This window comes from Leucoraja erinacea, chromosome 26 (assembly GCF_028641065.1).
Source record: "Leucoraja erinacea ecotype New England chromosome 26, Leri_hhj_1, whole genome shotgun sequence".
In the NCBI taxonomy this organism is placed as follows: Eukaryota; Metazoa; Chordata; class Chondrichthyes; order Rajiformes; family Rajidae; genus Leucoraja; species Leucoraja erinaceus.
The window spans coordinates 25,280,290-25,424,468 of NC_073402.1; the positions used below are offsets into that span (position 1 = coordinate 25,280,290).

General features: G+C 45.7%; 3 protein-coding genes across 9 annotated transcripts in view; 2 read left to right on the forward strand and 1 right to left on the reverse strand.

The window, feature by feature from the left end:
• The first annotated feature begins 1,406 nt into the window (after nt 1-1,406).
• LOC129709853 (arf-GAP with SH3 domain, ANK repeat and PH domain-containing protein 2-like) lies at nt 1,407-85,057 on the forward strand. The gene is made up of 29 exons (XM_055656470.1): nt 1,407-1,849; nt 24,789-24,861; nt 31,995-32,101; nt 32,173-32,229; nt 36,182-36,256; nt 41,254-41,303; nt 45,717-45,846; nt 47,489-47,574; nt 53,242-53,317; nt 54,078-54,164; nt 55,058-55,161; nt 57,240-57,309; nt 58,782-58,869; nt 61,201-61,249; nt 62,550-62,716; nt 63,415-63,548; nt 64,834-64,928; nt 67,754-67,934; nt 69,392-69,477; nt 70,377-70,492; nt 72,632-72,699; nt 72,793-72,900; nt 75,495-75,753; nt 77,223-77,327; nt 77,991-78,225; nt 79,008-79,069; nt 80,592-80,680; nt 81,565-81,687; nt 83,657-85,057. The coding sequence occupies exons 1-29, from the start codon at nt 1,724-1,726 to the stop codon at nt 83,729-83,731; spliced, it is 3,081 nt and encodes a 1,026-aa protein (XP_055512445.1). The 5' UTR covers nt 1,407-1,723; the 3' UTR covers nt 83,732-85,057.
• A 13,384-nt stretch (nt 85,058-98,441) lies between these two features.
• LOC129709854 (transcription elongation factor A protein 3-like) lies at nt 98,442-132,430 on the forward strand. Of its 7 annotated transcripts, XR_008725585.1 has the most exons (13): nt 98,442-98,885; nt 102,765-102,827; nt 109,217-109,322; nt 110,996-111,116; nt 115,225-115,302; nt 117,609-117,680; nt 120,587-120,729; nt 123,772-123,828; nt 124,690-124,844; nt 127,091-127,237; nt 129,294-129,365; nt 130,010-131,310; nt 131,435-132,430. XR_008725585.1 is itself a non-coding variant. In XM_055656471.1 (12 exons), exons 1-12 carry the CDS (start codon nt 98,802-98,804, stop codon nt 130,016-130,018), a joined length of 1,107 nt encoding a protein of 368 aa, XP_055512446.1. In that variant the 5' UTR covers nt 98,442-98,801; the 3' UTR covers nt 130,019-132,430. The 7 variants fall into 7 exon arrangements, 6 of the variants coding, with proteins under 6 accessions (XP_055512446.1, XP_055512450.1, XP_055512447.1 ...); XM_055656471.1 differs by having other exon boundaries at nt 130,010-132,430; XM_055656472.1 differs by having other exon boundaries at nt 98,448-98,870; nt 130,010-132,430.
• Nucleotides 132,431-140,358: 7,928 nt separating this feature from the next.
• Nucleotides 140,359-144,179, reverse strand: part of LOC129709856 (regulator of G-protein signaling 17-like) — a 17,287-nt gene continuing 13,466 nt past the window's right edge. The window contains exon 4 of the mRNA XM_055656477.1: nt 140,359-142,706. Within this exon, the coding sequence (XP_055512452.1) occupies nt 142,506-142,706 (201 nt within the window). The 3' untranslated portion in view covers nt 140,359-142,505. The remainder of the gene's footprint in view (nt 142,707-144,179) is intronic.

Here is a 144,179-nt window from a genome sequence, read left to right on the forward strand (position 1 = left end):
GCACCTCCTCCAACCTCATCAACTGTATCCGCTGTTCCAGGTGTCAACTTCTCCACATCGGAGAGACCAAGCGCAGGCTCGGCGATCATTTTACTGAACACCTCCATTCAGTCTGTCTTAACCAACCTGATCTCCCGGTTGCTCTGCACTTTAACTCCCCCTCCCATTCCCAATCTGACCTTTCTGTCCTCGGCCTCCTCCACTGTCTGAGTGAGGCCCAGTCCAAATTGGAGGAACAACATCTCATATTTCACTTGGGTGGTTTACACCCCAGCAGTATGAACATTGACTTCTCTAACATCAGATAGCCTTTGCTTTCTCTCTCCATCCCCTCCCCCTTCCCAGTTCACCCACTAGTCTTACTGTCTCCGACAACATTCTTTGTACCCCCGTTCCTGCCTTTTCCCCATATCCCTTGACTTCGCTATCTTTAAGAGCTCTGTCTAACTTTCTCTTGACACACAACTCTCTCTTGGGATATGGGCCAAACGCAGGCAGGTGGGACTATAGTAGCTGGGATATGTTGGTCGGGTGGGCAAGTTGGGCCTGTTTCCCTGCTGTATGACTATGAGATGCTGCCTGACCTGCAGCACTTTGTGTTTTGACCAAAATGCATCTCTTCGGGACATGAAGACAGAGAAAGCAACATACAGTATGTAAATACTATTTAAAAAAAAAATGAAGACAAACTGCAGGTGTTTGAAAAAGTGAAATGAAAAAAAATTAAAAATTGATTCCCTGAGATGAGGATTTGGGGCTTGAAATGTTAAATGTGTTTCTCTTTCCACAGAATGACAGATGTCTGACCTGCTGTGCGGTTTATTTAGGCGGGCCTGACAAAGGATCTCGACCTGAAACACCACCCATTCCTTCTCTCCAGAAATGCTGCCTGTCCCGCTGAGTTACTCCAGCATTTTGTGTCTATCTTTGGTGTGGTTTGTTTTGTAGTTATAACATGTTCTGTAGTTATAAATATGGACAGCGGTTGTTAATATGTTAAAGCTGATGATGTATTAAAATGCAAAACACGTACGTATCTATCTATGATTGAGGGGCACACACACATACATATTCACATACATACACATATATGTATACACACATACATATACACACACGTACATATATGTATACACACATACATATACACACATACATTTATATATATACACACATACATATATACATACATACACACAAATATATATATACACACACACAAACACATACACATACATACATATATGTATACACACACACATTCATACACGCACTTACATACACACTCACATACATATACATATACGTGATATCTGAAGGGTCTCGACCCTAAATGTCTACACATACATACTATACATAGTATGTACACATATACATACATGTACACACACTCATACCCACATACATAGAAACATATACATACATATGTACACACAGTTAAACAGAAGGGTGAGGCCATGTGTTGCACAGAGAGGGTGTGATTTCGGCTCCCTCCCCTTCCTGCGCTGCCCAATGTTGCTTTAAATTGTATCCGACTCTAATCCACGTGACTCTGGCGAGGGTTTTGATACGGAGTAACCCTGGCGCTTGGCTCGTTCAGAGTCTTGTATCAGAGTCCGGTGGAGACAGCAGGACCATTATACATTGGTTTCATTTATTTTCTTTAAATATATATATATATATAACTCAAAAATTAAAAAAAAAAACCCCAACAGGAGCGAGGATGCCGGAACAAATCAGCGTCTCCGAGTTTGTCAGCGAGACTTTGGAAGACATCAACTCGCCGATTACCTCCAACTTTACATCGAAAATGACGAACTGCAGGAACACGGTGACTGCTCTGGAAGAGGTGCGCAACGCTAAAGTGCCCGGGGGGGGGGTTGTTAGAGGCAGCAACGCGGGTCTTTTGTACAACAGGATATTATTCATGTAGCAATTATTCAACATAGTCCCAGTTCTGCTCGCATTGGCGGCTTCTTGCCGTGGCTGGGATTTGTTTTTTTGAGATTAGTCCTGAAACACTTTAGTTTATCTGGACATTCCCACTCGTCTACCCTGTGTTTACGGGCCAAGGCAACGGGGAACAAAGTCGCGTTTTATGCACTGACTGCTGTTTTTTTCTCAAAAAGAAAGTGGAAGGGTTTTCTCGAGCAGGTGCCCCCCGTCTCGGGGAACTTTGTGCAGCTGCGGGTCGGGAATAATAGCAGTCACCAGCCAGAGTGGAGTGCCTTCAGTTCTCAATTCCCCCTTTCTGCCCCCAGACGCTAATGCCTCCCTGACCTTGCCTCGCTGATAAACAAGAGGGTGGGCTCAGCAGGGCAAGGACTCGAGTGGATCTGAGTGAGCTACAGGGAGAGGTTGAACAGGAGATCTATTCCTTGGAGCGCAGGAGGACGAGGGGGGTTGGTGATCTTATTGAGGTGTATAAGATCATGAGAGGAATAGATCGGGTAGACACAGAGTCTCTTCCTCATAGCAGGGGGAATCGAGAACCGGAGAACATAGGTTTAAGGTGGTGGTGGTGGGGGAGGGGGGGGGGGGTTGTTGGGACGATTGATAGGAATCTGTTGGGAACACTTATGTGCACAAAGTATGGAACGAGTTGCTGGAGGAGATAGTTGAGGCAGAGAATATCGCAACGTTTAAGAGACATTAAACAGGTACATGGATAGAACAGGATTGGATGTGTACGGGCCAAACGTAGGTAGGCGGGACTAGATTAGATACTTGTACTTTCTCCTGTGACAAGTCACAGTGTGATGCTTTGTTTAGCAAACCTAGGCATACAAAGAGTCGTCATGTAAAGGGCTGACAATTTTACACAGTACCCTTGGGCATCCCGATCTCGGGATTCGGACCTCCGGCATCGGCTCTCCGACGAGCGTAGATGGGGCATGTTGGTCGGTGTTGGGCCGAAGGGCCTGTTTCCATACTGTGACTCCATGATATAATTAGCATTTTCCTTCCTACTTTTAGCTTGTGTGTGTGTCTGTACCTATTGATCATGAACTGGTCTACTGATACCACAATCAATGGCGATTCCAGTTTCAGTTTTGGAATCAAACCCAGGCAGGTCACCAGTTGAGCCAAAACACATGATTGCCCTATGGTTGTGGTTATGAGTCAACAATCTAGAGATCATGAGTTCGAGTCCCAACATTTGCGAGCAGTGGAACCTAATGCCCCACATTTGATAACCAACTGACTATCAGGAGATCAGATCATAAGGGAGAGGAGCAGAATTAGGCCATTCAGCCCATCAAGTCTGCTCCGCCATTCAATCATGGCTGATCTATCTCACCCTCCTAACCCCTTTCTCCTGCCTTATCCCCATTAACAACTGACACCCACACTAATCAAGAATCTATCTATCTCTGCCTTAAAAAATATCCATTGAGTTGGCCTCCATAGCCTTCTGTGGCAATGAAAACTCAAATCTTCTACTAAAATGATAAAGCAAAGTTAAAAAAAAATTAATCAAATGTTAACAGACTAAGCTATGAAGATGGGTGGGCAAAGGTTTGATCCAAGAGGTACATTTTGGGTGGAATCTTGGTATTTTGGTTGTGGTGGTGTGTGGAGATTTATGTTCAAGGTGCCAAGTTAAAATGAATCGAATAAACCGAGGATCTGTCCCAGCTAGTTGAGCTGCTATTTCACAAATCTGATCACCCAGCCTCAATACTGAACTACAGTTCAGGTTAGTTTATTGTCACGTGTACCAAGGTACAGTGAAAAGCCTTTGTTGCGTGCTAACCAGTCAGTGGAAAGGCAATACACAATTACAATCATGACGTTCACAATGTGCGTGATAAAGGGAAAAGTCCGATCAAAGATAGTCCGACGGTCTCCAATGAGGTGGATAGTAGCTCAGGACTGCTCTGCGGTTGTTGGTAGGATGGTTCAGTTGCCTGATAACAGCTGGGTAGAAACTGTCCCGGAATCTGGAGGTGTGCGTTCTTGCACTTCTATACCTTTTGCCCGATGGGAGTGGGGAGAAGAGGGAGTGGCCACGGTGCGACTCGTCCCTTGATTATGCTGCTGGCCTTGTCGAGGCAGCGTGAGGCATGAATGGAGTCGATGGAAGGGAGGCTGGTTTGTCTGATGGTCTGGGCTGCGTCCACAATTCGCTGCGATTCCTTCCGGTCTTGATTGGAGCTGTTCCCAAAACCAAGCTGTGATGGCTCCCGATAAAATGCTTCCTGTGGCGTATCCATGCAGTGCTGACTGTGTGAAGTCTGCATGTCATCGATGTAAATGCATGGGCTGCTTCCAGGTGCTGCAGTTCCTTCCCACTTCATAAAGATGTGCAGGTTGGAGGATAATTGATGGCAGTAAATTGCCTCAACTGTGCAGGGAAATTGTAGAATCACGGGAGAGATGATGACAAGTGTGGGGAGAATAAAAGCAGGATTTGTATAAATGTACTTGGTGGCTGAATGACCCGTTTCCATGACGTATGACGTGTCTCCTTAAGCAGAACAAGGCCAGTATTGATTGCCCATTGAAACTCACGGTAGGAAATAGTGAATGGTTGCAGTACTTGTGAGTTTACTCACCAGTGGTTTGGGCAGGTTGCTCCAGATTTTTGCCCAAGTGAAAGGAAGCAAGTTCCTAGTCGGGATGATTTAGTTTAGTTTATTGTCACGTGTACCAAAGTACCAAAAGCTTTTGTTGCGTGCTAACCAGTCAGTGGAAAGGCAATAGATCACAATCGAGCCATCCACAATGTACGGATACATGATAATAACATATAGTGCAATATGTGAAGTCTGATTAAAGTTAGTGGAAGTTTCTAATGAGGAATATAATAGCCCAGGACAGCTCTCCAGTTGTTGGTTGGATGGTTCAGTTGCCTGATGAGAGCTGGCGAGAAACCCTCCCCGAATCTAGAGGCGTGTGTTTTCTCGAACTCTTGCCACAGGGGAGAGGAGGGAGTGGCTGGGATGAGACTCATCCTTGATTATACTGGTGGCCTTGCCCAGGCAGTGTGAGGTGTAAATGGAGTCAATGGAAGGGAGGTTGGTTTGTGTGGTGTGGTGGTCTGGGCTGCGTCCACAATTCTCTGCGAATTTCTGTGGTCTTGGATGGCGCTGTTCCCAAACAATGCTGTGATGCATCCTGATAAAATGCTTTCTACGGCGCATCTGTAGAAGTTGGTGAGAGTTGTTGGGGACATGCCGAACCTCCTAAGCCTTCTAAGGAAGTAGAGGCGTTGGTGTAATGATATGTGAATTCGAGAAGAACCGACGGGTGGAGATGTCTCATTCAGTGGATCTGCCGTGCACCCTCTCACCATTGTGCACAGTTGATGCAAGGAATGGTTTTTCTTTTGGAAAAAATAGATGAGTCAATCGTCAAACTTCAAGTGTTAATGAAGTTACAATCAGGGATGAAATATTTTGGGCAGTCAGAGAATGAGACACAATATACCTAAACTTTGACTTGCGTTTATAGCTTTATTATTTGGAATGTTGATAAGGAGAAGGTTTAGGGTGAAGAAACTCCTTGGATTGTTGGTGATTAGTAGTTTGGCGATGATGTGTTAAAACTCAAGGGCACGTGACTGGGCAATTGTGTTGGCCATAATTATTGCCAGTGACTTGTTTGTTGGGAGCTAGTTACTTGTTGGGAGCTAGTTACTTGTTGGGAGCTAGTTACTTGTTGGGAGCTAGTTACTTGTTGGGAGCTAGTTACTTGCCTGAATCCAGATGGTTTTTCTTGTGTCTGAGGTTGTGAACTATCTCATTATCTGTAGAATTGCTAGTAGACCCTAATGTACAATAATCTGTGAACATTTCCCCCCCCCCTCCCCTTTAGGGGTGGCACGGTGGCACAATGGTAGAACTACTGTCTCAGTACTGCCAGAGACCCGAGTTCGACCCTGACCACTGTCTGTACAGAGTTTATACATTCTCCCCGTGCCCACGTGGGTCTTCTCCAGATGCTCCGGTTTCCTCCCACACTCCAAAGACGCCCAGGTTTATAGGTTTATTGGCTTTGGTTCAAAATTGTAAATTGTCCCTCGTGTGTAGGATAGTGGTATTTTTTGGGGATCACTGGTCGGTGTGTGGTCTAGGTGGGCCGAATCCCGGTTTCTGTGTTGTATCTCGAAGCTAAACTTCTGATGTTGCTGAGTCTCGGGAAGATCATGGTGAAGGAGCTGATGTTATTTGGCGTAGAATTTTGACCTTCAGTGACATTGAGATAAGTTGATTGGCTTCCCAAAACCAACTCCAATGTTAGTTTGTGCCCTATATTGCTACAGTTGGTAGGGTATTTATCCCTTTGCATTAATTTTATTAAGTCTCCTTAATCCTAGGCACTATAAAATATTGTCTCGATGTCGAGAGCAGTGGTTGTTCTCCAGCACTCCCACAGCCTACTGTCTCCATTTCTTCCTTTTTTCCCCCTCCCGACATCAGTCTGAAGAAGGGTCTCGACCCGAAATGCCGCATATTCCTTCACTCCATAGATGCTGCCTCACCCGCTGAGTTTCTCCAGCTTTTTTTGTCTACCTGCGATTTTTCCAGCATCTACAGTTCTTTCTTAAACGCTGAGTTAGATTCAGATTCAGATTCAACTTTAATTGTCATTGTCAGTGTACAGTACAGAGACAACAAAATGCATTTAGCATCACCCTGGAAGAGCGACATAACATATGATTTGAATAAATATTTACATTAGCATATATACAGACATAGTGTTTTTCCTGTGGGAGGAGTGTCAGTGGGGGGGGGGGGGTGATTGGCAGTCACCGAGGTACGTTGTTGAGTAGAGTGACAGCCGCAGGGAAGAAGCTGTTCCTGGACCTATTGGTCCGGCAACGGAGAGACCTGTAGCGCCTCCCGGACGGTAGGAGGGTAAACAGTCCATGGTTGGGGTGAGAGCAGTCCTTGGTGATGCTGAGCGCCCTCCGCAGACAACGTTTGCTTTGGACAGACTCAATGGAGGGGAGCGAGGAACCAGTGATGCGTTGGGCAATTTTCACCACCCTCTGCAATGCTTTCCGGTCGGAGACAGAGCAGTTGCCATACCATACTGTGATACAGTTGGTAAGGATGCTCTCGATGGTTCAGCAGTAGAAGTTCACCAGGATCTGAGGAGACAGATGGACCTTCTTCAGTCTCCTCAGGAAGAAGAGACGCTGGTGAGCCTTCTTGATCAGAGTTGAGGTATTGTGGGTCCAAGTTACTCCAGTACTTTGTGTCTATCTTGAGTATAAACCAGCATCTGCAGTTCCTTATTTTATAAAAAAACAACTCCATAACCATAACACATACTGGTTTGTAGGTTAATTGGCTTGGTATAATTGTACATTGTCACTAGTATGTGTAGGATAGTGTTAGTGTGCGTGGATCGCTGGTTGGTGTGGACTACGGAAGGGCCTACTTCCGTGCTGTATCTCTAAACTAAACTATAACTAAGGTAAACTATTAATTAGTTAGCAATGCTGTCACATTCAATGTCAAAAAATGACAGGCATTTAAAGCAGCTTAAAGGAAATGATTTAAATGATATTTAACATTGGATATGGTACACCTGCTGATTTGGGTCTGCCAAGTCTGCATGTGGTAACTTTCCCCAATATTATGTGAGCAATCTGGTGCCAGTGTGTGTTAGTTCCGGATTTGTATCCGTATCTTGCATGCCCTGAAGCTGTTTGTAATAACTAGACTTCAAGGAAGCACTTTGTTGTTTAGTTGAGAGATTCACCATGGAAACGGGGCCCTTCGACCCACTCAGCCCGTGCCGACCAGCAATCTCCCAGACACTAGTTCCATCCAACACACCTGGGGACAATTTTCCAGACACCAATTAACCTGCACGTCTGTGGAATGTGGGAGGAAACTGGAGCTCCTGGAGAAATCCCATGTGGTCACAAGGAGAACCTCCAAACTCTGTTTAAAAAAAAAACAAAAAAAAAACAGCACCTGTAGTTGGGATCGAACCCGGGTCTCAGTTGCTGTAATGCCCCTGTCCCACTTAGGAAACCTGAACGGAAACCTCTGGAGACTTTGTGCCCCACCCAAGGTTTCCGTGCGGTTCCTGGAGGTTTTTGTCAGTCTCCCTTCCTGCTTCTACTACCTGCAACCTCCGGGAACCGCATGGGACAGGGGCATTAGGCAGCAACTCAACAGCTGCGGCACTGTGCTGCCTCAATTTGGCTCCTGATTTTTAGCTACACTTGACATTCCCTTCTATAATCACGAAAGTTATTTTTAATAACTATTTCAAGGAAGTACTTAATTGGATGCAGTGTTTCCGTATCACCTGAGGTCTTAAGCCCCCTGTCCCACTTAGGAAACCCGACTTTGCGCCCTACCCAAGGTTTCCGTGCGCTTCCCGGAGGTTGCAGGTGGTTGCTTGTGTGTGCTTTCATGTGGTAAGTTTTGGGGAATTTCTGTGGCTAGAGAACTCTTTCTGAATTTCCCAGCTTGTTCTCTGGATATCAATCACCACCTCTCGTATTAGTTACTTGGCATAGAAATGTACAAGATCCTTACGTTCCTTCCCTGTAGGTCTGTGCTGATATTTGCCCGAATGGTAATTGAAATGTCCAGGCGTCCAACTGACTAGTAGTGAAACTGCTCCATGGAATTTATCCTTATTTCACAAATAATTTCTTCAAGACTAGCACAAATGTTGGAAACTACCCTTAACTGGATTGCCAGCAGATATTCACTGGAGTGGAAATGTTAAGGATGTGTTAGAGTGTTAGAACATTGTCCTTGCCTGAATATTTCCGCCTGTGAATCACAAGATCTTTAAGAGAAACAGAAATGTTAAAAGTTCCCTGAAACTGAGGGAAGCACAGTGGTGCAGCGGTAGAGTTGCTGCCTTCCAGCGTCGGAGACCCAGGTTCAGTCCTGACTACGGGTGCTGGCTGTACGGAATTTGTACGTTCTCCCCGTGACCTGTTTGGGTTTTCTTCAAGATCTTTGGTTTCCTCCCACAGTCCAAAGAAGTACATGTTTGTAGGTTAATTGGCTTGGTGTTACATGTAAATTGTCCCTAGTGTGTGTGTGTGTGTGTGTAGGGTAGTGTTGGTGTGCGTGGATCGCAGGTCAGAGCAGACTCTGTGGACCAAAGGGCCTGTTTCCACGCTGTATCTCTAAACTAAACTTAAAAATTATGTTTTAAAAAGGAGACTTGGGCACCTCTACACATTTGTGCCTCCCATGTACACAGTTATACCATGTCTTGCCCTCGCAAGCTTATCAGGATTTAATTGCATCTCATATCTCGCATATGTGTTGCAGTGCTCCTCTTCTTGGGAGTACGTGATTGCTGTGTCGGCATTTAGAGCAGGAGCATTAAAAATAGGGCTCAATGAATGTCGCTTGAATTTTTGAAAGTTGATCAAATTACCCTTGTTTACCGGCTCTTGGTCCACGTGGCCGATGTCTCCAGCGGCTCCAACTTCACGTTAAAAGCTCTCAAGTTACAGGAGTAGAATCAGGCCATTCGGCCCATCAAGTCTACTCTGCCATTCAATCATGGCTGATCTCTGCCTCCTAATCCCATTTTCCTGCCTTATCCCCATAACCCTTCACACCCGTTCTAATCAAGAATTTGGCTTTCTCTGCCTTAAACATATCCACTGACTTGGCCTCCACAGCCCTTTGTGGCAATGAGTTCCACAGATTACCTACCCTTTGACTAAGGAAGTTCCTCCTCACCTTTCTAAAAGATCGCCCTTTAATTCTGAGGCTCTTTCACCAGTGGAAACATCCTTTCCACATCCAGTCTATCTACGCCTTTCATTATTCTGTAAGTTTCAATGAGGTCCACCCTCAGCCTTCTAAACTCCAGCAAGTAGACGCTCAGTGCTGTCAAACGTTCATCCAATCCCAACCCACTCATTCCTGGAATCATTCGTGAAAATCTCCTCTGGCTCCTCCAGGTTCTGTGGTCCGCCGAGCCTTCGTGTCCTGGATCAGCGGCCATGGTATCTCGGGAAGGCCTCTGCCGCTGCGCAACACCTCGGGAAGGTCCAGCACCAGTTGTGCTACTGGTAGAGCCACTGCCTCACAGCGCCAGAGACCTGGGTTCAATCCCGACCTCTGCTGCCTGTGTGGAGTTTGCATGTTCTTCCTGCCACTGTCTGAGTTTCCTCCCACATCCCAAAGACATGTAAGTTGATTGGCCATTGTCAATTGTTCCTAGTGTGTAGGTGAGTGGTAGAATCAGGGAGAATTGATAAGAATGTGAATGTGGAATAAAATGCATCTCCCTTCCTGTAAAGAGGTGGTTGATGATCGGTGTGGACTAGGTGGGCCAAAAGTCTTTCCATGCAGTATCTCTCTCTGATTCCTGATCACTCAAGCGACAAACCTCCCAGGTCTCTACTGAAGTCTTTGGAGACGAGCAGAACCTGTATTAGTATTTGGACCCTTGGGAGGGGGAGGGTGTGTTTCCATTGGATAGGTTGGGTCCCAAACAATGCATCTCCCTCCTTGGAAGTGACATGTTGGTTCGGGACCAAGAGTCGGTTCAGACTTGAGCAAAGCACTAAGTACTGGAGGAGAGTCCCGACCCGTAAAGTTGCCTGTCCATTCCCTCCACAGATGGTGTCCAACACACTGGGCGTGCCGCAACGGTAGAGTTGTTGCCTTGCGGCACCAGAGACACGGGTTTCCATCTTGACCACGGGTGCTGTCTGACCGGAGTTTGTATGTTCTCCCCGTGACCTGCGTGGGTTTTACTCGCGGTTTACTCGCACACTCCAAAGACGTGCAGGTTTATAGGTTAATTGGGCTTGGTGTCATTGCAAATTGTTCCTAATGTGTGTAGGAAAGTCCTAGGGTGCGGGGATCGCTGGTCGGCGGTGACTCGGTGGGCCGAAGGGCCTGTTTCCTCGCTGTATCTCCAAACTAAACTAAACACTGAGCTGCTCCAGCACTTTAGGTTTTGCACAAGATTCCAGCATCTGCAGATCCTTGTATCTCCACCTCCTTTGATGCTTCTGTATCTTCCTGTTTAAGACTCTGCTTTGTAATATATTTTTCTTCACCGAAACATTTGTTCTCTTGTTGCATATCCTCTCCTCGCTCAGATTCAAGCCAATTCTTTCCCATTGTTTGATCACATGAAAACATTTGGGATGTTTTAACGGTGTATGAAACGGGACTGAATAAATGCGTTTGGTTGTTGATTTTCATCAGATCTACTGGTGGGTCAGTGGAAATTGGCTTGGATGTAGATTTAAAAAAAATCAAAAAAATCCTTTCCTGCTAAGCCAGTCAGGCAATGATCTCAGTTGTGCCTGTTGATGAAGGATGGTTTGGACAAGGGAGATGTGAGTCATATTCGGAAAGTCTGAAAGAAGTCCCTTATGTAATACACACTTAAACATTACGTTCAATCCTATAGCTCTCCTTCATTTTGCACTCGATTTATTTTCCAGATAAACAGTGGAATAAACCTCAGACACACCTGTCTGGTGCATGTGAACAGAGCAGAGCTGTTTAATTTCCAAATATTTAATTCCTTGGTCCAGTTTCTTACTGAATGGCCCTAAGTGACAGGGGGAGGATATTTAAAAGCAGACTCTACCAATATACACAATATTCACAGTGGAGTATGAGTTCGAGTTGATACAGAGATGCTAAACTCAACCTCGAGTGGCACAGCACATAACCAAGCCATTCGGCCCAACTCATCCATGCTGACCCAGATGCCCCATCACCGCTTGTCCCATTTGTTCACGCGTGGCCCATGTCCTGGATAGAGTGACTGTGGTGAGGATGTTTCCACTAGTGGGAGAGTCTGGGACCGGAGACCATAGCCTTTAGAAAGGAGACGAGAAGGAATTTCTTTAGTCAGAGGGTAGTGAATCTGTGGAATTCATTGCCACAGATGGCTGCGGAAGCCAAGTTAAGGTGGGAGATCTTTAAGGCGGAGATTGACAAATTCTTGATTAGTACGGGTGTCGGGGGTTATGGAGAAAAGGCAGGAGAGTGGAGTTGAGAGGGAAAGATAGATCAGCCATGATTAAATGGTGGCGTCGACTTGATAGGCCGATTGGCTTAATTCTACTCCTATAACTTATGTCCCCCTAAAGTTCCCTTTTGTATCTATTGCACACTTGGAGAAATTTACACAGTTGTATTTTTTAGATGTGAGGTTTTTCCGAGATCTTCCGTTTCGTTCCACACTCCAAAGACGTACAGGCTTGGTATAAATGTAAATTGGCCCTTGTGTGCGTATGGATCACTGGACGGCACAGACTCGGTAGGCCGAAGGCCTGTTTCCGTGCTGTATCTCTAAACTAAGCAATAGTGGGGGAAGCTTGCATAGCGAGATCCCAAAAAGACCAAAAGCGTTTTGAAAATTAATTTGACTTGCATCGGTGGAGTGTCATTTTGAGACTGTTCCGTAAAACTGTTTGACTAATTAAATTAGCAAAGTAATACTGCAGGACATTACTGAATAATCTGCTTTTGTTCGTTGGCGATTGACTATTAGTTGGGGTAGTTTTCGTTTCCTTTGAAATACGCTTGATAGCTGATTATAAAAACTGGCACGTTTGAGGAAGGAGCAAGTTTACCATCAAGCTAGATCAGTATTAGTTCACTCCACCTTCTGCCTTGCTGTTGAGAATGTTGTCAACTAATCCATGGTTGACGTAATTTAGTTGGTGTAATTCTAACCTGCTTCATATAAAATCAAATAATACCCATCAGGAAAAACTTGGGTGAGAAAATACCACAATGTAATTAGTGTTCTATTGTTAATTCTTCAAAGTTGGTAGGTTTGCACTGAGTTTTGTAGTTAACCGTGACCTTATGTCCAGCCTCTCCAAGTTACTTAAATGGAACAGTAAATCCCATTGAAGGATTCTGGCTCCATTTCAGTTATAAACAGAAAAACTAATCAACATTTGATTAAAAAAAAAAAAAAAAAAAAGATTATTTGCGATCTGTGTATTGAATTACTACTTAATACTTCCCACTAAAGTTGATTTTGATTTTGTGTCTCCATGTTTACCACAGACTAAGTCTGATTCAACTCGTACACTAATGCTTTAACAGGCCTAACCACAAACTGAATAACATTTGAAGGCATGCAGTTTTCCCAGCTTGGCTCCCTGTGTACACAGTCATGAGAGGAATAGATTGGGTAGATGCACAGAGTCTTTTACCTAGAGTAGGGGAATCGAGGACCCGAGGACATGGGTTCAAGGTGAAGGGGAAAAGATTTAATAGGAATCCGAGGGATAACTTTTTCACACAGAGAGAGGGTGGTGGGTGTACGGAACAAGCTGCCAGAGGAGGTAGTAGAGGCTGGGACTATCCCATCGTTTAAGGAACAGTTGGACAGGTACATGTATAGGACCGGTTTCATGGCCGTCTGAAGAGGGGGGTGCGTTGGGTGCGACCGCACCCCCCTTTTTTCCCCTTAAGAAATAAGTCACCCCCAAAAAAAAAAAATATATATATATATATCGAAAAAAAAAAATCGAGAAAAAAAAAAAAATCAACGTTTCCACTTTGGAAACGGCCAGTTCTCTGTTCTCTCGTCCCCGGGCGGGAGTGGCTGAATCTGAACCCAACGGCTGTAACCCCAACACCAGTCGCCGCTGTGGTGGAGCCCGCTCGCCTCGCCTCCCCCTGCCACCGGGGCCCAAGCCTTCTTCCCCCTCCACACCTCCCCCCACTGGGACCGCGCCACCCCCGCTGAGTCCACGTCACCCCCGCTGAGTCCACGCCACCCCCGCTTGGTCCAAGCCACCCCAGCTGACCCCCGCTGGGTCTACGCCATCCACGCTGGGCTCGCGCCACCCCTGCTGGGCTCATGCCACCCTCGCTGACACCCGCTGGCCACACACCACCCCCGCTGGGCCCGCACCACCTTCATCTTCGCACCCCCCCCCTGCAAGAAAGAGGGGGGATGTGAGAGGGGGGAGGGAGAGAGAGAGGGGAAGGGAGAGGAGTAAGAGATGGGGAGGGGAGAGGGAAAGGGGAATTATCTTGAGTGAGATTGCAAAATTAAGGTAGGTTTTAAAGCGATTATATTTTCTCCATATGAATAATATTAAGCAATATCAAATAATATCAAACAATTGGAACTGCTTTCTTTTCCTTGATAACAATACTGAAAAATATGAATTCCATAATTTGTGACATAAACACACATTTTAATGGTATCATTATATACAGATGTAACATTTCCATTTTGAGATCGGGGAGTGCTGGGGGCAAATATGCGTCGAGCCGATAGCCTAATCGATAAAGCGCTGAGAAGAGGAATCAGAGCTGCCAAGGAAAGATACTCTGAGAAGTTGAGGAGCAAGTTCTCAGCTAGTGATTCTTCTTCAGTTTGGAAGGGCATGCAAGAAATCACCAGCTATAAGAGGAAAGCCCCCCGCTCTTTGGACAATCATCAGCTGACGAACGACCTGAATGAGTTTTACTGCAGGCTTGAAAATCAGAAACGTAACCCTGAAACCCTCTCCCCAACAAACACAGTCTGCAAAGAATGGACCCGGCACCCTCTCCTTCCCATTCACCACTTCACACCTACTTAAGGCAAGACTCCAGTATGAAAAGAGTGGAACCTTTCCCACCCCAACCAACACTTCACACCCACTCACAGCCTGACCTCAGTCTGCAAAGACTGGGCCCTTCTACACCCACCCCACTCCAATCACCACTCCACTCCAATCACCACTTCACACCCAATGACTGCACCTCCACAGACACCTCTGTCAAGCTTCTCAAGTTTGTGGATGACAAAACCCTGATTGGACTGATCCAGGATGGGGATCTCTGTACTCTTTTCAGTTTGACATCTTTCCTATAACATGGTGCCCAGAACTGAACACAATATTCTAAATGCGGTCTCACCAACGTCTTATACAACTGCAACATGACCTCCCAACTTCTATACTCACCCGACCCGCTGAGTTACTCCAGCACTCTGAAACATCACAGAACAGGGCAAGATTAGCAAGTTTGCTGATGATACAGAAGTGAGTGGTTTTGCAGATAGTGAAGATGGTTGTGAAAGATTGCAGGTGGGCAGGTGGGACTAGTGCAGATGGGACGTGCTTGGCCGAAGGGCCTGTTTCCACACTGTATCATCCTATGACTCTATCTTTCCCTCTCAAACCCATTCTCCTGCCTTCTCCCCATTACCCCTGACACCCCTATCAATCAAGAATCTATCAATCTCCTCCTGAAAAATGTCCATTGACTTGACCTCCACAGCTGTCTGTGGCAATGAATTCCACATTTCACCAGCCTCTGACTTAAGAAATTCCTGCTCATCTCCTTCCTAAAGGAATGTCTTTTAATTCTGAGACTGTGGCCACTGGTCCTAGACTCTCCCACTAGTGGAACCATCCTCTCCAAATCCACTCCATCCAGGTTTTTACCAGGCTGGGACAAACAGCAACAGCTTCACACCATGTCCCAAAGCTTGTGTCCTGTCCTGCATCACCCAAGGCAGCAGAGACGTTATAGGAGAGGGCAAGCACTGTAACAAAGTAGCTCACGATGGTTTGGGTAACATTCAGGAATGTCTATGCATGGCACATCATGAATATTACTGACGAACGGTCTTGACCCGAACTATAACCTATACCTTTTCTCCAGAGATGCTGCCTGACCCACTGAGTTGCTCCAGTACTCTGATATGTCACCTATCCATGTTCTCCACAGATGCTGCCTGACTCGCTGAGTTACTCCAGCATTCTGTGAAACGTCGCTTATTCATATTCTCCGCAGATGCTGCCTGACCCGCTGAGTTACTCCAGCACTTTGTGACTATTTTCCCTTCACCCATCTGCCCAAGACCACTCTCCCCCCTCCTTTCCCATGTTCCTTTCCACCCATAAACCTCTCTCTGCCTTTACATTTCACTCCTCTTTCAAATCTGCTCTACTTATCTACATGCATTTTTCTTCTTCACTTTTTAGTCATAGAATGATGCAGTGTGGAAACAGGCGCTTCAGCCCAACTTGCCCACACCGACCGACATGTCCCATCTAAACTAGTCCCACTCACACGCGTTTGGCCCATATCCATCTAAATCTGTCCTATCCATGTACGTGTCCAAATGTCTCTTAAACATTAGGATAGTCCCAGTCTTAACTACCTCCTCTGGCAGCTTGTTCCATACACCCAGCACCCTTTGTGTGAAAAAGCTAATTTTTCCTGTTAATTTCTGAAATATTGGTCATAAATTTGGTGCAAAAATGCTCCAAAACAAGGCTCAGAACGCATCAGAGAGGATCTAAAACCCCTTAAGCGGGCCCTGGACCCCGGCATCGAGGGACTTCACGCTTCGCGCTCGTGGTGTGTGCAGCGCACACATTATTTCACATTGAGGCTTTTGTAATCCTGTCATGCCACCCCCCTTTTTGAAAAGCTTCGTACGGGCCTGGGTTTGAAGGGTTATGGGCCAAGCGCAGGCAGGTGGGACAAGGGTAGCTGGGATATTGTTGGCTGGTTTGGGCGAGTTGGGTTGAAGGGCCTGTTTCCACAATGTATTAATCTATGACTCTATGACTAACTCCAAATCTCACTGATTTATTTCCTCTTTTAAAGGAATAGTGGGGAGGGAAAAATAAAATCAAAATAAATCACACTCTACATTTATGAAATGTGTGCAACTCATTGTGAAAAGTCGATTGCAGTACTGGCCCGAAAGGTTTTCATACAACTGTACCATGTAGTACAGGAGATTATTTGCTGGTCTCTTGACAGATCAGCCATGCTGCATTGCCAAGACTTTTCTTTTACTCATAATTCATTCTGTTATTTTTTTTTTTTGTTGCTCAAATTCCATTCGAAAAGTTTGTGTTTACAAATAGTGTTCCAGTTTCCCCGTGAACATTAATGACAAGGGGACATTGATCTTGAGGTAAAAAAATAAAGTCGTCGTGCAGCAGGTCAGGCAGCATCTCTGGAGAACGTGGATAGGTGACGTTTCCGGGTCGGGATCTTTCTTCAGAATGAAAAAGGGTCCCGACCTGAACTGTCAGTCTGAAGAGGAGCCCTAATGCAAAATGTCATCTATCCGTATTCTCCAGATATACGGCCTGACCCACTGAGCTACTGCAGCAGGGTCAGCACAGTGGGGCAGCGTTAGAGTTGCTGCCATACACAGCCAGCAACCCCGGTTCAATTCTTACTACGGGCACTGCCTGTATGAAGTTTATACATTCTCCCTGTAATCGCGTGGGTTTTCTCCGGGTGCTCCGGTTTTCATCGGGAGCTCCGGTTTTCTCCGGTTTTCTCCCACACTCCAAAGACGTACAGGTTTGTAGGTTAATTGGCTTTGGTAAAAACTGTAAAGTGTTGCAGTGTGGAGTGGTGAGCTGAAGGGCCTGTTTCCACGCTGTATCTCTAAAGTACTAAAGTACAGCAGTATGTGTCATTTTTTTATAAACTAGTATCTGTAGTTCTATGTGTCTTGGTCTTAAGGTAAACGGTTTTCATTAGGATTCTCTGCTAGCTGGGCAAACTGATGAATGTTGCTTTGTCTTTGCTGGTTTGGTGTTGATGTCTTGCAAGATAGAAGAGATCGTGCTTGCATTTCTAAAAAGTACCACACCATTCAGATTTGGGAAATCTATCGTGAGTCCTCCATGATCATGATCAGCCTGAAGAAGGGTCTCGACCCGAAACGTCACCCATTCCTTCTCTCCAGAGATGCTGCCTGTCCCACTGAGTTACTCTGGCATTTTGTGTCTAGCTTCGATTTAAACCAGCATCTGTAGTTCTTTCTTACACACGAGTCCTTCGTTGTCACTTTTTCTTAGTCCTGAGGCTTCGGAGCCAAACCTGGCCGGATTTGGATGAGGAGCTGTTCCACTTGTTGGGCCCCCTCTGCGTTGGTTTTCAGCGGTTGTGGCGAAGCATCGACCGGACAGCCATGGCGGCCAAATCTCCCACAATTCAATGTGAGGGAGAAAGTGCCCAGCGCCGACCAGTTGCCGTTGCAGTGTGCATGCGCAGGGCGGCCAATGATGTGCTGGCCGTGCGTGTGCGCATGTGCAGGGGGGAGGACGTACAGGCCGCAGCAATGTTGGCTTTAAAATTGATCAAATAAATGAATGAATTAATTAAAATCACACCATCAGTTACCAGACAGTTTCACCGTTTTGAATAGTTGGCCAATAAATATGTCTGTCTCTGTGGGGAAACCGGAGCACCTGGAGAAAACCCACGTGGTCACATCACCTCCAGTTAGAATCGAGCCTGGGTCTTTGGCACTGTCAGGCAACAACTCCACCGTGCAGCCATGTGTAATTTAAATTGGCATCGTGGTCAGCACAGAAATTGTTGAAGGCTGAAGGGTTGTTTCCGTGGTGTACTATTCCATGTTCCGTCCAACATCCATCTGCACTAGGAGTGATTTGGATTTTTAACTTTATCTTGTGAAGGGGGGGAATAAATATTTTCCGATTTCCTCTTTAAATAATCTAACGCATTTTTAAAGATGTATCCCCCCTTTTTTATTTTCTCCGCCAGAAAGGCTTGTGCTAGCGTAGCCATGGCCCATTCGAAGGGTCGTGACCCGAAACGTCACCCATTCATTCTGTCTGTACATGCTCTCTGACCCGCTGAGTTACTCCAGCACTTTAACCATATATAACAATTACAGCACGGAAACAGGCCATCTCGACCCTTCTAGTCCGTGCCGAACACTTATTCTCCCCTAGTCCCATCTACCTGCGCTCAGACCATAACCCTCCATTCCTTTCCCGTCCATATAACTATCCAATTTATTTTTAAATGATAAAAACGAACCTGCCTTCACCGCCTTCACTGGAAACTCATTCCACACAGCCACCACTCTCTGAGTAAAGAAGTTCCCCCTCATGTTACCCCTAAACTTCAGTCTCTTAATTTTCAAGTCATGTCCCCTTGTTTGAATCTTGTGTCTATCTTTGTGTCTATCTTTGCTCAAAGGTTCGTGGGTTAGAGTCCCTGCCCCAATTTCTGTGCTGGTTCTCTTCTACTTTTCATCCTTTAGAGAACAAGAGACGGACAGCTCAGAAACGTGTCCTTCAGCCCATCACGTCTGTGGCGACCAAGATGCCCCAAATATTGTGTGCCTGAATGCTAACCTCCTGAAGTATTGTATGCTGCTTAAAAATATGTAATTGTCCATTTTAATGAGTAAGTTTCTGCCTAATGGAGAGGGAGCAGAGGAATGCAGAAAAAAACATTTGCCAGTTGAAGCTTCTCTGGTGCATAAAATAGCTGCCAGATGTGGCAGTCCTGACCTGGATTAACAGCCCAACCCACACACAAGTTTTACCGTCGGAGGCTTGCAATCACAGCCGAGGTGCTGGTCATAGTCTTATCTGTCCCAAACTGCAGGAGGGATATGGTTTCTGTTCTGGCATCACTACCTGGTAACCATGGTGATGTATTTTGTTTGGTTGCTGTGGGGGGAAACCCAGTATTGTGTTCAGCTGTGAAATCTTAGCTGAACTATTGCAGAGTGTTTAGTTTACTACGGGGTTGGAAACAGGCTCTTCGGCCCATCGAGTCCACACCGACCATTCCAGAATGGTACTATGCAGAAGGAGGCCATTTGGTCCATTCATGCCAGCTCTGAGGGAATTTGGTCCCATGCTCTCCATACCAATGCTCGAGCAAATCTTTAAACGACTGACCAATTCTCTTTGGAAATTCATTACATATGTTACTACGTAATGTTTTCTTTGTAGATGTAAAGGTGCTGGTACGCTTATAGTTTCTTACTGTTGGTGTCTGAGGGATCGTTGTCCTATAAGTAGAGCATATGGAGTAACTTGGCTGATTATGGTGGTTGGGAGATGGAGGGTGGGGGGGTTGTGGGAGAGAAAGCTGGGAAAGAGATGGGGGGTGGCGGGGGGGGAAGAATTAGCCTGGTAAGTACTTGGTGGATAAAGGTAAGGGGCTTTCGACTGGCAGATGAGTGAAAAAAGACTAAGATGAAAGGGAAACAAATGGGTGACAAAAGGAGAATCTTCTCGCCTATCCCCATCCAAAATCCGTCTGAAGAAACATAGACAATAGGTGCAGGAGTAGGCCATTCGGCCCTTTGAACCAGCTCCGCCATTCAATACGATCATGGCTGATCATCCAAAATCAGTACCCCGTTCCTGCTTTGCCCCCATATCTGAAATGTTGCCGACCCTACTCCACCAGAGATGCCGTCTGACCCAATGAGGCAACTCCAGCACTTTGTACCTTTTTTTGTAAACCAGTATCTGCAGTTCCTTGTATCATACCTCGTTCTGCTGATTTTTTTTTTCTCTACCAGTGGCTGTGTGTGTGTGTGTGTGTGTGTGTGTCTCTTTTGGTTATTGACCATCAGCTACATGCTACCCACCTCTTTTGGTGGAGATCGAGTAAAGGGCCTGTCCCACTTGGCCGTCATTTGCACGTCACGCTGATGGCGTGCGAAGATTTTGTACACCCCAAAATCCTGGGGCGCCGTGCGCAACCGAGCGTCACTGCCTATGTCACCATGCACCATGTGCACATCACGTGCGTGTCACCACGCGCACGTCGTGCATCGTGACGCGTAAATGATGTCGCGTAAATTACGCACAAATGACGGCCACGTGGGACAGGCCCTTTAGTTGGGTGTAACCACCAAGACTCTTCAGTGCTTCAATCGAACGATTTTATGCAAAACTAGTTGGGGCAGGAGCAAGGCTTTGGGGTCTGGTGGAAACTGCTGTGTCATGAGGTAGGGGGAGGGGAGGGGGTGTGGAGATTAAAATGGCTGCAGCTTATGTTTAAGAACAAGTGCCTTTTTAAACGCAAAGTGACTGCATGACAAAGCAAGCTCTGTATTGTTTCTGTAAAAGCCTGGATGGAGTCCAAGTTGATGCAATAAGCTGCTGCCAGTAATTCTTTATCTACATGCTGGCAACAATAGTTTGCCTATTTATTATTTTGCTCCTCTTCCCCTTTTACTCCAGCATGCCTTGACTGACTCATTACTTTCCATAGATTTTTGTTTAGTTTAGAGATACAGTTCTCGGCCCACCTAGTCCCCGCCGACCACTGATCCTCATACACAGGCAGTATCCTACACACAAGGGACAATTTACAATCTTTACCAAAGCCAAATTAGCCTACAAACCTGTCCGTCTTTGGAGTGTGGGAGGACACCGGAGCACCAGGGGAAGTTCCACGTGGTCAGGGTGGGAGAATGTACAAATTTTGTACGGACAGCGCCCGTAGTCAGGATCGGATCCGGGTGTCGGGCTGCAAGGCGGCAAATCCGCCACTGTGCCGCACTCGGGCACCTACTCAAAATGGCTCTGCTCAAACAATAAATAGCGGCTATTTATCCTATCCGTCTCACCCCTGAGGGACGGGGATTGGCAACGGTTGCTGGATTTTAATTGGGAGAATAAACCATGGATGCCATTTTCTTCTCCAATTGTCGGGGCATCGAGACCTCCCTATGCGCTTGTTACGCCTGGTTTCTGCTGTAGGCTGGGATTTTTAATTATGCCGTGTTGGAACGTTGGAGATCAGGGAGTCTGTGTGGCCCAAGGATGCTCTTTGGTATTCATTTGTAAAATGTAGGTATCATTGGCAAGACCAGGGTTGATATCTCTCAAGGACGGCAGAAGGCCAACGTGTTGAACCGGCAGGAGAATGGGGTCAGGAGGGAAAGATTGATTGAACGGTGACGTAGACTTGATGTGCCTAATTCTGCTCCTATCACTTACGAACTTACGAACAAATTTGAATCTTGAGGAAGATGATAACGCATGTGTGGCAGAAGGTGACGATACCTAACTTCTGCAGTCACGGTATTTGTGATTTGGTCCCTTAAATCCCCAATCATTCCCTCTCTCACAAGCTTTGTAGGATTGGTGATGGCAATGCCAATTGGAAGCCTACCAGTAGATGGAAAATGATCATCATGTCCTCCGAAGCTTCATCAGTGAAATGTATTGTGTCTAATTGTGACCCCGATCAGCTTTTATGTAAAGATAGGAGTCTCAAATGGTTTAAAACAGTGTACAAATATCTGCATTTGTCCATTTTCACGATCATTGTGTGGACAAAGGTTTGGTAGGTGTAGGGTGAGAGGGGCACATGGGTTAGTGTGTGAAGGGATGTGTGTGAAGGGTGTGTGTGTTACGTCCACCTTGTGAGATGTTTTCTCTTGAGCTGAGTTGTATTCTATTTGAAGCTTTTAGTTTCTGGTTTTGCTTTCATTTTTCTTTCTGTCGTTTCATTAAAACAGTCCACAGGCAATAAGAAGCAGTAAATATAGGAACTTTAAACACCGACGTTAGTGTCTGGTAATAAGCACGGTGAACTCGCCTAATGTTCAGAAAATTTTACAAAAATACTTTTGTTCTGCAATGATCCACTTGGGAAGAAATCTGTGTGACATGCATGGTGATAGTTCAGACATGGTGCACAGCGGTAGAGTTGCTGCCTTACAGCGTCAGAGACCCGGGTTCGATCCTGACTATGGTACTAGTCATGTCTCTACTATTTATTTAATTCCCCTTGCATGTTTTTCCTCTACCTGCTAAATTTTTGTAAGGTGTCCTTGAGACTCTTGAAAGGAGCCCATAAAATTTATTATTATTATTATTATTACGGGCGCTGTCTATACGCGGTTTGGAAGTTCCCCTCGTAACCTGCCTGGGTTCTCTCGGGGATCTTCATTTTCTGCAAGGCACCAACTCTACCGCTGTACCATTGTGCTACCCTAAGTTAATTGGCTTCTGTAAATCGTCCCTAGTGTGTAGGATAGAATTAGTGTAACCTAATCTAATCAGGCAGCACCCTCTGGTGGAAATTTTCTCCGGAGATGCTGCCTGACCCGCTGAGTTAGACACTATCCTGATTCTGAAAAAAAGATCTGTTCTTTCATTACACCTGTTGTGTGGTTTCAAAGCCGGAAAACCCTACCTGGGTGTATGTATGGTCAGTGACCCTCACCCCAACGATGGCAGTCTCAAGAAAGGTTGCTGACCATGGGTTCATAAATTCTAGGAGCGGAATTTGGCCATTGGGCCCAACAGCCCATGGACGGAGAGATAGATCAGCCACGATTGAATGGAGTGGCAGACTTGGTGCGTCGAATGGCCTAATTTTGCTCCTATCACTTATGGGCTTATCTATCTTTCCCGCTCAACTCCGTTCTCCTATCTTCTCCCCATAACTCCTGACACCCTTATGAGTCTGTCCCACTTAGGTGACTCTTTAGGCGACCGTCAGGGACTCATTTTTAATGGAATTCACCTACAACACCTAGCGACAACCCACGACAACAAAAATTGTCGCCACTGTGCTTCTGCAGTTCTTTGTTTCAAGTCTTTGTGCACAATCTCTTCGAGCCATATTGGAGATTATATGATGAACTTTTAGTGGTCTGATAAACGACTCCTGGAGTTTTCAACAAAACTTTATTCGAAAGTTCAAGTTGCAGCATACAGACACGTCTGGCCACATCGGTGGTCAGCATTGAATTAACGTGCGCAGGGGAAAAAAAAAAAAACGCACGAAAACCACAGCCCCTCCCTAGTCACGTGACCGCGGCTTCCGAACGCCGGGTTCGATATCTGCGTGCGCTAGCAGGCGCCGCTACAAACTACTCTGGCACCGAATTGTTGAAGTTGCTGTCGATTTAACAGGGAAATTATAGCAAATACTGACACTGGCCATCATTACTAACTGCAGAGGCAGCTATTCTAATTCTTAAATAGAAGAGTAGTAACTAATTGGCACTGTGGACTTGAGTTTCAATGTGAAGCTAAAGAAAATAATTTTGGATAACACTGATAAGTGATGGAGAAAAGTTGTGTGAAATATTCAAGTTGAAATATCTAACTTCTGGAGGAAATTTAATCCCAGTGAGAGTGAATTTTAGATAGACACAAAATGCTGGATTCAGACAGAAGAAGGATCTCGACCTGAAACATCACCTATTCCTTTTCTTCAGAGATGCTGCCTGACCCGCTGAGTTACTCTAGTATTTTGTGTCTATCTTTGGTGTAGACCAGCATCTGCAGTTCCTTCCTACACGCAGAGTGAAATTAAAAATGGTCACAGCAGAAGTAGCTAAAAGTAGATGTGGAATCTTGTAGATTAGCCTCTGTGCCAAGCAGCAAATGGACACAGTCATTAAAGCGCAGACAATTAAGATATGAGATACAACCATTTCTGATCAGATTGTGCAGAGTTTGTTTAGTCTCTGTTGAATTCTTGTCGCTGAACCACTTGTAGGACATTCTGACCCTTCTGCAGAACAGATAAAGTTAGAAACCCTTTTGTTTGAGGAGCTGTTGATGAAATTTTCCACTCTTTTTTTGTGATGGTGCATAAAAATGGATGTGGAGAGGATGTTTCCACTAGTGGGTGTCTAGCACGAGGTCATAGCCGCAGAATAAAGGGACATGCCTTTAGAAAGGAGGTGAGGAGCAATTTCTTTAGCCGGAGGGTGGTGAATCTGTGGAATTCATTGCCACATATGGTTGTGGAGGCTATCTCCCATGAAGGAGATTGACAGATTCTTGGTTAGTATGGGTGTCGGGGGTTATGGGGAGAAGGCAGGGGAATGGGATTGAGAGGGAAAGATAGATCAGCCGCGATTGAATGGTGGAGTAGACTCGATGGGTCGAATGGCCCAATTCTGCTCCTATAACTTGTGAATCTATGAAAATTCACTCTTTTTCACTTGTGGCTGTTTTTGAAGGCTTCTGTCTGTGTATAGTTTTAAAGCACATTTTACTGCCTTCCTTGATATAATTTTGTTGAACATGTTTATGACTATTTATGCTCTTTTTTTTGTAGTCGCTGGAAGCAGATCAGACCATCTTACTAAAGATGAAGAAGTTGGTTAAGGCCATTCACTCCTCCGGACTTGGTAAGTCCCATATTGATTGTGTGATTACAATCCAAACACAGTCATTGAGACAATGATCGGAAAAAGCTATGTTACAAAATTAAATAATTTCCCCTGGGGAAGGAGGCAAAGACTCTGAAAGTGTTAACTTTGTGTTTCTTTTATAAAAGAGAGTTAGATAGAGCTCTAGGGGCTAGTGGAATCTAGGGATATGGGGAGAAGGCAGGCACGGGTTATTGATTGGGGACGATCAGCCATGATCACAGTGAATGGTGGTGCTGGCTCGAAGAGCCGAATGGCCTCCTCCTGCACCTGTTTTCTATGTTTCTAAAAAAGATCTCAAAGGAAGGAGGCAGGGTAAATTATTAGCGTTCCTCATAAGAGAGTCTGAGGAAGGGTTCCTACCCAAGGCATCACCTATTCTTTTTCTCTTGAGATGCTGCCTGACCCGCTCAGTTACACCAGCATTCTGTGTGTATCTTCGTCTTAAGCGTTCCTCCTTCCTTGTTCATTTTGGGGGTGGGGGTGTTTGAAGTGTGAATGTATTTGACAATGAGCTCCCCTAACTAGTCTGAAGAAGGGTCTCGACCCAAATCGTCACCCATTCCTTCTCACCAGAGATGCTGCCTGTCCCGCTGAGTTACTCCAGAATTTTGTGTCTACCGTCCATATCCTTTACCTTCTCCACCACCCTAGCCAACCACTGCCGCCTACACCTCCTGATTATCTTTTTAGATCCGAACAAAACAATGGTTGCTGATCCCAAGATAGACTCAAAAAAGCCGGAGTACCTCGGCGGGACAGGCAGCATCTCTGGAGTGGAATGGGTGACATTTTGGTTCGAGATCCTTTTTAGTTAGGGGAAAACGGGAAACGAGAGATATAGTTGACGATGATGTAGAGAGATAAAGAACAATGAATGAAAGATATGCAAAAAAAGTAACTCCAATAAAGCAAAGGGGCCATTGTTAGCTGTTTGTTGGGTGAAAACGAGAAGCTGGTGCAACTTGGGTGGGGGAGGGATGGAGAGAGAGGGAATGCTGGGGCTACTTGAAGTTAGATAATTCATACCTATAGCTACCCAAGCGAAATGTGAGATGTTGTTCCTAGATCTTTATCTATAAGCCCACTCCTAACTGGGTATTGCTCAGAGCCATGGTTCATTGCTAATGGGCCTGTCCCACTTAGGCAACTCTTTAGGGGACTGCCAGGGACTAGTTTTAATGGAATTTACCTACTGCACCTGGCGACAACCTACAACAGCAAAAATTGTCGCCATTGTAGCCGTAAATTTTTCAACATGCTGAAAATTTTGCAGCAGCCGCCTGTAGTCACCCAAAGAATCGCCTAAGTGGGACTGGCCCATAACCCCTTTGCTTGACATGTAGCTCCAGGTCACATTCTGGGCTTAAAATGCAGGCTGTCCGCTGAGCATTGCTGAGAGAGCTGGATTGTTGAACGAGACCTCTCCTGGATGGGTTTGAACCTGACTATTCTTTCTGTTGAACATAAAAGATTTTAGTGATGCTACTTGAAGCATGGGGGACTTATCACTGACTGTGATCAACTAAGAAAGCAAGTTAACGGGTCATTATCATATTACTGTGTGTGTGTGGGGAATGCTGGTGATTCATAGAGTCTTGCAACTTGTGCCTGAAACCGCTCTTCCTTAGTTTAGTTTTATTTGTTTAGAGATACAGCGTGAACGTGGGTGGGCCCTTTGGCCCATCGAGTCCATGGCGACCAGCTATCACCCGTACGCCAGTTATATCCTACAGGCGAGGGACAATTTACAGAGGAAAGTTAACCTCTAAACCCCCATGCCTTTGCAATGTGGAAGGAATCTGGAGTACACGGATCCGGGACACCAATGCTGTCATTGGGAGGACATATAGACAGCACCCATAGTCGGGATCAAACTCTGTTCTCTGGCATTGTAAGGCAGCAACTCTACCGCTGCACCAATGTGCTGCCTACAAGCGTACATTTTTTTTTTTTTTACAGTTTCGGTTATTGCCATCAAGGTAAAGTCCAGATCGGGGCTGGTATCCAAACTCGGCACTGACTGTGCCTGAGAGGAATACTTGCCTCCAGCCTTTAGCTGTTGTCTCCACAGCACTGTTCCAGATCACTAGGATATAATGGCTCATTGTCAATCTCCCAAGCAGTCCTTGACTTTTCCAGTCTTCTCCTCATCTATAAGCAAAAAAAAGAAAAATGATTTATCCTCGAAAAATAATTGACACTGTGGCACAGCGCCAAAGACCCCGGTTCGATCCTGACTGCGGGTGTGTATGTATGGAGTTTGTATGTACTCCCCGTGACCGCGTTGGTTTTCTCTGGGTGCCCCGGTTTTCTCCCTCACTCCAAAGACGGACAGGTTTATAGATTAATTGGCTTTGGTAAAGATTGTAAATTGTCCCTAGTTTTTAGGATAGTTAAAGTGTATGGGATTATTGCCGGCCGGTGCAGACTCGGTGGGCCGAAGGGCCTGTTTCCGTGCTGTATCTCTAATCGGAACTAAACTAACAATGTGTAGGAAGGAACTGCAGATGCTGGTTTAAATGTGTAGGAAGGAACTGCAGATGCTGGTTTAAACCAAAGTTAAACACAAAAAGCTGGAGTAACCCTGCGGGTCACAACATCTCTGGAGAGAAGGGTCTCTACCCAAAACATCGCCCATTCCTTCTCTCCAGAGATGCTGCCTGTCCCACTGAGTTACTCCAGATCTTTGTGTCTGAACTAACGATGTGACCAATGTAACAACCAAGGTCCTCTTTCCAAATCAATTCCTGGCCACTCAGAGGTTTAGGGGAAAGATCCAAGGAAAATCTCCGGAGTGAAAATTCTGGGCAGTGAGCCAGGATTTGACCACTGCCATCCCCCTCCCCTTCGCTGGAAAAGAGCAACAATTAGATTAAGGGAAAAAAAAAATCATACATTGGGAAACCTGTGAAAATATAACCCTTGCCAAAGAATCGGTGATTAAATCTCACTTCGTTCAGTTTCAGTTTCTGGGGAAGATTAGAGACATTTCGTACTGGTGGCTGACCTTAGTGTAGAGTCTGAAGTGAAGGGAACGTAACTCATTTTTACTTGCGCCCCAAGTTTCACCTTCCCCTTAACGTTACACGTTCAGTCCCTTGCCCAGCGATCGCTAAAGATGCCAAGCACTATAAATCCTCATTTTCATCAGACGGTGGTGATGTTACTGAGAGGAGATACCATCGGCTCCATTTGGGTGTTCAACGGCAATTCCTGTCATTAGCAGCACAGCAAGTAGGAAGGAAGGAAGTTCCTTTATGCTGTGAATGCCGCTGCAATCTTTGACAAGGATCACTGGCAACCAAATGGGACGTGAATGTAACTGCGGAGATTAGTCTGGCATGCTTTTGTTGTAAGGAGTAAAGTGAAAATGACTGTTAAATCTGACTGACACCCAGTAGAGAGCATGCTGACTGGTTGCATCGTGGCTTGGTTCGGCAATTTGAGCGCCCTGGAGAGGAAAAGACTACAAAAAGTAGTTAACACTGCCCAGTCCATCATTGGCTCTGACCTTCATTCCATCGAGGGGATTTATCGCAGTCGCTGCCTCAAAAAGGCTGGCAGTATCATCAAAGACCCACACCATCCTGGCCACACACTCATCTCCCTGCTACCTTCAGGTAGAAGGTACAGGAGCCTGAAGACTGCAACAACAAGGTTCAGGAATAGCTACTTCCCCACAGCCATCAGGCTATTAAACCTGGCTCGGACAAAACTCTGATTATTAATAACCCATTTTCTGTTATTTGCACTTCATCAGTTTATTTATTCATGTGTGTATATATTTATATTATGGTATATGGACACACTGATCTGTTTTGTAGTCAATGCCTACTATGTTCTGTGTGCTGAAGCAAAGCAAGAATTTCATTGTCCTATACAGGGACACATGACAATAAACTCACTTGAACTTGAGCTTGAGTAACGGGTAGGGTGAAGGTCCTAGGAGAAGTTAATAGCACATAGATCAAACAGTACAGCATGGGGAATGGGGCCCTTCGGCCCACAATGTCTGTGCCGAACATGATGTCAATTTAAACTGATCTTGAATTATCCACACTCTGCACTTCCACGTGCCAGTCTGAAAGCCTCTTCTGCTTCAAAGGAGATTTGCCAGAATTGTACCAATATTCTCATCTTTTTTTCGTGTGGTATAAACCTAGGCCATTCAACCCATTTAGTCTATGCCAGTTTAGTTTAAGTTTTCATTTAGAGATACAGCGCGGAAACAGGGCATTCGGCCCACCGAGTCCGCACCGACCAGCAATCCCCACACACTCACACTATCCCACACACACACACACACACGCATGGGACAATTTACATTTATTTCAAGCCAATTAACCTGCAAACATGTACGTGTGGGAGGAAACCAAAGATCTTGGAGAAAACCCACGCGGTCACGAGGAGAATGTGCAAGCTCCGTACAGACAGCACCCGTAGTTGGGATCGAACCCCGGGTCTCTGGCGCAGCTAGCGCTGTAAGGCAGCGACTCTACCGCTGCGCCACCGTTCTCGGAGTATTCTGATCAGTCCTATTACCCTGTGGCGGCACCTAGTGACAACCCAAGGTCACAACGGGCCATTGGCTCTAGAGGGCGGCGTCTTGGTGGAGGAGGTGCATGTCACGGGATCGGTACGTGAGTGGGTATTTAAGGCCTGGCAATGCCCGTGTCGGTTGAGGAGTAGGGAGCTGTATTGGTGAAGAATAAACATGTCTAGTGCACGCAACTCCTGTCCGACTCATTTTTGGCTGGACTCCTGCGAGCCTCCACCTCAACCCCAACTATTTCCTAGTGATGTATTATCTTTCACATAGGGCGGCACAGTGGTGCAGCAGTAGAGTTGCTGCCTTAAGCCCCTGTCCCACTTAGGAAACCTCTGGAGACTTTGAACCCCACCCAAGGTTTCCGTGTGGTTCCCGGAGGTTTTTGTCAGTCTCCCTATCTGCTTCCACTACCTGCAACCACCTGCAACCTCCGGGAAACACACGGAAACCTTGGTTGGGGCGCAAAGTCTCCAGAGGTTTCCGTTCAGGTTTCCTAAGTGCGACGGGCATTACAGCGCCGGAGACCCGGGTTTGATCCCGACTACGGGTGCTGTCTGTACGGAGTTTGTACATTCTCTCTGTGACCGCGCGGGTTTTCTCTGGGTGTTCCAGTTTCCTCCCAACATTCCAAAGACTTGCAGGTTTGTAGGTTAATTGGCTTCTATAAATTATCCCTAGTGTGCAGGATAGTGCTAGTGCATGGGTGATCGACGGTCGGCAGGGTCTTGGTGGGCCGAAGGGCCTGTTTCCACGCTGTATCTCAAAAACTAAAACTTAATGTCCATCTGTTCATTCCTGATTCTGCTACTAATACTTACACCAGGGTTCATTTCCAGTAACTCATCAACGCATCTTTGGGAAGTGGGAGTAAAGCTGGAGCGTGTTGGGGAATCCTGTGCCATCACAGTGAGAGCGTGCAACTTACGCACACACACACACACACACACACACACACACACACACACACACACACACACACACACACACACACACACACACACACACACACACACACACACACACACACACACACACACACACACACACACACACACCCAAACCCCCCCCCCCCCCCCCCCCCAACACCCCTGCTGCACTGGTCAAGCATTGACAAGTTTAACCTCAAAACGGGACACATGATTCTGGAGCAACTCAGCAGGTCAGACAACATCTCTGGAGAACATGGATGGGTGACGTTTTGGGTCGGGGACCCCTCTTCAGACCCTTTGTGTACTTTTATTTGTGAAGCAGCATCTGCAGTTCCTTGTTTCCAGCTGTAATTCAGTCATAACCCAATCACAAGGGCATGCGTCTATGGACATTATTGTGAATTAATTTCTTGAAGGATTTATCCCTTAAATATTGCAATGTATTTAGATGAATGAAGAAGGGTTCCGAGCTGTAACATCACCCATCCTTTTCCTCCACAGATGGTGCCTGACCCGTTGAGTTACTCCAGCACTTGGTGTCTGCACCTGTTGGATCGATTTGATTAATATACCGTGTTACTTGCCTTGCCTGCACCCTTTTGCCAGCTAACCTGAGTGTTTATCCTTGGTCAGGAAAGACACCAAATGCCGGAGTAACTCAGCGGGCCAGGCTGCATCCTTGGAGAACACGGCAGGTGACATTTCGGGTTGGGGGCCCTTCTTCAGACTGGTTTACAAGTTCACAAGTTATCGGAGTAGAATTAGGCCATTCGGCCCATCGAGTCTACTCCACCATTCAATCATGGCTGATCTCTGCCTCCTAATCCCATTTTCCTGCCTTCTCCCGCAAACCTCTGACACCCGTTCTAATCCAGAATTTGTCTATTTCTGCCTTAAAAAATATCCGCTGACTTGGCCTCCAGCCCTCTATGGCAATAAGTTCCACAGATTAACTACCCTCTGACTAAATAAGATCCTCCTCACCTCCTTTCTAATAGAGCACCCTTTAATTCTGAGGCTCTGACCTCTGGTCCTGGGCTCTCCCACCAGTGGAAACATACTTTCCACGCTATCTATGCCTTTCATTATTCTGTAAGTTTCAATGAGGACGCCTCTTAACCTTCTAAATTCTGGCGAGTACAGGCCCAGTGTCGTCAAATGCTCATCATATGCTAACCCACCGATTCCTGGGATCATTCTTGTAAACCTCCTCTGGACCCTCTCCAGAACCAGCACATCCTTCCTCAGATATGGGACCCAAATGCGGCCTGACCAGCACCTTATAGACCCTCAGCATTGCATCTCTACCGGGTTTTCCAGAGGGTGGAGCATTTTGTGTCGTTCCTTGGCAAACCAGCATCTGCAGTCGCTTGGTTCCACTGTATGATCTCCGCACTGTGTTGAATTAGCGCATTCCAGCTGAGTTAGATGCTGCAATGCCAAATTGGACCTTGTAGATCTGGACCATGGAGTTAAGAGGTAACCTGATTCCTCGCTCCACTGTAAATGGAGAAGAGGGCCAATTTAAAGTCGTGACACTGATTGTTGAGCTATTTGACTGTGTGGAATAGCACATCAGACCCATGAATCAACGTCTAATGAGATCCTTTGTATCCCCGTCTGTTTTCCAGCACATGTGGAAAATAAAGAGCAGTACATTGAAGTTCTGGAAAGCTTTGGAAATCACCATCTATCTCAGAATAAGAATGAGTTGTCCACAGGCTTCCTCAACCTGGGTGTGGGCAGAACTTTGGAAGTGATTGCCCATCAATCTAAAAAGCCGCTGTGTCTCCTGTCCTGGGATAGCAGGGGCGATCAAACAGCACAATTTTCACACGTGAAGTGACTGCACTCTTCAAGAATCTGGTAAGCTTGTTCAGGCCTCCACCGTCTCCGATTTGTTTGTTGGGTTTTTTTCCAGTAGATAGTGATACGATTTGTATAGGGCAGCACGGTGGCGCAGCGGTAGAGTTGCTGCGTTATAGCGCCAGAGACCCGGGTTCGATCCTGACCATCGGGCAGTGTTGTCTGTACGGAGTTCCGGCCACCCCCCTCTGGAGCTGAGACTGGGAACTGCGCCCTGCCCCCTCCCTCTGCAAGGCAAACAGACACGATACAAAAGCAGGTGGCCGTAGGACCAACAGGAACCCGCTCGCCGAACGACTGCCCCGAGCTCCCCGTCATCGCAACCCAGGTTCTCTGTACCTTCCTTCCATCGAGGGGATTTATCGCAGTTGCTGCCTCAAAAAGGCTGGCAGCATCATCAAAGACCCACACCATCCTGGCCACACACTCATCTCCCTGCTACCTTCAGGTATTTAAGGTACAGGAGCCGCTAAAGACTGGTGAACAATAGTAGGGGGCCAAACGGTTCTGGAATAGCCGCTACTTCCCCACAGCCCGATCAGACCCAAGAACTATTAAACCTGGCTCGGGGTTGGGCTGGAGTTGCTGATCTGGGATCTCCGTGCTTGCAGTGGGCCTGGGGGGTCGGTGTTCCGTGGTCCTGACGTCTCCGGTGACTGGTACTGTGCTGCTCTGATTTAGCGAAAAAGTTTACCCCGCACCGTGCCCCCTTTCGTTCGGGAACTTGACAGTTAGGTTACGCCCTGTAACCCATTATCTGTTATTTGCACTTTATCAGTTTATTTGATTTCATGTGTGTGTGTATATATTTATATTATGGTATATGGACATACTGATCTGTTTTGTAGTAAATGCCTACTAAGTTCTGTGTGCTGAAGCAAAGCAAGAATTTCATTGCCCTATCAGGGGCACATGACAATAAACTCACTTGAACTTGAACTATTCTCCCTGTGACTGCGTGGGTTTTCTCTGGGTGCTCTGGTTTCTTTCCACACCCCAAAGATGTGCAGGTTAGTAGGTTAATTGGCATTGGTAAAAATCGTAAATTGCCCCTAGTGTGTAGGATAGTGCTAGTTGCCGGGATGACCACTGGTCGGTGGGCCAAAGGGCCTGTTTCTATGCTGTAAGTCTAAAGTCCCAAAGTCTAAGTGTCCCAATTATGTAATGGGAGAAGAGGGTGGAGTACTATGTGGGGATAATGGTGAAATTATGCAAGATCTGAAAGTTAGACACTTGTAAATGGGGGCCCTACTGCTTGAAGAATGAATCGTTAACCTGCTCACGTGGAAAGCAACTGGCGAGGTAAATGGCGTACGTTGTCCCCTTGTTAGACAATAAGAGTGAGGACTTATTGCAAACATATAAAGTTTTGGTGACAACTTTTTGAAAGTTATGCACAGTTTAGGCTTCAAAGATATTCCTGTTTTGGAAAAGTCAGAAATATTTTTTTTACTTTTATTTCTGGGGTCGAGAGTTATTTTGAGAGTAAATGGGTCGGATAGTCTGGTGTTCTAAGGAGTTCAAAAAAAAAATGAGAGAGATTGCATCTGTAATGAGAGCTTACCTGATAAATGGTGAGTTGTTTTCTCTCCGCCTGCGATGATGAATCATGTAGTCGGGATCAGGTAGCTCCTGACAAAAGACGGGATGATTTTTCACTCCCAAATGTTTAAATCTTTACTGGGGAGTGGCTGGTGTGGATACTGTCACTGAAAGATCATTTGTGAAACTGAGAAGTAGCGCAGAAAGAACTGGATTTGCAAAGAGAGATCGGAGACCAAGCGAGGCTTGGCGATCGTTTTGCTGAACACCTACGCTCAGTCCGCATAAACCTACCCGACCGCCCGCTTGCTCAGCACTTTAACTCCCCCTCCCATTCCCACACTGTCCTTTCTGTCCTCGAACTCCTCCATTGTCAGAGTGAGGCCCAACGTAAATTGGAGGAACAGCATCTTATATTTTACTTGGGCAGCTTACACCCCAGTGGTATGAACATTGACTTCTCTAACTTCAAGGAAACATAGAAACATAGAAATCAGGTGCAGAAGTAGGCCATGCCGCCCTTCGAGCCTGCACCGCCATTCAATATGATCATGGCTGATCATCCAACTCAGTATCCCGTACCTGCCTTCTCTCCATACCCTCTGATCCCCTTAGCCACAAGGACCACATCTAACTCCTTCTTAAATATAGCCAATGAACTGGCCTCAACTACCCTCTGTGGCAGAGAGTTCCAAAGATTCACCACTCTCTGTGTGAAAAATGTTTTTCTCATCTCGGTTTTAAAGGATTTCCCCCTTATCCTTAAGCTGTGACCCCTTGTCCTGGACTTCCCCAACATCGGGAACAATCTTCCTGCATCTAGCCTGTCCAGCCCCTTAAGAATTTTGTAAGTTTCTATAAGTGTAAGTAACCCTTGCTTTTCCTCTTTCAATCCTCTGCCCTTCCCAATTCTCTGACCAGTCTTACTGCCTCTGACTACATTCTATCTCTGTTTGCCGTGTTGTTACCTTCTCCCACCTAACAATGATCGATTCTACATTATCCTTGATCTCCATACCCTTTGTCTGGTTTTCACACCTTATACTTCCTTTTCTATAGACTTCTTTATCTATGTACCTCCCACTCCCCTGACATCAGTCTGAATAATAATAATAATAAGAAGAATATCTTTTATTGTCATTGCACGTCAGTGCAACGAGATTTAGATTTAGCAGAAAAAGGGTCTCGTCCCGAAACATCACCCATTCCTTCTCTCCAGAGATGCTGCCTGTTCCGCTGAGTTACTCCAGCATTTTGTGTCTACTTTCGATTTAAACCAGCATCTGCCATTCCTCCCTACTCATCAGTTATAATATATCCGAATAATGAATGTGATTGAAGGGCTAGATTAGCTTTCCCCAATCTTTTTGTTAGTATTCTTCTAAACTCTAAAACTTTTATTTTTAGAGACCCTTATGAAATAGTAAAATATCCTCAACTGCTACTTTTCAGTTGTGGTTCTCCTTCCTTCCAAGTCTCTAATTCCCTTTAATTTGATGTAGTAGCTCAGTATTCGGCCGAACGCACTATGGGAACTTCACTCACCCCCCTGCAGGAACTATACAACAGAAGGTGCAACTCCAGAGCAAACAAAATCATGGGAGACCCTTTCCACCCCTGCAACGGACTGTTCCAGCTGCTACGGTCAGGCAAACGCCTCCGTTGCCATGCGGTGAGAACGGAGAGGTTGAGAAGGAGTTTCTTCCCAGAGGCAATTCGGACTGTAAACGCCTATCTCACCAGGGACTAACTCTACAGAACGTTTTTCCTTCCATTATTTTTCCTTCCATTATTTATTATGTAAAAGAATATGTGTGTTATGATTGTGTTTATAATTTGTTTGGTTGTTTTGTTGTTTGTCTTTTGCACAAAAGTCCTCGAGCATTGCCACTTTCATTTCACTGCACATCTCATATGTGACAAATAAACTTGACTTGACTTGACTTGTATATTAAGTAACAGGACATCCTGTGGCCACATCACATCACTGCAATAACCAGTTAAGCAATCACTTGAACACGAGATTAGTTTAATTTAGTTAAGAGACACAGCAAGTCCGTGGTGACCAATGATCGCTCCATACACGAGTTCTATCCCACACACTAGGGGGCAATTTACAGAAGCCAATTAACCTACAAACCGGTACTCTTTGGACTGGGAGGAAGTTGCAGCACCCGGGGAAAACCCACGCAGTCACGGGGAGAACGTGCAAACTCCGTGCAGACAGCACCTGTAGTCAGGATCGAACCCGAGTCTCTAGTGCTGTATGGCAGCAAGGGCCCTTTTCTGCACTGTATCTCTAAACTAAACTAAACCAAAATGCATTCTATTTGTCTTTCATTGTTTTAAAGTGATTATTATTTTCCTTGCAAAATATATATATTTTTTAATCCTGAATATCTGCTTACAGACTCAAAACATGAACAACATCCTCTCCTTCCCATTGGACAGCCTGCTGAAAGGAGATTTGAAGGAAGGAAAAGGGGTGAAGTTGCTTCTCTTTTTATATCTTTGAAGAATTCTAACGTTATTCTGTGCAGTCCAGGTGTGTAACTGCATGTTGCTCTGGTGCAGGGCAACATGATTGCATGTTTGGTTGAGTTTCCATGGATTGTCTCCTTGTCGTGGTGGAGAGGCTTGTGTGGTCCTGAGATCCTGAGGTTTGTGTGGTCTTGAGATCCTGAGAGCGATGCCGTCTGGAGCTACGCTCCTGGTAGGGTCACCCATGGTCTACATGTTCCTTTGATCTCCATCCCTCTTCCATACCCCGCAACACTGCTCTCTCTCCCCATCCCCGCACTCGCAACAAGGGCCGAGTCCCCCTAGTCCTCACCTTTCACCCCACCAGCCGTCACATACAAAAAGTAATCCTCCGTCAGTTTCGCCACCTCCAACGTGACCCCACTACTCGCCACATCTTCCCATCTCCCCCCATATCTGGGGAGGACCCAAGAGATGACCTCCCCCCGCGACTCCGGAAGGACCAATCCAACGACAGAGACCTCATCTCTTCCAACCTGGTCTTCTCCCACCTAACAGCATGTCTATATCGGTGAGACCAAGCGGAGGTTGGGCGATCGTACATGTTCCTGACCTCCCGATCTCAGCACTTCAACTCCCCCTCCCACTCCCTTTGTCCTGGGTTCTGGCCACACACCGGAAATTGGAGGAACAGCACCTATATTCCTTCCTTCGATTCTATAGTCACCCCTTCCTTAACCCCCTCTATCTCCTCCCATCCCCCAGCCTTCGGGCTCCTCCTCCTTTTCCCTTTCTTATCCCCGCCCACCCCCGCCCCGATCAGTCTGAAGAAGGGTCTCGGCCCGAAAAACATCTCCTTTGAGTCTTCTCCAGCTTTTTTGTGTAACTCCATTCCTTTGTCTGTTCTCACACCTGACTCATCTATGACTTCCTTATCTATTCCAGCCCCTTCAGTCTGAGAAGGGTCTCATCTTTACCTGCTCTGATGCTTATTCCAGCTTTTTTCTATCACCTGCTCTGCTAGTTTTTGTCAGCTCTACACCTTGCACAACAGGGACAATTTTACAATTAACCTCCAAACCAGCACCTCTTTGGGATATGGGCGGAAGCCCACACAAGGCGAAGGTATAAACTCCACGTAGGCTACAACTAAGTGCAGGAACAAACATGGGTTTCTGGTGCTGTGTCTTATCAGTTACCATATAGACATAATGGACAACTTCCTCTGGAATTTTTGTTACAAATAAACCATTTTGCTAAACTCTTGATTCCATGTAGCATGGACTGCCATAGATTTTGATTTGTCCACTAAGGTGAAGACATTATAGAGTGGAGAGAATATCCAGTAACGTAATCTTGGCATTCAAGCCAACTAGGCCTATCCAATCACGTTTGGTAGAAATAGCAACCTCGATTAATCTGATTCTCCAGCTGAGGAATGTTGGTGCATTCTTGGTAAAAACTAAACTGATACATTCCCTCATCTTTTTGATATTTAAAGAAACGAGGCTGAAATAAACGGCAACAGCTAAGTCGTCCATGTGGCAAATGAGCGTTTTGATGGTCGGGGAAGCGTGGGATGGAGTCGTACAGCGTGAAAAAAGGCCCTAAAGCCCAACTTGCCCACACCGACCATGTTCTATCCACACTAGTCGCACCTGCCTGTGTTCAGCCCGTATCCCTCTAAACCTGTCCTATCCATCTGTCTACCATCCTATCCACCTGTCTATAAATGTTTCTTAAACCTAGCGATAGTGCCTGCCTCAATGATCTCCTCTTGCAGCTCGTTCCGTACACCCATCACCTTTTATGTATAATAAAATAAAAGTTAACCCTCTGGTTCCTATTAAGATTTCCCCCCTCACCTTACACCTATGTCCTCTGGTTCTCAATTCCCTCATGCTGGGCAAGAGACTCTGTGCGTTTACTCGATCTCTAAGATCTATCTCTATAAGATCACCCCTCATGATCCTGCATTCCAAGGAATAGAGTCCTAAAAGATGCTGAAAGAATGCTGAGCATTTGAGCCCTTCATGGGCACATGTGGGTGGAATATTAACAGGAACTGTGCTCATCCTTAAAGCATCCAAGCAAATCTGAGCTGTGAATTATATTCAAGTTCTGATATGAATTGTGTGGGCCTAAAGGCTTGGAATGAGCAAGGTTATCTGATCGGCAGGTGGAATCCTAGCGCAGAACAGATAATGGGATTCAGGATCTGCATGTGGCATCTTGTGAGATTTGGAGATTGTAACTAAGTAGCCCGAGGGGAAAAGTCTTGCAGTGTGCTGCTCTAAACTGTGGTACTAATGGAATGGTGGACATGGACATTTAACCTACTAACCTATTGGCTTTTAAACAAATTATTCAATAAGCGAGTTCGGTATTCCGACTGCGCATGCCCAGGTCAAAGGTCACTGCACATAAACATTGCTGGAAAGCAGTGGAGCTGTGTACACATACACCTTCATTTCTTCTGCTTTTTCCTGTTTTGATTCTTCTAGGTAAGAAAATACTGCTTTCAAACTATGAACTAGTTTTATTGTTCCTTTGTTTAAAGCTAAGATTATTTTGTTTTTATTGCTTTATGCTTTCGTGAGTAAGCGAGATCGTGCTCGTCTGTGGTCGGGGTCTGGCCCGGATCTCCGATGCTGCGGGCGCTGTTGTGTTACGACTGGGCCGTCCCCATCCCCGTTCCCCTCCCGGGTGTTCCGTCCCTGTCCGGGGATGCTGGAGGGAGCTGAGTTGCTGCAGCACCATATAACCATGTAACCATATAACAATTACAGCACGGAAACAGGCCATCTCGACCCTTCTAGTCCGTGCCGAACACATAATCTCCCCTAGTCCCATATACCTGCACTCAGACCATAACCCTCCATTCCCTTCCCATCCATATAACTATCATATAACAGCACCTTGATGTGTGTCCCCGTTGATAGCTGATGCTCGGCTTTTGCCGGCGCCGGGCGGGTTGGCCGGCGGCCACGGCGGGGGTTGGGGAGTAAGATGCAGGGTTGGGCTGGAGTTGACCAGGGCCTGGGGCCGTTCGGCAGGCAGTCCAGTGGCGGTTCGGCAGATGCTGAAACCTTGAGCAGGATATGTACAGATCTCACTTTGATCTGAAGGTAAAGTTGATGTTGTCAACTTGGAAGCAAGCCATCCCCCAAAGCCATTGGGTGGTGCAATGGCATGGCTGGTAGAACCATTGTCTCACAGCGCCAGAGACCCAGGTTTGATTCTGACCTCGCGTGCTTTCTGTGTGGAGTTTGCACGTTCTCCCTGTGACCACGTGGGTTTCCTTTGGGTGTTCCAGTTACCTTCCACATCCCAAAAACGTTCAGGTTTGTAGGTTAGTTGTCTCTGTAAATTACCGCTAGTGTGTAGGGTGTAGATGTGAAAGTGGGATAGCGTAGAACTTGAGTGGACGGGTGATCGATGAGGGGCGTGGACTAAGTGGGATCAGTGACCTGTTTCCATGCTGTATTTCTAAACTGCCAAAATGAGTTGCGTGCATAGTCCCAAATCTGTGCTTGGGTCTTTTCCAACTGTTCATAGTTTAAAGTTATTTGGTTATCTATTAAACGAGTTAAGATTGATTTTGAGTCCAAGGAACACCAATCTGGCTCACTTGTTGGAATTGTGCAGTGTAAACGGAGATGACTTGACTCGATTGGTTTTCATTCAATATTAAGTAACTGCCGACTTTGTCTTTTGGGCGATCAGCCGTTTCTGAAAGTAACCAGCTGATATTAGCCTGTTTTTCTGAAGAAAATCTGTGGAGAGAAATCAATCTGCATTCAGTGACAGCAGGAAAGGACAATGCATTTGGCAATGTGGTGATGTGGAATTTTGCTGCAAGATGAATATTTCATTGCCGTACTGTTTACCTCAAGTGTGTGCCATGTGCTGAGTTGTGCACACGCACGGTTTAATCACACCCACTTTAATTGCGTACACACGGTTTAATCACGCGCACGCACGGTTTAAGCCTGCACGCGACTAACGCGCAGAGTTTAAACGTACACACGTACATACACACATACCTGTTAACTTATTCAGCTTGTCCACTGACTAATGCTGAACGGTATTGCTTGTATGCGTACAGAGAGATCGAGAGAGAGATCGAGAGAGAGATCGAGAGAGAGATCGAGAGAGAGATCGAGAGAGAGAGAGAGAGATCGAGAGAGAGAGAGTCGAGATTGAGAGATCGAGATTGAGATGAGAGAGAGATGAGAGAGAGAGATGAGAGAGAGAGATTGAGAGAGAGAGATTGAGAGAGAGAGATTGAGAGAGAGAGAGAGATTGAGAGAGAGATCGAGAGAGAGATTGAGAGAGAGATTGAGAGAGAGATTGAGAGAGAGATTGAGAGAGAGAGAGACAGAGATCGAGAGAGATCAAGAGAGAGATCGCAAGATCCCATTCCCACATTGACCTTTCTGTCCTGGGTCGTCTCCACTCTCAGAGTGAGGCCACACGCAAACTGGCGGAATAGTGCTTCCTATTCCAATGGGGGTATCTTACAACCCAACGCTATGAACATTGGATTCTCCAATTTTATGAATCCTCTCTCTAACCTTTTCCCCCACAACCCCCTTCCTGACCTCCCCTCTCCTGTGCCCACGTGGCCTCTCACCTATTTCTCCTCTCCACTCCCTTCCCCCCCCCCCCCTCCTACTTTCCACCCTCCAGCTGCACAATCCACAACTTTCTTATCTCTGACCTTATTCCAATCATCTGCCTATCAGCTGCCCCACTCGCCTATGTTGATCTATTATCTGCCGGATGAGATGTAACCTTAGAGATGTTCTCTTAGGGTGGTGTGAGTGAGAATAGGTTGTGGAGGGAGAATGGGATGTGTAGAATTGTCTTGAGTGGCAACATCATCTCAATGGGCCAAGGCAGCTTCCAATGTCCTAAAGAAATTTTAAAAAAATATATGAGCCTGATATCTACTTTAAGAGATGAAGGAAATTCAACTGGTCTTTGTTTTGTCTACAGGACCCAAAGAAACTGATTGAGAAAGCTTGGAAGGATTACGAAAATAAAGCGTAAGTTTCAGTTCTACAAGAGGAAAGAATGGTTAAGAAATATTTGCTAGTTCTTCCTTACACTAGTATTCTTCGGAAGAGATTGAACTGGAACCCTGCCTTGTGATTAAAGGTGTCACTGTTTAAAGAGAGGCTTCCTCAACTCCTGCATCCCATCACAACTAATTCTACCAAAGAAAAATATACTTGGTCATCTACTGCTCTTGTCCATTGTAGTCAGACTCATTAGATGATGGAATTGGGGGATGAAGCTCTTGAGTGAATATCCAAGCCCCCTTGATATTTTCATGACATTTAGTTAAGATGAGTTTCCGGCTAATGGCAATAGCATGGCCTCTGCATGATCCCCTTCCATTGCTTTAGTTTAGTTTAGAGATACAGCGCGGAAACAAGCCCATCGTCCCACCGAGTCCACGCCGGCCAACGATCCCCGCACTATCCCACACACAGTGGGGACAATTTAAAAAAAAAAAAAAAAATGTACAAACCTGTACATCTTTGGAGTGTGGGAGGAAAAAACATAGAAACATAGAAATTAGGTGCAGGAGTAGGTCATTCGGCCCTTCGAGCCTGCACCGCCATTCAATATGATCATGGCTGATCATCCAACTCAGTATCCCGTACCTGCCTTCTCTCCATACCCCCTGATCCCCTTAGCCACAAGGGCCACATCTAACTCCTTCTTAAATATAGCCAATGAACTGGCCTCAAACTACCCTCTGTGGCAGAGAGTTCCAGAGATTCACCACTCTCTGTGTGAAAAAAGTTTCTTCTCATCTCGGTTTTAAAGGATTTCCCCCTTATCCTTAAGCTGTGACCCCTTGTCCTGGACTTCCCCAACATCGGGAACAATCTTCCTGCATCTAGCCTGTCCAACCCCTTAAGAATTTTGTAAGTTTCTATAAGATCCCCTCTCAATCTCCTAAATTCTAGAGAGTATAAACCAAGTCTATCCAGTCTTTCTTCATAAGACAGTCCTGACATCCCAGGAATCAGTCTGAACCTTCTATGTACTCCCTCTATGGCAATAATGTTCTTCCTCAGATTTGGAGTCCAAAACTGTATGCAATACTCCAGGTGTGGTCTCACCAAGACCCTGTACAACTGCAGTAGAACCTCCCTGCTCCTATACTCAAATCCTTTTGCAATGAATGCATTTCGTTGTCTCTGTACTGTACACGGACAATGACAATTAAAATTGAATCTGAATCTGAAAGCTAACATACCATTCGCTTTCTTTACTGCCTGCTGCACCTGCATGCCTACCTTCCAATGACTGGTGTACCATGACACCCAGGTCTCGCTGCATCTCCCCCTTTCCCAAGGGAGCTCCCTTAGAAAACCCACGTGGGTCGCTGGGAGAACGTATAAACTCCCTACAGACAGCATCCGTAGTCGGAATCGAACCCGGCGCTGTAAGGCAGCAACTCTACCGCTGCGCCATCGTGCCACCCTGATGGAAGCGTAATTGGAAGCAAATAGATCTAACTCCCTTGGATGGAATAAAAACAATTTGAGGACATGTTTTTTTTTATGCTAAGGTTTTCGGAAATATTCAGGAACTTTGGACCAAAATGGGATAAAGGCTGCCCTGAGCAGCAAACACGGATCTTGTATGAGTAACAGTTTCTGATGTTCTTTAGCTGGAATTTCCAGTTCCTATAAACTTATTTCCTGGCAACAAAATCTATCCTGCATGCTCCACCACAAAGCTTTCCTTCATCTTCCGAGGTTATTCCATTGGGAATAATTTCCATTGTTGGTTTCAACATTCATTTTTTTTTTTAATGTTGGGGGTGGAGGAAGGGAGTCGCCCTTTCCTCTCCCCACACTCGGTCATCTCCCTGTCCCCTGACTTGGCCCACCCTACACTTCCTTATCTCTGTATCTCCCACTCCCCCGACTCGGTCTGAAGAAGGGTCTCGACTCGAAACATCAACCCATTCCTTCTCTCCAGAGATGCTGCCTGCCAGGCATCTGCAGTCCCTTCCTCTTTGGTGTTTAAGAAGGAACTGCAGATGCTGGAAAATCGAAGGGAGACAAAAGTGTTCGGGAAACTCAGCGGGTGCAGCAGCAGCATCTATGGAGCGAAGGAAATAGGCAACATTTCGGGCCAAAACCCTTCTTCAGACTGTGCTCTTCAGTCACTCTTTGGTTCTGGCCTTCTGTCTGAAGGTGCTGGACTTATCCTCAATGTGCATCTTAAGGATATATTTTGTACGTTAAAAGATTTTGAATGAGTGCATGCTGTATATTGATCTGTCGGTTTGCGATGAGTCCATCTCACACCTTGTTTTATTTTTCCATTTCAACTTCTTCATTTCATCGAGAGCCACTTTAAATGAGCCCAGGAAAAGGGAAGTGATTTGCAAAACGTCCACAAAATAGTACAAACTGAGACAAAAGAGTGAACTCATTTTAAAGAAAGGCAAAGACAAACGCAAGCTGCTTTGATATTTTGGTTCCTTTAGTATTGCCTACAGTTGTATAATAATCCTTAGGTACACAAAAATGCAGGCGAGACTCAGCGGGTGCGGCAGCATCTATGGAGTGAAGGAAATAGGCAACGTTTCGCGCCGAAACCCCTTTGGGGTTTCGGCCCGAAACGTTGCCTATTTCCTTCGCTCCATAGATGCTGCTGCACCCGCTGAGTTTCTCCTGCATTTTTGTGTACCTTCGAATTTCCAGCATCTGCAATTCCTTCTTAAACACATGTATAATAATCCTTTTTCTATGCAGTGTCAGTAACGGGTCACGGCAAATAAACAGGTCCATAATATGAGAGCAGTGACAATCTGGAGGACAAGCAAAGCATATTTACAAGGTGCCTTGGATAACTTCCCAGATTGTGTTCAGTTCTGGGCATCGTGTTATAGGAAAGATGTTGTCAAACTGGAAAGGGTACAGGGAAGATTGACAAGGATGTTGCCAGGGCTAGAGGGTCTGAGCTATAGGGAGAAATTGAGTAGGCTGGGACTCTTGTCCTTGGAGTGCAGGAGGGATGAGGGGGCGATCATACAAGGTGTACAAGATCACGAGAGGAATAGATTGGGTAGATGCACAGTCTCATGCCCAGAGTAGGTGAATCGAGGACCAGAGGACATAGGTTTAATAGGTTTAAGGTGAAGGGGAAAAGATTTAGTAGCAATCTGAGGGGTAACTTTTTCCACACACACAAGGGTGGTGGATGTGTGGAACAAGATGCCAGAGGAGGTAGTTGAGGCAGGGGCTATCCCAACATTTAAGAAACAGTTAGACCGGTACATGGATAGGATATGTTTGGAGGGATATGGACCAAACACTGGCAGGTGTGACTAGTGTAGCTGAGACATGTGGGCAAGTTGGGCCAAAGTGCCTGTTTCCTTGTTGTATCACTCTATGACTATGTCTGAGAACTTTGCAGTTAACCAGCTACTTATTGATGCATAAGCACAGCTGTATCTAGGGATTGCAGCATTTAAAATGCTGCAAAAAAAAAGCCATGTTACAATGGCTGGATAATCTGTGTAGTTGCTGTGATGTTGGTTGGAATAAATATTGTCCAGAACACCTGATCTCCAGAAATTAAAATGGTATGGGACCTTTATACCCACCTTAAAGACAGAAGTGGTTGCAGCCCCAAACTTCATCACCCATATCTCGTATGTCCTAACCCCATTCTCCTGCGTTACCCCCCCCCCCCCATAGCTCCTGACACCCGTACTAACCGAGAATCTATCTATCTCTGCCTTAAATATATCCACTGACTTTGCCCACACAGCCTTCTGTGGCAAAGAATTCCACAGATTCACCACCCTCTGACTCGAGAAATCCCTCCATCTCCTTCCTAAAAGAACATCCTTTAATTCTGAGGCTATGACCTCTAGTCCTAGACTCTCCCATATGCTGAACGCTCTATGGAGGAATTTGAATTCCGCGCGGTAGAGTTGCTGCCTCACAGCGCCCGGCACTCGGGTTTGATCCCGACTACGGGAGCTACTCCGGGCACTTTGTGTCTTCAGTAACTCAGTGGGACAGGCAGCATTTCTGGATAGAAGCAATGGGTGACGTTTTTGGGTCAAGACCCTTCTGCAGACTAATTGTCCCTAATGTATGAGGGCAATCACTGGTTGGCACAGACTTGGTGGGCCCAAGGGGTTCTGAAGAAGGGTCTCGACCTGAAACGTCACTCATTCCTTCTATCCAGAGATGCTGCCTGTCCCTGTCTCTTCTTTATGGTCCGTAGATTGCTTTATGCTCAGTTTTGCCAGATGCTGCTGTCTATTGTGGGCCATCACTGACTTTGGTCCCTGGGCAAACTCGGGGGTCGTTGGAAAACTGTAAAGTCAGGACCAGTTGTGCCTGTGTGTGTGTCTGTCCTTTCAACATCTGTGCCAGATGTTTGATGTGTTCCTTCTCTCTCCTAACTATTAGGAACAAGATCGAAAAGGAGAAGAAAGACCGGGCTAAGCAGTTTGGACTGAACCGTTCTGAAATAAGTCCTGCAGAAATTGCAGAGGATTTGGAGAAAGAGAGAAAGATGTTCCAACTCCAGATGTGTGAGGCAAGTTACAGCCCATGTAATGAAAACAATATTTATATCAATCTGAAGTCATACTTTACACTTTACTTTGCACTTTAGACTTTGGACATTCAGCGATAAACAGGTTATTTGGCCAGCTGAGTCCACGCTGTCCAGCAATCACCCCATTCCACTAGCACTATCCTACACACCCTAGGGACAATTTACAATTTACAGAAGTCAATTAACCCACCAACTTGTACATCTGTGGAGTGTGCGGGATGAAACCGGAGCACCCGGAGAAAACCCATGTGGTCACAGATAGAAGGTACAAACTGTACAGACAGCGCCTGTAGTCAGGTTCGAACCTGGGTCTCTGGCGCTGGAAGGCAGCAACTCTCCCCCGGCAAAACTGTAGAAGGAGGAAAACATAAAGTGTATTTACAAAATCTTCAATATCCACTGGAAGGATAAGAAAATAATTCTCTCTGTCCCCAGTGTTGAGACCATCATTAATAACCCTACTAACCCTTCCTAATCTGAGGAAGGACATTCTTGCCATTAGAGGGAGTACAGAGAAGGTTCACCAGACTGATTCCTGGGATGGCAGGACTTTCATATGAAGAAAGACTGGATAGACTCGGCTTGTACTCGCTCGAATTTAGAAGATTGAGGAAGGATCTTATAGAAACTTACAAAATTCTTGAGGGGTTGGACAGGCTAGATGCAGGAAGATTGTTCCCGATGTTGGGGAAGTCCAGAACAAAGGGGTCACAGTTTAAGGATAAGGGGGAAATATTTTAGGACCGAGATGAGAAAAACATTTTTCACACACAGAGAGTGGTGAATCTGTGGAATTCTCTGCCACAGAAGGTAGTTGAGGCCAGTTCATTGGCCATATTTAAGAGGGAGTTAGATGTGGCCCTTGTGGCTAAAGGGATCAGGGGGTATGGAGAGAAGGCAGGTACAGGATACCGAGTTGGATGATCAGCCATGATCAAATTGAATGGCGGTGCAGGCTCGAATGGCCTACACCTGCACCTATTTTCTATGTTTCTAATGCAGTGGAGGGAATTATCTTTTGCATCCAGTATCATTGCAAAATATTGTTGCTTTTTTTAATCTTTTATCCACTAACGTTCTCTGTAATTTATCTAAACTCTCTGAAAAATGCGCTCTTAATTAAGGAAGAGTGAGTGTTCGGCGCTCTTGAAATTAGTCATAGAATGATACAGTGTGGAAACAGGCCCTTCAGCCCAACTTGCCCACACCGGCCAACATGTCCCAGCTACACTAGTCCCACCTCCAGCACTTGGTCCATATCCCTCCAAATTTGTCCAACCCATATCTGTCTGTTTCGTAAACGTTGGGATCGCCCAGCCTCAACTACCTCCTCTGGCAGCTTGTTCCATACACCCACCATCCCTTGTGTGGAAAAAATTACCCCTCGGATTCCTTTTAAATCTTTCCCCCTTCACCTTGAACCTATGTCCTCTGATCCTCGATTCCCCAACTACGAACAAGAGATTCTGTGCATCTGCCCGATCTATTCCTCTCAATAAGATCACCCCTCGTCCTCCTGTGCTCCAAGGAATAGAGTCCCAGCCTTCTCAACCTCTCCCTGTAGCTAGTCCTGGCAACATCCTCAAGATTGTGAACTGATTGCACTTTGTTTCTTTCACAGTATCTCCTCAGGGTGAGTGAAATAAAGATTCGCGAAGGGCCTGACCTCCTCCAAAGCCTCATCAAGTACTTCCATGCTCAGCAGAAGTAAGACATTTTAACGATCTTCCTCTATCCATTGAGATCATGACTGATCTAGAAACATAGAAACATAAAAAAACAGGTACAGGAGGAGGCCATTTGGCCCTTCGACCCAACACCGCCATTCATTGTGATCATGGCTGATCCTCCACAGTCAGTAAACCGTGACTGTCTTCTCCCCATATCCCTTGATTCCGCTAACCCCCTAGAGCTCTATCTAACTCTCTTTTAAATTCACCCAGTGATTTGGCCTCTACTGCCCCCTGTGGCAGAGAATTCCACAAATTCACAACTCTCTGGGTGAAAAAGTTTTTTCTCATCTCAGTTTTAAATGGCCTCCTCTTTATTCTTAGACTGTGGACTCTGTTTCTGGACTGCCCTATCATTGGGAACATTTTTCCTGCATCTTGCTTGTCCAGTCCTTTTACAATTTTATACGTTTCTATAAGATATCCTCTCATCCTTCTGAATACAAGCCCACTCTTTCCAATCTTTCTTCATATGACAGTCCCACCATCCCGGGGATTAACCTGGTGAATCTGCGCTGCACTCCCTCAATAGCAAGGATGTTCTTCCTCAAATTAGGAATATATTTTAATTCTATTTACCTGCCTTTGTTTTGTTGTTATTAATATATTTTTTCTTCACAAAACGTTTCTGTCTCTGGGTCTCAAAGTTTTCACTTAAAGTTCAAATCGCAAGGATGGATGTGGGAGGCACAGTGAAGGAATATTTCTGACCTCGTTCCGAAATGTTTTACTTGCATTCTGAGACTGTGAGCTCTTGTTCTAGGACATGCCCCTCCTTCCTTCACCGGTGGCGCAGCAGTAGAGTTGCTGCCTTACAGCGCCAGAGACCCAGGTTCGATCCTGACTATGCGTGCTGGCTGTATAGAGTTTGCACGTTCTCCCCCGTGACCTGCGTAGGTTTTCTCCGGGCTCTCCGTTTATCCCACAATCCAAAGACGTATTAGTTTGGAGGTTAATTGGCTTGGTATAATTGTAAATTGTCCCTGGTGTGTGTAGGAAAGTGCAATATATGGGGATCACTGGTCGGTGTGTACTTGGTGGGCCGAAGGGCCTGTTTCCGCTCTGTATCTCTAAACTAAACTAAACACCTCAGGCATAGGAAGCTTCCTCCCTGCATTCAGACCGTCCAGCCCTGCTGTATGTTTGTAGATTCCAATTAAATCCCTTCTCATTCTTCTAAACAATCTCTCCTGTGTGACTGTCCTGCCATTTTATAAATCTGGAATCCGTCTGGGAAACATTTTATTGTCTTACTCCTGGCAAGTATCTCCTTTCCTATCCACAGAAACCAAAACTGCTCAGAATACATCAGGGGTGTCCTCACCAAGGCATTGTAAAAATGTAGCAAGAAATCCTTGCTCCTGGACTCAAACCTCCGACTATGAAAGGCAACGCACTATTTGTCATTTTAACTGCTTGTTGCGTTTCCAGTTTTGCTTTCAGTGGCTGGTGTACAAGATCACACCCATCCTTTAGTAGCTCAGCATTTCCCAAGCACTCATCATTTCATTAATATAGGTACACTACTCATTTTCCGACAATTGGTGGTCTGGCAACACCTTTAGTCAGTCAAAATTGCGAATTCCCCCAGAAAAATTGGTTCCTAGATTGGTTTAGGCAGCCAATCTTGACCTCATTGGGAATTCCATGGGCGATTGCCGGGTTGAATTTGCTCCCTGCGGCCGGGGCTCTGGAACTCCGGCCCGGCTGGAGCCGGCAGATCCGTTCCCATAGTCAACGTCCAAGGTTGACTCTGGTTCCAGTACCGTTGGACTCCTCGGAGGCCGTGACCCCCTGTTGGCCCACAAAACGGATAATCCGAAATGGCTCTGGAACCATTGGGTTAAACAAGGAACTGCAGATGCTGGAAAATCGAAGGTAGACAAAAGTTCTGGAGAAACTCAGCGGGTGCAGCAGCATCTATGGAGCCAAGGAAATAGGCAACGTTTCGGGCCAAAACGTTTCAGTCTGAAGAAGGGTTTCAGCTCTTTTCTCTAATTTTCTCCAGTACTTTTGTCTACTCTGAAACAATGGGTGGTGGAAAATGGGTGGGGGGACCTGTACTCTGCCTCAGTGTTTTGTATCGATGGATAACCCTGCACTTCTCCTTGTTACACCACATCTGCCATACACTTCAACATGTCTAAGCTATCAACGAGTCTCTCTTTATTTGCAATATAAGTCCCTCAAGACCACCAAACTGATCAAAAAGGCGCAGCAGTGCCTTTACTTTCTGAGGAGGCTCAAGAAAGCTCACCTGTCCCCCCCAGATCCTGTCCAACTTTTACCGCTGTACCATCGAAAGCATCCTGACCACCTGCTTCACGGTATGGTACAGCAGTTGCACCGCAGCGGACAGGAAGGCACTACAACGGGTGGTGAAAACCGCGCAGCACATCATCGATGCCCCGCTCCTTGCCATGGATGCCCTCCACCGCAAACGGTGTCCGAGACGGGCCGGGAAAATCATCAAGGAACCCTCTCACCCTAACCATGGACTATTTGCCCTCCTCCCATCAGGGAGGCGGTACAGGAGCCTCGGGTCTCGCACAAGCAGGATGTGGACCAGCTTTTTCAATAACACCATTACACTGCTGAACTCACAGTCCCGTCGCTAGCTATCTTTTATACTCTCCCATTGTTATACATTTATTTGCCTATGTACCAGTTTAATTCATCCACAGTCCACACATTGTTAACCAGTATTTTTTTATTTCTACTATCTTGCACTATGACCAGACGCTAAACTGCATTTCGTTGTACCTGTACTTCGTATTTGTGCAATGACAATAAAGTTGAATTGAATTGAATCTTGAATCGGCGCTCAGATTTGGGGTGTGATTGACAATTTAAACGCTCGCCTTCTACGCATCCTCCAGTCTTGAGTGTTGCCCGACCCCGTGACTGGGGGAGACTGTTGTGGAATTCAAAAGCTGCGGTTTGATCACTGTCGGCTGAAAAGGAGAGAGAAAAATACTTGTTGAAACACCAAGTGCCGTGGAATATAAAGCAGAACAAGATAGAAAGATAAAGCGTGACCCAGGACAGCTTTGAAGTCGACAGTCAATGCTGTAGAGAAGGTCAAAGGCAGGAGGATCCCCCTGCATGGCTTTGAGTACAAGTGTGCATGTCAGGATGTGATGACTGGAGTGATTAACGACTCGCTGGGTAGTTATCTGGGATCATCAGTGGATCCAGCTGAAAGGGACGAGTTCCGATGGAAGCATGTGGAATAGGTTGTAGCCACAGACCTCTGTTACAGAAGGAGTTGAGTGGCTGTGGAAGTGCGTTTTGGCCAACACCTCTTCAAAGACATGAGGGGAAAATTAAAAAAAAAAAAACCCAACATTAACGTGATCCGTGTTAAGGCGGGAAATGGAAATGTGTTCAGATCGAGGGACGGAACTTCATGGTGGTCAGTCTTGGAAGGAAAGTGGCAGCGAATTTGGAGAAAAATCTGTAAATGCTACAAATTAATCAAAGCTGTTGGATGATGTTGCCAACTTTATTTGGACCTATTCCTGGAGATTTTATCGCAGGGCCTCCTATCCCCAGCAGCTCTGCATTGTTGAGCTATTTTTGCTCCGGGCAGCGTGCATTTTCTCTTTGTAAAGCATATATATTTGTATTTGATTTTGGAACTGATTCTCTTGATGGGATAGAGATCTTGCCAAGTGGACCATTCCATTAAAAACGCCGTTTGATGTTACCTTGCTGAATATCCTGACAAAACGTCCTGATTTATCCCACTTCTCCACACATTTTCAACAATATTAATGTGTTAATATTAGTATTACTAAAATATTAGTATTACTAAAAGTTTTCCTTCATAATTTTGCAAGTAAAATAATTGGTTGAAGCAAAAACAATGGAAGATGGCCATTTGGCTTAATATTTTGGAACAATTGCCTCTGGCTGCTGATGGAAGATTTGGATCCATCATCTCCCGATGGATTCTGCCAGAGCTGCTGGATCCCTTCAGCATCTTCTATCACATGTATCCAATGCCCACAGTATATTTCTATCTTAGTCATAGATATCTTATGTCATAGACTATCTTAGTCTTAGTCAGTATATTCTATCTGGGTCATTCTAACTGGGTTAAAAATTGACCTTCGATTGCTTGCACTAACAAGGTGCAAACTTGGAGCGCAGCAGTAGAGTTGCTGCCTTGCCGCTCCACGGACCCGGGTTCGATCCCGACTACGGGTGCAGTCTGTACGGAGTGTGTGTACGTTCTCCCCGTGACCCACGTGGGTTTTCTCAGAGATCTTTGGTTTCCTCCCACACTCCAAAGACGTACAGGTTTGTAGGTTAATTGGCTTTGGTAAAATTGTAAATTGTTCCTAGTGTGTAGGATAATGCTAGTGTAGTAGGTGATCGATGGTTGGCGCGGACATGATGGGCCGAAGTGCCAGTTTCTGCGCTGGGTCTCAAGTCTTAACTGCATCGAACGGCCACAAGAACCCAGGGACTGGCATCAAATGTGAATTTAGAATTTAGACCATGAGGAGCTCAATCCTTGTCTCTGTTGCATTCCTCCAAGTCATCAGGGTATACTGGGGAATAACTTCCCCAACCTCTCCTCAGCAGGGTTGTGGCAGTCCGAGTGATTCCCAGTTCTCTGGGTGTGCGGGAATATTAGTGTCCCATCTCAATATTCCAGCCAACTTTATCCAGATTCAGAGACAGTTTCTTCTCAGCTGTTATCAGGCAACTGAATCATCCGACCACAACTGGAGAACTACTATCTATCTCATTGGACTATCTTTGATCGAACTTTGCTGGCTTTGCCTTGCACTATATGTTATTCCCTTATCATGTCTCCGCACACTGTAATGGCTCAATTATAATTATGTGTTGCCTTTCTGCTGACTGGGTGGCATGCAACAAAAGTTTTTCACTGTACCTCGGTACACCTGACAAACTGAAGCCGAGCTAAGGATGTAAACACTGCATAGTGCAGGTCCTTTTGTTATCTCTGACTGCGATTGGCATTGCAGTCCCGCCACCTTCAAATCTCATTTGTCATGTACAGATTTAGGTGCGTATGGGACCACATGTTTCTAATCCAGCAGAGACCCAGCAACGAGACCGTCTAAGAATAGAGTCCTGGACCCTGGTGCAGAATAGGATAGCTAACCAAAATGGTTCTGTGTGGAAATATTGCCATTAGCTTATCGGGGGGGGGAAACGCATGGTTTGGTTCTGTGATGGGACACACTTACTATGTTCCCATTCACTTAATTTATTCCAATAAGGGCCTGTCCCACTTGGCAATTTTTTCCGCGACTGCCGGCATCATTCACTGACGTATCAGGTCACTGAAAAAGTAGCGGCGTGGCATGGCGTGATGACGTATCGATGCGCAGTGTCTCCTCAAGTGTCGCGCCATTACTTTTTGTCACCGTTAGATTTTGAAATATTCAGAATCTTTCGGCGACCCATATACGCCACAGTCATTGACGCCGGCAGTCGCCGAAACAATCGCTGAGTGGGACAGGCCCTTAACTACTTTATAAACACGTGTGGAAAATATGACAGAAAACGGCCAAGTGTTTAATTTGCATTGACCACTACATCTGTTATGCGTGGGCTGGGCAAGACTGTTCCTAACCCCTTTCTGCTTTCTTTTTTCCAAAAGCTTCTTCCAGGATGGTCTCAAGGCAGCTGAGAGCTTAACTCCTTTTGTGGAAAAATTGGCGGTGATTATACACTCGGTGAGTTGTCGAGATGTTTCAGATCAGCACTGGGGTTGTACTCTGTTCCAGAAGCCGTAAAAATCCAAAGATAGATACAAAATGCTGGGGTAACTCAGCGGGAGTTACAAGGCAGCATCTCTGTATAGAAGGAATGGGTGACGTTTCGGGTTGAGACCCTTCAACTCCAATCCTCTTCCCAAAACAATGTAAATATTTTCACCCAAAAATGTATACACATTACATGATAACACGCTGTCAATATAGTCCACTTTTTAAGTTAATTCTCTGAGGTGTGTTTCCAGAACAAGGGGTCACAGTTTAAGGATAAGGATCTTTTAGGACCGAGATGAGGAAAACATTTTTCACACAGAGAGTGGTGAATCTCTGGAATTCTCTGCCACAGAAGGTAGTTGAGGCCAGTTCATTGGCTATATTTAAGAGGGTGTTAGATGTGGCCCTTGTGGCTAAAGGGATCAGGGGGTATGATAAGGTACAGGATACTGAGTTGGATGATCAGCCATGTCATATTGAATGGCGGTGCCTTGAGGGTAAATGCCTATCGGAAAAGGAATGCGTTTTTTTTTTTTGTTTTTTTTTTAATCCATAGCTCGCAACGATTTTCCCTTGAGGGTAGCCTTTCAGAAAATGAATGCTATTTTTCTTTTTAATCCATAGCTCGCAACGACCTGTGTGTTAGCTTGTTGTATGTGGTCTGAAATCCTCTGATGGATGAGCTCCCTCCTGCTCTAATGAGTGTTTTCTTCCCTTTGGCCTGAAGTTGAAGCAAGTGCAGGACGAGGAGATGAAGCAACTCACACAGATCAGGGACTCCCTCAGATCGGTGCTCCAGGTGGACCACAAAGAGGTGGGTGATTCTGGCGTCACGGATGTTCCTTGTATGTGAAAATGTCTTGAAGGAAAACCAGCCAGATGGGAGGGGAAATAGCAATGGTGCTGAGGGGTGGGGTAGTGAGGGATGGGGAAGAGTGGTGGAGGATTCTGAAGGCACTCGGTGGTTTTGGACGGGCAGTCCAAGAGCTTGGGCAAAGCGGAGGCTTTTAAGAAGCCAAGGGAGACATCGGGGAAGGGAGAGAATTCTGGAGCACGTAGATGTGTTAGCTGAAGATATGGGGAATACTGGTGGGATGAAGGGGGTGGATGTTCAGGAAACCAAGGAAGAGGATGTGTGCCATGCCAATACTTCAGATGCTAGAAATCGGAAGTTAAACCTGGAAATGTTTAACCCATCAGGAAATGTCACTGGGAATGAAGGAAGTTGGATTTAGTGCTTTTAAAGCAATGATGGTTCCTCAAAATGGAGGTAGTTTGCTGAGGTGAAACTCTAAAGGACCTGTCCCACTTACGCGATTTTTTTCGGCGACTTAGCACCCGTCATAGTCGCAGCAGGTCGCCGAAAATGTTCAAAATGTTGAAAACCCAGGGGCGACCAGAAAAAGCTACGACTCTTTGGGCGACTACTCACGACCAAACAGGCGTCATCCAGCGACATGTCGACATGTGGCGCCTGTATGGTGGTGAGCAGTCTGCAACTTTCCCCCCCTTGTACCTCGTATCTCCTCCCCCATTTTACAATGATTTAAATGCAGAAATCTCTTGTTGTTATGCATCTCATTTAGTTCTCATTATTAATGTTGTACAAGATTACTTGCTAGTCGTAAACTGGATTTTTTTTTTTTCATTCCGTTTGTTTTCCACCAACTGTTGTAAAACATTTGCTTTCTACATTTTTGTTTGAAGGAATGTTTGAATCGGAAAAATTCTGGCTACAGCATACACCCTCTTCCAGGAAACCGTATGTATGGAACAGAAAAATCTGGCTTCCTGTACAAGAAGAGCGATGGGTGAGAAACTGAGAGGTCAAGAGGCTTCCATTTTGTATGATCCATGGAGCTCGGTTAGCTCCAGGAAATGCTTTAAACATACAACGTTCGCTACCAAACGAACTCTTCTCTCTTCACCTCCAAGAATAGAGTTTAAGGGGAAATTTGATTTGAAAACCTCAACGCCGTAAAGCGATTTGGTGGTGTAAATAGGGTGAAACTGTTTTGCGTTGGCAGGAGGGCCAACAACCAAAGCTTGCATTTGAGAACTGTGGCAAAAGAAGCAAAGGTGACACGAAAAGACACCAAGTGCTGGAGTAATTCAATGGGTCAGACAGCATCTGTGGGGAGCATGGTTAGGTGACGTTTCGGGTCGGGACCCTTCTTCTGACTGAAGAAGGGTGCTGACGTGAAACATTCTCCACAGATGCTGCCTGACCCACTGAGTTGCTTTAGCTCTTTGCGTGTTTTTGTTTTGTAAACCAGCATCCTCGGCTCCTTGTATCCACAATTGTTTTTGACGCAAATGTTTTTGTGAAAATGTGACATGGGATAATTGAAATGATACATTTTGACAAGAAATTAAAAAATACTTGGCTGGGGAAAAATAGTAGGGATATAAAGAGGCCGAACGGCTACTTCTGTGATGTAAAATTATATTTCAGTGAAACTTTTTTAACCCTTTGCCATTAAGAGAGCTCACTGTTCTCTCACTGCTCGGTCTGAAGAAGGGTCTTGACCCGAAACATCGCCTATTCCTTTTCTCCAGAGATGCTGCCTGACCCGCTGCGTTACTCCAGCTTTTTGTGTCTATCACTATTCTTTAAATCCACTTGTATTTCGTTACATTGGCCTTGCTAAATTTAATTACAATACAATACAATACAATACAATTTATTTGTCGTTTGGACCCCGTTGAGGTCCAAACAAAATGTCGTTTCTGCAGTCATACATGCAAAACGAAAAAGACCCAAGACACAACACAATTTACACAAATATCCTTCACAGCGCATCTTCTCCTCGCTGTGAAGGAAGGCAAAAAAAACATTTCTCTCCCCTGCACTCCCCTCTCCCCCCCCATGTCGGAGTCAAAGACAGAGTCAAAGCCCCCAGCGGGCGATGTTAAATGTCCCGCAGCCATTAAAGCCACGCCGGGTGATGCAAGGCCAAGCACCGGGTCTTGGTGTTTCCACAAGTCCACAGCCCTTCACCCCCTTTTGAAAGTGGAGTACAAGTTTCATCCTTTTCCTCCTTAGTCAACATTCCCTTCCTTCAGACCGAGCTCAATGTCCCCACAGCAAAAATGACAATATTCTTGGTCTCAACCCGAAACGTCACCTATTCCTTCGCTCCATAGATGCTGCTTCACCCGCTGAGTTTCTCCAGCATTTTTGTCTACCTTTGATTGATTTTTCCAGCATCTGCAGTTCCTTCTTCAACATATTCTTAATTGTATGTATGCTACTCCAATTTTACTGCGGACATTTTGCCTATTCTGCTATGTACAAAGGGCTATTAATGCATTCACCCTCATTTCATCCTCTTTCCTGCTGACTTTGTTATCAAACCCAATTTTCCCTGGACTTCCAACCTTTAAGGCAACTAACAGCTCCTACAGTGCGGCAACTTGGGAGTCAGGCTCCTAGTTTTCCCACACTCATGAAAAAGCAGGGAGGCAGTGGAATTCACTCGTGGTGCATTTTAAAATCTTTGGTTCTTTGTGCCTTGATGTATCCTGTCGTCTGGGAAGCTTAAAAAAATGCCACGTGCTGGAGTAACTCAGCATGTCCAGCAGTGTATCTGGAGAGCGTGGATAGGTGACGTTTCGGGATCCCGATCCGAAACATCACCCATCCATGTTCTCCAGTGATGCTGCCTGACCTGCTGAGTTACTCCAGCAGTTTTATTTGTCTTTTTTTGTCAACCAGCATCTGCAGTTCCTTGTGTCTCCGTGTGAGAAACTATTGTGTTTGGACCTGAAAAAATGAAAGTTCCATTAAATGTGTGGCCTCCCTATAGTTTTGCCAACCATCGATAGACTGTTGGGTTGAATTCCCTGCGTCTGTGGCAAACCTTAATTCATCTTTTTCAATTGTCAGGATCCGAAGAGTGTGGCAGAAGAGAAAATGTGGAGTTAAATACGGCTATCTTACGATATCACACAGTACTGTGAGTAAAACGTGGTGGTACAGACTCGTGGAGGATAAACCTCAGGATGTTGGAGGTTACTTTATGTAAACCTGCTGTTATTGAACAGTGCAATTAAATAATGGACTACTATCATGTCTTTCTTTTAAATTGGGTTATTGGAATAACATATCGAATGACTTCCCCCATACCCTAACGCTAAGGTGTTTCTATCCAAATTGAAATTGCAAGAGGGACAAATTGCTTTTATAGTCGTGTTGCTGATGAAAATCAGATGCAATGTTGGGCATTAGTTCTGCGGACATTAGTGTGTCCCAGTGTGTCGTGAGCCATGCAGGTCGGAAAAATGCTCCAGGATCGATAGACTTGGCCAGTCTGAATGGCAACCTTAAAGTTGCTACATCTTTTAGATACATAGAAAATAGGTGCAGGAGTAGGCCATTCATCCCCCTCGAGCCAGCATCGCCATTCAACATGATCATGGCTGATCATCCAAAATCAGTACCCCGTTCCTGCTTTTTCCTCATATCCCTTGATTCCGTTAGCCCTCAGAGCTAAAACTAACTCTCTTGACAACATCCAGTGAATTGGCCTCCACTGCCTACTGTGGCAGAGAATTCCGCAGATTCACAGCTCTCTGGGTGAAAAGGTTTTTCCTCATCTCAGCCCTCAATGGCCCATCCCTTAATCTTAAACTGTGACCCCTGGTTTTGGACTCCCCCAGCATTGGGAACATTTTTCCTGCATCTAGCCTGTCCAATCCATGAAGAATTTAATATGTTTCTATAAGATATCCTCTCGTCCTTCTATCCTTGGGGATAGTAAGAACCAGGATGCTGTATCTTTATTGATATCAACAGTTGACCATTTGGCGCAGGGGTAGAGCTGTAGCCTCAAAGTGCCAGAGACCCAGGTTTGATCCTGACTACAGGGGCTGTCTGTATGTGGAGTTTGTATATTCTCACTGTTACCATGTGGGTTTTCTCCAGGTGCTCCTGTTTCCTCCGACATGCTGGTGTGCAGCTCAGCTGCCTTCTGTAAATTGCCCTTACTGTGCAGTAGATCAATAGTCAGCACGGACTAGGTGGGCCGAAGGGCCTGTTTTCAAGTCGTATCTCTAATCTAACATGAACACTTCTGCGGATACTGAATGGAGATAGAGTAGGGTTCTTCCCTCTCTCCAGAGATGCTGCCTGTCCCGCTGAGTTATTCCAGCTTTTCGGTTTAAACCAGCATCTGCAGTTCCTTCCTACGCAAATGAATAACTCAAGTTAGTTTAAATAATGTTCTAGCTTAATGGCATTGGGTATGAAGTACAATTAATTATTTAAAAAAAAAAAAATTTAGGTCAGCTTGGGATAGAAATAATTCTGGCCTCTTCTCATGGGGGGGGGGGGGGGGGGGGGGGGGGGGGGGGGGGGGGGGAAGTCATTTTGCCCAATTTGTTTGTTCCAGTCCCGTTTTTCTCATTTTCTTCTCCAAATATCTCTCAGATCAACAGACCTCCGGCAAAACTCAACCTGCTCACCTGCCAGGTGAGGCCAAACCTCGAAGAAAGAAAATGCTTCGACCTTATAGCACGTAAGTGTAGTTATTGCAATGTGCACGCGGTGATCTTTCATTTGCGTTGGGCTGTTCGGCATTTCCCGAACTTTCTGCAACTGTGCAGGAAGGAACTGCAGATGCTGGTTTAAACTGAAGAGAGACGCCAAAAGCTGGAGTAACTCAGCGGGTCAGACAGCATCTCTGCAGAAAAGGAACAGGTGACATTTCGGGTCTGAAGAAGGGCCTCGACATGAAACGTCACCTATACCTTTTCTCCAGAGATGCCATCTGTCCCATTGAGTTACTCCAACTTTTTGAGTCTTTCTTTGCAACTATGGTAGTTCTGAATGGTGGTAACAGTCTTTGTGTTCAGAAATGTGTCAGCTAATGTCAACAGCAAACTACTCCAAGCAAGAGTATGATGGTCTTCCGTTCTTTGACTATGGCGTTTTCCAGATGAATGGTTGAGGCATATAGACTGGGAATATCCTGAAATCATTCCACCACTGATAAGGCACAAGTCTGGATTAATTTAGTTTAGAGATTCAGTGTGGAGACATTCTCTTCTGCCCACCGAGTCCGCGCCAACCAGCAATCACACCGCACACCAACACACTATCCTACACACACACACACACACACACACACACACACACACACACACACACACACACAAGGGATCATTTACAATTTTACCCAAGTCATTTAATCTACAAACCTGTACGTCTATGGAGTGTGGGAGGAAACCAGTGCACCTGGTGAAAACCCACGCAGGTCACGGGGAGAGCGTGCAAACTCTGTACAGACAGCACCCGTGGTCAGGATCGAACCTGATACTCTGGCGCTGTAAGGCAGCAACCCTAACCCTGTGCCACCTTGCTGCTTCTGATGGAATAGTATCCACTGGGAATTAGACCGCCTTTACAGGTGAGACAGAGATTCACCTGGACCTCTTCCGACTTTGTCTATTGCATCAGATCTCTCTGTGGGAGCAAACACAGACCTGGCCACCATTTTGCTGAACACCTGTGCTCTGTCCACTGTGGCCAACTGGATGAGTGGTATTCGAACATCTCCCACAAAGCTGAACAAATCCAAAATGAAGCAACCTGCATTAGCAGCCCATCAACAACCTAAATATTCAAAGTGTCACCCGTTCCTTCACTCCAGAGATGCTGCCTGACCCGCTGAGTTACTCCATCATTTTGCTGGTCCTTCATTGTCCTTGGGTCTAAATTCTGGATCTCCTCACCCCAAAGGCTCTGTGCAAATACTTCATTTACAAAGAGCGTAGTGCCTCAAGGTAGTGGCTTTCCTTGTAACACACTTGGTTGTGGGGGAGGGGGGCGAGTAGGAATGGGTGATAAATCCATTATGATAAATCTGATGAGCATGGCTCGATCTGATGAAGGGTCTCGACCTGAAACGTCACCTCTTCCCTTTTCACCAGAGATGTTGCCTGACCCGCTGAGTTACTCCAGCACTTTGTGACTATAATGGGTGATAAATGTTGATCTGTCCACCAATTTCCAAATCCTGAAAAGTGAGTGGTGATCTTATAGAGGTGTATAAAGTCTTGAGAGGAATAGATCGGGTAGATGCACAGAGTCTTTGCTCAGAGTAGGTGAATCAAGGACCAGAAGACATAGGTTTAAGGTGAAGGGGAAAAGATTTAATAAGAATCTGAGGGCCAACTTTTTCCAAACAACGGGTGGTGGATGTGTGGAATAACCTGCCAGAGGAGGTAGTTGAGGCTGGGACTATCACAAAGTTTAAGAAACGTTAAGACAGGTACATGGATAGGACAGGTTTGGAGGGACATAGATCAAGCGCAGGCAGATAGAAACATAGAAATTAGGTGCAGGAGTAGGCCATTCGGCCCTTCGAGCCTGCACCGCCATTCAATATGATCATGGCTGATCATCCAACTCAGTATCCCGTACCTGCCTTCTCTCCATACCCCCTGATCCCCTTAGCCACAAGGGCCACATCTAACTCCCTTGGGACTAGTGTAGGTGGAACATGTTGGCCTGTGTGTGCAAATTGTCCGAAGGGCCTGTTTCCATGCTGTATCACTCTATGACTCTATGAATAAGTAACAAAAAAAAATATCCGTTAATTAAATAAGGAATAACCATTCACCCTGCTCACTGTGGAGAACTCGTACTGCTTTTGAAGATCAACCATAATCTTTTGTATTTACCTGAGAGATTTAACGTGACCTTGGTGTAATATCTCAAACTGAAGGATGCCACCTCTGACAGTGCAGCACACCTGTGGGGAATGTGGGTCTGATGCTGTGATATGTGAAATTTAAGCTGAAGCTGAGTGGCTTCCCTTAACTCCAACACCTCTTAATTTCCGCAGATAATCGAACGTATCACTTCCAGACGGAAGACGAGCAAGAATGTCAAGTGTGAGTAAAAAGGGTGGCTTTTATACACCATTTCACACAGTATGGTGGATCACCTCGAAATTCAATGGTATAGTGCCTTTGTTTTTAATTCTTGCACAACATGAAGCCATTTAGTTTTCTCTCTGTAGTGATGGGTGCAAACGACTATTTGTAGGTTATTTTGTGGAGAAATTTGTCCTGGAACTTGCATGGGTTGCCCTTGGACCTCTACTGTTTGTGTCAGTGCCTGGGGAGAAGTAATTCCCATTGCAACATGTTTATGTCATGTTTGTGTAAATCAAGGAATTGCAGAAGTCTCATCCAAAATAGGAGAACATTAGAACATAGAACATTAGAACATAGAACATAGAACATAGAACATTAGAACATAGAACATAGAACATTAGAACATAGAACCAAAGGAACAGACCTTTCGGCCCATAATGTTTGTGTTGAACTTGATGCCTATTTAAATGGATCTCGGCTGTCTTTCCATGATCCATATTCCTCTATGTGCCTATCTAAAAGCCTCTTAAATGCCACTATTGTATCTACCTTTACCACCCATTGGGTAATATGTTCCAGGTGTAAAAAAAACAACTTTCCTCCTCTTCACCTTTATAGCTATGCCCTCTAGTGTTGGACTAGAGAATCTGGGAAAAAGGTTCTGAATGTCTACCCTATCTATGTCTATGATAAATGCATATACTTATATCTAGTCTCCCCTCAATCTATAACGCTCCAGAGAAAATTATCCAAGTCTATCCAATAACTGTGCAGCTGAAACCTTCTAATCCAGACAGCATTCTGATCAACCATCTCTGCACCCGCATCAAAGCCTGCACTTGGTCTAGTAGTAGTCCTATAAAACTGTATGCATCTACCTCATGGTCCTATCCTGTTTATTAGTTTACCAGCACCGGATCCTTATCCAGTGAGACTGTGTGGCCACTGTGATTTATGTCAAGTCTATAGCAGGATGGCACGGTGGTGTAGCGGTTGAGCTACTGCCTTACACCACTGGAGACCCTGGTTCGATCCTGACCACAGGTGCTTGTCTGTGTGGAGTTTGTACCTTCTCCCCGTGACGTGCGTGGGTTTTCTCTGAGATCTCTGGCTTACTCCCACATTGCATAGACGTACAGGTTTGTAGGTTAGATGGCTTGGCATAAATGTAAAATTGTCCCTAGTGTGTGTGAAGGGATCGTGTTAATGTGCGGGGATCGCTGGTCTGTGCTGACTCGGTGGGCCGTGTTGGGTCTCTAAAATGAAAACAGGAATCCCTTGATGATGGTTTGCAATCATGTTCTTGTGTTGTCAGGTGGGTCGCTGTGTTGCAGAACAGCAAGGAGGAGGCGCTCAACAATGCCTTCAAGGGAGACGCCAGCCACGGCATTAATGACACGGTACAAGAGCTGACTAAAGCCGTCATTGCTGATATCCGGGCGATGGCTGGAAACGAGGTGTGCTGTGACTGCGGGGCACCAGGTGAGTGACGCGGACTGGCAGCCAATCCGTCACAAGGGACAGACTCGAACAATAATTACTGCTGAGCCACGTCAGGAGATGTTGGGAAATGTACAGTAAAGGTGGGTCTACTGAGCACGTGAATGCAGGCTAGCTGTACAGGGAGGGTGGCACATAGAGAGAGAGAGACATCACTACGGCATGGTTGCCATTGATGGAGCGATGGAAATTGGGGATTGCAAGAATCTTGGGTTGAAGGGATAAAGAGGTTTGGTTTAGAGATACAGCGCGGAAACAGGCCCTTCGGCCCACCGAGTACGCATCGACCAGCGATCCCCGCACATTAACACTAACCCTACACACACTGGGACAATGTTACATTTCTACCAAGCCAATTAGCCTACAGACCTGTAGATCATTGGAGTGTGGGAGGAAACTGAAGATCTCTGAGAAATCCCATGCAGGTCACGGGGTGAACGTACAAACTCAGTACTGACAGCACCCGCAGTCAGGATCGAACTCGGGTCTCTAGCGCTGCAAGGATTATTTCACACATTTTTGTTTATAAAATGAGTTGCATTGGACAACAACATATAGCAGAGAACGATATCAAGGGGATAATCTATTAGATAGCGCTTACCATTGTTCAAGGAATGTGATCATAAATCTTTTTGTTTTCCAGCTAAATGTATATAATCCCCCCCTGGTTTATGTTCCAGATCCCACTTGGCTCTCCACCAACCTGGGCATTGTGACTTGCATTGAGTGTTCTGGGATTCATCGGGAGTTGGGTGTTCACTATTCCAGGATCCAGTCTCTCAATCTGGATGTTCTGAGCACATCTGAACTTTTGGTACGTTAAATAATCTCTTCCCCGCCTCTCCCCGTCCTCACCATCAAAACACCCCCAGGATTTCTCTGGTGGGCAAAAATGCTGGAGAAACTCAGCGGGTGAGGCAGCATCTATGGAGCAAAGGGATAGGTGACGTTTCAGGTCGAGACCCTTCTTCAGTTTGATGTGGAGGTGGGGGCGGGAAGAAGAAAGGAAGAGGCGGAGACAGTGGGCTGAGGGAGAGCTGGTAAGGGGAGGGAAGGAGAAAGTAAGGACTACCTGAAATTGGAGAAGTCAATGTTCATACCGCTGGGGTGTAAACTACCCAAGCGAAATATGAGGTGCTGCTCCTCCAATTTGCGGTGGGACTCACTCTGGCCATGGAGGAGGATTTCTCTAGTAGTTTTTCCACCTTCTATCAGTCGTTGTTTATCATGGAGTCAAGGTGACAGAGAGGACAGGATTCGGTCCTAAGGTTGTCCAAGGACACCTTTCAGTCACTGAACCATTTTTGAGTTGCAGCTACTGTGGTAGACAAAAGCAGAACAGCTTTTCATACAGAAGTTCCCCAAAACGGTAATGCCAGTGATGAGTATTAACAGAATAGATATTGTTTTGGGCGCAAGTAGAAAATCTAAGGTTATCTTAGTCTTGAAGGTGAAGAATGGGGTTCGGAATTTGTTTGTTGTAGCTTGTGGATTGGAGCACAGGAGTTGCAGAATCTTGAAGATTGGCCATTTTGGAATGGGATGGAGGTGTTATGGAAGGCACGTTAGGGATAGTATGGGGTGGGTTGGCGCACATAGTGAGTTGTGACATAGAAAGTAGGTGCAGGAGTAAGCCATTTGGCCCTTCGTGCCAGCACCGCCATTCAATATGTTCATGGCTGATCATCCAGAATCGGTACCCCGTTCCTGCTTTCTCCCCATATCCTTTAATTCCATGTCGGGAGATGCACATAATATGTTTGGCCACCCAGAGAAAGAGACTGCTGTTTTCATGTTTAAGAAAGAGCGGCAGATGCTGGAAAAATCCAAGGTAGACAAAGATGCTGGAGAAACTCAGCGGGTGAGGCAGCATCTATGGAGCGAAGGAATAGGTGGCCTTTCGGGTCGAAACCCTTTTCTTCAGACTGAAGAAAGGTCTAGATCCGAAACGTCACCTATTCCTTCACTCCATAGATACTGCCTCACCTGCTGAGTTTCTCTCTAGCATTTTTGTCCACCTGCTGTTTTCATGGTTAGTTGGTGTTTTCACTATATAGACTGTTTGTACCATTGACATGGGCCTGTCTTGTTTCCTGCAGCTTGCTGTCAATATTGGAAACGCACGATTGAATGAAATCTTTGAGGCAAACTTGCCAGCTCAGTGTGGTGTCAAACCCAGTCCAACCAGTGACATGTAAGTACCAAACATGGCCCAGTGCTGTGAATAGGTGGTGTGTGTGTGTGTGTGTGTGTGTGTGTGTGTGTGTGTGTCAGCACAAACGTTTTAACATCACGACCATGACGTCACCATCCCAGTGTCTCCACATCTATGTTTGTGCACTGGATTGGATTCTGGATATAGGAGCAAGGAGGTCCTTCTCCAGTTGTACAGGGCCCTGGTGAGACCACACCTACAGTATTGTGTGCAATTTTGCCTTCATAATTTGAGGGAGGGCATTCTTGCTATTGAGGGAGTGCAGCCTAGGTTCACCAGGTTAATTCCCGGGATGGCGGGACTGTCATATGATGAAAGGATGGATCGACTGGGCTTATATTCACTGGAATTTCGAAGGATGCGAGGGGATCTTATAGAAGAAGCATATAAAATTCTTAAGGGGTTGAACAGACTAGATGCAGGAAAAATGTTCTTCAGGCTTAGTCTGCAGAAGGGTTTCGACCCGAAACATCACCCATTCCTTCTATCCAGAGATGCTGCTATTCTGTCCCGCTGAGTTACTCCAGCATTTTGTGTCTGTTTTCTAATGTCATTGTGCAAACCTCCACAGCCTCCCACTGGCAGTTTGTTCCATAGACCCACCACTCCCACCACTGCAAAAAGATATCCCTCTGGTCCCTTGTATATAAATTATTTCTGACCCATAGTGCGCGCAATACTTTATTTCAACTACATCTTGTGAGTTCCACATTCTCACCAACTTGCAGTGGGTTATTCTGTGTAGACTTGCTGGTGTTGTGCTTTGTCTATGACCTCTAACATAACATCTGTGTAGTCTATTCTAACCTGGAACTCTGCGAATAGCTGCTGGACACCAGTCTATAACTTGCTTGTAAGTATAGTGACACAACATGGTGGCGCAGCGGTAGAGTTGCTGCCTTACATTGCCAGAGACCCGTGTTGGATCCTGACTATACGGTGTCTGTACGGAGTTTGTACGCTCTCCCAGTGGCCTGCGTGGGTTTTCTCCGAGATCTTCGGTTTCCTCCTACACTCCAAAGGCGTACAGGTTTGTAGGTTGATTGCCTTCGGTAAAATTGTACATTGTCCCTCGTATGTGTAGGATAATGTTAATGTGTTGAGTTTGCTGATCTATGTAGATTCGGTGGATGGGTGAAGGAGGATGAGGGGTGATCTTATAGAGGTGTATAAGATAATAAAGAGAATAGATACGGTGGATGCACAGTGTATTTTTCTCCACTGTAGGGGAACCTGAGAGTTTCGGTTTAAGATGTGGGAGGAACGATTTAACAGGAACCTGAGGGGCAATTTTTTTACACAAATGCTGGTGGGTATACGGAGCGAGCTGCCAGAGGAGGTAGTTGAGGCAGGTACTATAACAGCATTCAAAAGATATTTGGACATGTACATGGATCAGAAAGATTGAGAGGGATGTGATCCAAACACAGGCAGGTGTGATTAGTGTAGATGGGGCATGTTGGTCGGCATGGGCAAGTTGGGCTGAAGGGCCTGTTTCTATGAATATATGACTGTGATGTCTAGGCTATTCTCAGTGTTTGTCCATAACATTGCTCACCGTTCAGCTACCAGTGGTACTTGTGGCTGTGTTGTTTCTGGACCCCAAACAGTTATATACAAAACATCTGGTCTTGATGTCCAGCATGTTATTGAACGAACTGGTTTCTAGACAAGCTGATGATGCAAAATCTCATCGGAGTCTTGAATAGCGATGACGGATCTCATGGAATTATTTTGAAAAGTGGTGGAACTAATTGTGGTATCCTGGTAGATATCCCTCAACAACATTAATTGGTTATCATGTTGGTGGTTGGCAGCTTGTTGTGAAGAAATCATTTTGCACATGATGGCTCGGTGGCACAGCGGTAGTGCTGCTGCCTCACAGCGCCAGAGACCCGGTTCGATCCTGACTACGGGTGCTGTCTGTACGGAGTTTGTACGTTCTCCCCATGACCCCGTGAGTTTTCTCCCACACTCCAAAGACGTACAGGTTTGTCGGTTAATTGGCTTCTGGAAATTGCCCCTAGTGTGTAGGATGGGCAAGTGTGCAATTGAGGAAATTCAGAGTGTCTCCAAGGATCCTCCAGTGCTTCTACGCAGCGGCGGTGGAAAGCATCTTGTCCGGGAACATTACCATCTGGTTCGGGAATTGCTCTGCCAAGGACAAGAAGGCTCTGCAGAGAGTAGTGCATTCGGCCGAACGCACTATGGGAACTTCACTCACCCCCCTGCAGGAACTATACAACAGGAGATGCAACTCCAGAGCAAACAAAATCATGAGAGACCTCTTCCACCCCTGCAACGGACTGTTCCAGCCGCTATGGTCAGGCAAACGCCTCCGTTGCCATGCAGTGAGAACGGAGAGGTTGAGAAGGAGTTTCTTCCCAGAGGCAATTCGGACTGTAAACGCCTTTCTCACCAGGGACTAACTATACAGAACGTTTTTCCTTCTATTATTTATTATGTAAAAGAATATGTGTGTTATGATTGTGTTTATAATTTGTTTGGTTGTTTGTTGTTTGTCTTTTGTACAAAAGTCCGCGAGCATTGCCACTTTCATTTCACTGCACATCTCGTATGTGTATGTGACAAATAAACTTGACTTGACTTGACTTGACATGGAACGAGTGTGAATGGGCTATCGATGGGCAGCATGGACTGGGTGGGCCGAAGGGCCTATTTCCATCCTGCATTGTTACCCTAAACTAAATTTGCAAGGGTTGCTGTGTTGCAAAGTACATTATTGAATGCCATATTCTGTAAGGAACTGTGCAATTGAAATCTTTTTATTCCGATATCCATAGGAATGCCCGAAAAGAATATATTACCACAAAATATGTGGAACATAAATATACCAAAAAAGGCATCTGCAGAGGGGGATTTAAGCTGTTTGAAGCCATTCGGAACAGGGACCTCTTGGCATTGCTGCAGATGTATGGAGAAGGTGTGGATTTTACTGCACCCCTGACACTACCCGATGGGCAGGTAATTCTTGTCACCTTCTGATGGATGATGTTTCCCAGATTCATATCTTTCAAAATTAAAAGATTCTCTGGGCCAGAATAGGCGGGTACTGTTTCTGGTCTAAATTAGATGAATACATTTTTCTGGATGTTAATGAGATTTTTTTCGCCACAGACGAGAGTGCTTGTGTTTGTATTTATGTTGTTGTTATTTGTTGGATTTTATCCCGTCATTGTATCCCCTCTGAGCTCCTTCTGATAGTTGCCACCTCTGCATCTGTTCCTCGAAATTGTCATCTCTTGATGTTTGCAACCTTTAGCCCCACCCTTGCCCTCCACCCGTTACTAGTTTTTATAGAGATATAGCGCGGAAACGGGCCATTTGGCCCACAGAGCCCTCGCCGACCAGCGATCCCCGCACAATAACACTATCCCATACTAGGGCCAATTTTACACTTATACCAAGCCAATTAACCTATAAACCTGTAGGCCTTTGGAGTGTGGGAGGAAGCTGAAGATCTCGGGGGAAACACACGCGGTCATGGGGAGAACGTGCAAACTCCGTACAGACGGCACCCGTAGTCGGGATCGAACCCAAGTCTCCGGTGCTGCGAATGCTGTACAACACCGTGCCGAGAAGCTGGCTTCTCTCCTTTTGTGTCAGATTGCAGTGAGGAAATGAAAGAAGAAAAATAATTTGAATGGATAGATCTTGACTTTGTAATAAGAACATTTGTGGCGGCACGGTGGCGCAGTGATAGTTGCGGCCTGTCCCACAAGCATGCGACTCCATGCAGCAAGCATGACCTAACGTGGTCGCTTGAGCCGTACGGCCTCGTGGGGCCGGTCCCACTTCGATCGCCAGAGCCGTATGGAGTTGTGCGGAGCTGGTCCCGACATCGCGCGGGACTCCGAAAAACTGACCGTGTTAAAGAATTCCGCGTGGCAACGGCCTGCCGGCCCGCAGCCGCCTCAACGCCATACATCACGCGCGGACTTCGCTCGCACTTCATGTCACTCACTCGACCTCCGCGCGGCCCCCGCTTCTGGTTTGGTCGCGCTTGCCACATGCAGTCGCATGCTCGTGGGACAGGCCCTTTACACTGCCAGGGTCCCGGGTTCGATCCTGACCACGGGTGCTTGTCTGTAACAGAGTTTGTACGTTCTCCCCGTGACCAACGTGCGTTTTCTCCCAGCTCTTTGGTTTCTTCCCACACTCCAAAGATGTACAGGTTTGTAGTCTAATTGGCTTGGTATAATTTTTTATTTGTTTTAATTGTCCCTAGTCTGTGTGTGTAGGATAGTGTAAGTGTGCGGGGATCGCTGGTCAGCATGGACTCGGTGGGCCGATGGTCCTGTTTCTGCGCTGTATCTCTAAACTAAACTAAAGTTTGTGTGTTGCCAGTCCTGTCTGGGGGTTGTTGCTTTAAAATTGAAAGTTGTCACGAAGCAATTTCCTCCCCTATTTTTAAACTTTAGGAGCTTGGAGAAATACCACTGCACCTTGCTGTGCGTTTGGCTGACAGGTCCTCGCTGGCGTTGGTCGATTTCCTCATCCAGAATGGGTGCGTACTGTTTCTGAGTTAGGCGCACGCATTTTTCAGGCTGTTAATGAGAGTTCTGGCTGTCGAGACCAGAGTGCTTGTGTTGGATTATGTGGCTGATTAGAGTCATACAGCATGGAAACAGGCCCTTCATCCCAACTTGCCCACTCCGATCAACACGTCCCACCTGCCTGAAGTCTGAAGAAGGGTCTCGACCCGAAACGCCACCCATTCCTTCTCTCCATAGGTGCTGCCTCACCCGCCGAGTTACTCCAGCATTTTATGTCTACCTTCGATTTTATCCAGCATCTGCAGTTCTTTCTTACACACGTCCCACCTGCCCGTGTTTGGCCCTTATCCTTCCAAACCTGTCCTATCCATGTACCAGTTTCTTAAACGTTGCAATAGTCCCTGCCTCAAGTACCTCCTCCGGCAGCTCGTTCCATACACCCACCACTCCTTTGTGTGAAAGGATTACCCCTCGGGTTCCTATTTAAACCTTTCCCCCTTCACCTCAAACCTGTGTCCTCTGGTTCTCTACCCCCTACTCCGGGCAAGGGACTCTGTGTATTCCTCTCCTGATGTTTGTTCAACTTTGTTCCAAGTAGGAGTACCCCCTCTGAGCTCCTTCTGGTAATGGCCATCCGAGCCAGATGCTAAATCACGATGGTCCATGCAGATTTGTTAGGAAGGGGAAGGGGGGGAAAATGTGGAAATAAAAAAACACATGGTTTATTCGTAACATGTCCCACTTGTATTTACTGTACAGACTATTTATACACTCACTGCACCAAGCAACTCGATATCGCTTGGCTAGCCTCAAGGTTGTGAGGTTGGTGTAAATGATTAAAAGCAGCCGGGCGATTTTGCTTGCGTGCTCTTGCCCAGCCTTGTAAACATAGTTGTGGTGTTTCCCACAGGGGTGGGCTGGATGTGAAGACATCAGAGGGAAACACTGCCCTCCATTACTGCTGCCTGTACAACAAAACCGAGAGCCTCAAGCTGTTGCTGAAGGGCAAGGCCAGCACGCAGATCGGTAAGGCTGATTAAACGACATGTTCGGTGGCAACCTTGAGTTTTCACCTCTGGATTCCCCTCTCTGCTTCTCTAGTCACCTTCATAAAGCGATGGGAGCAGAATTCGGCCATTCGGCCCATCAAGTCTACTCCGCCATTCAATCACGGCTGATCTATCTCTCCCACCTAACCCCTTCTCCCCTTAACCCCTGACACCCGTACTAATCTAGAAATATCTATCTCTCTCTACCGTAAATAATATCCATTGACTTGGCCTCCACAGCCTTCTATGGCAAGGAATTCCAGATTCACCATCCTCTGACTGAAAAATTTCCTCCATCTCCTTCCTAAAGGAACGTCCTTTAATTCTTGAGGCTGTGGCCTCTGGTCCTAGACTCTGCCACGAGTGGAACCATCCTCTTCACATCCACTCTATCCAAGCCTTTCACTATTTGATAAGTTTCAATGAGGTCCCCCCCCCTCATCCTTCTAAACCAGCGAGTAGAGGCCCAGTGCCGTCAAACGTATGTTATCATATGTTATCCCACTCATTCCTGGGATCCTTCATATAAACCTCCTCTGGACCCTCTCCAGTGGCAGCACATCCTTCCTCAGATATGGGGCCCAAAATTGCACCCTTTACGGCTTCATCGGCAGTCACTGATATGCTTGCCTCTTCTACTTTTCCCAGAGTGCTTTAATGCTATGTTTTATTTTCCAGCACCCTGTCATCAGGGTGGTTTTTCAGCGATTAAATTGCTGTGCGAAGATTTATTTTTTTCCCGCCCCTGTGGAGTTTGGCCAGGAAGACCCTGGGGCCCCTTCCTTCCAGCATTCCCTTCAGCAGTTCATGTGGCTTTTTTAGAGTTCCAATCTCAGTGTGATAATCATCTCGTTGTAAATCAGCACAAAATTGGGCCAAGAAGTTTGTCTTTATCAAGCAGAATGAATTTGGGCCCCCTCATGCCTAGTAGCATGTGTCTGTTTAAAGAAAAAAACAGACCAGCAGTATGCGTCACGTTCTGCTCATTCAAGCACTGGCGTTAAGCTTCCAATCCATCGCCTGTCCTCCCCCCCCACTTTATTTATTTTTCCTTGCTACAAGCCAAATTGGAGGAACAGCAATTGCTTGGGCAGCTTACAACCCAGCGGTATGAATATTGATTTCTCCAACTTCAAGTAACCCCCCCCCTCTCTCTCTCTCTCTCTCTCTCCATCCCACCCCCACCCTAGTTACATACTAGTTTCACTGTCGTCCTGCTTGGTTTCCACTTGTTATCACCTTTTCCCCGGCCAACAATGGACCATTGTGGGCTCCACCTTTCCTTACTCTTTGATTTGTTTGACTTCCTGGCTTTGATTTGTTCTTGTCACACCTTTTCATTCATTTGGTCTTTGTACCTCTTCATTCTTTAGTTTCCCCTTGCCCCTTACTCACAGTCAGAAGAAACGTTGCCTCTTCCTTTTCTCCAGAGATGCTGGCTGACACGCTAAGTTACTCCAGCATTTGTGTCTGTCTTTTTGCCAACCTGAATCTGCAGTTCCTTCCTACACAGCAAGAAGAAAAAAAAATGGAGAAATCTTGCAGTGTTGCCTTACCTTGTTCAACATGAGAAATGAGATGATTATGAAGCAGATGCTACTGGGATGGTGGTCTTAGTTGAAGCTGAATAATTCCAGCAGAGAGCCACGGTGGGCAGGAAGTGTGGAGCACTTGTTTAGAACAGGGATGCATACTTGTGGCTCCTTTGCTCAGTTTGTGCCCCATTTTGGAAACTAGCCAAGACACGGGATCATTGACTGGGATTGTGTGACTTGGTTCACACCCGGGTGGCATGGTGGCACAGCAGTAGAGTTGCTGCCTTGCAGCGCCAGAGATCCCTGTTCGATCACTGGCTACGGGCGTTTCCTGTACGGAGTTTGCACGTTCTCTCCGTGATCTGCATGGGTTTTCTCCGGGAGCTCCGGTTTCGCCCCACGCTTCAAAGACGTACATGTTTGGAGGCTAATTGGCTTGGTAAAATTGTAAATTGTTGCTCGTGTGCGTAGGATAGTGTCAGTGTGTGGGGATCGCTGGTTAGTGCGGACTTGTGAGCCAAAGGGCCGGTTTCTGCTGTGTCTCTAAACTAGACTAAACCTCCAGACTTTTCCTCTCGCAGGGAACGTGGTCGGAGAAACGGCCCTGGACGTGGCGAAGAAGTTCAACCATACCCGCTGCGAGGAACTGGTACGGTTTTGGAACAAACAGCTAGACCATTTTTAAGCTCATTGTGATGAGCGTGAAGCAGAGGTTGAACTGTCCTGTGTCGCTTGCTTGCAGATTGATCAAGTGCTGGCGGGGAAGTTCAGTCCCTCAGTTCATGTGGAGTACGAGTGGGTTATGCATCAGGATTATGCTTATGACAGTGACGAGGACATGGATGAAAAGGTAACGTTAGACCCTGCGGTTTTGGTGTCGGCCTGCTGGCCAATGTTTAGACCTCTGCTGGAATATTGCGTTTAGTTTAGAGCGGAAATGGGCCCTTCGTCCCACTAGGTCCGTGCCGACCATCGATCACCCTGTACACTAGCAATAGGGACAATAGATCCTACACATTAGGGACAATAGGCAACAGGTGCAGGAGTAGGTCATTCGGCCCTTCCAACCAGCACTGCCATTCACTGTAATCATGGCTGATCATCCACAATCAGTACCCCGTTCCTGCCTTCTCCCCATATCCCCCGACTCCACTATCTTTAAGAGCCCTATCTAACTTTCTCTTGAAAGCATCCAGAGAATTGGCCTCCATTTGCCTTCTGAGGCAGAGAATTCCACAGATTCACAACTCTCTGGGTGAAAAAGTTTTTCCTCAACTCAGTTTTCTAAATGGCCTAGCCCTTTTTCTGAAACTGTGGCCCCCTGGTTCTGGACTCCCCCAGCATCGGGAACATGATTCCCGTCTCCAGCGTGTCCAATCCCTTGATAATCCTATATTTTTCTATGATTCCCTTCTAAGTTCCAGTGTATACAAGCCCAGCTACTCCATTCTTTCATTCTTCCAACATATGACAGTAAGAGGGCCAATTGACAATTTACGGAAGCCAATTACCCTACAAACCGGAACGTCTTTGGAGTGTGGGGGGAAACCGGAGCACCCGGAGAAAACCACATCGGTCACGGGGACAACGTACAAACTCCGTACAGACAGCACTCGTAGTCGGGATCGAACCCGGGTCTCTGACGCTGTGAGGCAGCAACTCTACTGCTATGCCGCCCATAGTACAGCAGGCATCACTATACATGGAGGATATCAAAGCCACTTGGGAGTGCATAAGAGATTTAGTAGAGGGCCCTGAAAACACAGCAACAACAGAGGGGATTTCAGACAGAGATTTAGTGCAGGCAGGTGGGACTAAGGGAAAAAATGTTGTTCGGCACGGACTTGTCGGGTTGAGATGGCCTGTTTCCGTGCTGTAATTGTTATATGGTTATGGTTATGGTTTAAACCACAATTCCTACTATATATACGTAAACTAAAGGCAGAGATTAACAGATTCTTGGTTAGTAAGGATGTCGAGGATTATGTAAAGGCAGGAGAATGGGGTTGAGAGGGAAGATAGATAAGCCATGATTGAATGGTGGAGTAGACTTGATGGGCCGAATGGCCTAGTTTGACATGAACATGATTTGATTAAAACATTCAAGATGGTGAATTGTTCTGCTCTGATCTGTTGCGTCTTCAGCAATGGAGGGTCCGGGACCCCTTTCCTAAGTCGGCTCTCTCAACTTTAACCTCCACTTCCATCTTTAAGATGTTGTTAAAAGCCTATTCTTTAAAACAAGGTTTTTGCCACGTAGGATCGTATAGCCTGTTGTGGATTGGTTTGATAATGCACCTTTGAAGTGGAGGGAACCATTTTACAAGTTAAACGTGCTCTATAAAATAATGTTGTTAATTTGTTAGTGTTTTGATCTTAAAGGGAAAACTGCAAGACCAACTCTATTTCCTCTTCTGATGGGATAGGTGAACCAGTGCTGCCCCCTTGTGGTGGGTTACTGTCCCGAACACCAAGAGGCCTGTTTGTGAATGAATGGAATATTGTGCAGGAAGGAACTGAAGATGCTGGTTTACACCATAGATAGACACAAAAAGCTGGAGTAGCTCGGCGGATCAGGCAGCATCTCTGTCTGAGTACATTCAAAACTGGGGTGGATGCATGGGAAGGAAAGCTTACACCAAAGATAGACACAAAGTGCTGGAGTAACTCAGCGGGACTAAGGATCGGAGCCCTTCTTCGGACTCTGTCTGCCTGACCCGCTGAGTTACTCTGGTGCTTTGTGTCTAAGCTGAGGTCATAAGGTCATAAACTCATAAGGAATAGGAGTAGAATTAGGCCATTCGGCCCATCAAGACTACTCTGCCATTCAATCATGGATGATCTAGCTCTCCCTCCCCTATTCTCGTACCTTCTCTCCATAACCACTGACGCCTGTACTAATCAAGCATCTATCTATCTCTGCCTTAAAAAATATCCACTGACTTGGCCTCCAACGCCCTCTACGGCAAATAATTTCACAGATTCACCACCTTCTGACTAAAGAAATGTCTCCTCATCTCCTTCCTCTAAGAACATCCATTAATTCTGAGGCTCCGACCTCTAATCCTGGACTCTCCCACTAGTGGAAACATCCTCTCCCCATCCACTCTATCCAAGCCTTTCACTATTCTGTATGTTTCAATGAGGTCCCCCCTCAATCTTCTAAACTCCAGCGGGTACAGGCCCGATGTTGACAGACGCTCATCATAGGTTAATCCACTCATTCCTGGGATCATTCTTGAGGTAGATGTTTGGACATGGGGGGAGGGGGGGAAACGAGAGGGGTGAATGGATTTGAGGTGGAAGGTTAGCTTTGATCCTCCCCGAGTTGGAGGAAGCATGAGGCATTGGCCTGTTTGTGTGTTGCATGATGTTGTTTAATGCCATTGGCCGTAGCGATTACTTGTCTCACCGGAACCGCTGTTGTCTCGCTCCTTGCACCAGGTCAGCCCTTCGCAAAGATCCTTCAAGTCCAGTGGTCTCGGCCAGATCTCGCCCACCACTTCCCCGAGTAACTCCGTAACTTCCTCGTTGTTCGTGAACCCCAATCCGTCCGGCTCCAAGAAGGAGAGATGGAGTTTCGCCGGCACGAATATCGTGAATGAGACGTACGGGGCCTTGGTGCTTCTGCCGAAGACAGTAGCTCCGTCTCCAGCCTCTGACTCGGTCCCACCACCACTGCCAATCAAGACGTTCACCAGGGGTGAGTGTTTATGGGGTAGACTGGGACAAGGGAGCCTTTAGAAATACGCTCAACCTTAACAGGGGCTACAGCCGTCACCTTGGGGATCTCATCGTGAATTTACAGTTGAATTGAAAGGTCTGAAATGCTAATGATGATTTTTACACGGTGGCGCAGCGGTAGAGTTGTTGCCTTACATTGCTTGCAGCGCCGGAGACACGGGTTCGATCCCGACCACGGGTGCTGTCTCTATGTCCTCCCCGTTTTCTCCGGTTTTCTCCGAGATCTTCGGTTTCCTCCCACACCACAAAGACGTGCAGAGACATAGGTAAATTGGCTTGCTAAATGTTAAAAGAAAATCGTCCCTGGTGTGTGTCGGACAGTGTTAATGTGCGGGGACAGCTGGTCGGAGCGGACCCGGTGGGCCGAAGGGCCTGTTTCCGCGCTGTATCTCTAAACTAACTTAACATTAGGTGCTAACCTGATTTTCCCTCAGCTGGTCCTGCTAGCTCTGTTTGTAGCATTCGGTCCGCCCTCCATTTGAGCTTCCCTCTCTCTCCCGTTATCTCTATCCTTTTCTACCATTCTGTTCTCTTCTCCCTTTCATGGTTGTTTACTTTCACTTGAACGTTTCTATTCAACTTGCCTCACCCAATTGCCAAACACTTTAACTCCCCTTCCCATTCCCACACTGACCTCTCTGTCCTGGGCCTCCTCCATTGTCAAGAGTGAGGCCAAAAGCAAATCAGCACCTCATAATTCGCTTGGCAGCGTCCAAACCAGCGCTATGATGTTTGATTTCTCTAACGTCAAGTAACCCTTGCACCCCCTCTCTTTCCATCCCTCCCCAACTTAGTCATCGTACTAGTTTCACTGTCGCCCTGTTGAATTTCATTGCCTGGATAACTCGTTACCCCAGCCCACAACCAACAATGGACCATTTCCTTGATAATCTTTACTTTTGGCATAACTTTCATTTATTTGTCCTATTTCTCTCTATAGCACGGTCTATAACTCTCGTTTCCCTTTTCCCCCGGATCTCGGTCTGAAGACGGGTCTCGACCCGAAACGTCACCTATTCCTTTTTCCCAGAGATGCTGCCTGACCCGTTGAGTTACTCCAGCTTTTTGTGTCGTGCCACACCACCATCTGTGTGTGTGCTTGGCGCATTCACACTGCGGGCCCCTGCCACTGAATTTTCTAATGGATTGAGGAGTGATTATTGTACTGGGCTGGATTAAGCTTGATTCACCCAACCATGCACTTGCCCCTCAGTGATGCCTTGGCTTTACTTGCCCTCCATGGCCATTTTTGCCTGTGTTCTGCCAACCTTCAAGCTTGCTCCGAAGATAGACACAACAAGCTGGAGTAACACAGTAGGGCAGGCAGCTTCTCTGGAGAGAAGGAACGGGTGACGTTTCGGGTCGAGACCCTTCTCCGCCCAGTTTTTGGACACAATGGATTCATAGCATTGTGATGCCCTCTTTCAGCTGGCTCCATGGACGGGCAGAACAGACGTGGCTCCTCATCACCGGGGCATAGCCCTGTTCACTCGCTGGCTCCATGCTACGTGACTCCACCCACGAAAGCTCCAGGTAATCACTCCCTTTGTTCCACAGACCCTTTCCTGTGTTTGGCCGGAGCACCCCCTGTGCGGGGAGCAGATGAACCATTTCAGGCGTAGAGTTGAATTGAAAGAAAACCTGCTTTTAAGATCTGGAATTGCAGTTTCTCTTTGACTATCGGCCAGTTGTTCACAACCTGCGTGTCAAATCAGACAAACCGCAGCCTGGAGGTTGGCTGAGCAAACGTGCCCGCCACAACGGGCGGAGATGAGGAGAAATGTCTTCAGTCAGAGGGTGGCGAATCTGTGGAATTCACTGCAAATTAATTCACTGTGGAGGCCAAGTCAATGGATATTTTTTAAAGCAGAGATAAATAGATTTTTGATCAGAACGGGTGTCGGGGGTTATGTGGAGAAGGCAGGAGAATGGTTAGGAGGGAGAGATAGATCAGCCATGATTGAATGACAGAGTAGACTTGATGGTCCGAATGGCCTAATTCTGCTCATATCACTTATGGCCTTATGATGTGATCACGGGGAGACTGACCTACCCCATCTATACTAATCCCACCTGCCTGCGTTTGGCCCATAATATGGCAGAGGTGCAGAATGGTCTGTCGATGTTCTATCAGTATAATTGCCTTAAGATTGCCTCTGAAATGATGAACTATACCAACTCTTTAATTTTGGTCAGGCCGACTGGATCTGCCTTGGAGACACTCGGTTGATGGGTCCACAGACGCTTTGAGCTGCCAGAGCAGGTCGGCTTCTCAGAAGAGGTTGTCCCACCACTGGGGTTCGCTGGCTCCGACAGAACTGCCAGAGTGCCGGAGGCAGGATCTGCCGACTGAGCCAGCCCTGCAGCACTCCGAGCCACAGCCCCCTCCCATGCAGCCAGCACCCACGCATGAACCGCAGCCGCCACTCAGGTAGGGAGCTCTGCTTTCCGGTACCGGGCTGATCATTGTGCTATCATCACCCAAGCCCTGCCGCAGCTGGTCTCTTGTGAAACCTTCATTGTGCACTTGTATTGATAGAGATTTTTCTTAAATGTTGCGATATTACCTGCCTCAACTACCTCTTCCGGCAGCTCGTTTCATGTACACACGCAACCCTCCGTGAGAAAAAGTTAGCCCTCGGGTTCTTATTAAACTCCCCCCTCTACCCCCTCACCACCTTAAACCTATGCCTTCTATGATTCCCCAATTCTAGGCAAGGGACTCTGTGAGTTCTTGCTATCCACAACAAGTTGTGAATCTGTAGAATTCTCTGCCTCAGAGGGCAGTGGAGGCTGGCTCTCTGGATGCTTTCAAGAGAGAGCTCTTAAAGATAGCGGAGTCAAGGGGTGCAGTGAGAAGGCAGGAACGGGGTACTGATTGTGGATGATCAGAGTGAATGGCGATGCTGGCTTGAAGGGCCGAATGGCCTATTCCTGCACCTATTGTCTATTGTCTACACATGCACCTTACATGATGGGCTGAAGGGTCTGTCTCCGTGCTGTATGTCTAGACTAAACTAAACTTAAATTGGAGAAGGGTCCCCACCTGAAACATCGCCTATCCATTTTCTCCAGGGATGCTGCCCAACCTGCTGTACTCCTCCACCATTTGTGTCTATCCTTTGGGTTTGTGTTTGTTCATTCTGTGCTGTCGTGTCCTTAAAAAAATTAATTTAAAAAAATCACCATTTCACTTTAATTCATGTTTTTCAGTCCCAATCGTACAACATTCATCAGGATACCCAGTGGGGGCAAAGCAGTAAAGAAGCCTAGAGGTATGTGTCAGCATAGACCTGGGAATTAAGGTAGTATGTATTCTGTGCCAGGCGGGATCTTTGATGCAATGATTTCTATTGACTTCATAACTTTGGTTCCAGTCCCATTAAAACCAATGGAGCCGGATTCTGGAAGGCGAGGACAATATTTCTCTGCCTTGAATTCCTTGCCATAGAAGGCTGTGGAGGCAAAGCCAGTGGATATATTTTAAGGCAGAGATAGATAGATTCGTGATTAGTACGGGTGTCGGAGGTTATGGGCAGAAGGCATGAGAATGGGGTTAGGAGGGAGAGATAGATTGAATGGCGGAGTGGACTTGATGGGCGAGTGACGTAATTCTGCTCCTATCGCTTATGGTCTTATGATGTGCAAACTTTACCGCAAACCTGACTTGGTGCCTGCAACGTGGAACGGGTTTTTACACCATTGTTAAGGGCCCGTCCCACTTTCACAACCTAATTCACGACCTTTTCTACTCGTGGACATTTTTCATCAGGATAGAAAAAACGCCCCGACCTACTTGATGCCACGAGTACCTACGACCAGCATCACGATCTACCTACGACCTCGTGATGACCATGCTGCGAGTATGAGTCAAGGGCAAACTCGGCCGAGGTCGTGAAATTGGGACAGGCCCTTTAGTTTAAACAAACGGTGGAGATGTTCGCAAATAAAGTGTTTCGCAGTGGCATTCAAAACCCAACGGTTGGAGTATTTCATACCTTAAAGAACCTTCACGCCAACTCGAGAGCAGCCTGAACTACTATCCACCTCATTGGTGACCCTTGGACTATCCTAGATCAGACTTTGCTGGCTTTACCTTGCACTAAACGTTAATCCCTTTTCATGTATCTACACACTGTAAATGGCTCGATTGTAATCATTTATTGTCTTTCCGCTGACTGGATAGCACGCAACAAAAGCTTTTCCCTGTACCTCGTGACAATAAACTCTAACAATAAATCTTAAAAGCCCTGTCCCACTCTACGAGTTCATTCAAGAGCTCTCCCGAGTTTAAAAAAAAAAAAAATCAAACTCGTGGTAAGCATGTAGAATGAACGTAGCTGGTACGTCAGAGCTCGGGACGTCTATTAGCGGCTCATAACACTAACAGCAGGTACTAGGGAAACGCGGTAAGCTCGGGAAGACTCGTGAAGATTTTTCAACATGTTGAAACAATGTTGAAACATGTTGAAAAATGTCCACGAGAGCCCCGAGTACTTACAAGCGGCTATTACTGTAAATATCCGTGTTCGAATCAGGGCAAACTCGGGAGAACTCGTGAATGAACTCGTACAGTGGGACAGGGCTTATAGTCATTCAACTTTAATCCAATCTTGAGCATGAATGTTTCAACATTGGTATAATCAATTCCTAGTGAGTGCTACAGAATTGTAAGTGGGGAGTGGTGCATCGAGTTGAATCAATTCACAAAGAAATAGCCGGGGCTTGGTGGCCAAAGAATTACTTCCTGTGCTGTGTGTTTCTCATTTATAAAAAATAATATTACTTTACCAACAGAGCCAAATTCAAGAAATCATGATGATGTCTATATTGTTCCTGTGAACTCCAAACCAATCCCTGTACCACTGCCAAGAAAATCTGTTGGGGTGAGTTGGCGTCATCTCTTCCTGGGCTGCTGTGGTGAATCTTCCATTGGGAGATCATTCAATGTGATGAGGTGCAAACCAAACTCTTGATCTTTGATGTTAGTTTAGTTTAGGTTAGTTCAGTGATGCAGTTTTGAAACGGGCCCTTCAGCTCTGACTCCACGCCGACCAGCAATCATCCGTTCACTAGTCCTATCCTGGATACTGGGGCGGCACGGTGGTTCAGCGGTAGAGCTACACCACCGTACAGCGCCAGAGACCCGGGTTCGATCCTGACTACAGGTGCTTGTCTTTACGGAGTTTGTACGTTCTCCCCGTGACCTGCGTGGGTTTTCTCCGGAGATCTTCGGTTCCCCCCCCCCCCCACACGCTCCAAAGACGTACAGGTTTGTCGGTTAATTGGCTTGGTGTAAATGCAAAATTTGCCCTAGTGTGTTAATGTGTGGGGATCACTGGTCGGCGCAGACTCGGTGGGCCGAAGGGCCTTTTTCTGCACCGCTAAAGCTGCGGACGATGATTTATATCAAAGATTGACACAAAGTGCTGGAGTAACTCAGCGGGTTCCTCTGACGAAGGGTCCTGACCGGAAATGTCACCCACCCATTTACTCCAGAGATGCTGCCTGACCCACTGAGTTACTCCAACAGATTGTGTCTATCTGAAATTCAAGCTGTTGGATTGGAGTTGGGTCGTCGAGTTTCAAGGTGTGATCCGCCAAGTCCTTGGGGAAGCTGGCGCATTAACAGCAAATACTGATCTTGCCAGCAGAGTCCATTTGCTGAGAATTAAAAAATAATGAGAGAAACAAGCACCTTGCAATACTGTACAGCAGAATATTGGGGAAAAGGCAATGGTGCAGTGTTTCACTGTGTTGACTTCTGCAGGTGAAGCTGAAACAGAAGAGGGTCAAGGCAATCTTGGACTGTACTGCGGACAATTCCGATGAGCTGACCTTCGCCAAGGGAGAGGTCATTGTTGTAACTGGAGAGGAAGACTTGTTTTGGTGGGTGAGTATCTGCCCTCGCTGCTCTCCAGAAGCTCCTATCACTGTTATCCAAGCTTCCACCTAACATAATAATAATATATTTTATTGTCATTGCACATAGGTGCAACGAGATTTGGGTATGCAGCTTCCATCCGACATCATAACTTAAATAACAACTAAAATTTAGGTTTAGATACCCCGAGAACATGGTTTGTACAAAACCACACTGAAACTTACAAAATTCTTAAGGGGTTGGACAGGCTAGATGCAGGAAGATTGTTCCCGATGTTGGGGAAGTCCAGGACAAGGGGTCACAGCTTAAGGATAAGGGGGAAATCCTTTAAAACCGAGATGAGAAGAACTTTTTTCACACAGAGAGTGGTGAATCTCTGGAACTCTCTGCCACAGAGGGTAGTTGAGGCCAGTTCATTGGCTATATTTAAGAGGGAGTTAGATGTGACCGTTGTGGCTAAGGGGATCAGGGGGTATGGAGAGAAGGCAGGTACGGGATACTGAGTTGGATGATCAGCCATGATCATATTGAATGGCGGTGCAGGTTCAAAGGGCCGAATGGCCTACTCCTGCACCTAATTTCTATGTTTCTATGAAAGTACCTTGCAGAACGCTAGACATTCACCATGTACTTGGCATTGCTTCAGACAAACACGATGATCAGTCTGAAGAAGGGTCCAAACCAGAAACGTCACCTATCCATGTTCTCCCGCTTTGCTGGTTGACCCACTGAGTTACTCCCAACACTTGTTTTGTAAATCAGCATCTGAAGTTCCTGGTTTCTAAATTTTGACTGGTCTGCTGTGATATCGCCTCAAGGTGTGCCTACTTTGAAGAAGGTCTCTTCCTTTTTCATGTTTCTGTGAGACCCTCTTCCACTGTTCCCCCTCTGTGAACAGCTCATCCCTATTCACTACCTGTGATGTAATATAGTGAATGACAAACCTGGGTGCATATTCTTGTGCGGTTTTTCCATTCATGGAGTCCTCTGGTAAAAGGAAAAGATCCTTCAACTCAATTGTCTATGAAGGGGGATACATCACAGAGACAGGCCCTTCATCCCACTGAGTCCGTGCCGACCAGCGATCACTATCCTACACACTGGGGGCAACTTACAATTTTACCGAAGCCAATTAACCTACAAACCTGTATGTCTTTGGAGCCCCCAATCTTTGCTCATCCCCAATCCTTTCCACTCATCACTTTAATTTCATGTATCTTGAGGTGTTCTATGAATGTTGGCAGACCAATTTCCCTCCTACATAGAAACATAGAAAATAGGTGTAGGAGGCCATTCGGCCCTTCGAGCCAGCACCACCATTCATTGTGATCATGGCTGATCGTCCCCTATCAATAACCCGTGCCTGCCTTCTCCCCATATCCCTTGACTCCTGGGAATAAAGTTCTCTCGTATCGTATCAGGATTGAACCCAGCGCTCTGCAGTAAACATTTTGGAGACCCACATTGGGAATAGCTAAATCTCCATTGATTAACAGTAGAGGCATGCCTCTAGAGCTTAGTGCTAAATCAAATGGTTCTGATGTCCCACACAAGTTGCACAAGGACATCAGAACGATTTTGGAAAACACAACATGGCGTAATGCACTTTAAGTTTAGTTTATTTTAGAGATACAGCATGGAAATGGGCCCTTCGGCCCACCGAGTCCGTGCTGACCAGAGATCACTAGTTCTATCCCACACACTGGGTGGGGACAGTTTACAGCAGCCAATTAACCCACAAACCTGCACGTCTTTGGAAGATGGGAGGAAACCAGCGCACCCAGAAAAAACCTAAGCGATCACAGGGCGAATGTACAGACATCACCCGTAGTTGGGATTGAACCCGGGTCCTTGGCACTGCAAGGCAGCAACTCTACTGCTGTGCCACTGTGGTGCTGCATAAACTTTCATGTCAGAGATAAATGACTTCCTGGTAATATTAAATCATTTTAATTGTGTGGATCTGTTTCTTTCACAGCTGGGCCACATAGAAGGAGACAAGTCAAGGTCGGGAGCCTTTCCGGTGGACTATGTTCATCTGTTGTCCGAATGACCAGATCCACCCTATCTCCATTGGAACAGACTTGTAATCTCATGAACTTTCAAACAAAAACCCTTCGGACATGTTGGGTTTCTGTCCACGGGTTTGGCGCGATGGGCCGTGCCTTCATTGGAATGCCAACCTGGCACATCAGCTTTGTGTCCAGATGCCCGTTGAACATTGTTCTTGTAATCATTGGAGACTCACGGTTCCTCCAGCCAAGTACCGATCAAAAGCTGGAACTGTTTTATGTGAAGGCTGGGCCTCAGTCCGCAGTGACCATTTTGTCCTGATATTTAACTGTTATCCCTTTCAAAGGATCCGGCTTTCACTGCCTCATTTGACCAAGATATGTCCACAGAGGTAGGAGGAGCTCTCAGGATTATGACGGGGAATGCTGCAGACAGGAGATGCTCTGAAGTGCGAGCATCTTCATGAATGAGCCATGCTTCACTGAGGAGTCTTGTAGGCATTTGTCAATGTGTGGCTGAAACATTACATTAGACAGGTACTATTTTGTTGGGTCAGTACAGAATAAGGGTTGAATGTTGCGTTCCATCACTGACTGGGGTATGGGTAATGGGATTCTAGCTGAAAGAAATGTAAAGGTCCGACCAGATTCAATTGGGATTTATAGATTGTGGGAAGCATTTCTCAGATGGAATGGAGCATTGCCCAGATTAGAGGTGAGGTGCGTATAAAAATGCGTTGTGTCATAAATTGAACTAGAGTACAAACGCAGTGCACGGATTGATAAGGGTGTGTGACATGGAGCATCGCTCTCGTTAAATTGATGTTGGACCAAAGAGACGAATTGAATACTGTATATGGATTGCATGGAGAAATGCCCAGGTTGTGTCAGGGTGCAAGGACTGAGTGGAGTATTGCGTACATTCAATAAAAGGGATATGCAAACTGGATGGTGCAATGCACAGGTTGCATTGCGGTATTTGGACAATGTTTTGCACAATTTGAGAATAAGGGGGAAATAAGAATACAGTAAATATGAGGTGAAATTAAATGTTTAATATGATCTACTGAATTGTAACCGCCTGAACCACACTACAATGTTGGCTGCCAAATACAGAAGTAAAAGGCAATTGGAAGAAGCCATGGCTTAGTAGTGTACATTTAAAAACATTGCTTATCATCATAATTCCTCATGAACTGCATGAAGAATGTTAGTCTGATGGAGTCTTGTGTTTAAAAGAGTTTATTGTTCATACACTTGAAGGACCTCCAGATAGATGACTGAAGGAAATGTCGGAGGGCTTCACTTATTTGCATGCTCGAACATCAATGCTTTTCAAATAAATATGTACAAAATATTACACTGAAGAGTTTGCGAAAATGGCTGGTGTAAAAGGGGGCGGGACATGACGAGGGTTCGTGGATATAGATTGGCGGTACAAGTGGTTCTTGGGTGGTGGGTGGTTTTCGAATGAGTTGGCCACCCAACTGCGTGCAATCTGAACCCAGGCCACACGCCCAAACACATGTAACTCAAACCAACAATAAATGGATCGAGTGGCAAAGGATGCTAATATTTCTGGTCACGTGCAAAAATGGGCTAAGCTTTATAACATAGAAAATAGGTGCAGGAGGAGGCCACTCGGCCCTTCGAGCCAGCACCGCCATTCATTGTGATCATGGCTGATCAACCTAGCACGCTGTAAGAAATCAACTGGGCTTTTAGATTAATTTCAATTTAAAGCCGATGAGGAGAATGCAGGATGAGCTATTATTAGAGTGACACAATCAGAAGTGACTGCTCCATCCCAAGGAACAGGATAGAGTAATCAGTCCGCACAATAACGTCTGATGGAATTTTGCACTCTGATTCCTTCACTGAATCTCTACTCCTCTGGGTGTCATTGAGATTTGCAAGTCCGCGCGTATATAACGGCCATGGTTCCTCCAAGTCTGGACTTTTACTCACAGTCTTGAAGTATCAACATCAGAATCGTCTCCAGAAGGAAACACGTTAATTGAGCTTTCAAAGAGTTGATAAACCCAGAATTGTTCCTGTCAAAAACCTCCTTTGTTTGACAAAGATCAAAATAGATGACATTTCCCCGAGGACACTGGAGCAGTTCACTGAAACAACAGTACATGGACCACATGATTCAGCAGTAAATGATATGATCCAAGTGAAGAATGCATTGTCACTGTTGTGAAGCATGATGAAGATGGAGTGTTCAGGGCCGACTTTGCAACTTGAAAAATAACTGATTGATCGCCGGCAGGCGTAGGAACTAAAGAAAGACACAAAAAGCTGGAGTAACTCAACGGGTCAGGCAGCATCTCTGGAGAAAAGGAATAGGTGACGTTTCGTGTCGAGCTTCTTCAGACTGAGTCGGGGGAGAGAGAGGGAAACGAGAGATACGGAAATGGTACATAGAACAGATGAATGAAAGGTATGCAAAAGGACAAATCAAGGCCACCAACGATGATCAAGGAAAGGTGGAGCCCACAATGGTCCATTGTTGGCTGTGACGAGGTTGATAACGAATGCTACAAACGGTGAAACTCAGCAGGAAGTCTGAAGAAGGGTCCCGACACGAGACATCACCTACCCATGTTCTCCAGAGATATAGCCTGACCTACTGAGTTACTCCCAACACTTCCAAGTGATTTCTGGGGTGACGAGTTCAAAATGAAGAGTTGTTAAATACCATGCATGTAAATATGCTTATAAGTAAAGGCCACAACTGGGTTTTGTACGATGCTTGCAAATGCAATAAACTTGACCAGTTTAGCCAACTCAGGAGATATGGGGGAAATGATGGAACTGTTGCATCAGAGCGAGGACATGCTTGGTACAAATATGTTCAGTAAATGCCAGCCCAGGCAATGATTGAGTGTTGGCCTTCTCTTGCAGTTTCAATTTTGCCAAATAAGGTCATACGTAACGGGAGCAGAATTAGGCTATTCGGCCCATCAAGTCTCCTCTGCCATTCAACCATGGCTGATCTATCTCTCCCTCCTATCCCCCCTTCTCCACATAACCCCTGACGCCTGTACCAATCAAGAGTCCATCCATCTCTGCCAAAAATATCCATTGACTTGGCCTCCTCAGCCTTCTGTGGCACAGATTTCTACAGATTCACCACCCTCTGACGCAAGAAATTTCTCCTCATCTCCTTCCTAAAGGACGTCCTTTAAATCTGAGGCTATGGCCTCTGGTCCTAGACTCTCCCACTAGTGGAAACATCACATCATCTCTATCCAGGCCTTTCACTATTTGGTAACTTGCAATGAGGTCTCCCCTCATCCTTCCAATATATCAGCAATTCCTCCCTCTGCCCCCATTATGCCCCCACCCTGACAACTTTCTCCTGTCACTTTCCCCACCCCACGCCCAGCACAGTTGTCTATCAGAAGGCTACCCCTGCTGGGCAATCTTTTTGTGAGCTCCATGAAAACTGCTGGCAAGGGTGAGTGATGTTTTCCCCAAGAGAGCTCTTGAGAAAACCTTGAATAAGTGAAGGTTTGTGCATGGGTGTGAAATGGGCCAAGAAATACAAAAATGTAGACACAAAATGCTGGAGCAACTCAGCGGGACAGGCGGCATCTCTGGAGAGAAGGAATGGGTGACGTTTCGGGTCGAGACCCTTCTTCATTCAAAACTGTGTTTGATGTATCTAACTGCAAGATACTGGAGTGTGTACAAACTCCAGTATCGGGGAGAGAAGGAGAGGTGAGACTTGCTGGTATAAAGACTGAAGAAAAATATTGCATTTTGTTATGCATTGCAATGTAATTCACTATTTATTAAAATTAATAACATACCTGCTTTGATGTCTTATTTGCTAGTTTTCTATTTTTACGTTTTAATTCCGTCCTGTTTATCCCACATTTCCTTTACTCCACCTCTGCCATCTATGCCTTTACCAAAAGCTTAAAGGGCCTGTCCCACTCGGTGATTTTTTTTCAGCGACTGCCGGCGTCGTTGACTGACGTATCAGGGTCGCGGAAATATTTAGAACATTTCAAAATTCAGCGGCGACAAAAAAAATGTTGCGACACTTGAGGAGACACCTCGTGTCAATACGTCGTCACGCCGCGACTTTTTCCGTGACCGGATACGCCAGTCAATGATGCCGACAGTCGCTGAAATAATCGCCAAGTGGGACCCCAGTCTCCCCCCTCCACAGCCTTCTTAAGCTTCCCTTAAAATCTACCTCCTTTGTCTGGATATTGGTCATGCTGTATCTCCTAATATATCATGTGTTCAAGAAGGAACTGCAGATGCTGGAAGATCGAAGGTACACAAAAATGCTGGAGAATCTTGTCCGGGAACATTACCATCTGGTTTGGGAATTGCTCTGCCAAGGACAAGAAGGCTCTGCAGAGAGTAGTGTGTTCGGCCGAACGCACTATGGGAACTTCACTCGCCCCCCTGCAGGAACTATACAACAGGAGGTGCAACTCCAAAGCAAATAAAATCATGGGAGACCCCTTCCACCCCTGCAACGGACTGTTCCAGCTGCTACGGTCAGGCAAACGCCTCTGTTGCCATGCGGTGAGAACGGAGAGGTTGAGAAGGAGTTTCTTCCCAGAGGCAATTCGGACTGTAAACGCCTATCTCACCAGGGACTAACTCTACAGAACGTTTTTCCTTCCATTATTTATTATGTAAAAGAATATGCGTGTTATGATTGTGTTTATAATTTGTTTGGTTGTTTTGTTGTTTGTCTTTTGCACAAAAGTCCGCAAGCATTGCCACTTTCATTTCACTGCACATCTCGTATGTGTATGTGACAAATAAACTTGACTTGACTTGACTTGAAACTCAGCGGGTGCAGCAGCATCTATGGAGCGAAGGAAATAGGCAACGTTTCGGGCCGAAACCCTTCTTCAGTCTGAAGAAGGGTTTTCGGCCCAAAACGTCGCCTATTTCCTTTGCTCCATAGATGCTGCTGCACCCGCTGAGTTTCTCCAGCATTTTTGTGCACCTTCTCCTAATATATCAGTTTAGTTTAAAGTGCAGAAACAGGACCTTCAGCCCAGCAAGCCCACGTCGACCAGTGATCCCTGCACGTTAGCACTATCCTACCCACACCAAGGGCAATTTACAATCTTTACCAAAGCCAATTAACATAGAAACCTGTATGTCTTTGGGGTGTGGGAGGAAACCAGAGCACTTGGGGAAAACCCACATAGTCACAGTCGTGTGACTCAGAATTCAATTCTGTTTGATTATCGGCGAAGGCATTTCAACAAATTCCACATTAAACACATGCATTGGCCACTGAGGAGAGATACGAGGATCCAACACCATTAAATCTGGCTACAATGATAAGTGAAATGATTAAACTGTAATTGTTGAATGATACTTATTACTGGTGATATTTGCTGTCGTTTCCTATTATAAGAAACTGAACTCAAATTTCTCTCAGGTTGTTAGTGTTGGATGCACCAATGTCACGGTTTGGCACTCTTAAGCATTTACAAGACTGTCTGAAGAGGGATCTCGACCCGAAACGTCACCTATTCCTTTTCTCCAGAGATGCTGTCTGACCTGCTGAGTTACTCCAGCTTTTTGTGTCTATCCTCTGATTGATGGCTTGACGCTGTGCTGTGGGTCTGCCCCTGTTATAAAACAGAATTGGCATCCAACCTCTTCAATATCAGAGCTCTGAAGATGTTCATCTAAGACTACAGGGCATAGGCAGCTTGACACCAACATCTTTCAATGTCTCTTCCACTTCAGCCCTGAGTAACATTACATCAGTAATCGTACACCATGGAGTCATAGTGTCATAGAGTGATACAGTGGGGAAACTGGCCCTTCGGCCCAACTTGCCCACACCGGCCAACATGTTCCAGCTACACTAGTCCCACCAGCCTGTGCTTGGTCCATATCCCTCCAAACCTGTCCTATCCATGTACCTGTCTAACTGTGTCTTAAACGTTGGGATAGTCCCAGCCTCACCTATCTCCTCTGGCAGCTTATTCCAAAGACCCACCACCCTTTGCGTGAAAAAGTTACCCCCTCAGATTCCTATTAAATATTTTCCCCTTCACCTTGAACCTATGTCCTCTGGTCCTCGATTCCACTACTCTGGGCAAGAGATTCTATGCATCTAAACGTGCTGACTGTGCAGGAACTGCATAGTGGAGGGAGGACACACAAACAGCCCTGACCTTCTGCTCCGAAGCTTGCAAAAGCCCTGGGGTAACCTGTAACATCAGCAAAACAAATGTTCTCTGCTTAACTGACCTTGGTCAATCATTAAAGAGGTTTAACATTGAGGAATTGGGAATGGAGAATATTCTGCTTACCTTGGCTGTCGTCTCGCCCGGAGATTATAAATTCATAAGGAGTAGGGGAAGATTTAGGCCATTCAGCCCATCAAGTTACTTTGCCACTTCAATCATGGCTGATCTATCTCTCCCTCTTAACCCCATTCTCCTGCCTTCTACCTATAACCCCTGACATATGTACTGATAAGAATCTATCTATTTCTGCCGTAAAAATATCCATTAATTTGGCCTCCACAGCCGTCTGTGGCAAAGAATTCCACCGATTCGCCATCCTCTGACGAAATAAATTCCTCCTCATCTCCTTCCTAAAGGAACGTCCTTTAATTCTGAGGCTGTGACCTCTGGTCCTAGACTCTCCCACCAGTGGAAACATCCTCTCCACGTCTATCCAGGCCTTTCACGGAGGGCAAGTAAAATGTCAGAATTCAGCAAATGTCTTGTCAAGTATTTAATAACCAGATGTTGCAACTACAAAAAGGCAGCCAGCATCACCAGAGACCCACACCACCCTGGCCACACACTCATTTCATTCCTGCCATTGGGAAGAAGATATCGGAGCCTGAAAACTGTAACATCCAGCTTCAGGAACAGCCCTCCCTACAACTCTCGGGCTATTAAACACTACAACCTCCAAATAAGCTCTGAACTACATATGGACTTGTGGGGGGTGGGGCATTGGTTTTATCTTTTTGCACTATGATTGTTTGTTTTATGTGTGATATATATATTTGTGTATATATACATACCAAACCTTTTGCTTATTATATTGTTTACAATACCGCATTATAGTACAGAGTACTCTACATATTTTGTTGTGCTGCTGCAAGTAAGAATTTCATAGTTCTGTTTGGGACATATGACAATAAATTACCCTTGACTCTTAAGATTAGCTCATAAAGGTACCATGGGCGGCCTGGCTGAGTGGAAGACCCTGCTTCTGTGCTTCATAGCCCAATAACTTTATTACACTGTATCAGAGACTTTTAGTTTACTAGGTGATAAAGTGTCACGTAAAAGGGTGGTACTCAAGATAAGAGCTCTCAGGATTTGTCAACGTGGATTAAAGGTTGTAATCCAAATGGTCCGGGGAGAGAATCCATAAAACTAATGGAGCCCCCCCCCCCCCCCCCCTCCAAAAAAAAATTGCTCTTGCCTCTCAATTATTTACTATCTCTTGAATGAATTTAGGTCATAAAGTCATAAGTGATAGGAGTAGAATTAGGCCATTCGGCCCATCAAGTCTACTCTGCCATTCAATCACGGCTGAACTATCTCTCCCTCCAAACCCCATTCTCCTGCCTTCTCCCCTTAACCTCTGACACCCGTCCTAATCAAGTATCTATCTTTGCCTGAAAAATATCCACTGACTTGGGCAAAGAATTCCACAGATTTGGGCAAAGAATTCCACAGATTCACCACCCTAATGAAATTTCTTCTCATCTCCTTCCTAAAATAACGTCCTTTAATTCTGAGGCTTTCCTTGGCTCATCCTCCTATCTGATCTACAAGTAGATCCAGTTGTAAACTTAGATATCCCCCTTGCTCACTTCTAACGGCAATTTTGGTGTCGTCTCCAAATTTACTAACAAAGTTAACACATTGTCATCAAAATCATTGAAGCAATCCTCCACAACCACCATTTGAATCATTCCTCCAAGCCAATTGTGAAGCTAATTGTGAATCCCTTTGGATTTGATATGATGTAATCTTGCAGGCTAACCTATCACTTGGAGGAAGGGGGAGAATGCCAAGTTGTTGATGACAACAATAAAGAGGAGGACAGACTGCGATGAGGAGATTTAGACACTGTAACTGGATATTGGTTGTTTGAATGGATGAAAACTTGTCAAATGAAATTCAATGTAGGAAAGTGTGAGGTCATACAATTCAAGCTACATGAGGAGATATTGGGACGTCTATGGGACTATGACAGTCTACAATGGACAGATACCAGTGTGTAGGAAGGAATTGCAGGTGCTGGTTTAAACCGAAGATAGACACACAATGCTGGAGTAACTCAGCGGAACAGGCAGGATCTCTGGAGAGAAGGAATGGGTGACGTTTCAGTGATGCAGCAGTAGAGTTGCTGCCTTACAGTGCCAGAGGCCCGGGTTTGTTCCTGATTGCAGGTGCAGTTTGTACATTCTCTCCGTGAACCGTGTGGGTTTTCTCCGGGTGCTCCGGTTTCTTCCCACAATCCAAAGACGTGCACGTTTGTGGGCTAATTGGCTTGGTAAAATTGTAAATTGTCGCTAGTGTGTGTGTAGGTTGGTGTTAGTGTGCGGGGATCAAAGGGTCTGTTTCCACGCTGTATGTCTAAACTACAAACTAAATTTGCACTGCTCACCGTCATTCTCAGCTATGTGAAAAGGCTGAAGAAGCAGAACTGAAGGAATGGCTCTACTGGGAGCTGACATAGATGTGATGTTCTGAGAAGCTCCCCTCTGCTGCCTACCAATTCTATGATCTTGTAGTTCACCATCTGTGCCTCCAGCCCATAATCACACCATGAAAGTTGGCTGTAAAATCAAACTGAAAATGCTGGGAGAATGACAGCATCTTACAATTTTTATAGCATCTCGAACGTAACAAAAAGTCCCCAAGGCACTGCATGGGAGTATCATTAAATATATAGTTGGAACTGCAATAAAAAGTTGGCGCAACTGCAAATGAAGTTTGTAGACTGGAAATGTACAGACCTTGCTGTAAGGCTACAAATATTGAATGATTTTGTGAATGTTCTAGCGTTATGTAACTTATGGATTTATCATTTGAATCTCGGGGTGGCACGGTGGCGCAGCAGTAGAGTTGCTGCCTTACAGCGCCAGACATCCGTGTTCGATCCTGACCACGGGTGCTGTCTGAACGGAGTTGGTATGTTCTTCCCGTGACCTGCTTCTGTTTTCTCCGTGATGTCCGGTTTCCTCCCACACTCCAAAGACGTACAGGTTTGTAGGCTAATTGGCTTTGGAAAATTGGAAATTGACCCTAGTGTGTGTGTGTGCGGGATAGTGTTAGTGTGCGGTGATCGGTGGTCAGCGCACACTCGGTAAGCCGAAGGGCCTTTTTCCGTGCTGTATCTCTCAACTAAGCTAAGCTAATCTCTGAAGGTGGTGGAGTCTGGGAAGAATTCACAGCTGTTGCAAGCAGCTCGGGCTGAATGGACAATACTGTCAACACTAGATTAGGCAGTTCATGCTTATTTAGTTTGATCTCATTGGAACTTGTTGAGCACAACAGAACCGATTTGTTTCTTCAATCACAAGTACCGTTTCCTCTGGAACTTCAGAGGCTGTTGGGAGACCTGATACAAGTGAATGTACTGTAGGTATGAGAGGCATAGGTAGGATTAATATACATTAATGGTTTCAATGAAGGGATTTGCAGATGTCTTAAAGCAGGGCGGCAGTGTGAACAGTGAGGAGGATGCTACGAGGATGCAAGGCGACTGGGACAGGTTGGGTGAGTGGGCAGATGCATGGCAGATGCAGTTTAATGTGGATAAATGTGAGGTTATCCACTTTGGTGGCAGAAACAGGTAGGCCGATTATTATCTGAATTGTGTCAATTTGGGAAAAGGGGAAGTACAACAGGATCTGGGGGTCTTTGTTCATCAGTCACTGAAAGTAAGCATGCAGGTACAGCAGGCAGTGAAGAATGTGAATGGCATGTTGGCCTTCATAACAAGAGGAGTTGAGTATTGGAGCAAAGAGGTCCCTCTGCAGTTGTACAGGGCAATAGTGAGACCACACCTGGAGTTTTGTGTACCGTTTTGGTCTCCAAATTTGAGGAAGGACATTCCTGCTATTGAGGGAGTGCAGCGTAGGTTTACCAGGTTAATTCCTGGGATAGCGGGACTGTCATATGTTGATAGATTGGAGCGGCTGGGCTTGTATTCTCTGGAATTAGAAGGATGAGAGGTTATCTTATTGAAACATATAAGATTATTAAGGGTTTGGACACTAGACGCAGGAAACATGTTCCCGATGTTGGGAGAGTCCAGAACCAGGGGACCACTGTTTAAGAATAAGGGGTAAGCCATTTAGAACAGCCATTTAGAAAATACTTTTTCACACAGAGGGTTGTGAATCTGCGGAATTCTCTACCTCCGAAGGCAGTGGAGGCCAATTCTCTGAATGCTTTCAAGAGAGAGTTGGATAGACCTCTAAAAGATGGAGGAGTCAGGGGATATGGGGAAAAGGCAGAAATGGGGTACTGAGTGTGGATGATCAGCCATGATCACAGTGAATGGCGGTGCTGGCTCAAAGGGCTGAATAGCCTACTCCTGCACCTATTGTCTATTGCATGTTGATAGAAGGTCAGAGTCTCTTTTCCCAGGGCGGAAATATCCAAGGCACTGCATGGGAGTATCATTAAATATATAGGGCATAGGTTTAAGGTGAAAGGGGCAAAGTTTAAAGGAAATGTGGGAGGGGGGAGAACATTGTTTACACAGGGTTGCAGGGTCCTAGAACACGTTGCCATGGAGAGGTGGTGGAGGCATTTGGGATGCTTTTAGATAGGCACCTGGATATGCAGGGAATGGAGGGATATGGATCACATGTAAGCTGAGGAGATTAGCTTAACTTGGCATCATGTTTTACGTTGATGTTGTGGGAAAAAGGGTGTGTATTCCTGTGCTATATATAAAAAATAACAATTCTCTTTGATATCTAAGTATCCTTTATCCCTTTACCATGAGGCCCACTCTGTAAATCTTGTTAAAGCATTTAAGGTTTTAGATCTATTTATGCTTAAAAATATATATTATTAGTTAAAAAATAAAAATCCAAAATGCTTTAAAACAATTTCAACAGGTAAGTTGGAATGAATGAAGATGAAACATAATCATACTTTATTAGCCAAGTATGTTTTGCAACATATGAGGAATTTGATGTACCAATAAAAAGCAACAAGACACACAAACTACATTTTAACATGAACATCCACCACAGTTCTTCTTTCGTGTGGCGTGCACAGCCTAAAGTTGTAGGACAACTTGTTCTATTTGATCTTCCGTTTGTGCACGTCGAGTTGATTGCATTAGTCGAAACAGGGCGGACCACGTGAAGTTTGCAATCTTCCACCCCAGTAAGTAACTCCTCCACATTCCTCACTGTGATGGAAGGTGGAAAACGTTGTTCTCTTGGGGGCCTCGAGCCTTCCATTGACGGGACGATCTTGACTCCCGTAGCCGATGCTGATGGGGCCCTCGCGTCAGGGCGATCAAACTCCTGCATCAAGGGGTGGGAGGGGGGAATCTCAGCTCCCCCGCACCGGGCGATCGACCCTGGGTCGGGGCTGGTCGAACCTTCTGCGTCGTTTGGAGACAAATGTCGGTTTCTACCCAAGACGGCGAGCTCCTCGATGGTGAAAACCGCGTTGGAGTGTCGATCCCAGGCATGGGATCGGCTGCGATGGTAAGTCCATGTCCTCGCAGTGGCGCTCAAAGTCAGTCCCAAGCAAGGCCTCCAGCTCCACGATGTTAGGCCGCGGAGCGACCGGAGATATGACCCGGAAAATAATCACGTCTCCGGCAAGGTAAGAGATTGAAAGAAAAGTTTTCCCCGACTACCTCCTCCCCCCTCCCCCGCTCACCCCCCATATAAAACAAACCAGACAACATTAACACAAACTTTTAAAACGCACTCAAAATAACAAAAAAAAATGAAAAGACAGACTGTTGCCGAGGCTGCCTTCGCAGACGGCGCAACCCGGTGAATATGGCATAAAATTATGGCATAGATTTTCCAGATCAATTCCAATTGTAAATGCTGGGAATTGCAGCAAGTTTGCACAGATCAGTTACAAGCCGGCACGGTGGCGCAGCGGTAGAGTTGCTGCCTCACAGCACCAGATATGCAGTTTCGATCCTGACTAAGGGTGCTGTCTGTATGGAGTTTCTATGTTCTCCCGGTGACCTGTGCTGGTTTATCTCAGGCGCTCCGGTTTCCTCCCGCGCTCCAAAGACGTACAGGTTTGTAGGTTAATTTGCTTCTGTATCATTGTAAATTGTCCCTAGTGTGTGCAGGATAGTGTTAGTTTGTGGGGGTCACTGGTTGGCGCAGACTCAGTGGGCCGTAAACAACTAAAGAAGGAATTCAACGTCAGGGAGAGTTCAGGTTAGAAGCAAACAGCTGACGGTAACTTTCAGACTTGCGGAGTTACATGGGTAGCTTCTTGGCACACCAGTCATTGAAAGTAGGCATGCAGGTGAAGCAGGCAGTGAAGAAAGCGAATGGTATGTTAGCTTTCATAGCAAAAGGATTTGAGTATAGGAGCAGGGAGGTTCTACTGCAGTTGTACAGGGTCTTGGTGAGATCACACCTGGAGTATTGCGTACAGTTTTGGTCTCCAAATCTGAGGAAGGACATTATTGCCATAGAGGGAGTGCAGAGAAGGTTCACCAGGCTGATTCCTGGGATGTCAGGACTGTCTTATGAAGAAAGACTGGATAGACTTGGTTTATACTCTCTAGAATTTAGGAGATTGAGAGGGGATCTTATAGAAACATACAAAATTCTTAAGGGGTTGGACAGGCTAGATGCAGGAAGATTGCTCCCGATGTTGGGGAAGTTCAGGACAAGGGGTCACAGCTTAAGGATAAGGAGGAAATCCTTTAAAACCGAGATGAGAAGAACTTTTTTCACACAGAGAGTGGTGAATCTCTGGAACTCTCTGCCGCAGAGGTTAGTCGAGGCCAGTTCATTGGCTATATTTAAGAGGGAGTTAGATGTGGCCCTTGTGGCTAAGGGGATCAGAGGGTATGGAGAGAAGGCAGGTACGGGATACTGAGTTGGATGATCAGCCATGATCATATTGAATGGCGGTGCAGGCTCGAAGGGCCGAATGGCCTACTCCTGCACCTAATTTCTATGTTTCTGTTGTTTCCCCACATGATTTGAGCTCTTATTTTTTATAATCACTTTTTTCCCCAGTTTCAGCTGTTGCCAAGATTCACTTATCAGTCATTAAGGGGCTGTCCCACTAGGACAACCTAATCCACGAGTTTAGAAGACCCTAGACCAGTTGAAAAAAATGTCAAGGTCGTGTTGACTCGCCGAAGTAAAAGACCTCCTACATCCTATCACATTGAATGGTGGTGCTGGCTCGAAGGGCTGAATGGCCTACTCCTGCACCTATTGTCTATTGACCTCCTACGACTATGTCTACGACCTCCTACGACCCCCTCGACCTCAGTCTTCTACACCTAAGACCAACTACGACTAGCTACGAGTGAAAATGATCACATGATAAAATGATAACATGTTTGCATTTTTTTTCTCGGGCCAGTTAGCGACCTACGACCACCATCACGACCCACATACGACCCACATACGACCCACATACGACCTACCTACGAGTAAAATATCAATTTTTTCCATGCCGACCTTTTTTTTTTAACTTGTGGACATTTTTTATCAGGCTGGAAAAAACGCCGCAACCTACTTGAGGCCACGAGTACACGGAGACCACTCACGAGCATGAAAAAGAGTTACGAAGACCTCCTACGACCTCGTGGCGAGCATGCAGCGAGTATGAGTCAAAGGCAAGCTCGGCAGAGGTCGCCAATCAGGTCGTGAAAGTGGGACGGGCTTTAGTTGAGTTTAGTTTATTGTCACATGTACCGAGGTACATGGAAAAGCCTTTTGTTGCGTGCTATCCAGCCAGCGGAAAGTCTACATGATTACAATTGAGCCGTTCGTAGTGTACAGATACAGGATAGAAGGAATAGCTTATAGTGAAGACTGCTACGACCACGTTCAGGAATAGCTACTTCCCCACAGCCATCAGGCTATTAAACTCGGCTCGGACAAAACTTTGAACATTAATAGCCCATTATCTGTTATTTGTACTCTATCAGTTTATTTATTAATGTGTGTATATATTTATATAATGGTATATGGACACACTGATCTGTTCTGTAGTCAATGCCTATGTTCTGTTGTGCTGAAGCAAAGCAAGAATTTCATTGTTCTATCAGGGGCACATGACAATAAATTCTCTTGAATCTTGAATCTTGTGTAAAGTCCAGTTAAAGAGCCTAAGGGCCTCCAATGAGGGAAATGGTAGCTCAGGGCCGCTCTATAATTGTTGATTGGATATTGGTGGGGGTAGGGGAAGGGGATAGTGGGGATAAGAGGGAGAGTGGGGGAATAGTGGGGAGAGTAGTGGGAGAAGGGGGGGGGGGGAGATAGTGAGAGAAGGGGGGATAATGGGAGAGGGGGGTGAGAAGTGGGGGGGGGGGGGGGGGGTAGGGGGATAGGGGGAGGGAGGGGGAGGAGAGTAGGAGAAGAGTGGAGGGATTGTGGGAGGAGGGTGGAGGGGAGTGGGGGAAATAGAGTGCACATCCGGATCAAGTTGTCCAATTCCTTCCGAATTAAAAACGCCACCGTTTTACTTCATTTTGAAACACATTGGTAATGCTGATTCTCCTCCTGGCACTCAACTAAAAGTATTATTATCATCATATTTTTTTTAAGCTGAACCCCGAGTGCTGCCCTTTAAATCCGTGTCCTAGTTTAGTCCCCGGCCAGTTATTCTGGGCGCTGTCTGCAAAGCTTGAAGTTTTACACCAACTGGTTACTTTCTTGCGCCGGGGGAACTTGGCACGGCGGCGTCGGTCGGTGCACGCCTCCTCCTGCGAGAGACTCCTCGACTTTCAACTCGGGGTGTTTTTGGGGGGGTTTAGAAAGGGGAAAAAAAAGATTTTTTTTTTTTGTTGTGGCTGTTTTTTGCACCGTGCGTGGCTCCACCTCCCTGCTCGATTTTTGTGCGTGTGCGTTTTCAAGGATTGACCTGACTGGCTGCCATGGGGAGAGACGAAACCCTCGTCCACATTGCAAAACAACTAGATAAAATGGTATCCAGGAGAAACATGGTGAGATATTACAAGGTTCGGGCTGAAATTGACATGGAATTGTCCCGTCCCCCGGGTGTGTGTGTATGTGTGTGTATGTGTGTGGGTGCGAGCGACGGGCGTTGCGGACACATTTTGCTACAATCTCCGAACCTTATCCTCTTTGTGGCCCTGCAGTCACTGGATACATTTTGGAGTATGTGAGAGATCCCACGTAGCGCAGAGTTGAGGCTGCGTTGACGTTTCGAGCAGGTGGTTTGGCCCTAACCCCCCGAAAAATAAATGTCTCTCGGTAAGTCGGAGCGTTTAAAAACTCCTCGCCGAGCCTGATATAATCCCCCCCCTCCCCCATATTGAAACGAAAACGAAACTGAGCGTTTCATGCCTTCTGATCGCCGCCTCCTGCCCGAACAACGGTAGTGTTAGACTCGATTGTGCTCATAAATTCATGAGTCCAGGGACCAGACTTAGGCCATTGGATCCGCATTCAATCATGGCTGATCTATCTCTCCCTCCTAACCCCATTCCCCTGCCTCCTCCCCATAACCCCTGACACCCTTAATCAATAATGTGTGTGTGTGTGTTGTGTGTCTGTTTGTGTACAAAATATACACATTATTGATTAAGGGTGTCAAGGGTTATGTGTGTATGTGTACATATATACATACTGTCATACTCCCCCCCCCCCCCCCCCCCCCCCCACCACACACACACACACTGAACTTTTTTTTTCTCGTTTATTATATTGTTTACAGTGGGTACTATGTTTTAATATATTCTGTTGTGCTGGCTGCAAGTAAGAATCTAATTTCATTTACAAAATGCTGGAGTAACTCAGTGGGTCAGGCAGCATCTCTGAAGAAAAGAGAGGAACAACACCTCATATTTTGCTTGGGCATATATCGCTTTTCTCCAGAGATGCTGCCTGACCCACGCGAGTTACCACAGGGTCTCGACCCGAAATGTCGCCTATTCCTTCTCTCCACAGATGCTGCCTCACCCGCTGAGTTTCTCCAGCATTTTTGTCCACCAGCGAGTTAGTTACTCCAGCATTTTGTGTCCATCTTTGATTGAATGCAGGCATTGCCTTTTTCTTTGACTGGGTAGCAGGCAAACAAGAACGCTTTTCACTGTGTCTGGGTACAGGTAACAATAATGTAGATTAAAAATGCTGGAGAAACTCAGCGGGTGCAGCAGCATCTACGGAGCGAAGGAAATAGGCAACGTTTCGGCCCGAAACGTTGCCTATTTCCTTCGCTCCATAGATGCTGCTGTACCCGCTGAGTTTCTCCAGCACTTTTGTCTACCTTTGATTTTTCAGCATCTGCAGTTCCTTCTTAAACAGGTAACAATAACCTGAACTTAAACAAAGCAAAACTAATCTTTTCAAGGTACCTTGGTAATCGTGGCAATAATAAACTAAACTAAACTGTTGCTCTTTTCATGGAAGAAAAACAAAATGCTGGAGTAACTCAGAGGGACAGGCAGCATCTCTGGAGAGAAGGAATGGGTGACGTTTCGGGGCGAGACCTTTCATCAGACTGACTGAGACAGACTGACACTAGCTCTTTTCCTGGAGCCAGATAGGCCAAATAGCCTCTAGTGCAGGGTGGGGAAAGAGGGGGGGGGTGTGTGTGGGGGTTGACTTTGTGAACGATAAGGCATGGAAGTTCGACCTTTACCTGCTCACTGCTCCTTGTGTGCATTCCCATCTCTTCACCATCAGTGGAAGATCGCAACATAAAAAAAGGACATTTTTTTTTTACTGTAGACTTTAGAGACACAGGCCCTTCGGCCCACCGTTACCGATCAGCAATAACCCCAGACATTAGCACTATCCTACACACTAGGGACAATTTACAATTTTTACCGAAGCCAATTAACCTACAAACCTGTACTTCTTTGGCGTGTGGGAGGAAACCGGAGCACCCGGCGAAAACCCACGCAGGTCACAGGTAGAACGTACAAACTCCATACAGACGACACCCGTAGTCAAGATGGAACCCTGGTCTCTGGCATTGTAAGGCAGCAACTCTACCACTGTGCCCCCTTAGAGAATGCAAAAATGGCATTCAATTAGAGAGCAGTCCTGAGCAACTATTTACTAGTGTACGGGGTGATTGCTGGTCGGCGTAGACTCGGTGGGCCGAAGGGCCTGTTTCCGCACTGTATCTCTAATCTGAACTCTCCCTAATGCCTTTGCATCTTACTCAAGGTTTGGATCCCAGAAATGGACACTACTTGGCTGACCAAGTGTCTTACTAATGTTCTCCCTGACCTCCGCACTTTGTTATTCTCCGTGTCTCTTTATGCAGCCCAGGAGAATCCTGTATGTTCATTGTTAAACCTCCTATTCAGTCACATACAATGAACTATGCTCATTAGCCCCAGATTTATGTGCTAGTATTTATTATTTTTATAATTGTTTCATCAATTACATAATTCCTCTCCTTATTCTTCTTATCGAGATGTAACAGTTTTGATATATTTTCAGCATTCAGTGTCACCAGCCACCTATATGCCCCTTCCACCAGCCTGTCAATATCTTAAAGACCGTTATGTGTCCATGTCCACATCTGATGGTGTGTGTCCGTTACATCCACCCCCACATTACAGTTCGATGTTTTAGTTTAGTTTAGAGATACAGCGCAGAAACTGGCCCTTCGGCCCATCGAGACCACACCGACCAGCTATCCCCGCACATTAACACTATCCTACACCCACTCGGGCCAATTTCCAATTTTACTAAGCCAATTAGCCTGTACGTCTTTGGAGTGTGGGAGGAAACCGAAGATCTCAGAGAGGACCCACAGGTCACGGGGTGAAGGTACAAACTCCATACAGACCATGGCCAGGATCGAAGCTAGGTCTCTGGCACTTTAAGGCAGCAACTCTACCGCTGCGCCACAGTGCTGCCCTGTGTCTCATATTGAAGTTCAGAAATTGTGACGTCTAACTCTAAGTCGCTGCCTCAAAAAGGCTGGCAGTATCATCAAAGACCCACACCATCCTGGCCACACACTCATCTCCCTGCTACCTTCAGGTAGAAGGTACAGGAGCCTGAAGACTGCAACAACCAGGTTCAGGAATAGCTACTTCCCCACAGCCATCAGGCTATTAAACCTGGCTCGGACAAAACTCTTGATTATTGGTGGCCCATTATCTGCTATTTGCACTTTATCAGTTTATTTGTTTATGTGTGTATATATTTATATTATGGTATATGGACACACTGATCTGTTTTGTAGTAAATGCCTACTATGTTCTGTGTGCTAAGTGAAGCAAGAATTTCATTGTCCTATACAGGGACACATGACAATAAACTCACTTGAACTTGAACTAACAGCGAAAACAGTGATTGTAACGTCTGGAGAACTACACAGTCCACTCCCCTTTAGTCTGAAAAATGCCCCTTCATAATGTCTCTCGTAACAAAACTAACTTTCTATCCACTCTTTCACAATTATTTATTCAACTTTGACCAGAGTATTATCTTGTGAATTGATCTGTCCTGTTTGCAGCTTGCATCCTCTCTGTACCCTTCATATAACTCTAGTTCCCCTCTCCCCCTGACTCGCAGTCTGAAGACGGGTCTCGACCCGAAACGTCACTCATTCAATCTCTCCAGAGATGCTGCCTGTCCTGCTGAGTTACTCCAGCATTGTGTGATTATCTTGTGGTATTGGTAGCCAATGTTGAGCTGGGCTACAGGAGCCAATCCCAGTGGATCTGACTTGAACATTGAGTATTATTTGGGTTGGCTTTGAAAAAGGATTGCAGGCCTGCACAGAGATTGGGTTGACACTGGCATTGGTTGGGTCATATTTAGATGGACTCTATAGTGGGTCATTAAGCCAAGGAGTATAGACTGTGTTTTCAGTAACCATGTTCTGGCTTTTGTCTTTATCTGTGCAGGACGGAGCTCTGGCCTTGCTCCAGGAACTCCAAGGCATGAAGATGAGCCTGAAGTTGCTGCAGGTACATCTCCCTTGTTTGAAACTGTCGGAGTCCTGCTCCTCTGTTGGCTAGTACAAGAGGATAATGGGGACAGAGAGAGAGAGAAAGAGATAGAAGGGGGAGAAAGATCGAGATGGAGGGCAGGGGAGGGAAAGAGAAATAGGCAGGGGGAGAGAGAGAGAGAGGCCGGGAAAGGGGAGAGAGAGATGGGGGGAAGACAGAGAGGCAGGGGGAGAGAGAAAGACAAAGAGGGGAGAGAGATGGAGGGGGGGAAGATTAAGATGGGGGAGAAAGAGAGAGACGGGGAGAGAGAGAGAGAGAGAGAGACCGCGGAGGAGAGAGAGACGGCGGAGGGGAACAGAAAGAGAGAGTTTGGGGGAGAGAGAGAGAGACGGAGGGGGAGGCAGATTGAGAGGAGAGAGGTATGGAGGGTGCGAGAGAGATGGGGAGAGGAGTAAGAGACAATGAAAAAGAGGGAGATGGATGGGGAGAGAGAGAGGGAGCGAGAGACATCTTTGTTTTCAGATCATTCTGTGACCTTGTTCTCTCCCTCTTGCATTAACCTTGTGTAGCTGTAAAGACGTCTAAGATTTCTGTGCTCTCAGATTCTGTACAAATGTGCATTGTCAATATTGATTGCTCCACAAGTATGGCTGTACCCATATCTCTGGTGCTCTTTCCTCAAACTGCAGAAGCTCCGACCCTTTCCTTTTGAAGCTGTTCTGCAGAACAAGATTTCAGTCACTTGACCTATTATCTTTTATATGGCGTGAAGTGTTATCTCTTTTAACACTTCCTTGAAGCTTTTGCGGGCATCTTGGTCGACTTTAGACATAGTGCTCCGGATTCCCCCCCGCCCCCCCCTCCCTCGCACACTCCTAAGACGTACAGGTTTATAGGCTGGAGAAACTCAGCGGGTGCAGCAGCATCTATGGAGCGAAGGAAATAGGCAACGTTTTGGGCCGAAACCCTTGGTTTCGGCCCGAAACGTTGCCTATTTCCTTCGCTCCATAGATGCTGCTGCACCCGCTGAGTTTCTCCAGCTTTTTTGTGTACCTTCGATTCTCCAGCATCTGCAGTTCCTTCTTAAACACAGGTTTATAGGCTAATTGGCTTGGTAAAGATTGTAAATTGTGCCTTGTGTGTTGGATAGTGTTAATGTTCGGTGATCGCTGGCCAGGGCAGACCTGGTGGGCCGAAGGGCCTGTTTCTGCGCTATATCTCTAAAGCAGTCCGTGAACATGTCTTTTTTTAAATTCTGAAGATAGGGCCTGACCTGAAATATCCTCCATCCACTTCCTTCACAGATACTGCCTGATCCTCAGATCCAGAGCTTCCATTTTTTTTTTTGCTCTTTAAAGTTTTTTTCTTTTTTCTCCCTATCATCTCCCGACTTTGTGCAGATGAATGGCTGTTAAATATTGGATGGAGGTTAATGGTGAAGGAGCCCCTCTGGTGAACTCATCTTTCCTCCCTTGGCCTCCCTACAGTGCGGAAACAGGCCCTTCAACCCACCGAGTCCGCACCGACCAGCGTTCCCTGTTCACTAGCACCAACCTACACACTAGGGACAGTTTACAATTACCCCAATCCAATTTACCTACAAACCTGTACGCCATTGGAGTGTGGGAGGAAACCAGAGCATCTGGGGAAAACCCATGCAGGTCACGGGTAGAACGTGCAGACTCCGTACAGACAGCACCCGTAGTCAGGATTGAACCCGGGTCTCTGTCGCTGTAAGGCAGCAACTCTACCGCTGCACCCATGGTAGGAATCAAGTTAGACAGGACAAAACTACTGGATTCTAATTATCACTCTGTACCTTCCAAATCCATAGGATCTGCAGAAATACTCTCAATTTCGATTCAGTCACTGTATAATTGTGCAGAAACTAGTGGTGTAATTGTGGCTATGTCTGTGTAGTTTGCTGCTTCCTGTCTTTGCCAAAACTAGAATTAATGAGCAAACAAATTTTAGCCAGTAAATGAAAAGTTTAGATACTGTAACTTCTGTAGCCCATTGACTAAGATCAATATGTCCTCTGGCCAAAGGTGACGGGGAGTTTAAAGAGGCAGGACACATGTTAGAGTATGCAGTATTTCTAAATAAGGGCTTCATTCACATGGAAACAGTTAAACTGAACTCTTGGAACAGATCCTGGTTCATATTGCTAACATATGTTCCGATCCCAACTTGGAGGCTGCAGAACTTTCAATGCTGCCAGCACTGATAGATATATATTTTTTGGGCTGCAATGCTCTTGAAGTTAAATTGGCATTGCTGCTAATCCCAAGCTAAATTATCCATGAGAAGGCCACAAAATGCTGTACGGGTGATTAGTGCGGGTGTCAGGAGTTAATAATCCATCGTTTAAACCATCAATTATAGACAAATCATTTATACAATGGGAAAGAATGGGAATCAAAATGCTCGGAGATCTGTATGAATTGAGAAAATTACTATCATTTCAACAACTACAACTGAAATATAATTTGAAAAATAATCAATATTTTAAATATCTTCAAATTCGTGATTATCTGAAAAAATACACAAAAGACTATCATAATATGCCTACAGATTTACTGGATGAAGTAATGAAGCCAAAGGCGGAATCAGCGAATCTAATACCGTACTTGTATAACATCACCTTAAACATAGAAATACCCACGACTGATGGAATTAGAAGAGACTGGGAACAAGAATTAGCTATAAAAATTTCAAAAAGCTGGGATAATCACTTACTACAGGTGCATAAATGTTCGATCAACGTACGACATACTCTCATCCAATTCAAAACATTACATAGACTATATTATTCCAAACCTAAAATAAATAAACTCTTCCCTAATGTCTCACCCATCTGTGATAAATGTCTGTGTCAAGAAGCTACCATAGCGCATTCTTTTGTTTTTTGTACAAAAATCCAAAAATTCTGGAATGAAATATTTGACATCTTTACAAAATTAATTAAAATAAAACTGGTACCAAAACCAGAATGGATCATTTTTGGAATATCGGAAGGTAACCCTGAACTAAACGTGTTTCAGAAGAATTTACTCAATTACGGGCTAATAATGGGAAAAAAGCTCATATTTAAATTCTGGGAAAATGCGCCTACACCAACAATAAAAATGTGGATATCAAATATGTTTGAAACACTACATCTGGAAGAGATGAGATTCCTCTTAGCAGGTAAAGCAGACCACTTCCAAAAGACGTGGTCTACGTTTTTGGAACTATTACAAGCATAAGGTGCAATAGTAATTTAAAAAAAAAACAACAAATAAATAAATAAATAAAAGGTACCAGGATCTAAAAAAAACCCCCCAACAAAAACAGACTTGGTTGGTAGTCCCCTTTCTGCGGAGTTTAATGTTATTATAGAGCGATTGTTTCTCCTTTCTTTTTCCTTCTTTTCTAGGGTCTACTTTCTTTCTTTACTTCCTTCTCTAACTTCTTTTCTAAGGGGCTTTCTTTTCTCAACACTCTCCTGCACCTTCACGACTCTTACGCACTTTCCTTACTTCCTTTACATCTATCTTTTTTTTTTAAAGCTCAAAAAATGAAGCGGTACAAAAAATGTATTAAGACATATGTGGTGTGTATTATTGTAACTTACCGTACTTCTAATAAATAAAAGAAAATATGTTCCGATCCCAACTTGGAGGCTGCAGAACTTTCAATGCTGCCAGCACTGATAGATATATATTTTTTGGGCTGCAATACTCTTGAAGTTAAATAGTTTGCTACTAATCCCAAGCTAAATTATCCATTAGAGGGCCACAAAATGCTGTACGGGTGATTAGTGCGGGTGTCAGGACTTATGGGGGGGGGGGGGAGGCAGGAGAATGGGGTTCGTATTGAGAGACAGATCAGAAATGATTGAATGGCGGAGTAGACTTGATGCCGTAGCCCAGCGTCACGAGAGAGTATCGTACCGCATATCGCTAGCCCGGGGAAAGTTCAAAATTCGAAGTACGCTTTCCACTGAATGTGTATCGCTTTTGCACCATCGTGACGTTGAAATATCGTAAGTCGAAGCATCTTAAGTCGAGGAGCATCTGTAGTTCTATGTTATCCCACTTTCTCATCCACTCCCACCACACAAGGGTCAATTTACAGAAGCCAAATAGCCTACAAAGCCGCACGCCTTTGGGATGGGGAGGAAACTGGAGCTCCCGAAGAAAACCCACGTGATCGCGTGCGGCACGGTGGCGCAGTGATAGAGTTGCTGCCTTACAGCGCCAGAGACCCGGGTTTGATCCTGACGACGGGTGATGTCTGCCCGGAGTTTGTACGTTCTCCCCGCGACCGCATGGGTTTTCTCCGAGATCTTCGGTTTCCTCTGACACTCCAAAGACGTACAGGTTTGTAGGTTAATTGGCTTGATAAAAATGTAAAATTGTCCCTAGTGTGTGTAGGACAGTGTAATGCCCCTGTCCCACTTAGGAAACCTCTGGAGACTTTGTGCCCCACCCAAGATTTCCTTGTGGTTCCCGGAGGTTTTTGTCAGTCTCCCTACCTGCTTCCACTACCTGCAACCACCTGCAACCTCCGGGAACCACACGGAAACCTTGGGTGGGGGGCAAAGTCTCCAGAGGTTTCCATTCAGAAGTGGGACAGGGGCACTATGTGCGGGGATCACTGGTCGATGTGGACTCGGTTGCCGAAGGGCCAGTTTCTGCGTTGTATCTCTAAACTAAACTAAAGTATAAAGAGATGGTGCAACATCAATGATAGTAAAAGGAATTGGAAAGCAAGGATGGGGCAAATCATCACCTCGTCAGGTCTTTAGTTTTCACTCTTGCAAGGAAGATTGATGATTGAATGCTGCTGCTGTCTTGAGACCAGGGTGAAGAATTAATTCTTACATAAAGTGGTTTGGTGTGTCTTGGCTTTAAAACTTGAGGAAGATGAATAAATTGGGGCTTGTGCCATTCTAATAAACTTCAAAAATCTGACACATCCAGCAGTTTAGTTATGGCTTCAGCAACAAGCACTGAAAGAATATTGGAATCTATCTAAAGCAGGAAGCAAGTAGCAAGGAACTGCAGATGCTGCCTTACCAAAAAAAAGTCAAAGTGCTGGAGTAACAGCGGGTCAGGCAGCAATCCTGGAGAACATGCATGCGTGATGGACACAAAGTGCTGGAGTAACACAGTGTGTCAGGCAGCATCTATGGAGAAAAATATTTAGTGACGTTTTGGGTCGAGATCATTCTTCAGACTGAGAGTCGGGAGAGAGGGAAACTAGAGGCATGGAAAAGTGCAGAACAAATCGGAGCCGGCACTGATGACCAAGGAAAGGTGGAGCTCACAATGGTCCATTGCTGGCAGTGGAAGAGGTGATAATGAAGGGATAAGAACTAGCAGCATGGTTAGGGTGGCGGAGGGAGAGGGATGTTTTGGGTCTCATAAGTGATGTTGTGGATTGTGACCCTTCTTCAGAATTTCTCGACTGCTAGACATTATTCTTTGGCCCAACAGAAGACTGTGACCACAATTTCAGTAGCATCTGTTCAGTGTTTTAAGCCGGTTCAGTATGCTGAAATTACATAACCTGTCTGCAACTGCCATGACATTAAGCAAAAGATAGACACAGAGTTCTGGAGTAACTCAGCGGGACAGGCAGCTTCTCTGGAGAGAAGGAATGGGTGATGTTTCAAGTCGAGACCCTTCTTCAGACAAGTCGGGGGGGGGGGGGGAAAGGGAAACAAGAGAAACAGATAATGATGTAGGGAGATATATAACAAATGAATGAAAGATATGCAAAAAAATAATGATTTGTAAGGCCATTGTAAGCTGTTTGCTAGATGAGAATGGGAACCTGGTGCGACCTCTCTCCATCCCTCTCTCTCCATCCCGATGGGGGAGGGATGGAGAGAGAGGGAGTGCAGGGTTTTTCCTGAAGTTTATCTTTGTTACTTTTTTTGCATATCTTTCATTCATTTGTTCTATATCTCTTTACATCACTGTCTATATCTCTCATTTCCCTTTCCCCTGGCTCTCAGTCTGAAGAAGGGACCTGATTTGAAACGTTGCCCATTCCTTCTATCCAGAGATACTGCCTGACCCGCTGAGTCACGCCAGCGTTTTGTGTCTATCTTTGGTTTAAATCGGCATCTGCCGTTTCTTCCATGACATTAAGCAAATTGGAACTTCTATAATTGGTGTTAAGCTGGGTTGGTGTTACATTGGTGCTGTTGTAGAATGGGAAGCAATTGAAAGGAACTCCGCGCATTCAGATTGTGTTGGTGCTAATGCATTTACTAAATACTGTTTTACACTTGTTCTTGAAGGCGATGCCGTCTAAATGAACACAGTACGATGGAGGCGATAATGCAAAGCTTATGATGTGGATTGTGTGTGTTTTCTGAATTAAGGTACATCTAATTCCTTTTCTTTGAGCAGGCCACAAGGATCGGCATGTCTGTAAACTTGATTCGTAAACACAGCACAAACGAAGAAATTATCGCGCTTGCTAAAATCCTCATCAAAAAATGGAAGAAACTTCTTGGTAAGTTGGAGTGTTGTTCAGTGTTGTTCAAATCTAAAATGTTGTGCGTGAACTTTGAACCTTGAAAACGTGCCCGAGTTGCTGCTGACTCAATGGATGAATGAATACTTTATTGTCACATGCGATAAGTCACAGTGAGATTCTTTGTTTTGCGTACCCAAGGTATGCAAAGAGTCGCAACATAAAGGGCGCCGAAAAAGTATCCGACAAAGGGCGCCGACAGGTCCTCCCTTGCTGAGTCTCCCCCGTTCTCTCCCCCTCCTTCTTGGCAGTTCCCCACACTGGGTCCTCCATTGTTCTTCCTTTGTTCGGTAGCTTAGATTAGAGATACAGTGGGGAAACGGGCCCTTTGGCCCACTGAGTCTGCGCCGACCAGCGATCCCTGCACACTGACACTATCCTACGCACCAGTGGGCAATTTACAGTTTTACCAAGCCAATTAGCCTTCAAACCTGTTTGTCTTTGGAGTTAAAGGTTTCAGTCACATCCTGTAGACTTGAGCACAGAATCAAGTCTGATACTCGAATGTTGCACTTATGGAGGAGCAAATGTTTGGTGAGACTTTACACCAAGGCTTTGGAGGTGAAACATATCATGCAGCTTTTTCAAAGATAAGGAAAGTTCTGTCTGTTGTCCTGGCCAATATTTGGAATGCAATGGACTCTAAAAAACTTACACATCCGGTAGTTTTGTGAATTTATGCTGCGTCATAGTTTTTCACACAACATTTAGGACATTTTTTAAGCAAGCATCGAGTCTCTACTGCAGTTGGTCAGAGATACGTGCTTTGTGTGGGCTGGCTGGATCAAATACAACCTCATGGTCGAACAGGCCCGCAGCAGCCAATTACTAGTGTGGAAAGATCCAGGCATTATGAGTGATTAGACCACGATGACCAGCTATTCCCATACACTAGCCCGATCCTACACACAATTTTTACCAAAGCCAAGTAACCTACAAACCTGCAGGTCTTTGGAGTGTGGGAGGTAACCAGAGTAACCGGGTAAAACGCACATGGTCATGGGGAGAACGTGCAAACTCCGTACAGACAGCACCCGTAGTCAGGATCGAACCCAGGTCTCTGGTGCTTTTTTGTGCAACACTACCACTGTGCCAGCCCCAGGTCAGGCAAGGAAATTAAAAATGACAGGAAATACATTTGGTCTGGGAACTAAGGGGATGAATGGCCTTCACAATTTACTATGTAATTCCCTTGTTTCGTCATTGGCCTTATCTTTTTGTTCTTGTGTGAACAATTAAATTGTGCCTTTCAGCACAGAAACAGGCCCTTCGGCCCAACTTGCCCATGCTAACCCAGATGTCCACATACACTGGTCCCACCTGCTTGCGTTTGGCCCAAGATCCCTCTAAAACATTTATATTCATGCACGTCCAAATTTCTTCAAAATAGTTATAAAGTCCACAAATCGATCAGCAGAGAGACTTCTTCGATTTAAATATTTTAACTTCCTATTGTCAAATTTTTGTTTCCGCTATTTCTTGCTGCCAACCGTCACCATGTACTTCACAGGTTTTAGACATGAAAGTGAATGTTGGGAGTGCCTGTAGTCTTTATCTTGGATTTCCGCATTATGAGCATAAGTGATCCTATTGCCTTCTGCGAGTGCCTTCTTTAAGCGTATTGATAATGCTTTTACCTCCCCCTCTTTCAGCCACGGAAATTTCAGTCGATCACAAGGCGGAGAAATCTTCAGGGAAAGAGGGTGAGAGGGACCGGTCATCGGCGGTGGTGCTAGAATCCCGGAAACACTCGAAGGAAAAATACAAGGAGCGGTAAGGCAAGCACTGTTGTACACTGACCAGATGCCAATAGTGACGGCAAGTGAATTTGTAAACACTTAGAACTCTTAGTTGTAAGAAATGCTTCGAACGAGGAGGGAAACTCCCCCCCCCCCCCCCCCCCCCCCCACACACAAACACAGAAAATAGGTGCAGAAGTAGGCCATTCGGCCCTTCGAGCCAGTACCGCCATTCAATATGATCATGGCTGATCATCTAAAATCAGTGCCCCGTTTCAGCTTTTTAACCATATCCCTTATTCCTTTAGACCTAAGAGCTCTATCTATCTCTCTCTCTCTCTCTTGAAAACATCTAGTGAATTGGCCTCCACTGCCTTCTGTGGCAGAGAATTCCACAGATTCACAACTCTCTGGGTGAAAAAGTTTTTCCTCATCTCAGTCCTAAATGGCCTACCCCTTATTCTTAAACTGTGACCCCTGGTTCTGTACTCCCCCAACATCGAGAACATTTTTCCTGCATCTAGCCTGTGCAATCCCTTAAAATTTTTATATGTTTCTATAAGAATCCCTCTCATCCTTCCAAATTCCAGCAAATACAAGTCCTGTTGACCCCTTCTTTCATCATATGTCAGTCCTGCCACCCCAGGAATTAACCTGGTGAACCTACTCTGCACTCCCTCAATAGCAATAATGTCCTTCCTCCAATTTGGAGACCAAAATTGCACGCAGTTCTCCAGGTGCTGTCTCACCAGAGCCCCGTACAACTGCATTAGGACCTCTTAAACTCAAATCCTCTCGCAATGAAGGCCAACATGCCATGAGCTTTCTTCACTGCCTGCTGTACCTGCCTGCTTACTTTCAGTGACTAATGTACAAGCACACCCAGGTCTCGTTGCACCTCCCCTTCTTCTAATCTGACACCATTCCGATAATAATCTGCCTTCCTGTTCTTGCCACCAAAGTGGATAGCTTCCCATTTATCCACATTATACTGCATCTGCCATGCTTCTGCCCACTCACCCAACCTATCCAAGTCATCCAGCAGCCTCATTGCATCCCCTTCAGCCCATCGAGTGTATGCCGACCGTCTATCACACATTCACACTAGTTCTATGTTATCACACTTTCTAATCCACCCCCTAGGGACACATTGGTGGCAATTTACAGATGGCAATTAACCTACGAACCCTCACGTCTTTGGGATGTGGGAGGAAACCAACCGTAGCTCCCAGAGGAAACCCGCGAGGTCACAGGGAGAACGTGCAAACTCCACAGGGACAGCACCCGAGGTCAGGATTGAACCAGGGTCTCTGGCACTGCGAGGCAGCTCCCTAACGTGTGTTAGTTTAGAACCCACGTGTTCAGAGTGAATCTCGAGTTTATTGGAATGCAGTCTACCCATTAATAGTTTTGATTCTGGCTCTGGTTTCTAGGCAAGATTTGATCAGTTCCAAGTCTTCTTCAGCAGGGGTTCCCAAATCTAGGAAGAGTTGTACAGATGGGAACCAGGACCGGCACAGGGAGGGAACACATTGTTAGCCATTTTCGACAATGCAGGAAAATTGTCTCATTCAGCTACAGTTGGAGCTCCATGCCTTAAGTTTATTGCCACGTGTACCGAGGTACAGTGAAAAGCTTTGGTTATGCAGCAACTAGTCAGTGGAAAGACAATACATGATTGCAATCGGGCCATACACAGTGCATAGATACATGATTGTATTGCGTACAGTTATGGTCTCCTAATCTGAGGAAAGACATTCTTGCCATGGAGGGAGTACAGAGAAGGTTCACCAGACTGATTCCTGGGATGGCAGGACTTTCATATGAAGAAAGACTGGATACACTCGGCTTGTACACGCTAGAAGATTGAGGGGGGTTCTTATAGAAACGTACAAAATTCTCAAGGGGTTGGACAGGCTAAATGCAGGAAGATTATTCCCGATGTTGGGGAAGTTAGAGAACTAGGGGGTCACAGTTTAAGATAAGAGGGAAAGGACCGAGATGAGAAAATCATTTTTTACACAGTGACTCTGTGGAATTCTCTGCCACAGAAGGTAGTTGAGGCCAGTTCATTGGCTATATTTAAGAGGGAGTTAGATGTGGCCCTTGTGGCTAAAGGGATCAGGGGGTATGGAGAGAAGGCAGGGATGGGATACCGAGTTGGATGATCAGCCATGATCATATTGAATGGCGGTGCAGGCTCGAAGGGCCGAATGGCCTACTCGTGCACCTATTTTCTATGTTTCTATGATTAAGGGAATAAGGTTTAGTGTAAGGTAAGTCCGACTTGCTCAGTACTTAAAAATAACATGCATAAGAATGGCCCATCCATTTGCTCAATCTTATTTTTCCAATCAATTACACCAAGGTTCATCTGAAACCTAATTCCATTTGCCCGTTTTTTCCTTATATTGCCTTGTCGACATCCATACATAACAGAATCGGTGGACTTCAGCTTTGACTATTTTGATTGCCCTTTTAATTTATTTTGTAACGAAAACTGAATGGACACTGGTTGAGAAACGTTTTTTTGTTTCCTCTGAGTATGCGAATACTCAGGAAATGACAATAAAGATTTACAAATACAAATAATGGTCACAGGCCATTTGATAGAAAGCAGAGCACTGGGGTTTTAGACTAGATGCGAGCGTGCATGTTAAGCCTAGTAGTCAAAATCATGCATTTTAATAACCCCGACCTCTACAACAATCAATATTAATGATCAACAATTTGCAGAGGATGAAAAATGTTGGTGTGATAAGCATCTGAGTACAGACTTCAGATGTAACAGATTGGTGAATCAGTAAGATATCTGGCAGTGAAAATTTAGAGCAGAGGGATGTGAAGTCATTACGTTTTTGTTGAGAATGAGGAAAAGCAATGTGAACTAAATGGTACAATTTTGAAGTGAATGCAAGATCGGGGATAACAGATAGTGCCTGCTGCACAAAGCATGTTAAGGTACCAGCACAAATTTGGATGGTTATTTTAAATGGAATTGGGACCATTTCATAAATAAATAGTAGATAGAATGGAGGATAGAAAACTCTCTTTTTGAGATTTTGGGTTTAGTGTTGCATTTAATTCTGCTAGTATAATGGGGGCAGCACGGTGGCTCAGCGGTAGAGTTCCTGCCTTAACGCCAGAGACCCAGGTTCGATCCTGACTACGGGTGCTGTCTGTACGGAGTATGTATGTACTCCCTGTGACCACATGGTTTTCCCTGGGTGCTCTGGTTTCCTCCTAAGATGTACAGGTTTTCAGGTTAATTGGCTTCGGTAAAAAAAAGCACATTGTCCCTAGTGTGTGGGACAGTGTTAGTGTACGGGGATCGCTGGTCGGCATAGACCCGGTGGGCTGAAGGGCCTGTTTCTATACTGTATCTCTAAACTAATCTCAAGGTACAGTGGCGGAGGGATAGAGAGAGTGGGAATGCCAGGTCTACCTAATCCCTCTCCCACCCAAGTCGCACTAGCTTCTCATTTTCACCCTACAAACAGTTTACAATGGCCTGTTTCCTTTATCATCGTTACTTTTTTGCATATCTTTCATTCATTGTTATCTCTCCACATCAACGTCCATATCTCTCGTTTCCCTTATCCCTAACCAGTCTGGGGAAGGCTCTCGACCCGAAACGTCACCCATTCCTTCTCCCCAGAGATGCTGCCTGTCCCGCTGAGTTACTCCAGCTTTTTTGTGTCTATCTTCGGTTTAGAAGCATAGAAACATAGGAAATAGGTGCAGGAGTAGGCCATTCGGCCCTTCGAGCCTGCACCGCCATTCAAAATGATCATGGCTGATCATCCAACTCAGTATCCTGTACCTGCTTTCTCTCCATACCCCCTGACCCCTTTAGCCACAAGGGCCACATCTAACTCCCTCTTAAATATAGACAATGAACTGGCCTCAACTACATTCTGTGGCAGAGAATTCCAGAGATTCACCACTCTCTGTGTAAAAAATGTTAAAACTGTGACCCCCTTGTTCAGGGCTTCCCCAACATCGGGAACAATCTTCCTGCACCTAGCCTGTCCTCACCAGCATCTGCAGTTCCCTCTTATACTAAACTCAGTTGCTGACACTAGTGCACTGGCACTATAGCCTTCAATGCCTTGTATGTGATGTGATGTATCTATCCACAGGAAAGATTCCTCAAGTTCTATGTCACCGATGGCCCTCTCTCCAGCATCAAGGAAGAACTCCACAGACAAAGAGGAGAGGTAGTAAATAACTTGACTAAAACAGCAGGGTGCCAATTTTAAATTATTTGACCAAGCTTTTAATGAAACAATGACACAATGCTAATATTGTTAAAACATATTAGTTTAGTGCAGTTTAGATTAGTTTAATGTCATGTGTCCAGTCAAATGCATTTATACTGTAACTTTAATTATTAAGTCTCACTTCTAAGACGAAGGCAGTAGTGTATAATGCCTATTCTTTCTCATTGTGAGGAATACAAGCTGTCAACCCCTTTGTTGTAAAATTGGTGGTCGCCTTTCAAACCGATGCAAATTTATTTTAAAAAAAAAGGCATTTAAAATTATTCATGAATAATTGGACAATGAAGTGATTTGCTATTCCTCGTGATGTGCAGGGGTTTGTTTTTGCTGCCATCTGTTCTCCATAAACAGTGTGCTTATTCAAGGCTTCTGCCATCCCCATTATTCCAGTCTCTTTGCTTTCAGCAAACTTTTATTACTGAAGCCTTGCAGAGATAATCAGATGGGAAACCGAATACTTAATAGCAGTAAAGTGTGGTTGGGTGGTGGGAGGGAGGGGGGAGTGGATGTTGGTGTGGGAATCCTGCCACACAGCGGTAGAGTTGCTGCCTGACAGCACCAGAGACACGGCTACGATCCCGACTACGGGTGCTTGTCTCGACGTTCTCCCCGTGACCTGCGTGGGTTTTCTCCCCAGATCTTCGGTTTCCGCAACACATTCCAAAGACGTACACGTTTGTAGGCTAATTGGCTCAGTATAAATGTAAAGAATTGTCCCTGGTGTGTGTAGGGTAGTGTGAATGTGCGGGGATCGCTGGACCCGGTGGGCCGAAGGGCCTGTTTCCGCGCTGTATCTCTAAACTAAATTCATTTCCATGATTTGTTGGTGCTTGTCTCGTGCAAGGAGAGTCCTCTTGTCAACACATCCCGATGACACAACACTATTGGAGCTCATATTCCCGATTGCCAGCCAGCTCCGTCTCTTCTGTCTCTATAAGCTTAGACATTGAGGACCAGTGCTTGAGTCTTGTCCTCATTTGACCGGCAATCAATGTTGACCTCCAGTGATCTCTTGATTTCAAGTCTAATACTTCGGAGAAAGGATGCAAGACGTTTAGTTGTATGAAACATCCCAATAGGTTCCTCTAAACCATCTTTAAAGGCTTTGCATACAATAATAAGTTAGGTTCTTGCAGCTTTTTAATGCAGGCATTAGAAGCCATGTAGAGGTGCATTTGTTCAAGAGGGGATTACTGCAGTTGGGTCCCCAGTCTGCCAAGATATGGCCACCAGAATTGAGGATTTAGTTTAGTTTAGAGATACAGCTCGGAAACAGGCCCTTTGGCCCACAGTCCGTGCCGACCAGTGATCCCTGTACACTAACGCTATCATACACACGGTAGGGACAATTTACATTTATACCAAGCTATTTAACCTACAAACCTGTACGTCTTTGGATAGTGGGTGGAAACCGGACCACCCGGTTTAAAACCAAAGCAGGTCATGGGGAGAATGTACAAACTCCCCACAGATAAGCACCTGTAGTCAGGATTGAACCAGGGTCCCTGGTGCTGTGAGGCAACAACTCTACTGCTGTGGCATCCTGGGCGATGCTGCCCTGGGCGATGTCGGAGACTAACACAAAACTGCAAATGCTGGAAATGGAAAATAAAAGCGGAAAATCTGGAACCACTCAGAAATAACGAGTCGTCTCTGAAAATTCACAGAGATTGACTCTTCCAGTGTGTAGGCAGGAACCGAAGATAGACACAAAATGCAGGAGTAACTCAGCGGGGGCAGGCAGCATCTCTGGAGAAAAAGGAATAGGTGACTCTTCGGGTCGAGACCCTTCTTCAAACTGAGAGCCAGGGGAGAGGGAAACTAGAGGGTATGAAAAGGGGCAGAACCAATCGGAGCTGGATCCGATGGCCAAGGAGCTCACAATGGTCCATTGTTGGCTGTGGAGGAGGTGATGAGGGGTACAAACAGTGAAACTAACAGTGAAACGTATCTTTCAGCATTGCTTTCATCAAAGCAATTTTTGGCACTCCATTTACAACCAACCTGTGAGATTCTTGGATGTTTGGTTGAGCTTGGTCATGGCTGTGATGAACACTGATGTTAATCTGCACCAGTTAACTGGATTGTTTTTATTGGGATTTGACTGATTTGGATGCAGATTGAATCCCATGAAGTACTTTTAGAAAAAAAAACCCAGTATTAATTAGGCAGTGATAGCGTCAAATCCCCAGGCAGAAGGAATGAAGTGAAGAAAGTTAAAGTGCAACTCTTTTACATCACAGAAAGTTATTCTGCAAACCTTTGATCACTTTGGACCTGTCAAGAAAACCTTCAACAGTTATGAAGGATGAAAGGTAGGTATTGTCATATCACTCAAGCAGAATAGCAATAAAGACTTAAATGGGCATTGTTTCATTTCTCTTCTATCATTCTCTTCAGTCATGAGTATATTTATTCTTCCCAGTGTCGATTCTCTGATGTTTCTTTGTGGTAACTCATCAATTAAGGTCATAAGATCAAAAGGATAGGAGTCGAAATGCTATTTGGCCCATCAAGCCTACTCCGCCATTCAATCATGGCTGATCTATCTCTCCCCCCTAACCTCATTCTCCTGGCTTTTCCCCCATAACCTCTAACACCTGTACTAGAATCAAGAATCTATTTATCTCTGCTTTAAAAAATATCAAGTGACTTGGCCTCCACAGCCTTCTGTGGTAACGAATTTCATTCCTAAAAAACGTCCTTTAATTCTGAGGCTATGGCCACTCCCACTAGTGGAAACATCCTCCCCACATCAACTCTACCCAAGCCTTTCACTATTCTGTATGTGACTACTCTTTGTGCCTTAGAGTGAGGAAGCGTTAATAAAAATGAACTGCAGATGCTGGTTTATACCAAAGATAGAGGCACAAACTGCTGCAGTTACTCAGTGGGTCAGGCAGCATCTCTGGAGATAGTGGATAGGCGACGTTTCGGGTTGGGACCCTTTTTCAGAACGTGTTAAGGAAGTGTTAAAATGGTTGTGTAGGAAGGAACTGCAGATCCTGGTTTACACCGAAGATAGACAAAAAATGCTGGAGGGTCAGGCAGTATCTCTGGAGAAAAGGAATAGGTGACGTTTCGGGTCAAAACCTCTTCAGACCGATCCTACTCCTTTTCTCCAGAGATGCTGCCTGACCCGCTGAGCTGCTCCAGCATTTTGTGTCTATGTGAAGATGGTTGAGTGATATGTAAGAGTATGATTGCACAGGTCAGACTTATATGTTGTTCATATTATATTGTGCAACTTAGGGAGATTGATGATCGATCAGGATCAATCCCTTTCTCCCAACCCTGCATCTATCCATCTGCAACTCCTCACCAACTCTGCAATGCACTTGCTGTCCTTCCTTCAAAAAACAACGAGGAACTAGTGCGGCAGGGTGGTGCAGCGGTAGCGTTGCTGCCTTACAGCACTTGCAGTGCCAGATACACGGGTTCGATCCTGACTACGGGTGCTGTCTATCCAGAGTTTGTACATTCTCCCCGTGACCTGCGTGGGTTTTCTCCGGGAGCTCCGGATTCATCCGCACCCCAAAGACGTCCAGGTTTGTAGGTTAATTGGCTTGGTATAATTGTTAATTGCCGCTAGTGTGTGTAGACTAGTGTTATTGTGCGGTGATCGCTGGTCGGTGCAGACTCGGTGGGCCGAAGGGCCCGTGTCCATGCTGCATCTCTAAACTAAACTAAAAATGGGTCAGACAGCATCTGGGCAGGGAATGGACTGGCAATGTTTCGGCTTGCGACCCCTGTTCTTTCTTATACCCTGTCCCATGGTACGAATTCATTCAAGAGCTCTCCCGAGTTTAAAAAATATCAAACTCGTAAGCACGGAGAATGAACATAGCGGGTACGTCGGAGCTTGGGGACGTTTCTTAGCGGCTCATAACGCTAACGGCAGGTACTCGGGAAGACTTGCCATCAAGGCACCACGGGAAAACTCGTGAAGATTTTTCAACACGTTGAAAAATGGCCACGAGAGCCCCGAGTACCGACAAGTGGCCATTACCGTAAATCTCCGAGTTCGAATCCGGGCAAACTCGGGAGAGCTCTTGCAATGAACTTGCACCGTGGCACAGAGCTATTAGCAGATCCTGGCTAAGGTTTGCTATTTGACTTCTGATCTGGAACCATATCAAAGCGTAGAACCTAAGGAGCCAACATAATTGAGATTTATTAGCCTGAGACAAGTTCCTGTTCTTTTCCATAATAATTCAGCAGCGGAAAAGGTGGTTTTCTGGTGACCACCCTTCTGTTCTCCATTAAGATTTCTTCCCTCTCCTAGTCGAATCCAAAAAATTAAATAGAATTTCTGTGCAAATCAACATCAATATTTTCCTGTCTTCACCTATTCCCTACTTGTTGCATATTGTTGCAAACTGCTAAAAACATGTACATATATAGAATCTAATTATTGTTTAAAAAATTGTGCTTATTTAAAGACGTCTCTGTGAGTGACAGTCTGTACCTTACCTGTCCCACTTAGGCGATTTTTTGGGTGACTGACTACAGGCGACTCTCCGCAAAAGTTTCAACATGTTGGAAAATTTTCGGCAGCAGTGGCTACAATTTTTGCTGTCGTAGGTTGTCGCCAGGTGTCGATGGTGAATTCCATTAAAACTAGTCCCTGGCAGTCGCCTAAAGAGTCGCCTAAGTGGGACAGGCCCATTAGTTATTGTATAGTTTCAGTTGCTCATTGCCCGCAGAGGGGAATTCCCCATTCATTGTGTCTCGTGCAACCATTAATGTTCCAACACAGAGAGAGATGCATTGTACCTGTGACCTACAGAGTAATCTTGTGGTCCAAGTCCATAGCTCCCCGAAAGTGGCAACACGTGGATAGAATGATAAAGTAGACTTATGGTATGCTTGTCTTCAGCAGTTGAAGCGTTGACTGTAAGAGTCGGGAAGTCATATTGTGGCTTTATAGGACTTTAGTTCGGCCACATTTGGAGTAATGTGTTTAGTTCTAGTTGCCTGTTTTGCAGGAAGGGTGTGGAGACTTTGGAGAAGGTGCAGGAGGTATTTACTCGAATGTTGCCTGCATTAAAGGGCATTAGCTTTATAAGGAGAGGTTTTCTTATCTGCTGCAGGTTGGGAAAAAAAGTGTTCGGCGCGGACTTGTAGGGCCGAGATGGCCTGTTTCCATGCTGTAATTGTTATATGGTTATATGGAAATGTAATTGATTGGTCTTCTGATGCATGGTTTCTGTTTTAACAGTGGCAGTGGCAGTAAAGTAAAGATGGATTCACCATCTTCCCCCACCTTCTCCTCGCCAACGATTCTTCCTCCTCTCCTGAAAACTGGGGAGAACATCCGTGACAAATGCATAGAGTTGCTGATCGCTGCTTTGAAGACTGATGGTAAGACGTGTCGCTGTATAATAAGATTTTCTCTAGAGATGCTGCCTGTCCCACTGAGTTACTCCAGCATTTTGAGTCTATCTTCGGTTTAAACCAGCATATGCAGTTCCTTCCTACACAATAACGTAATGTTGATTGCCTGCCTGCTTTAGCATGAATTGAACAGCAGCTGAAGGTGGCAGTGTATTGGGAGTAGACACTAGGAATGGAAAAGATCCACCTTACGCAAATTTGAAGACTGAACCAGGACAATCTTGATAACAATATAACTTGTAAATTATGAATCTTCTATTTACTTTTTTAGTTTAGATTTGAGGTACAGAGCGGAAACAGGCCCTTCGGCACATCCCTGCACACTAACACTATCCTACACACACTAGGGAAACATTACATTTTTATACCAAGCTAACTAACCTGCAGACCTGTACATCTTGGGAGTGTGGGAGGAAACCGAAGATCTCGGAGGAAACCCACGCGATCATAGGGAGAAGGGACAAAGTCTATACAGACAGTGCCTGTGGTCAGGATCGAACCTGTGTCGCTGGCGCTGTAAGGGAATGAACCTGCCGCTGCGCCACGGAGCCGCCCATAGTTACATGATATTCAGATTTTTTTTTTTGGTTAATCAATAAAACAAGGAACTTGCATAAATAGTGCCATTCACATCTTTGGGATGTCCCAAAACATTTTACAGCCAAGGATAGACACAGCGTGTTAACAGACGATGTGCGTTTAAAGGCACTGGGCCTGTACTCGCTGGAGTTTAGAAGGATGAGGAGGAGAGACTTCATTGATACTTACCGAATAGTGAAAGGCTTGGATAGAGTGGATGTGGAGAGGATGTTTCCACGAGTGGAAGAGTCTAGGACCAGAGGCCGTAGCCTCAGACTAAAAGGATATTCATTTAGAAAGGAGATAAGAAGAAATTTATTTCGTCAGAGGGTGGAGAATCTGAGGAATTTATTGCCACAGAGCCGTGGAGGCCAAATCAGTGGAGTTTTTTTAAGATTCTTGACAGATTCATGATTAGTAAGGGTTTCAGAGGTTATGATGCGCAGGCAGGGGAATGGGGTTGAGAGGAAAAGATAGATCAGCCACCATTGAATGATGGAGTAGACATGATGGGCAAATGGCCTAATTCTGCTCCGAGAACATCTGCACTTATAGAAACATAGAAATTAGGTGCAGGAGTAGGCCATTCGGCCCTTCGAGCCTGCACCGCCATTCAATATGATCATGGCTGATCACATGTTTATGAAGTGTTGGAGTTACTCAGCGGGTCTGTTAGCATCCTGTAGAACAGGGATCGGTGATGTTTCGGGTCGGGATTATTCTTCAGAATTGAGCTGCCCGACCTGCTGAGTTACTCCAGCACTCTGTGCTCTTTTTTGTAAACCAGCATCTGCAGTTCCTTGTTTCGACACTTAACACCCACTGTTGTTCCAATCAAAAAGAAGGATATGTACAGCCAAAATGCACAGAGCAAGATTACCCAGCTGGCAATTCCCTTGCTCTGAGCGGCTTATTTGTAACATGAGAGAATCGAGGGAGGGTGTACGGAGAACTGGGTGAACCTGGAGGAGATGTTTATATTTACCAAAGACTTGTCGGTGAGCTGTTCTGTGGCACCCAAAACTGTCAGTCCGTGCTGTGATGATGTAACTGTCGGGGAGATTAGAATTCTTGACCTGAACTTGTGCAGTCAAGTCAAAACCAACATCGGATCTCCCAGATTCCAGATGTCACTGAAATATGATCTGCTACAAACTACTCCGGTTTCATCGATGTTACTTTTTCAGTAAAGGGTACGATAATTGAATGAAGAGTTTGGTTTGGTGATACAGCACGGAAATAATCCCTTCGGCCCACCAGATCCGTGCAGACCAGCGATCCCCGCACACTAATAGCCCTGTCCCACTGTACCAGTTCATTCAAGAGCTCTCCCGAGTTTAAAAAAAAAAAATCAAACTCGTGGTAAGCACGGAGAATGAATGCAGCTGGTACGTCGGAGCTCAGGGACATCTCTTAGCGGCTCGTAACGCTAATGGCAGGTAGTCGAGAAACGCGGTAAGCTCGGGAAGACTCGTGAAGATTTTTCAACATGATGAAAAATGTCCACGAGAGCCCCGAGTACCTACGAGCAACCATTACCGTAAATCTCCGAGTTCGAATCAGGGCAAACTCGGGAGAACACTTGAATGAACTCGTACAGTGGGACAGGGCTTTAACGCTATCCCATGCATTTGGGACAATTTACAATTATAACAAAGCAAATTAACCTACAAACGTGCACGTCTTTGGAGTGTGGGAGGAAACTGGAGATCCCGGAAAAAACCCACACAGGTCACAGAGAGAACGTGCAATCTCTGTACAGACCGTATCCGCAGTCAGGATCAAACCCAGGTCCCTGGTGCTGCATTGGGCTTGCCCCACTCGGGCGACTCTTTAGGCGACTGCCAGGGACCAATTTTAATGGAATTCACCTACGTCAACCCATGACAACCTACGACAGCAAAAATTGTCGCCACTGTAGCCGAAACATTTTCAGACTTTTGCGGCAGTCGCCTGCAGTTGCCCAAAACATCGCTAAAGTGGAACAGGCCCATTAGGCAGCTGTTCTACCGCTGCACCACTGTGCTGCTCCTGCGGTTGCTGTAGCTTGCTGGCAGCCCATGGGCTGTGGAAACACATGGATATTCCCATTTCTAATTTGGGAACGATTTCCAATGAGGCAACACAGTGGCGTATAAGTAGAGTTACTGCCTCACAGTGCCAGAGACCCGATACGATCCTAACCTTGCGTCGGTTCTCCCTATGACGGTGTGAGTTTCTTCGGGTGCTCTAGTTTTCCTCCCACAACCCAAAGATGTGCAGGTTTGTAGGTCTGTAAATTGCCACGTGTGTAGGGAGTGGAGGAGAGAGTGGGATAACATGATAACAAGGTGATCGATGGCCAGTGTGCATTCAATGGGCTGAAGTGCCTGTTTCCACGGGGTATCTCCAAACTAAAAAACTAAACTAGTGTGTATTTTTTTTTTGCAGATGATTACAAGGACTATGGTGCCAATTGTGAGAAGATGGGTGCGGAAATCGAAGATTATATCCTTTCTTGTTCTTCAGTAATATTGCTGTTTCTGAAAGGTGTCAGAAAATCAAAGAAAAGTTAAACAATTATATGACATTGTTCTCTTCACACCAGCGTTGCCTCTCAAAGTTCTCTGCAATCAACAAGCATCTAGTTACTGCAGTAGCTATAAGATCGTAAGAAAAAACACAACATGCTGGAGTAGCTGAGCAGGTCAGGCAGCGTTGCTGGAGGACTTTGATAGGTGACGTTTCAGGTCGGGACCTTACTTTAGACTCATAAGAACGTAAGAAAATTGCATATAGAACAGGCTTTGAATACCTCCTGTAACCTGGACCTCACAAACCTCCGAGGCAGAGAATTCCACAGAGTCACCCCCTTCTGCAAGGCATTCCTACTCGGTTTTGAATGGCCTTCTCCTAATCTTGCAACTCCATCCCCTTGGTCAAGGTGTTTCCACTAGTTTAGTTTAGAGATACAGCTCGGAAACAGACCCTTTGGCCCACCGAGTCCTCACCGCCCAGCGACCCCGATCAGCTGCCTCCTGCCACTAGTCCTACACACGAGTAGCAGGTTTACATTTTTACAAGCCGCATTACCCTTGAAATCAGCGCCGCCTAATGTGGGAGCTCAGCAAACCGCAGTCTTGAATGTCGGTGCACGCAGGTCCAGCACTCCGGAACTCCAAACGTTGTACAGACAGCACCGCCAGTCCCATCGAACCCCGGTCTCTGGCCCGCCATGTCAGCCTCCGTGCAAACATTTTGACAAGTTCCTCGTGTTTCCATGCATTTATGTTTTGTGTCGTGCGTTGAAAATGACTTGCCGCTTTCATGTTGCTTCTAATTCCATTCTATGTTGCTTAACCACGTCACCTATCCACCAGGAGTTTCCAAAAACAGACATGAAGTACAAAAACAGAGTCCGAAGCAGAATAAGTAACCTGAAAGACCCAAAGAATCCTAATTTAAGAAAGAACGTGTTGTCTGGTGCGATAGACCTCCTCCACTTTGCAAGGATGTCTGCAGAGGTGAGATTGCATCAAGGGATGAGTTAATGTATGGAATGCAAAATTTCGGCAGCGCGACTCACCAGTTGCAGCGGCCCCTACAGCCTGTCTGTCTTTTTTAAATTTTTTGTCTAGTTAAATGTAGTGTTGGTGTTTTTTAATACTGGTTTTCCACAGTGTACCATTCTGCAAGGGGAGGGGGAAACCGTTTTGAATCTCTTCCCTAATCTTGGAGACCATCCCCTTGGTCAAGGTTTCCCCTGTTTAGGTCTCCGTTGTCGTTGGAAACAGGCCCTAGCACCATGGAGCGGCCAGCAACCCGAATGACCCCTGGTCTCGGCGCCAGGCCACCCTGCAGTGCAAACATCACCATCGTGGGGTTTCCATGGCCTCGGAGCGTTGTGTTGGGCTTTCCACTTGTGGTGACTTCGCTGCTGCGACTCGACTCCTGGGGCTCGGAGGCTCCAGCAACACAGCCGCAGGTTCGGTGGACTGTCATGGGACAAAAACGGGAGCTCGCGGGTAACCTGGGAGACCCAAGAATCCTAATTTAAGAAAGAACGTTTGTCGGTGCGATAGCCTCCGCAACTTCTCCAGCCCGTGTCGCGGGAGATTGGAACGACCAGTTAGCGTATGGAATGCACATTACCCGTCGCGGCTTCATGGCCGTGGGATCAAGTTAGCGCCCGCCTATTTGCTGCAACTTCAAGACTTTTAGACCGGGAGGGGGCCGTAAATCGCCCTGCGTGGCCTAAAATGGCCGTAGTGCCACTTATCATCATAGCCGCCTGGGGCTTGGACATCAGGAAAGACATGGCACTTTGTGTCTTTGCTTCTACTTTGCCGTCCAGCACAGTGGGGGTTATGTGATGGATGTTATGGGTGTGAATTAATGGGTATGAATGTGTGTATTAGTCTAGGAATTGGGTCTTTGTATGGCTGTGGAAACAGAATTTTGTTCAAATGACAAGAAAGGGTATTGTCTTGTACTACTATGGACACGCTGAGTACTACAAGCAAGCCGAGGGACATCAAGTTACCCTGACCAGTAAATCTTCTATTTCAGTGTTAGAAAGCAAGGAATCTGCAGATGCAGGTTTACATAAAAAGGTAGCATAGGGCCCAGTATCTCCATGAAGTTCAGTCCCTGGAGAACAGAGATTGGGCATGAACCCAGTCCTTCAGCCTTCTCCAGCACTTTGTGTCTTTGCTTCTATTTCCTATTCAGCAACAAGTAGCCGTGTAATAATGAGCAGACAAGTAACCGTGTAATAATGATGCATTCCATCACTTTCCACATTGTGCTGGCTGGCCCGACAATGCATGACAGGAAGTTTTTGCATTGAAATAAGTAAATGTGAAAGTCCTGGATAGAGTGGTTGTGGAGAGGATGTTTCCACTAGTGGGGGAGTCTAGGACCAGATCTCATAGCCTCAGAATTAAAGGATGTTCCTTTAGGAAGGAGATGAGGAGGAATTGCTTTAGTGAGAGGGTGGCGAATCCATGGAATTCATTGTCACAGAAGGCTGTGGAGGCCAAGTCAATGGATATTTTTAAAGGAGAGATAGATAGATTCTTGATTAGTATGGGTGTCGGGTGTTATGGGGAGAAGGCAGGAGAATTGGGTTAGGAGGGAGAGATACAGGCAGTGTCCACATTGTATTTTATGTATTTTCTGTCTGCGTTCGTTTTGAATGTGTGGGTTTGTTGGTTGGGGGCTTCTGGACATCTGAATTTCCCTGAGGGGATCAATAAAGTTTTTTTAAAAATTTTTATTTCAAAATAGACTTTATTCAATTGATAAATAAGTATTTATTATTATTATTATTATTATTAATATTAGATCAGCCATGATTGAATGGCAGAGTAGACTTGATGGGCCAAATGGCTTAATTCTGCTCCTAACACGTATGACCTTATGAAGTGCTGGTCTTTGAACTACATATCCCACAATGCCTCATCCAGTACATACCCCACAAATCCTCTGATCTGAGCCCATGTTTGTAGTTCAGTGTGCTGATGTTGTGTGGAGCTAAGTTGAGGTGAAGATCTCAACCCTATCATCCTTTCTCCAAAGAGAGACACAAAGTGGTGGAGCAACTCAGCGGGTAAGTCAGCATCTCTGGAGAAAAGGAGCAGGTGACCCTTTGGGTCGGAAGCCTCCTTCAGGCAGATTGGACAACACTTTCTCCAGCAGGGGGCATTTGTGGAATTGTGTCATGTTCTAATAGTTTGACTATCACTCTTGTCAACTTGTGTCTCTGCAGGAGATGGCCAGCGATGAGTTGAAGGAGCTACGCCAGGTGATAACTAAGGAAGCCATTAGGGAGCATCAGATGGCCAAAACCAGCGGTACCATGTCCAGTCTCTTCCAATGTGGGAAATGCAAAAAGAAAAACTGTACCTACAATCAGGTATGCAGGCATTTTTGCAATAAAATCCATCTGCCAAGCGTCACTGTAATGTGTACAAGAAAAAGATTGCGTGCAGAAGATAAAGCTATAGTCTCTGCAATCACATTCAGCTCAAGTGGATAATCCATGTCAATAAACAATGTGCAGGAGTAGGCCATTCGGCCCTTCGAGCCAGCACCGCCATTTAATGTGATCATGGCTGATCATCCCCAACCAGTTCCTGCCTTCTCCCCATATCCCCTGACACCGCTATTTTTAAGAGCCATATCTAGCTCTCTCTTGAAAGCATCCAGAGAACCTGCCTCCACTGCCCTCTGAGGCAGATAATTCCACAGACTCACAACTCTCTGTGAGAAAAAGTGTTTCCTCGTCTCCGTTCTAAATGGCTTACTCCTTATTCTTAAACTGTGGCCCCTGGTTCTGGACTCCCCCAACATCGTGAACATGTTTCCTGCCTCTAGCGTGTCCAAACCCTTAACAATCTTATATGTTTCACTGAGATCACCTCTCATCCTTCTAAACTCCAGACTTTACAAGCCCAGCCGCTCCATTCTCTCAGCATATGACAGTCCCACCATCCCGGGAATTTACCTTGTAAACCTACGCTGCACTCCCTCAATAGCAAGAATGTCCTTCCTCAAATTAGGGAAATTCCTCAAACCTCCTCCCTATGTCCCCACCATCATAGAAGCTGTTCTTCAGCCATTTTTATTTTGTGCCACATGATAACAAGAAACAGTTGATTGGATGCAGCAAACATAATTGGCCTCAAGAACTTATCAGCGCGAGTGCTAAAGACCTGTGCTTGTCGGCACAAATTGACGATTGAAGGATGCAGCATGGAAACAGGCCCTTCGGCCCACCAAGTCCATGCTGACCATGGATCACCTGTTCACATTAGTTCTATATCCCACTTTTGTACCCATTCCCTACACATTAGGGACAGTTTGCAGAGGCCAATTAACCTACGAACCTGCACATCTCTGGGATAGAGCCATAGGGTGGAAACAGGCCCGTCATCCCAGCTTGCCCACACCAGCCAACATCTCCCAGCTACATTAGTCCCACCTGCAAGCGTTTGGTCCGTATCCCTCCAAACCTGTCCTATCCATGTACCTGTTTAACTGTTTACTAAACGTTGGGATAGTCCCAGCCTCAACTACCTCCTCTGGCAGCTTGTTCCATACTCCCGCCACCCTTTGTGTGAAATAGTTACCCCTCTGATTCCTATTAAATCTTTTCCCCCTTCATCTGACTGGCTCATCTGGTCCTCGATTCACCTACTCTGACCAAGAGACTCTGTGAATCTACCCGATCTATTCCTCTCATGATATTATACACCTCTATAAGATCACCCCTCATCCTCCTTCGTTACTCAATCTCTCCCTATACTGTAGCTCAGACCTTCTAGTCCTGGCAACATCCTCGTAAATCTTCTCTGTACCACTTCCATCTTGACAACGCCTCTCCCATAACATGGTGTCCAGAACTGAACACAATACTCTAAATGTAGTCTCACCAATGTCTTATACAACTGCGACATGAGCTCCCAACCCTTACACTTAATACTCTTGGCTGACGAAGGCCAATGTGGCAAAAGCCTTTTTGACCACCTTATCTACCTGTGACTCCCACGCCTGGGATGTGGGAGGAAACCCACAGGGCGGACATGGAAACTCCACACAGACAGCACCCGAGGTCAGAATCTAACCCAGATCTCTGGTGCAGTGAACAGTACATTCAGCATCATCAATACATAGGGAACTGTTTAGACACATTAAGTCTACCCCAATGACCGCGTGGGTTTTCTCTGGGTGCTCCTCCAGTTCCCCCCCCCCCCCCCCCCCCCCCCCCCCCCCACTCCAAGGATGCACAGGTTTGTGGGTTAATTGGCTTGTAAGTTGTCCCTTGTGTGTGTGTGTGTGTGTAGGATAGAGTTAGTGTGCGGGGATCACTGGTTAGCATGGACACGGCGGGCTGAAGGGCCTGTTTCCACTCTGTATCTCTAAACTAAACTGATTTAATGAAGATGTTCTTCTGTAAATTCTCTGTACAGGTACAAACACGCAGTGCTGATGAACCAATGACGACATTTGTTTTATGCAATGAATGCGGAAACCGCTGGAAGGTTTGTGTTGAGATGATTTCTCTCCATTCGTTTCCCCGTGTTTATTTTATTTGTTTAGTGTTTTCATTTGTGCCTCTATCTTTTCTTGCAGTTCATTTCATTTAGCCCCTCTGTTTCATTCCATACGTTCATAAATGAACTTATGAATGTTGAAAGTATGAGTAACTTATCATGTGAGCAGAATTGGGCCATTCGGCCCATCAAGCCTACACTGCCATTCAATCATGGCTGATCTAGCTCTCCCTCGCAACCCCATTCTCCTGCCTTCGCCCCGTAACCCCCTGACATCCCGTTTTCTGCCTTCTGCCCCGTTCCTCCTCCCTGTTCTCTCCGAGTTGTACTGGCTCATCCTTCATGGATGGGGCACTTTCTTGAGAGTGAGTGTTGATGTGTCCTCCGACCACAAGGATTTTCTATAAGCCCATCCCCTACCCCATCCTCTGTGGATATGCATTTTCCACTGGGATCATGAATTGTGATCATGGTCAGGAATGCCAGACAATAGCAAACTCCTCCTGGAGTCTGGTGAAGATTTCTCCCTCTTCCCACATTCTATATTTTTCGCCTTATCTCTGCGGACCACTGCTTTATTTTCTCGGGGGGGGTTATATGAAACTAAAATATTTCTATATTTTTTATTTCAGTTCTGCTGATTGATAATATTGAAACATTCTTCACTACAATTTAAGCTCGTCTTTTCAGAAGAGGGAAAAATGAATTCTAGCAAAGCCACAGATGTTTATGGTGCTTCTCTCACTTTGCTTTCCACTGATTCAAGAGCAAGTCGGTTCCTAATCAATTCTGCTTTAAGAACTGAGCGCCCTCTGCAGCTTTAGTTGCAGTTGTTTCTTTTGTGTAAGGAGGTGTCGATTTTGGAGATTAAAACAGAAACACTCAGGAGGTCAGGCAGCATCTGTGGAAGGAGAAGCAACTATCTTTTCAGACCTGAATCATTAGATCTTGTGCTTCAGGTCTGAAATATTGACTCAAACGCTACCTGAGCTGTTAAGTGTTTTGAGTATCTTCGACTATGTCACATCTCTAGTGTCTTGTTTGTAGTTTCAATGTAGACTTCACGGACCCATGCTGTGAAATAGAATCAAATCATTTGAAATACTGTACAAAGCCTAATATTGTGGTGTTTTCAACATTAGGAATCATTTTACATTGTTAATTATTTCCAGGCCTTTGCTTAAGCTGGACTTTGAAGATTAATTTTTTTATTTGGAGTAACAAGGAATTTATAATGAGAAGGATATCTCATTCTTAAAAGGCATTTTTTTTTTTTTAAGGTTTGCAGAATTAAAAATACTTCAACTGAAATTGATATGTTTTAAAATTCTGTTTGGATTCAACTCTCTTCATTCATCAATAATAAGAAACTAATCGCATTCTCGCAGGAGAGTACTGCATTAGTTTAAGCCCAAATCATTTATTTTTGTAGATCACTGTTCACTTGTATTTATTTTTAAAGAGGGTGTCCTTGCCTTAAAGAGTCCTTGTCTTCTCCTCCAAATCACCTCCCATTTCAAAAACTTCTCCATCTACATGCTGTAAACCTTTGTTGAGCTGCTGTTTCATGAGCTACAGATATCCTTCATTATCTTGTAGACACAGGCACCTGCAAATGCTGGTTTAACAAAAACACCCCAGGTGCTGGAGGAACTCAGTATTTCTGGAGGAAGTGGATAAGCAACGTTTCAGTCGGGACTCTTCTTCAGACTGAAGAGTCTAAAGACGGGTCCCAACAGGAAACGTTGCCTATCCACGTTCCCCAGAGATGCTGCCTGACCCATTGGGTTACTCCAGCACTTTTTATGTCCTCCATCATCTGGCTGGAGAAACAATTCTTCAGTGATAAGCTCGTGGAAGTCACAAAGGTGTCAGAACTAAATCTAACATATAGGAAGGAACTGCAGATACTGGTTTAAACCAAAAGGCTGGAGTAACTCAGCGGGTCAGATGGTATCTTTGGAGAAAAGGAAAGGGTTGAGACTCATCTTTGGATGGGAACCTTCCCGAAACGTCACCTATTCCTTTTCTCCAGAGACGCTGTCTGACCCGCTGAGTTACGTAAATAAATCTAATTCTTACTTGCATCCAGATAATAAAAGTTGTAAAACAGGGTCACCAATTTACTGTGAATAGAATGGCCAACTCTGGCTAGGTAGATTCCTGTAGGATTTGTTGTATTTCTACCACCTATCTCTCCATCACCACCACTCCACACACGTGGTGCTTTACTTTCCCTCAGCTCATCAGAGAGTGAAGAGTTTTCATTATTTAGTTGAATGCTTTCAATATTTGAATCGCCCCTCTCCTGCAACATTTCTTGTAATTTTATAACTAATAAACAAAGGTATTCATAGAAAATTGCAAACAAACCATCAATTTTGTTGTTTAGTTTAGAGAAACAGCGCGGAAACAGGACCTTCGGCCCACCGTGTCTGCGCTGACCAGCGATCCCCGCACATTAACACTATCCTACACGCATTCGGGACAATTTTACATTTATACCGAGCCAATTGACCTACAAACCTGTACGTCTTTGGAGTGTGGGAGGAAACCGAATATCTTGGAGAAAACCCACGCAAGTCACAGGGAGAACGTACAAACTCCGTACAGACAAGCACCCCCAGTCAGGATCGAACCTGGGTCCCTGGCGCTGTAAGGCAGCAACTCTACCACTACGCCACCTTGCTCTCATTTTTATTTTCACCTAAAATTGTGTAAAGAAACCTCCTTAGATTTGCGTTTGACCCCTGAATAATCCCTGTGTAGACAATTGTCTGCTAAAAACAGCTAACAAGTCCTTCCTGAGGTAATTATTTTCGATGTTTGATATGAAACCTGTGTTTCGTTTCCTGAGAACTGTTCCCCGGTAGTGTTACTGAGTTGGTAAAAAATTGAATCTTTGATTTGTTTTTTAAAATGTAGATTATTTTTCTCCTCTTCAAGCCAGCTTGAAATGTTTGTACTCAGTACCTTAGTGATTTGTACTTGCACTCAGCCTGTTTCAGATATGAGTGTCAACAAATTAAATAAAGCAGCTTATATCTTTTCCATTTTATTTTGAGATAGTATTTTCCTTGTGGACATTTTAACAATCGGTGGAATTAATCGTAGATGGCTAGAGTTACTGCTTCACAGGATCCCAGTTCAACCGTGAACTCGGGTGCAGTCTATGTGGAGTTTGCACATTCTCCAGGACGCTGCAAGGGGTGCCTCTAGCTGCTTTGGTTCCCTCGCTCTTTAACTTTAGAGATACCGAGCGGAAACGGGCCCTTCAGCCCACCGAGTCCGTACCGACCAGTAATCCCCCAAACAGCAGCACTATCCTACACACTAGGGACAATTTAACCTACAAACTTGTACGCCTTTGGAGTGTGGGAGGGAACATAGAAACCCAGAGAAAACCCAGGTGCATGAGAGCGTACCAACTCGGCCATCGACAGCCCCGCACAGTGAACGCCATCTCTGGCGCTGTATGCCCCTGAACAGGAAACTAAACGGAAACACAGACTTTGTGCCCCACCCAAACAGTAGACAGTCACCTGACCACAGAAACCAAGACACTACCTCTCCCCTTTATCCCGCTAGGTTCACCCCTCTCCACCCTATGTGGGACAGGGGCATTAGAACCTCGTGATCTCCTGGGGGAGGCAAATTTAACCTACAAACCTGTACAATGTAAATTGCTTGGTAGATGATAAAATCTGGGAAGATAATGGGATTAGCGCGAGTTTGTATTTGGTGGTTTGTATGGAATTGGTGGGCTGAAGGACCTGTTTCCGTGCTACATAACTGAGAGGTTCTCACCATAGTCAAATATTGCGACATGTTAAAAGACAACCATGTGCCCAAACTGATATCTTCGCACACCTTCGCTCAGTCTGCATGGACCTACCTAATCTCCCAGTCGCCAAGCACCTCAATTCCCCTTCCCATTCCTACACTGATCTTTCTGTCCTAGGCCTCTTCCATTGTCCGAGTGTGGCACAATGCAAATTGGAGGAACAGCACCTCATATTTCACTTGGGGAGCTTACAGCCCAGTGGTATGAATATTGATTTCTCTAACTTCACCTAACCCAAACTCTTTGAATCACTTCCCTCTGGAAGGCCACTCCGGACTGTCAAAGCTGCCACAGCCAGACATAAAAACAGTTTTTTTCCCACGAGTAGTAGCTCCACTCAATAACCAAAAAAACCCGTAGCCTCTTGCTCTGGTATTTTATTTTAATTCACATGTTTAACCAATAATGCTTTATTATTAATGTTTAATGTTTTATGTATCATTCTTAATTGTCCCTATATGTCATGTTGTCACTTGTGGGCGGAGCACCAAGCCAAATTCCTTGTATGAGAATACTTGGCCATTAAACTTATTCATTCATCCCCTCTCTCCATCCCTCCCCTACCCAAGTCTTACCAGGGTCTGAAGAAGGGTTTTGGCCCGAAACGTCGCCTATTTCCTTCTCTCCATAGATGCTGCTGCACCCGCTGAGTTTCTCCAGCAATTTTGTGTACCCAGCATCAAAGTCATCTTGTTGAGTCTCATTGTGACTTGTTTTCACCCAACTCACAGCTAACAATGGCCTGTTTCCTTTATCATCATTACTTTTTTGCATATCTTTCTTTCATCTGTCCCATAACTCTCTACATCACCATCTATATCTCTCATTTCTCTTTCCCTGACTCTCAGTCTGAAGAAGGGTCTCGAGCCGAAATATCATCCATTCCTTTTCTGTCGAGATGCTGCCTGACCTGCTGAGTCTTTCTTTGATATATGTTGTTGTTTATGGTCCATAAGTCTCTTCCCATTCTGCTTCACATTGCCTTTCAGCATAAACGTTTATTCTTTGTTTCCCTTATCTAATTTCCCATTTTAATGCCGTTATACAGCTTGCCAACAGAAATGCGTATTGTCAATAATTCCTCGGGGTAGAGCGTTAAAAATTTAGCAGCCTTTTTCTTAATTCGTTCCTAAATTGTCGGCTGCTCCTTCTGTGTTGACGGTTCCACACTCGAATAAAACATCCTGAGGGTATATACTTCATCAAGCCCGAGAAGAATTCCATGTTGCTTTTTGAATTAAATGGAGCATCTTCTTCACAGCAGAAGTTATGTAACGGCCTCCAGGTGCTGTGGCCAGTTAGGCCTTCCGCATTCAGATGCAGCAGGGTGATGCCATCCGGTTCGACAGCCCGGCCTAAAAAGGGCGCATGCTCCGGGTTGGCGCCAAGCCGCAGTGACTGAGGTTGCATTAGGGCTGCAAGCTGTCTCTGTTTGTTGTCGTTGACCTAACTAAGGTCAGTTGGTAGGGATCACCACAGGAGGTCGACAACATGAGCCATGTTGGAGCATTAATGCTAGCAAGCAGTCGCTATGCAGATAAACTCTTGTACTGCACATTCCATTATATAAATTACCTTTTTTCCCCTCAAACTTAAAAACAACTCGATGGGGCATCATTGGATGACCTTCTTATCACAAAACTTAAATCTGTTCAAAGTTCATTTAAGCCTCTAACAATGCCAAGTGCTTCCTCACTTAATGTGCAGGAAGGAACTGCAGATGCTGGCTCACACTGAAGAAAGTCTCAAAATGCTGGAGTAACTCAGTGGGTCAGGCAGCATCTCTGGAGAAAAGGAATAGGTGACTTCTTCAGACACTGGCTCCCTACTTTAGGCAGATGCCCAAAAGCTTGGTTACATTTTATGTGTTGAGAAGTTTCATAAGGGATGGGATAGATAAAGAATGAATCATTCAGGGAGAGGATTCTATAGCTTGGGGTCCAAGTGGAAGGTAGAAGGCTTTAGCAAACCAGGTGGAGCCATAAAGAATATGCTGGGAAAAGGAAACTGCAGTTTAGTTTAGTTTAGAGATACAGCACAGAAACAGGCCCTCCAGCCCACCGAGTCTGTACTGGCCATCGATCCCCGCATACTCACACTATCGTAGACACACTTGGGAAAATGTACAATTTTACCGAAGCCAATTAGCCTACAAACCTATACGACTTTGGAATGTGGGAGGAAACCGCAGCACCCAGAGAAAACCCACGCAGGTCACGGGGAGAACGTACTAACTCCATGCAGACAAGTGTCCGTAGTCAGGATCGAACCCGGGTCTCTGGCGCTGTAAGGCAGAAACTCCACCGCTGCGCCACCGCACCGCTCTCATAATGCTGGAGACCTGGTAACTACTTGACAACAATGATAATTCTGAAACTAGGGTGTTGGCAAATGGAATAATTCTACTACTTTGACTCGGCCATAACATATATTTAATGCATCTTCTTTGCACATTGATTGAGTGATGGCATGACATTTATCTGTACCAATACACCGAACTCTTCACAACACCATTGTAACCATTAGTCAGCATATCCCTGGAGCATGTGCAACAATTAGACGTGGTAAAACTCACGGTAAACTTTTACATAGAACAGTACAGCACAGAGGGGGAGGTTTACCAGAATACTGCCTGGATTAGAGTGTTTCAGCTACAGGGTGAGGTTGCATAGACTTGGTTCCTTCGGCCCACAATGTTTTACGCCGAACATGACGCAAAGTTAAATTAGTCTCCTCCACCAATACAAGATCCATATCCCTCTATTCCTTGCGTTTCCATGTGCCAATCTAAAAGCCTCTTAAACACCGCTGACATATCTGCCTCCACCACCATCATTTGTGGCAATGCGTTCCAGGCCCCTAAAATAATATAACCTGCTCCACACATTCAATTCAATTCAATTCAATTTTAATGTCATTGCACAGATGCAAGTATGGGTACAACAAAATGCAGTTTAGCGTCAGTCCGTAGTAATAGTGCAATATAGAAATAAAAATACAGAATAAGCAAACAATGTGGACGGAGAGACTGGAGAAATCTATCGGCGGGACTCCGAGTTCAGCAGTGTGATAGTGTTGTTGTAGAAGCTGTTCCTCATCCTACTAGTACGAGACCTGAGGCTCCTGTACCACCTCCCTGATGGGAGGAGGGCAAACAGTCCATGGTTGGGGTGGGAGGGGTCTTTGATGATCTTCCCGGCCCGTCTCAGACACCGTTTTCGGTGGAGGGCATCCATGGCAGGGAGCGGGGCACCGATGATGTACTGAGCGGTTTTCACCACCCATTGTAGTGCCTTCCTGTCCGTTACGGTGTAACTGCTGTACCATACCGTGAAGCAGGTGGTCAGGATGCTTTCGATGGTACAGCGGTAGAAGTTGGTCAGGATCTGGGGGGGGACAGGTGAAACTGTCCGCATTTTTCTTTTTCAGCCCCCCCCCCCCCCCGCAAATTGCACTATGGCTACTGTATACACATATATATATTTACTGTTCCATTATTCTGTGTTCACACTTCTGGGTGAGATACTAACTGCATTTCTTTGTCTCTGTACTTGTACACTGTACAATGACAATAAAGTTTGAATCTAAATCTATGTCCTCTAGTGTTGGACATTTCCACCCTGGGGGAAAAAAAAAGTTTTGATTGTCCTCGTAATTTTATATATATCTATCACATTTCCCCTCTAGAAAATAATCCATGCAACCTCTCCTTGTCGCTGGAAACCCTCTAATCCAGGCGGTATTCTGAGAAACCTCCTCTGCGCCCTCCCCAAAGCCTCCACATCGTGCGTGTAGAGGGGGTGACCAGAACCGCACACAACACCCCAAATGCGGCTTAAAGGGCCTGTCCCACTTGGCGATTTGTTCGGCGCCTGCCGGCATCATTGATGACGAATCAGGTCACCGAAAAATTAGCGCCGTGATGCGGCGGTGACGTGGCGTGATGACGTATGAAGCGCGGTGTTTTTCCAAGTGTCGCAATAGTTTTTTAGTCGCCGCTGGATTTTGAAATGTTCAAAATCTTTTGGCGACACTGATAGGCACCGACGCTGGTGCCTGTTTTCCGGAGCTACCGTGGCGGCAGCTTCGACCACCCCCGGGCCGCGGAGCTTGAACCGCGGGACTGACTTACCATCGCCCGGTGGGGTATCGCCTCAGCGCAGAGGGAGAAGAGGAGGGAAGAGACAGTAACCCTAAGACTTTTGCCTCCATCACAGTGAGGAGGTGCCTGGTGAACTCACTGTGGCGGATGTTAATTTGTGTTTATTGTGTGTTGTTTATTATTACATGTATGGCTGCAGGCAACGACATTTCGTTCAGACCGAAAGGTCTGAATGACAAATAAGGATTCAATTCAATTCAATGCAATATGACGCAGTCGCTGAAAAAATCTCCAAGTGGGACAGGCCCTTAACTAATGCCTATTAGGGCTGCATCAATTGGAGCCTTCTTTTCTTGAACTGAACAATTAAGGTAGAACTGGTTATTTTGAGTCTCTATCAAGACGCTGCACAATCTACATCACCAATGATTAATCTCAATGTTGTTATATTTCTTTTATTATGAAGACATTATTTACAAATATTTTTGTACCATTACACGTACATATTAATGTACTTACATTTAATTGTAGGCAATTCTGTTCCATTACAAAGAGAAATGTCAACATAGATATGTGTTCAAGAAGGAACTGCAGATGCTGGAAGATCGAAGGTACACAAAAATGCTGGAGAAACTCAGCGGGTGCAGCAGCATCTATGGAGTGAAGGAAATAGGCGACGTTTCGGCCCGAAACGTCGCCTATTTTCTTCGCTCCATAGATGCTGCTGCACCCACTGAGTTTCTCCAGCATTTTTGTGTATCTCCTGTCAACATAGATATTTGGCTTTCCGAGGTCTAATTTTTAGGCACTAAGCTATCTCCAAAATAGCTTACAACAAGTACTGTTTCTAAAGTTTCCAAGGTTGACTGTTGAATAGTGGCTATGAAAGTTGTCCACAACATGGTAGCACTGACTATTTCATAAGTGATAGGAGCAGAATTATTCCAATTGGCCCATCAAGTCTACTCCGCCATTCAATCATGGCTGATCTATTTCCCCCTCCTGACCCCATTCTCCTGCCTTCTCCCCATAACCTCTGACACCCATCCTAATCAAGAATCTATCTATCTCTGCCTTAAAAATATCCGTTGACTTGGTCTCCACAGCCCTCTGTGCAAAGAAGTCCATGGATTCAATAGACAATAGACAATAGACAATAGACAATAGACAATTGGTGCAGGAGTAGGTCATTCGGCCCTTTGAGCCAGCACCGCCATTCAATGTGATCATGCCTGATCATCCCCAATCAGTACCCCGTTCCTGCCTACTCCCCATATCCCCTGACTCCGCTATCTTTAAGAATCCTATCTAGCTCTCTCTTGAAAGTATCCAGACAACCGGCCTCCACCGCCCCCTGAGGCAGAGAATTCCACGGACTCACAACTCTCTGCGAGAAAAAGTGTTTCCTCGTCTCCGTTCTAAATGGCTTACCCCTTAGTCTTAAACTGTGGCCCCTGGTTCTGGACTCCCCCAACATCGGGACCATGTTTCCTGCCTCTAGCGTGTCCAAACCCTTAACAATCTTATATGTTTCAATAAGATCCCCTCACGTCCTTCTAAACTCCAGAGTGAACAAGCCCAGCCGTTCTCATCATATGACAGTCCCGCCATCCCAGGGAATGAACCTTGTAAACCTACGCTGCACTCCTTCCCGGATTCACCACTGGATGGTGGAATTCACATGGTTTAGCCTAAAATGAAACGATGCATGCTGTCAAAAATAACCATGTGGCAATATGAACGTTCCAATCAGTTCTCGCGTATGACTGTTGCAATGCAGGAAACACAGCAGCTCATCAGTACACTGCAAACTCTTGCAAACTGCGATGTGACAATGATAAGCTAATCAGCTTTACTGCTGCTGGCTGAGAGATAAGCAATAATCTCGTCTCTGGGAGAAAACCCCCCACGAAAAATAGCTTAGTAAGATTGTTATTTCCTTCCATGTGAGGATGGAGAGGGGTTCAGTTTACCACAAAGTGCTGGAGTTACTCAACGGGACAGGCAGCGTCTCTGGAGATAAGGAATGGGCGACGTTTCGGGTCGAGAATCTTCTTCTTCTGAAGAAGTGTCTTGACCAGAAACACCGCCCATTCCTTGGATTGGTTGGGACGTTGTGTGCTACTTCAGCCATCTGACTGGCTCCTCTTCCATTTCACATACTTGAGATGCTCAGTACTTAATCCACCTCTCCAAACTGGGCCGTTGTGGGACAGGGATTCCCATCAGGATGTTACAATTTTTCCAAGGAAACTTTCAGAGAACATCCTTGAAGCATTTCATCCGACCATGATGGAGCCCAGAGCTGAGCGTCTAGTACAGGGATCTACAATCAGGTATGTGAACAATGTGGCCCGCTAGTTTAGGGTGAAGAGAGCATTTACACCAGTGCTGTTGCTTTGGTGAAGTGCGTTGGCTTTGATTTTCCTACTTTACCAATGGATTTGGAGCACCTTATGGTGGGAATTGATAATGGCGCTCTTCCAATGCTTTGAGCTGATCGCATCTCCAGTCTCCAGTCCACACAGGAGGGTGAAGTTCATTACTGCTGAGTAGACCTTAAGCTTGGTGCTTCGTTTTAGGCCTCGATCTTCAGTTTTCTAATCAGACACACTCTGTGCTGGTGCAGTGGTGATTATAGTCCACAACATCTGCCTTCACTGAAGGATGGGCCAGGAGATCTAGATATAGGAGATATGTGATTCATGATTTCCAGGGTCTTGTTGTGAGTGGGGTTGGGGGGTGGGAGCAGAGGGGGAAGGATGTGGTGGTGCAAGTTTGGCCTCAGGAAGGCAGGTTGGCACAAGACCATTGTCTTTGGATGGCTCTACTGCGTTATCTCTTCAAGATATGCCTACCTTGAAGAAGTTCTCCTCTTCTCTCCGGAGACAGTTTCACAACCTCCTCTCTAACTGTCCCCCATCTGTGATCCCTCCTGCCCTCCAACTGTACCGCCTATTTCCTTCGCTCCATAGATGCTGCTGCACCCGCTGAGTTTCTCCAGCTTTTTTGTGTAACCGTCTTTGGATGGTTATTGTCTTCCTCCTGTATGTTCCAGTAATGGACTCACTGCCCTTTAGCATGACGAGGCAGCACTGGTGTTGTATCTGTGATGCTTATCTAAGATGTATCCAAGTGTATTGTGATACATAGTGAACTGTGTACAAAAATGAATCTCGGTACATACTTTATTAAAGTACCATGCCATACCATAGCTTATTATCACCTGTTGCATTGAAGAGTAAAACAGCGGATGGGACGAGTGACAAGCGAGGGGGAAGGAAGGACTGGAAGTTGAAGCCTACCTTCATAGACACCACTGTGCTCAGACCACAAACTGTGAGAACACACCCTGCCTTCAGCACCCATGCACCTGGCTGTAACCTCCCTCTTGTCTCTGTCCCACTACACGAGTTTGCCCAAGAGCTCTCCCGAGTAAAAAAAATAAATCAAACTTGTGGTAACCATGTAACCATATAACCATATAACAATTACAGCACGGAAACAGGCCATCTCGACCCTTCTAGTCCGTGCCGAACACGTATTCTCCCCTAGTCCCATATACCTGCGCTCAGACCATAACCCTCCATTCCTTTCTCGTCCATATAACTATCCAATTTATTTTTAAATGATAAAAACGAACCTGCCTCCACCACCTTCACTGGAAGCTCATTCCACACAGCTACCACTCTCTGAGTAAAGAAGTTCCCCCTCATGTTACCCCTAAACTTCTGCCCCTTAATTCTCAAGTCATGTCCCCTTGTTTGCATCTTCCCTCCTCTCAGTGGGAAAAGCTTTTCCACGTCAACTCTGTCTATCCCTCTCAAGTACGTAGAATGTACATAGCGGGTACGTTGGGGCTCGGGACGTCTCTTAGCGGCTCGTAACGCTAACGGCAGGTACTTGGGAAACGCGGTAAGCTTGTGAAGTTTTTTCAACATGTTGAAAAATGTCCACGAGAGCCACGAGTATCTACAAGCGGCTATTACCGTAATTCTCCGAGTTCGAATCAGGGGAAACTCGGGAGAACTCTTGAATTACCTCGTACAGTGGGACAGGCCCTTTGCTTAGGCCCGAGACTCGGGTTGGAATATGCAGAATAGACAACTTAACTTCAAGCCTCTCCACACATTCATATTGCAAGTTCAATTGCCTATTGACAACAGATAAATCTTGTACATTCAAAGTCACACATTGTGCCTGGGATATTGAGTGGACTATGATTTTCCTCTATCTTCTCGGATCTGTCACTCTCTTGAGTTTGAGTTTAGTTTATTGTCACATGTGCCGAGGATCTTTCTTGTCCATCACGTTCCCACAAGCAACAGGAACCAGTCGGCAGACGGCACACAATGTCCGCATTTTGAAAGCTACATTCCTACAGCAAAGTAGATGGTTGATGTAGTAAATCACTCTGCCAACCCAATCCCAGGAATGAGGAGCTTAACCTGTGATGAACATTTGTCGACACTGAGCCTGTACTTAGAAGAATGTGGGGGGACCTCATTGAAACAAGTCAATGGATATTTTTAAGGCAGAGATAGATAGATTCTTGATTAGTACAGGTGTCAGAGGTTATAGGAAGAAGGCAGGAGAATGGGGCTAGGTGGGAGAGATAGATCAGCCATGATCAAATGACGGAGTAGACTTGATGGGCCAAATGGCATAATTCTACTCTTATTCCTTATGACCTTATAACCCAGTATTCAATGTAAAACAGTGAAACTAATTTTATCAGCCGCCTTTCCAGGACTTTTTTCGATTATTGATTCTCGAGGAAGAACAAAAGGACGAGACTTGAACTTTATTTTGCCTTCCATCACAGTGAGGAGTGTGTAGGAGTCACTGTGGTGGATGTTCATGTTCAAATGTGTTTTTTGAGTGATCTGTTGCTTTTAATTGTATGACTGACCTGGCCAGTGAAATTCCTCGTATGTTGCCAAACATGCTTGGCGAATAAAGTGTGATTCTGATTCTGAAGATGAAAAATTCAAGCTCTTTCTGTAATTCAGCAAGGCAAAGGTGGAGGTTTTGGTGCGAAGTGCTGCTGTCCCTCTTTCAAAACAGAGGCAGTGAGACAGGTCCCCACAAGAGACCTGAGCGTTTCATTCCTCAAATTCCTTAGTTGAGGTCAGGAAGTTAGCCCTGTCGTTTGGTGTTCGATGCATTGTCAAAGTGAATGTCACAGGTCGGATTCCAGTGCATTCTCTGAGGAAGATAATTCCTCCAGAAGCGATTTGTATACCGGTGACTGCAGGAACCGAGGGTAACAGTCCCTGTGCATCAGTGCGTACACATGCGTCTGTGCTTCATCAAAGATGTCTGTTGTTGGTATTGACATTTTTTTGTTGATTGCTTCTCGAACACTGGCATCGATGCTGATCTAGAAAAAGAAAATTAATCTGTGAGTTTGAAAAAAAAAAATTAGCACTTTCTCCCTATTAGAAAAGATGGCTAATATCAGAGGCCCACTTTAAAGACCCTAGTCACAAGGCATTTATGTGAGAATCCTGCTGAGAAAGGGATCTTACTTTTTCTTACAATTTGGACACATTACATGGGGTGGCACTGTAGCACAGCGGCAGAGTTGCTGCCTTACAGCACCAGAGACCCGGGTCTGTATGGAGTTTGTACGTTCTCCCTGTGGCCGTGTGGGTTTTCTCTGGGTGCTCCGGTTTCCCCACACATTTCAAAAACATGCATTAGCATTAGTGGGTTAATTGCTTCTGTGAAGTGTCCCTAGATGGCTAATAGAAGAGGCCCACTTAAAAGACCCTAATCATAATAATTTAATGAGAATCTTATGAGAAAGCACATTTTTTTTCATAGAAACATGGAAACATTACAATGGGGTGGCAGGAGTAGGCCAGCGGTGGAGTTCGAGCCTGCACAGCCATTTAGATCATGGTGATCATAACTCAGTTTCCCGTACCTGCCTTTTCTCCATGTGGCCTGATGGGTTTGGCCATAAGGGCCACTCTAACTCCCCCTTAAATTTCCAAAAACTGCGGCAACTACCCGCTGTGGTTAGAGTTCCAGAGAAGTGTCACTAGTTTGTGGGATAAAACTATCTCGGTTTTAAAAAGGATTTCCCCCTTATCCTAAGCTGTAACCCCTAATCCTGGACTTCCCCAACATCGGAAACAATCTTCCTGCATCTAGCCTGTCCAACCCCTTAAGAATTTTGTAAGTTTCAACTTGCATTGACCCCAAAGTGCTTCACATAATTACATTACATTTGCACACAGGCAAAGGTGGGTGAAGTGTCTTGCCCCAAGGACACAACGACAGTATGCACTCCAAGCGGGATTCGAACCGGCTACCTTCCGGTCGCCAGCCGAACACTTAGCCCATTGCGCCATCTGTCGTCCCGTATGGGTGTTTGTCGGTCAGCGTGGACTCAGTGGGCCGAAGGGCATGTTTCTACGCTGTGTCTCTAAACTAAACCAAACACAAAGCTGTATTGGCTCCATGGAGAGTTTGGACAAATTTGGGGAAAAAGCAGGAGAAAGGGGTTTTGGAGGGTAAGATAGAATGGCAGAGTAGACTATGGGCCGAATGGCCTAATTCTGCTCCTATAACTTACGAACCAAGTGGCATGTTGGCGGAGGACTTAGAAACAGCCAGGAGAGATCCATGTAGTCTCATGGAAAACATGCAAACTCCATCCAGACAGCAGCAGAGGACAGGACTGAACCCAGGTTGCAGGGGTTGGAGTCAGTGGTATTTGGAACGACTGTTTAGATCCCCAGATGGTAGGAAAGAAAGAAAGGAAAGGACAGATATATATATCATCTTCTGCCACTTTCAGCTATTACTTGGCATTTACTGGCTCAGCTCAAGCAGGGGGAATGGA

Excerpts from the sequence above, each read along its gene's own strand:
- LOC129709853 (XM_055656470.1), top strand. The coding sequence starts at position 1,724 with ATGCCGGAACAAATCAGCGTCTCCGAGTTTGTCAGCGAGACTTTGGAA. Across the intron at positions 47,575-53,241 it reads TACTTCCATGCTCAGCAGAA|CTTCTTCCAGGATGGTCTCA; the intron begins GTAAGACATTTT and ends TTTTTCCAAAAG. Across the intron at positions 80,681-81,564 it reads TGCCAAGAAAATCTGTTGGG|GTGAAGCTGAAACAGAAGAG; the intron begins GTGAGTTGGCGT and ends TGACTTCTGCAG.
- LOC129709854 (XM_055656471.1), top strand. The coding sequence starts at position 98,802 with ATGGGGAGAGACGAAACCCTCGTCCACATTGCAAAACAACTAGATAAA. Across the intron at positions 123,829-124,689 it reads GGGTGCGGAAATCGAAGATT|CTATCCACCAGGAGTTTCCA; the intron begins ATATCCTTTCTT and ends TAACCACGTCAC. Across the intron at positions 124,845-127,090 it reads TTGCAAGGATGTCTGCAGAG|GAGATGGCCAGCGATGAGTT; the intron begins GTGAGATTGCAT and ends GTGTCTCTGCAG.